A 144179-nucleotide genomic window follows, 5' to 3' on the forward strand; every position below is an offset into this window, starting at 1 on the left:
GCCCCCGTTCTCCACAACTAGAGAAAGCCTGCACACAGCAACAAAGACCCAACACACCAAAAATAAAGAAATAAAATAAATAAATTTATTTAAAAAAAAAAGAATCCACCTGCCAATGCAGGGGACATGGGTTCGAGCCCTGGTCTGGGAAGATCCCACATGCCATGAAGCAATTAAGCCCGTGCACCACAACTACTGAGCCTGTGCTCTAGAGCCTGTGAGCCACAACTACTGAAACCTGTGTGCCGCAACTACTGAAGCCCGCGTGCCTAGAGCCCATGCTCCACAAGAGAAGCCACTGCAATGAGGAGCCCACGCACCACAACAAAGAGTAGCCCCTGCTTGCTGCAACTAGAGAAAGCCCGTGCACAGCAATGAAGACCCAACACAGCCAAAAATAAATAAACAAAAAATATTTTTTAATGAATAAAATCTATCTTAAAAAAAAAAAAGAATTCAGCAAAATCATGTCAGCTCCCCCTTTTACATGTGTCTAGAACACGACCACTTCTTTAGTCTTCCACTGGGCTGAGTCTGTCTTCTTGTCACTGGACTATTTCCAAAGCCTTCCAACTGGTCTCCTGGATGAAACTCTCAGGCCCTTCAGGCTGGGCCTCACACCACAACCAGAGTAATTCTTTTGAAATGTCAGACCACATCCTTTCTCTGCTCAAAACCCTCCAAATATCTCCCGCTCTCATTCAGAGTAAAAACCAAAGTTCTCACTTTGGTCTATATGGCCTCCCTCTCTTCTTATCTCTCCTCTCTCGCCTCAGGGCTCTTGCCTTGCTGGGCTCCAAGGCATCCCCACCTCAGGGCCTTGGTCCTTGCTGTTCCTTTCTGCTTTTCCATACTCATAGCTCACAGCAGGCTCTTTCTTCAAGTAGCTGCCCCCTGCGGGAGCGCTATAAATAACAATACCCTGCACTCCCTCGCCTCCTTAGCCTGTGTGCTTTTTCTCCATAGCACTAAAAACCATCTGATATCATATATATGTTGGTTTATTTGTTTGTTGTTTGTCTCAGGAGCACGTAATGTTTCGTTCAGTGCCCCACCACCTAGAACAGTGCCTGGCACACAGTAGATACTCAAAAATAGCTGTTCAGTTACAAATTAAAAGCAAAGCAACAGAAAGAAATGAAAATATACATGTATGGCATTTTTATGTACCAGAGTCTGTTGTCAGAGCTTTGCAATGCATTATCTCGTTCAACCTCATAAGCCTATGGTACTGTGCTATTATACTTCTGTGTGAGTGTATGTGAAGGAACGTAGGAATAGGGACAGGAAATAGCCCATAGAGACTAAATGGTGGAGTTGAGATTTAAATCCAGGCTGTTGAATCCTATTAATCTGGGTCATTCGATCACTTTCTACACTCTCTCTCAGAGGACGCTAAAATGAGAGTTGTCTGTCCCTCGAAAGTAGGAAGGAATGAGTCTGCACAAGTCAGCCCCCGGCCTTTAGCAGAAACAGAGCTTTGTTAAGAGTTCAGGAAATGGTCGTAGACAGTGGACGTAGGATTCCTCCGGGAAGAGTGCTTACACTGACGAGACCGGGCTGAGCACCAACATCTAAGCTGCAGGTGAAAGGAGAGGAACTCTCGTCTTCTGCTTCCGCTTTTCTCTGCGCCCCCTCCTGCTGCGGCTCGGCGCGGACTCCTACGCCCCGAGTCCGCCCGGCCGCCCGGGGGCGCCCGAGGCCGAAGGGGGCGTTGCGGCACCGCCCGACGTCGGGCCCTCGGCGGCTGCGCAGACGCACGTCAAAGCCGGGCTCAGGCCGGGAGCGGGGAGCGGCGCGGCCTGGGAGAGTCTGAGCCTCCGGGAGCCGGGCGAAGGCGCTGCGGGGCCCCGCAGCAGAGCCGCAGCCGGAGCGAGCGAGCGAGAGCAGCAGTGCGGCGGCCGCCGCGGGAGCCCCTGGGACGCCGTCCGCTCGCGCAGCCGCCGCTGCCGCCGCGGGATCCTGTCACCGGGAGCAGGAGCGGGCGGAAGACAACGGAGGGGCCGAGCGCCCGAGCCGCGCCGCGGGGACCGAGCGAGCAGCCCGAGGCGGCGGCGGCCGAGGACGGGGACGGCGACGACGCGGAGGCGGAGAGGGAGCCGCCCGGCCCAGCCCCGTGAGTGACCCCCGGCCCGACCCTTCTCGAGGCGCGGACGCCAGCCCGGCTTCCGCCTCCCTGCCCCGGCCCGTCACCGGCCCCGGCGCTGCCTCCATTTTCTCGGGTGGCGGCGGCGGCCCCGGCCCGGGAGTCGGCGGGAGCGGCCCGGCCTGCCCTCTCCGCCCGGCCCGGGCCCCTCGCGGAGCTTTGCCCCCTCGTCCTCGCCGGCGCGGCGCCCAGGGGCCTGCGGCCGGGTCTCCGGAGGCCCCGTGCTCTCCTGCCAGCTTTCCGCGGTTCTGTGGCGGGGCTGGCGGCGTAGGGGCGTCTGCGGCCGGAGCCGGGAGGACAGGCGAGTGCGGGCCTGGCTGTCACTCCCACTGCACAAGGGCTCCGGCCACCTCGCTCCTGGTCCCTGGTAAACTTCCTGTTATCGGGAGGCGGATAGCATCTCTGCGATCTTCATTTCGGGAAAATGCCTAACCGATTTCTGGTTAGGAATTGTGCGGCCGGAGCGTTCCCGATTTCGGTTGAACCAACCTGCGCGCTGAGTGCGTGCAGGCGCCCTGGTCGGTCCGCGCCGGAGGGATTCAAAGGGGAACCCGGGCCCGCGGTCCCCTCCCCCGAGGAGCTTACGCTCTGGTGCAGGAGATAAGGCGAGTACACAAATAACCACGATACCGGGAAGGAGATGATAAGTCCTGTGAAAGAACTACAGAATGCTAGAAAGGTACCCAGGGAAGACCGGACTGATCGATCACTTCCGTCTAGCAGAAATCTGGAAGGCTTCTTGGGCGAGGCGGTACAAAGCGGGTCTTGAAGGCCCGACGGGATTTAGGAGAGAGGAGTGTTGCAGAAGAGAACGGTATGTGGAGGAGCAGCAAAGCTAGAGGACAAAGGTAAAAAGGTATAGTCTAGAAATAGTAAATAGTGCAGTTTGTTGGGTTAGGACCACGGTGGGGACTGGGGGTAGGCCAAAGAGTTGTTGGGGGGACAGGTCGTTGAATGCTGTAGAGGAGCCGTTTGAGTGGCATTTTAAGGAAAACTTAGAGCTTATTTCTCAGTGACTCCTGGGCCCGGAAATGTAAGCTAGGGGATATTAAGGGCGCTCTTGTGAAAGAAAGGAGAGAAGGAGGCCCAGGAAAGAGGTGACATTATGTGCCTTGAATATAATGCAGTTTGAGATCGATTTTGACAGCTTCCCCGGATATTCAGATACATCCACGTCCAGGCTAAGCAAACTACCTTTTGCAGAAAGCTTCCTTAGATATCAGGCTCTTAAAAAGTAATGGAAAGGTGTGTATAAAATGAGGTGTTTCTTTTGGTGCCGTTCACTAAAATGCATCAAAACTTCTCGCACTGTGTATTAGGTGTCTACATTTTGGAACTACTGAACTGAACATAACTTAGTTCTTTGAGATGGTTTTTGTGTAAGGCAGTCTAAACTGATGCTTTAAAAAATCAGATTGTCACTAATAGAAAGTTGGACATAGAACCTTTTCTTAGAAAGGTAAAAATTTCCTTATTAGTTTTTAGTTATGAAAATATTTATAGGAGAGCCAGAAATGAGTCTTTGGCTTTATTTTGTTCCTTTTTTCCAGATTACTAGCAAATAATTAGCACCTTTATTCGAAGTCTAGAAATATGGTCTATGGAAGCAGCTTAGAACCTGTGTTGGTTTTGTAAGGACTTATTTGTTGTTTGTTTATATGACAAGTGAATGCCAACTTTTTTCAGTTAAAAAAAAAGACTTGTAAAATGCAGGAAGTACTGTAAAATTTTTTAAAATTATCTTCTGTAATCGTACCACTTATGTTACTATTAACATTTTCGCATATTTCCTTTTCAGTCTGTTTATGTTTTTTTCTTTACATAATGAAATAAACTGTATATATATATAGCTTTTATTAGGCTTTTCATTTTTGTCATTGAATATCTTCATATAAAAATATTTTTACTGAAGTGTAAGGGAAGTCTTTCTTCTTAAGTGTATTATTTTTTCTGACAAGATAGCCTTATTTACCTCAGATAAAATGCAGTAGTCATGTTTAATAACTGTTGCCGTGGACGGAATTTTTTCTAAAGGCTTCTTGTTTGAAGATTATTTTTTAACTTCTCTGTAAGATTTGGATCCTATTGCTTGTTGAATGAAGAAAGGTTTTATTACTTGGGATGTGTGTTGTCGTCAGGTATGGAAGACATCACACATTTCTGCTATATGAGTGGATGTACTTTTTTTTTAAAGGCACTATAAAAAGATTACTTTCATAGCTGGTATATCTCCCATACTCTGTGACGCACCTCCCCTTCCCACCTCCCCCCTGCTCCTAAAAAATAGTCTTTATACTAAGGCCATCCATATAGGTTAACTACTTTTTGATCATAACATCACAAAGATTCAGGCTAGGTGTATTTCACTTTTCTGTCTGTATTTCTTTAGCAAAATATAGAATTTGTTGTGAAATAATTTGCTGCTGTAACAAAAGGGACTTTTTTTTTTTTCAAGGTAGATCACTTTAGTTCTTTAGCAGGTTCTTGTTTAAACCAGTTTTTTTCCCTTGTGCTTTACTATCTAAACTGTATTAATGAGGTCTCTGTTTCTCTTTCTAATCACACATTTAAAGTGTGATTCTGAGTTAGACTGTATAAATTTTCATAAAGTTACTGTAAAAGAAGAGTTGAGAAAGCCCAGTTTAAGTATGGGGCTTGGTTTTATAATCTGGTCTTATTTTTATTTATTTATTTTAATCTCTTTGGCTGCTCCCCGAGCACGCGGGATCTCAGTTCCCTGACCAGGGATCGAACGAACCCATGCCCCCTACCTTGGAAGCGCAGAGTCTTAACCACTGGACCTCCAGGAAAGTCCTAATATGGTTTTATTTGAATCTTTATTTGTATATTGCAAATGTATATACCAGAAGGCATCCTTTATTACTTTTGAATATTTACTAAAGTATTTTTCTTTTGATCAACTTTTGTAGGTTATAGATTTCTGTAATTACTGCCATATTTTACCAAGCGTCTTTTTCCAAGAGGAGTTGTTCATTGATCATTCACAGTTGTGCCATCTGCCTTAAAATACCAGACACAAACCCAAATCCCACCCCCCTACCTCAGCCCGCCTCACCTCAGCAGGCAAATACAAAATCCAGTATACAGCAGGATTTCATCATTTCAGGTAGTGTCTTCTGGTTACCTTTCTGGTGGTGTCTCTATTTTAAACATCAGTTTCCCTCTTCCATGGCTTCTTTTATTTAGAAATTTGATTTTATGGGTGTTGTCTGGTGTTAACAGAAGCAGGAGTCTGATAGGTGAATTAGTGTATATAGTGGCAAAATGTTGGTAGAACTTTGTTGTGTGATGAAATTGTGGAAAAGAAGGTCAAGTCTTAGAACCTCTGTGTTAGGTTGCTTATGATTTGTTTTGTTATTTAATTATTGAGATATAAAGATCTTGTATTTGTGTGAATGCAGATCAAGCCAAGTAGCCTAAAAATTGCATAACAATTTAGTCATCAGTCTATAATTTGTTTTTTATTGGAGAGAAGACTAGTATTGGAGCCATCCTTAATTAAAGAAGGAATTGATCTATGGGACTTCTTACTTTGTGTGTCTCCCCACTCAAATGACTCTCCAGCTGGACCCTCATCACTACCCTGTCAGTCCAGAGCATGAGGGCAGAGCACAGTGAGGCAATTATTTGTACCACCAGCATTTGTAGAGTAGACTTGTCTGGGAGTAAACGCTAAATGTTTGTTCTCCTTCTGTTTCTTAGGTCTTCCAAGGATTCTGAAAAGAGTTATTGCAAGACTAGGTGGCAGATGATAGACTGTGGTGATGAAATTAAGGTTAACAGCTTATTGCAGTCAGCATTTTGGGGTGTTTGTGTGCACGCACGCGTGTGTGTCCATACGTACGTGTGCGTTGTCCTCCAGTGTGGTTTGTTTTCTACCCCGCTGATCTTCCCTGGCGCCACTGTGCTTTTAACTTTTCTCTTGAGGTAGCAGGGGTGAGGGGATGGCAGAACTGTGGTTTTTTAGCAACTGTGGTGTTAAGTTGGCAGAGGAAGGAAGAGTGGCATGCAGAGAATTGCAAGAAATCAGTCAGGTGTGGAGTAGCTCCAAAGGAGGGAGGTCATGCCTGCCCTGGCCATTTATGTTGGTAGTGTCTGGCACATACCTATTTGCATAACCCTTAATACATTGTGTCTAATTTGAGATTTCCATACTCAGCATACAGTGTTTAAGTTGTAGGTTTGTATGTGCTTCTTTATGTGTGTGTATATATGTATATATATATATATTTTTTTCCTGTGCATGGTTACAGAGGCAGAAAATCTAGTTAACCAGTATTTAGTGGCATTCTGGTTTTATATGATAATTATTCCTTAGGAGCATTATCCAGCAGATAAATTTTTATAACCAAGGAAGTATGATAATGTTAAAACATCACAACACTTTGATTATTTTAATAACATGTTTGAGAAACAAAATACACATTTTGTAGCTTGATCTTAATTAAGTTGCTACTTTATAACTTTGTCAAATGAACTGTAGTTTGTTCTTTTACAGGGTACCATTAACATGTTAGTCACTGTTCTCTCCCTCCACAGTAGATTATGTATCAGCTGTATTTGGACACAAGGAAGAAATAGCATTAACAGTTTTCTGTTCACATGTCTATAGTTCAAGGCCCACTCTGGGATTTATAGGATTCTGAGAGCCAGTATTACCTGTGGTTAAAAGCACAGATGCAACCAGACTCCTGGATTTTTGAACCCTCAGCCCTCCTATGGGTTCTGTAACTTTAGGCAAATTCCTTCACTTCTCTCCAGCTTAACATTCCTTGGATAGGAATGATATAGACCATCTGAGAAGATTGTAGGGGGATTAAAGGAGTTACTATGTCTAGAGTGCTTAGAACAGGGCCAATTCATACTGAGTTTTGTGATGGTGCTGATGCTACACTGTTCCACGTAGAAGAGAGCTTTAGGAACCCTGTAGTCGGAATGGTTCTTCCTGCACCATAACTGGAATGGGGTGTGGCTGACTTTGAGCTGTAACTGATGGAGCTTTCTGCGAGGTGGAGTCACTTGCTTAGGGTTGTGCTGCTTATTAGTTGTAGGACTGATGTAGAGTCTGGTTCTTTGTTCTTTATCCAATTTGCTTGAAAGAAAGTTAGTTTTATACTTTATGCAGTAATGTCTTTGAATTTTTTCACTAGCATTTACAAAGATTGTATTCATATGTTAAATGCTTTATGGCACTTAATCCTTTTTTAAAAGGTGTTTAATATACTAATGTTTATAATCATGATGTAGCTGGCAAGTGTTTTTTGGAGGGGGGGTAGTTGTATGAATATAAAGTTGAAATAGATGAAGAATCAAGTGGTATTATCCCCCAGCATCATTACAGATGGAAGCCAAGGTGAGGGCATGTCCAAGGTCACAACAGACATTGAACAGTTGAGCTAGTATTTGAACCCAGATCTGCCTCACTTCAAAATGTGTGCTCCCGGAAACAGTATGACTCTCTTATATGACATAGTTTTATTTCAGTCCATAGGGTTTTGGTTTCTTGCTGACTTTTTTTGATTTAGTACTTTAGAATGAAGGTTTGTAAATATACCTAAGAGGGTATTAATAGGTTTCTAGGCAGCAACCACATGTTATAACACAAAATGAGATGTTTTCTTCTAAATGCTCTGGTTGTATAGAGTCATAATTTGATTAGTGGTTGCTAGGCCAGTAAGTAGTGTTTATTTTTTATTTTATTTTTTTTTTGCTGTACGCGGGCCTCTCACTGTTGTGGCCTCTCCCGTTGCGGAGCACAGGCTCCGGACGCGCAGGCTCAGCGGCCACGGCTCACGGGCCCAGCCGCTCCGTGGCATGTGGGATCTTCCCGGACCGGGGCACGAACCCGCATCCCCTGCATCGGCAGGCGGACTCTCAACCACTGTGCCACCAGGGAAGCCCCAGTAGTGTTTATTTTTCATGTTGGTCTTGTAGAGAAGATGGGAGGCCTTGTGTTATAGTGGGCAATGCAGAAGCCTGGGAATTAGAAGATCTGGGCTGGGTCCTGACTCGTTCACTAATCATGTCACTCTGGGCAAGTCTTTCCACCTCTCTAGGCTTCAGTCGTCCCATTATTATACTAAGGGGACCAGACCTAAAAGTCTCTTTTGCTCTTATTTTCAGGGATCCTGTGTGTAAGCTTTCTGTAGGCTTTTTCCCCCTCTACTGGACACCTCCTTTTGCCCGTGGTCTTGAGGTCAGTTTCTTTACGTGAGCTCTGTGGCACGTAACCGTGCTTTTACATTTTTTCTTCTGGTTGGTCAGGTGCCTCGTGTTATTTCACAATGCAGTAGTTTTCTGCTTAAGGTAATGTTACATCAAAATGTATTTATTTTTCAAATTTTCTTCTTTTGTGCTTATGAATAAATGGTTACGAACTAATGTTATGTGGTTGTGAAGTACAAGCTTAGTAAGTTAATGATTAACAAATCCTCAAGCCTCACATCTAGTTTCACTGTCAACTTTTAAGTATCAATACTATATGTTGTGAAGTGTGATGAGCTGTTTGTTTTGCAGAAAGGAAAAATATTAACTAAAGGCAATGTGAGTGGAAAAGAAAAGACCAAAAATGTAGAAACAGATTTGAAGATGTGAAGAACATGCTCAAGATAGTATTCTTTGGTTATAACTGGTACTAATCCTCCACCTGTGAAAGGGTGGTAGGCTGGCTTAGATCATAGGATGGTTTCTAGCCCAGGGTTCTGTCACTGATAAGAGATGAGAGTGATATTCACCACCCCTGAGCATTTATAACTTCTCAAAAATCTATTCTGAATTAATTTGTTCCACAGGCAGTCTTTATTGCCCATTATGCTGGGTCCTGTTCTATATGTCAGTCTCAGAGATTTCCTAGTCCAGGTAAACAGCCCTTCCCCTCTTTGATGGCATGTTATCAGCCAGTTTACTTTTTCTGGATTCTCCAGCAGGGAGACAGAAACTCAGGTCATTAAAATGATCCTTGCAGATCGTTTGGCTGTCTGTTTACAATATGGTTTTATGAGAGATTAGTAGTTGGTAGGAGAGGTTCCAGAGAAATTTTAAGTTTAGAAAGCACTGGATTAAAAACAGTTAATCAGTTTTTATTTTTTGATGATGGTCGTGTTATTGTTTTTCTGCAGAGCTTTTCAGAGTTTTTAATGATGTGCATTTTGACTGTCCAGGAGGGAAATGTAATGTACACTATTTCCCAATTTTCGAGTTTATTTGGTAACAAGAACACCTCCTTTCCCCAGGAAATACCCACAAACACCTTGGAGGAGGGTTCTGTTGGAACATAATTTGGGAGAACCTCTTATTTCCATACTTATTAGTATGGAATTCAAAGCATTTACTTTTTAATTGGAATGATTACTTACAGCAAGTTGGAATTCAATTAAGGTTGGAATAATTTATTTTCAGTTTTGTTAAGTAAAAGAATGAACACTTTAGATGAGTGGCTTTTCAAGCCCTCCCCCCCTTTTTTTTTTTAAACTTCAGCCCACAGTGAGAAATTCCATTTTTAATCAGTGACCCAGCACATATATAAACACACTGTCAAAACTGAAAAAGAAGGTTCATGAAACAATACTTAGGCCTTCCTATGTACAGTGCATGCGTTCTGATACTTTTTATTTTGTTCTATTTTTAAATGTATGTTATTAGTTACTAAAATAATTCACCATTCAATTGGAGAAACACTGTGAGGTTACATGAATTTATAAACTCTTAAGATTTAGAGTGGGAAGATACTGTCAAGACTGTTTTGTGAGTGAGAAAACTAAAGCTCAGCCTAGAAGAGGAAGGGCTCTCGCTTTAGAATTCCTGGATTTAGATTCTGGTTGTGTTTTCTTGGGCGGGGTGTTCAGTGTCCATTCTGCCTCAGCTTTCTCATCTGTAAAATAGCAAGAGTAGAACCTACGTATGAAGTAGTCTTGAGGATTCGAGGATTCAGTAAGAAGTGCTTTGCATAATGTGTCTGATATGCTTTAAGTGCCCAATACCTTTTAGCTTTTATGATAACTGAAGTTCTAAAACTCCTTCTGCACCGTACACACTTTCAAAAATATTTTAGGACTTTGAAAGTGTTAAAGTGGCCTTCAGGTGAACCCGAACTCTTTTTGATCTGTAGCTGGATATATCATTTGTTCTGATATCAGCCCTTTGGAATAGTAAGCTTTAAAATAGCCATAAGGGGCTTCCCTTGTGGTGCAGTGGTTGAGAGTCCGCCTGCCGATGCAGGGGACGCAGGTTCGTGCCCCCGTCTGGGAAGATCCCACATGCCGCGGAGCGGCTGGGCCCGTGAGCCACGGCCGCTGAGCCTGCGCGTCCGGAGCCTGTGCTCCGCAACGGGAGAGGCCGCAACAGTGAGAGGCCCGCGTACTGGGGGAAAAAAAAAAAAAAAAATAGCCGTAAGGACCCACTTAAAGTTGATTTGCCTCCTAATTGTAAATGGACTCATAATTGCTTCATGCCATATTATTGTATTTTTTAAACTGTTTTTAACAGTATCTTAAGTTTAGAATATCTTTCTTTATAGCATGTAATTAAATACAAGTAAGTACATACCTCCTATATCAGTAGTTAATTTAGTATTCTTATAGTTGTAATTCACTAAAAGAAGAACAAGGTAAAAGTTGTTCTTTCCTGTTTTATCTCCATTTCTGCATTTTTTAAATTCCCCCATCCTCAGTATTTTATAATGCTCTTGAGGGTTTAATTTTTGTGTCCTGACCTAAGAAAAGGAACATTTAGAGGGTATTAACAATGGTGGGGGCCAAATCCAGTTTGTAGACTGTTCTCCATTGTCCTGAACTTAGCTGGCTGCTTCAGTTATTTTTGTCACCTACTGAGGCATTTACATTGTCTATCCCTAATTAAATTTTCTCCTGTTGTTTCTTTTATTGCCCATTTGTCCTCAGTATGACCTGAAGTTTCTGAAATGAGGGGCTCTAATCAGCATCACTGAGGCAGACCAAGTCAGTATTAAAGAAGCATAAAGATTCTGTACTTGTGTAAGTAAGAGGAATGAGGTAAAAAGAATAAATAATTACTAACATGGCACATAATATGTTACCTGCTGGTATAAAGTTTAAGACCGCTATATATATTTACCTCATTTACTCCTTTAATAATCCTATTTTCATTCCCATATTTTCAGTTGAGTAAACAGAGAAAAAGAAACTAAGTGATTGGTCTGAAATCATACACCTAGAAAGGGGCCCTAAATTTGAAACCCTGGTCCCAGAGGGTGCACTTGTATCCCACCATACTCTGTTGCCTTCACCACCAGGTATTGAAATGTAGAATCATCCTGGAACATAGGAAATTTCTGTTACAGAAACAGGTGAGATCAAGTTTTTTTGGTCAGGATGTGTGATATCCTAGGACACTGAGAGAACTTTCACATTACTGAGTAGCTGTCAGTGGTCCTTGAGGAGCTGTGAAGAGAGAGAGCTGTGCAGGAAGAGGAGAGAAGCTAATGTACTGTTCTTCCAAAAGAGGAAAAGGTGGAATCCACAAATCATAGACAGTGAACTTGATGATTGCTGGACAGATTCCAGAAAGGGGTGAGTCCTTAGCAAAGTGTTGACTTCTAAAAGCTACTGTCCATTTATTCACTATTTCTTTTCCTAATAGGATTCTGTTAAGTGTGTTGGATAAGGATGTAGCCAAGATATGGATCTGTAAGGATTCATAGTTTCATTCATATTTGAGATTGTATGAAAAATGTTAAATCGTATAATTTAAGTTGGAATATTTTTTAGGACTTAGTCATTTTGATGTCTTTACATGATCATTTTACTTATGTTCATTGTATTAGAATATAGCTTTATAATAATACACTTTTCCTAGGCTGCATCTGGCAAATCAGTCGCAGATACAGTGGCCCGCATCCCTGTGCCTTGCCTTCTCAAGTAGGCGAGAAGGAACTAGAACTGGTACCATCTTCCTGTATGTGCACACAGCAAAGTAAATACTTCCTAGTTTTATATTGTTAAAATCATTCACCCCTGTTCTTCAAGACTGGTCATAACCCATTTGTTTACTCAAGAGCTAGTCTTGCTCTTGTTCCTGAAGACTGCCTAGTGAGTGACTGGAAGTAAGTTGATGGAAGAGGACTGGACAATAGGGGAGTGCACTCCGTCCTCACAAAAGCTGAAACCTTATTGGGGGGGTAGCTTTTTTCTCTTCTATCTTATGAAAGCTCCCCCACTTTTAAAATTAAATGTAGTGAGGGATGAGTGTCCTTAGCCTAGGATATCATAGGTGTTTGGAAAGGGCACGGCTGTCTTTTGCAGATGCTTTTGTTGTTGTTAAGAAGAGGAAGGAATAAGGAATAGGGAAGAGGAACAAGGCATAGCAGTGCATCCGGAAGGAAGTGACCAGAGAGAAAGACAGTGGCTCTAAATTTGTATGTCATGTGCAACTTTGAAAGAACTAATGATAAAAGTGGAACTGGTTGCTTTTAGGAATTGTCTTAAGAGCTGCCGCATTTGAATAGATTGTTAATCATGGAATATATTACATGTATATTAAAGGCCATGGCCTCCCAACCAAGAAAAGGAGGGAAGCTTCAGACCTCTATAATATAGACAGGATAAGTTCTTTAAAAACCTTGAAAAACTTATCAATAAACCATCTCATTTATTCTAGATTCTACAAAAATACCAGGAGGTATAAAATTCATGTTTAAAAACCAGCATGAACACTTAAAAACATAATAAAATATAAGAGAGACAACCTGCTAAGACATTACAAAAGAAGAAAACTATGTTTAGATTTCACTTGTGGAAATAGCCATGAAAATTCTCAGTAAAACACAAGCAAATTTAATTAAATAGGAAATTCTCTTAATTAAAGAAGACAAATAATGCTTGGTATTTACTGTGTGCCAGGCATTGTTCTAATATATTATCTCAGTTAACAGTCCTCAAAACAGCCCTAAGAAAGAGGTGGTTATTATTACCCTCGTTTTATGTGTGAAGAAGTTTAGGCCAAGAAGTTAAATTATCTGTCCAAGGATGAATTGCCAGTATGTCACAGAGCCTAGTTTTTGAACCCTTGGGGTCTGGTATCAGCATACATTGAACATGTGGTATCATACCAGTATGTGCCAAGATAACAATGCTAATTCAACAGTTCTTCCTGATTATGAACTCTTTAAGAAAAGATCTGTTTTAAACCAACAGCAAACAACCTACTAAATGGGAAAACATTGGTGGAATTCCCCTTGAAATCAGAAAATGAAACAAGCATGCCATATACCTTTGATGTTTGATATTATCCTGGCCAATGCAAGAATGCATCAAATAAAAGATATAACTGCTTGAAAAAAATGGTGGAAAATAGCAATATTTGCAGATGTTGCAATCTTAAACCTAGGAAAACCAACAGAATCAACTGAAAAACTAAAAGTGAGAGTTCAATAAGATCGTTGTATACCACATAAAAATATTTAAATGTTGGTAGCATTTTTCTTGCCAGCAATACCCAGTTATAAAAATACTGGGAGAAAAATCTCATCATAGCAACAAAAAATAAAATTCCTAAGTTGAGGGGATTGATATGAAATGTTTAGGATCTCTGAAGAAAAAACTAGTATAAACTTAACTGAGTGAAAAAGACTTAAGAATGGAGAGTTACCATGTTCTTGAATGTGAGTACTGAATGTTATGAAGCAAGAAAATTTCCCAAGTTAAATTAGTGTATTCTTGTCCAGAGAGTACAGTCAGATTTTTTAAAAGTCAACTTAGGGAGTTCAGTGAGAGGTATATATGCACCTAATACATAAGTGAAATCATACATCAGTGGGGAAGGAGGAAGGATTGTTTAGCAAAAGATTTTTAGATAATTGGTTATTTGTTCTTTGGGAAAATCAAGTTTTATAATTAAGCTACCCCTTTATGAAAATAAATCTGATGGGAGAATGAGAAAACAAATAAAAACGTAGAGAGAACATTTATCTGAATATTTATCAGACCTTTGGATGAGAAACAGGCTTATTTCCATTGCTGTCAAGTGATTGAAAGGGATAAAACAGTAAGGTAAAAATGTGAAAAAACTTTGCATGATGATAGACAAAAGGTTAACATTTACTTCAGTAATAGTAAAAGCTCATACAGACTGATAACTGCCATTTATTAGTAAGCTCTCCCTATGTTTTCAGTGCTACCCTGGGCATTTTATTCATGTTAAAAATTTAATAGTCATCCTATCATTTTGTAAATATTTGAGACTCAGAAGGTAAATGTTTTGCCCAAGAGTTTTTGTGCACACTTCTACTAAATGGCAGATCTTGGATTCCAGCTTGGGTGTGATAAGATCTTATGTTCTCAACTCTTAAAAGATGTTGTTTTTCAAACAGGTTGTAAGACTAAAAGCACTGGATAAATGAGTAGTCAATTCAGATAGTGGCTAAATAAAAGAAATTCAAATAAACAATGGGGCAGAGGCTATTAAATAGAGATTTAAAAAACTGATACTTCTTATGCTACTAGGGGTGGGTTGAGACGTGAGATAAGGCAATTTTATGTGTAGCCTGGCCCTCTGTATCCACAGGCAGGGGTTGAGCGAAGTTGGTTCCAAGGACTCCCATGGATACCAAAATATGCCCTTATGTATAAAATGGCATAGTATTTGTCTATAACCTTTGTACATCCGCCAGTATATTTTAAATCATCTCTAGATTACTTATAATACCTAATACAATGTAAATGCTATGTAAATACAGAGTACAGTTAACCTTTGGGGCAAATTAGATCAATTGGATCAGCTTGTTCTGATCCCTTCAGCAATGAGAGCAGGATAGGATGAGTCAGGATAATATTTAAGACATAGGGGAGCTGGCAAATTGTTGACTGCCTGGCCTGGAGCAGAGTAGTTGGTGGGAGATTCAAGAGTTAAGTTATTCCATGACATGGGCATATTCTTCCTGGTGAATTGTAGATGTTTGCTGATTTGAAATACCAAATATTGCTAAGAAAGACTTATTTTCATCATCACTGACAAATATTTATATGCAGGTGACCCTGCTAGGCCTTGCTGTAGGTGGAGGGTGCTTTGCCTTTGCTAAATCAGAGTAAATGAAATAGAAAAGTTGTCTGGTCATAGGGGAGGCAAGGTAGCTATAGTTTAGTAGGGGTAACCAAATGTCTTGGTTTGCCAGGAAAAGTCTAGGTGTATGCCTGTTGTTCTCACATAATTATTCATTGTGTCACCCTTTATTCCCTGAATTGTCCTGGTTTGGATGATAAATTATGTCATCTAACATTTAGCAATCGCAAAACTAGCTGTTCTTGGACCCCTTCCCTGCCTTATTTACTTATTAATTTTTTTTGGATGTTTAAGGAGCAGGTTTGTCTCTCAGCTCCTCAGGTGTCTCCTCCTAAAGTAGCTTGATTTTTGAGACATTTATTCTGGAGCCATGGCAGCTATCTGATTCTTCTTTTGAACCAAAAGACTTTTCTCTCTGAATGAGAACTCTGATGTTCTAACTGTAAAATGTTCTGCTTTACCTCAAGTCAGACATTTGAATGGAGAAATTCTAAGTGTAAACACCTTGTTTTTGCCCACATTCCCTCTTTCACTCTTCCTCCACTCATACATGTAGCTTCTCAGGAACTATTGAAGAAAGAGAAGTTGTGGAGTTCTAGTTTTTAAATGGTTGTTGTTGGATGCCATATAACTCTGAAAAAGACTTCTTTTAGAAAAAATTTGTTTTTGAGGTAGAGTTGATTTACAATGTTGTGTTAGTTTCTGGTGTACAGCAGAGTGATTCAGTTATACGTATACATATATCCATCTTTTTTCAGGATCTTTTCCCACGTAGGTTATTACAGAATGTTGAGTAGTGTTCCCTGTGCTATACAGCAGGTCCTTGTTGATTATCTGTTTTAAATGTAGTAGTGTGTGTCTGTTAATCCCAAACTCCTAATGTACCCCCACCACACCTTTCCCCTTTGGTAACAGTAAGTTTGTTTTCTATGTCTGTGAGTCTGTTTCTGTTTTGTAAGTAAGTTAATTTGTGCCATATTTTAGATTCCACATGTAAGTGATTTCATGGTATTTGTCTTTCTCACTTACTTCACTTAGTATCTCTGGGTCCATCCAAGTTGCTGCAAATGGCATTATTTCATTCTTTTTTATGGCTGAGTAGTATTCCATTGTGTGTATATACCACATCATCTTTATCCATTCATCTGTCAGTGGACATTTAGGTTGCTTCCATGTCTTGGCTATTGTAAATAGTGCTGCTGTGAACATTTGCGTGCATGTATCTTTTCAAATTAGCGTTTTCTCTGGATATATGCCAAGGAGTGGGATTGCTGGATCATATGGCAACTCTATTTTTAGTTTTTTTAAGGACCCTCCATACTCTTTTCCATAATGGCTGAGCCAATTTACATTCCCACCGACAGTGTAGGAGGGTTCCCTTTTCTCTACACTCTCTCCAGCATTTGTTTTTTGTAGACTTTTTTGATGATGGCCATTCTGACCGGTGTAAGGTGGTACCTCATTTAAATTTTAATTTGCATTTCTCTAATACTTAGTGATTTTGAGCATCTTTTCATGTGCCTATTGGCTATCTGTATGTCTTTGGAGAAGTGTCTATCTAGATCTTCTGCCCATTTTTTTAATTGCGTTTTTTTGTTGTTGTTACTGAGTTGTATGAGCTGTTTGTGTATTTTTAAAATTAAGCCCTTGTTGGTTGCATCGTTAGCAAATATTTTCTCCCAATCTGTAGGTTGTTATTTCGTTTTGTTTATGGTTTCTTAAAAGGACTGTTTAAAGAGATGATATACCTGTATTCACTACACTTATACATTTATGTAATCTTTAATTCTTAAACTTTTCCATATTTCTTCCACATTTCAGAGCAACTGTTTTCAAGGGAAAGATCAAGGGTTTCACAAAATCATCTTGAGAGTTCAGTTTAGGATGTCCATGGGAAAAAATTGCATTCAATTTGCATTCGCTTATATAATCTTGAGCTTTAATCTCAGTTTGTGACAATAAATGGACATATCTATTTACACATTTTCATTTTCTTACGTTACTTCCTGTGTCATTTAATGACACATTTCAGATCTCCAGCCCGAAAAGTATGTATGTGGAGTACACAGAAGAGTAAAGATGGTGCCCCTCCCAGTCCTCACTACTCCAGTTTTGGCCTCTAGAAGGTTGAGAGAGCAGTGTCTAAGCTCTACCCTTATTAGAGTTGCCTTTCTGAGGCACAGGGCTGGAGCAGTGATGCCTAGGAAGTAGCCCCTGTGTTGCTTGGAACTCTCTTTCTTCCAACAAGGTAGGGATTTAGTGAAAGTTTATCTCAGGGAGGAGTCAAACACTCAAGGCAGAAATGCACTGGGGTCTCACCAAGAGTTCTCACCGGGAACACAAACTCTATTGTGAGTGTCCATCTGCCACTGCGTTTCTCTGTTTACTCACTGCCGTGGCCCCCTCCCCCCAACATCCTCTCTCTGCAAACCAGCTTTCTCCACCTGATAGAAAGCCTGGCCACCTACATTTCTTTCATGGAGCTTCAGCCCCTCAATAGACACTTTAGCCTGGGGTCTACCTTCCCCTTTAGGTTACTTTGCTGGGGACAGCAGGGGTATGGTTCTTATAGGACTATAGCACCTCCTGTTGGAGCTGTGTTAATGGTGTGGGGTGGGAGGGGCAGTTGCCAGAAGGAGATGGTGCTGGGGATCTTGTGACTCTGTAGAGTGACCCTATGATTTTCCCAGCTGTGAGGATTGCTGGGATTCTTATCCTCCTATCTGATTTGTTTAGGTGTCCAAGACACAGTTCTAAAGGACTTCTTGGTTATTTGTCTGCCCTGAGGCCACATATTTCTTGCTATTCTTTTGTCCTTTATCTTTTTTAGCCTTAAAAGCAGGCTCCATCTTAGCTCCTCTGGCCATAGATATCCTCAAAGCCCAGAGGAGTTTGTAAAGAATTGGACCATAGCATCCTAAAGGAAATCCACCTCTGACTAAAAAGCCACTGCATTTGTACCAACAATCCTGGAAATACAGAAGGAGGGGCTAGGTGTTCTGCTTTTAGTCTAAACCAGCAGTGTTTGTTGATTGAGTAGCATTTTGATTTATCTCATCATTCTCAGTTTGTTTCAGCTACACTGAAATGCCCTTTGCCTCTGCCCCACCCCCCCGCCCCAAATGCCGTGACCCCTAGTTGTATTCTTGTTGTTTTTCCTAAGTTCCTAGAAGACATTGGAATAGAATATAGAAGTTTGGAAGTACAACTCAGCCATTATTTTAATTTATGAGTGGTATTTTTTACACTAGTTGAATAGAATACATTTTGTATAACTGGCTAAAAATATTTTCTGTAAACACAGCCATTCAGACCTTGTATCTGTAAAGCCTCATAGATAATAGGGGCTTGAAAAATATGTTGAATAAACTTGGAAGTATTTTTTATTTATCCTTACTTACCAAATGACAGGGACTGAATAGGAGTTGCATGCTGGAGTCAGAGCTCTTTGAGTGATGGAGGAGCTGTGACAGCCTCTCTCATGTTAGAAAAGAGGCCGGGACCATTGTTATTCATAGAAATTATTTGACTCTGAAGAACAGTGATGGAAGTACTTTATTTTGCTGCACACCATACATGCTGATTGCCTCAATATACTTTCCGTGAATTTAGTAATCTCTCCCCAGACGGGATGTCCCCTTAGCAGTGTTACCTATTTCCACCTGAGCGAGAAAATTGACTCACTCGATCTTGCAGTATTTAACAAGTTTATCATGGTGGTAAGGTTAAAACCATACCCTTATGTTAAGATTAGCTAGTTATTTTTTTTTCATGTTTCTTGCCTTCCATTTTAGGGAAATGCAAAAAAATGGGGGTATATGTTTCCTTCTCTTTTCCCCTTTCTGTCCCATCTTCTCCCTCACTCCAAAGAATTAGATAAGGAGCAAAGGAAAAATAAGGAAAGACAAAATGATTCCTGGGGCAGGATTAGTACACAAATAAATGCATGTCTTTTACACTAGCTAGTTGGGGACCACCCATTTGGCTTTGAGTTTTAGAAGCCAAAACAAAGAAGAAAACGATCAATTGCAAGGCTGTGTTCATGAGATAAAAAGTAAACCAGCCACTTAGGAGAAGCATAATTTTTCCAGAAATTGAGACCCTGTGGATCCTTTATTAATGAAGGCTGTGGGTCCTTGGTACACTTCTCTCTGTTCTCTAAAGTGTCTGTAAAAGTACCCAGTTCAAGTATAAGGCATCTTAGTACAAGACATAGGAATAATGTTAGACTGGAGCACAGTTTAATTAAATCACTACTTTTCTGATGCTCTGTAGCTATGGAAATGGCCCCCTATAATCATTCATGCCATTGAACTTTTTATGAAAATTGAGTACCAAAGAGGTCCAAGGTTATAGTTTTCTAGTAACTACTCTGCTTTAACAATTAACTGAGGGGGCCGGCAGCACTAATCATCTGCCTTTGAAAAATTGAAGAGTTTAACCAGGACTTGATTTCAAATCTAGTTGTATAAATTGACTTGGAGGCCAGGTCATTGAATTCCTCAGAAAACAGTTCTGTGTCCAACATGCAGACATGTTTTTTGGTTTTGTTTTTTAAATTTTATTTTATTTGGCTACACAGCACAGTATACGGGATCTTAGTTCCCTGACTAGGGATCCAACCCATGTGTCCCCTGCATTGGGAGCATGGAGTCTTAACAAGTGGACCGCCAGAGAAGTCCCCCGAACATGTTTAATGGATAGTGTTTTACGTCATAAGGTAGTCGTTTTTTTTTTAATTTGTTAAATTTCTGATGCAGAAACCCAACATAAAAAACTGATAGAAGTGAGGTGTTTGGGCTAGAGATGAGGTGGACCCTCACCTGCTCCAGACCTTAGGGCAAGGTTTAAAAGCCACTGTGAGATTCAAGGCTAACATCATTTTAGTTTGGAAAAACTTCAAGAAAACCTGGATCACCAGACTCCCACTTTTATGGAACAAACTCACCCTGTGCGCCCCCTACCCATAGAATACCTGTAGAAAGCCTGATTTTAACATTTAACTCATTAACTTCCTGTTTAAACCACTGTGACTCTGATAGGTTGGTGACATGGTTAGCAATAACCCAAACATTTGGTAGATCAAGTTGAAAACTAAGAAGGTGGATTTTTTTTTTTTTTTTTTTTTTTTTTTTTTTTTTTTTTTTTTGCGGTACGCGGGCCTTTCACTGCTGTGGCCTCTCCCGTTGCGGAGCACAGGCTCCGGACGCGCAGGCTCAGCGGCCATGGCTCACGGGCCTAGTCGCTCCGGGGCACGTGGGATCCTGCCGGACCAGGGCACGAACCCGTGTCCCCTGCATCGGCAGGCGGACTCCCAACCACTGCGCCACCAGGGAAGCCCAAGAAGGTGGATTTTTGAGGCCTAGTAATCATATTCACTTGAGTTGGTAGCACTCTTCTGCTGAAACAGTAAAGGAAAAACAGAATCCCATGTTCAGAATTTTTGTAGAAGGAAATAAGTTTTTAATGGAAGAAAATGTATCCTTTGTAGCTTTTCCTGAATGTTTTGCGGCCTCTACCTAAAACTTAACTTTCTATACTCCCTTGGATATAAGATGTCTCTGTTGTGCATTTTCAATACAGCTTTCAGATGAAAAGCAAGTTTTCCATTGTGACTATATTGTGATGTCAACACTCACCTAAAAAAGCACCACTCCATAAAGTGGGGAATGTTCTTTGAGCAATAAAAGAAGCCATGTGTTTATTCTGTAAACAGCAGTGAGTTCTGTAACCTCACTGCCTTCTGCCTTCCTTTTCATTCGACACTTTATTACCCACCAGAGCTTGATGAAATTACAAAATAATTTTTGTTTCCTTATCAGAGTTCAGATTGTTGCACAAACCTCTCTAATCGATCGTAATACATTTTCTGACTTTTATCCAAATTTATTCTGTCTACAAAATGCAGCTCATGAAGCATCTCCCCTGTTGAAATGGGAGACCTTCAGCACACAGTGCCCTGTCTGTCCTCTGAGCTTGCCACTCTGCTCTCTTATTTGGCTTTTGTCATGCAGGGTCTGGTGGCATGTATTAGTCTTCCATAGATTTCACTCTTCCTGTGTGTGCCTTGTCTCCCTAGCTGTATTCTGAGTCCTGGAAGAATTCCTGTGTGAACCACATGAGGCATGACCACATCTTTTGGTCCACGAGCTGAGTTTTGGCTGTAGGATTGAGAACTTTTTCCCTCCAAAAACACAAGCAAGAGTTTTTATATATGATCATGCCAATCAGGTGACAAATGAGTTCAGTTACTTCCTCTGAAATAAAATGTTTTCAGCCTCATTATTTCATCTAGAGTTTTTCTCTCAACTCAGGATCAAGCCTCCATATGCCAGTTAGTGTGTTGATTTGGAGGGGTGGAAAGGAATGTTGACCAGTTAGAAGATTTCTCAGAGAAATCATCTTTGGGTAAAATGTTCTACATGATCCTCTAAAGGGCCATGCAACTGTGTATTCTGTGACTCTAAATATTTCTGCTGGAAAAAGTCTGTTTACACTGAATACCACCATACGGTGGCCTTTGAGCAGTTTTAAAAGAAAACAAACCTTCAAATCTCCAACTATGGTGCTTCAGCTCAGGCTGGTTTTGTGGCATGTTTGTGCTTTTGTGGGCATTTAGCCAGAACAGAAATAGCAATGCTGAACCTTGAAGGAGAGTGATTTTTCAGGTTTACATCTGATCCTCTAGAAATAAGTTTTAAGGTTATAAATTTTAAAAAGGAATTTTTTTTTCAAAATACAGTTCTTAATTAGAATGACTGAAAGGAAAAAAATAAAAATCATTTCAACACTCTCAGGTGTAACTTTTTAGAACCACAGTATTTTCTTACTGTTTCAATCTGTCTTAATTCTTTGACAAAAAAATAATTTTCGAAAAGGCTTTTATTTTTCTTGTTTGAACTTTGTTTCAAATTTTCACACTTGTTTACTGTTCAAGTTTTGAATTACACAATTTTTTTAAGGAATTACCATCTTTTTAAAAGAGCAGGTTTGGCTATTTGCTTTTTGTTCTTTACCAAACATGGGTGAGGCTGTGATGTTTACTCATGGTCATATGGACTGTGCTTCCACAACCTTGTGGCAAAGTGAGTAGTAAATTTAACCAGAAGAAAAACGGATTTATAATTTTTTCATTGAAGATTAATCGTTTCACATTTTAAAATGTGGACACTGATTAACCTTTCATATTGTTAAATTCAGTGCTAATTTGTCAAGGAATAGTTGAAGTTCATGTTTCTGAAACTAATTCTAAAACTATAATAATGTAACTTAATTCCTTAGAATATCTGTGAATGAATCAGTGTAGATAAAATTAAAGATGGCAGATCCATACTGATAAAAGACCTTTAACATATTCATGGAAATCAGTTAATTAGTCATGTATTACAAGTATTTCTAAATAATGCTTTGTAATATGTAACTATGATTTCAAGTCTTAAACCAAGTGATGAAATCTTTTTGCCTTGTGATAATTTGAGAAATTCAGCATTGTGAATAAGATAGCTATCGTTAGCAAATGAACTACTCAGGTTGATTATAAATCTGTTTTACAAACTGCCCGTCCCATCCTGTCAGTTGGTTATGAAATCAACTTAGTGAGCGATGACTAGCATTTTAAAAGGGAGGGAAGGGAGCAGGGGACTAGGATAGAATAAAATAAAATGGAGAATGTCAGTGTAATTTTACATCGTGCGGATAAGTGCTGTTTGGTGGTACTTTGTGTGTGTGTGTGTGTCTGTGTGTATGTGATACATATTTTTTATGTATGAATATATGTGTGTCTTGAAATCAGAGAAATCTGTACTATCACTGCTAGTGATAATGAGTTAGGTGACCTGGTGGCCTTGTGGTTGTTTAAATGACTGTACACACAAAATAGGTAGTTAGTGGGAAGCAGCTGCATAGCACAGGGAGATCAGCTTTGTGCTTTGTGACCACCTAGAGGGGTGGGATAGGGAGGGTGGGAGGGAGATGCAAGAGGGAGGGGATATGGTGATATATGTATACATATAGTGATTCACTTTGTTATACAGCAGAAACTAACACAACATTGTAAAGCAATTATACTACATTAAAGATGTTAAAAAAAAATAAAACCTCTAAGAATGATGTCAAAAAAAATTAAAAAATCAATGACTGTACACACAATACAAACTGATGGCTGGCTTTAATTGGAAGGTTCCAGTATTTGTACTGTGCTTTTAACAGGGAATAAAGGAAGACCTGTGTGACTTGCTGAACAGATTTGTATTTGACAGGAATCTGGTAAGGAAAGCTAATAATACTCTGGATAACAAACTAGAGATCCAAGAAAAATTTTTAAATGTCAAATGTATTATTGAATCTAAATCGGAAGCAATTTAATAGGAGTGATTGTTCAGTCCAGCAGGTTATGTCCCAAAGGGCAGTAGTAAACAATGGGTGAGGATGTGGTTCGCTACAGAACATACAGGTCAATTATGTTGCTCAATAGAGAGCTGCCATGTAATGTATCAAAACTATTGATGGAGTTTAAGACTACATTTATGAAATCTATGGATAGGTAGTCTTGGATCATTTGTGGAGTACAGGGTCTGGTTTGGAACACCACACTTTTAAGAGGGATGGTGACGAGCTGGAATCCTGGAGAATAACTGAGGGGAGTCCTCTGATAGAGTCAACTCCCTCAAGTTTTATCTTCTTTATCTGTAACAAAAGCACAACTGGATACATTTTATAGGAATTTGGCTGCCAACAGTGCTAAATGTAACGCATTCTGAATGGGAATATTATGGCTCTCGTTCCCAGACAGCTCACAGGCTAGCATGGTGATGGTAATTTATATATTAATATGTCTGATTAGGCTGTTCAAAGTGCTTTGAGTTCTTCTTTCTACATGACATCTAAAAATATTCTCAAATCACAGATTTATATTTTTGAAAAATATATCATTTAAATGTTTATTTGGCCTCATCCTTATTTAACATGTATTTTAGTATAGTCACCTTTCATAAAGAATACATTCTGTACCACCCCACCCCCAGTAACTTAATTAGGTGGCTATTGGAGAAAGGTCACTAATTCATGTTACTATAGTGGATTTCTTGATTGATTTTTCCCACAACTAAGCAGTGCTAGTGTGAAAGTTGCCTCACTGTCAAACTGGATATCATAGTGAGGTTTGTTAAATTAGATTCTACTAGAACTAATTTCAGAAAAGGATGCCATTGTTTAACTGTAAATAATGTCTGATATCTATAATATGAAATCTTACATCATAGTCAGTATGCAGTTTACGAGCCTGATAGGAAACCCAGAATTCGTAAAGAAAAAGATTATAGATAAAGCTATAAGAAAATGAGAACTTTGTACATTGACAAAAAGTTGGAATGCAAATGGCAAACTAACATATTTGCAAAAAAAATAACAGCCAAAGGGATAATGTTCATAATTATAAGTATCCTGTCAATCAATGAGAAAAAGACTCCAGACCCAGTAGAATAATGGGCATTAGAGATGTACAAACAATTTTGCTAAGGAAATACAAATGGATGATAAGCATGAAAATGCGTTCACTGTCATCAGTGATCAGCAATTCAAAGAATCAGGTTGATGTGTGGGGAAGAGAAGGAGGTCAAGAGAATAGCATTTTTAATCTGACAGATTGGCAAAAATCAAAAGGGTTAGTAGGGCTGGTGTTGGTTGGCTGGTGAGGAAATAGCTGCCCTTATCCACTGTTGAAGGCAGTGTAAATTGGCATAAGCTTTTGGTACAAGTTAAAATCTTTGTGTTTTGACCCCCAGGCACTCAGAGTCTCCTTGGCTTTTTTTATTCTGGTATATGGTATACAGAACGTTGTGTGGTCTTTTTGGGGCCAGAACAGCTCTTTACTTAGTCATTCTTTATAGAAATTGCTTCCAAAGGTGGGCCAGTCAGGGATCATTTCTTTTTTTTAGGTAAAGATGAACTGACACATACTCAGTTACTGTCCTGAGTCAGATAGGTCTGGCTAGTAGAGAGAAAGACCAGGAGTTTCTTTACCTTCACTTATTTTATGTGACTTACAGGAAAGAGTAAATCTGGGCAGACAGGTTGGGCACAGAAGAGGAATACAGTAACGCATTAGAAATAAAACCCAAAGCCTATGACCGGAGTATTTTTGCTGAAATAGTTACAAAACAGTCTGTCCTTTGGAGAAATGCTGCAGTGACCCCCTGCTGACTCAGAAAAGAGCTGTGTTGGTCCAACAATTTCAGCTATGAAGAGAGTGTATATTTACTTCTATGATGAATTTAGAAGACATTGTTAAAGGTATATTTTGTGTGGAATTATTGATATAAAATACCAAGCTATGTTCATACAGATAATTGAAATGTAAAGACATAGACCTCAAGTTATAAAATTTGATTTTATTTTTAACATTATTAAGTGGGTTTGGAACTTGATATTCATTTAGTCACAACTAGAAAAAAAAAACATTTAGAAGAGTAGTCCCATTCATGGCACTTATTTTAGTCCTGAGCAAACTACCTTTCTTTTAAACAATAAAAGATGTTTGAAAACTATTATGGGGCCAGTACTCAACTGGAGCAAAAAGCAGATGTATAAGAGCAAACTTTTCTGCAGAAGCCAGGTTCGAGTTAGTACGTGTGTGTGTGTGTGTGTGTGTGTGTGTGTGTATTTTTAAGGTTAAAATTTAAACTTACAAGAAAGAAGTCAGAGAGCTCTGAAACATGATACAGTCTTAACTCCTGAGAATTACTTAGCTGATTCCAGTTTAGTTAAAATACTTCCAACCATATCTTTAAGTGAATTCTAGAACTGTTTAAGTGATTGTTTATATGTGCCCTGCCCTGTTACAGAAAGGATTTAAGGTAGCTTGAAGTATTCTGTTGTACTTAATTATCATAATTTTAGTCTTGGAAATCCATAATGACTGCCTGATACACTGAGATTACCACAGTAAAAGTTGACACTAGTAGTATGGTTCTCTCAAAAAGTGTTTGAGGTTTAACATGAGGTTCCTGTTTGTAAAATTAATACACAGATTTTTTTTTTTTTTTTAACGAGAGCTGGTGCTTTAAAAAATCCTTGTAAAATTACTTTTGTCTAAAAATTACTTTGTCTGAAGCAAAGCTCTCTCCTATAAGCAGGTGTCTCTTGCTTTCTTGTTCAAATAAAGAATGAACTTTATCTTTAGATCATATTTCATAAACATTCATAATTTGACATCCGCATGTTTAGTGTGAGTAAAAGACACTTTCAAGGGTTAACAGAAAGCCTATTAGAAGAACACAAAAGTGAAATTATTTCTAAACATTGTATTTACTAAGCCCATTTCATTAAGCTCTCGATCTGTAATTCATACATAACAAAAGCTATTAATTTATAATAGGAATTTTTTCTAGAAATTTAAACTTATGGGAATACTATTAAAGATTGATTCACCTAGTGATTATTTACTACTTTTGATTACCAAAAACAATAAAAAACAACAACAAAAAACAGAATTAATGGTCCATATGATGTATGTAATTGGTACATTTAGCTTTAGGGTCATGGAGAAAGTTCCACCAAGAATAGTCTACCCTAACCTACACTTCTGAATTCTGAAAATGTTAGAGATTTGAGGTCTCCAACAACCTCTCTTTTAAAAAAATGATCTGGAAAAAAAAATATTAAGCATATGCCTAAAGGAGCTTTGTTTTAGTTAATATGACATTTTCCCAAAAGATGAGTGGCTGGAGAAGTTCGTGGTCACTCAGACCTGTACATGTGTTTGGGAGATTTTAGTTGGAACTGGAAGGTAGTTCCTAACTCTCTTTGCAGTGCACTTCTGATATTTAATAGAAAAAAGGAACTTGGGTTGTTAACGATGAGCAATAAAAATCCTCTCCAAAGCACATGGAGCAGAGATACGGGCCAGTTTTTGTTCTTTGATATTGTGGGGGTTTTTTTGGGGGGGGGACAGTCAAGGGTATCCTTTTCATATTTATTTAACTCAAAATAATCTTAGAAATTGCCTTTTGTCTATTTGATCAGAATTTAAAGATCAGTATTTTTAAAAAGACACTTAGTGAACATTTATTTCTGATTACTTTTTGATAATTAAGTCATACTTCCATGTTGTACATTTTGTGATACTTGATCTGTATGTAAGATGACAGGACAAATAAATACAAAGAGAATTTGAAGTCAGAAGACTTGCCTTGAATTCTGATGCACACGTTCAACATGGGATCTCAGGGCTGACCTTTTATGTGAATCTAAAGACGTACAGCAAGTATTTACCATAGGAATTGGGGGAAGTGGGAAGGGGTGGTTTCATGGATAGAAAGTGTTGGATTTAGAGAATACACATCACAATATAATGCCCAAGTGGTCAGTCAATTAAGTTCATTCTAATTTAACATTAATAAAAAGTCAATGCAAAAAAGTTGTGAAGATCCAAAACAGGATGGTTCTACAAATCGTGCCACAATCTTGGGAACCGAGATCCACCCTTTCAGTATTTCATCTTGGTTAATTACATGAATCTATTACACTTTAGTCAGAATTTTGCCATGTTTATATTCATAGCACAAACAACATACAGGTGGCAGCATATAGATTGGAAGAGGTAAGTGAGCAGGTGTGGGTCCAACTTTGTACATAGCAATAGCTAGATTATAGGTGCTTACCTAGATTTCCTGCTCACTTATCCTCCAAGACCATCTAGGTGGTGGCCCCTAACCCTGTTCTGGCTGGGTTTCAGATTAAAACTTTCTGGTTAACTCCTGGTTGTTTATGTATCAGTCATTTCTGTGGCCTTTTTTGTTTTGAGAACTGTTTTTCAGTTCCCGTCAATACATGTGTCTGGAGTCTTATGCAAAGCAATATGCCAAATGTTGTGAGCATGTAGCATGTTGGCTGGTATTCAATTTTGCCACATTCAGTTTTGGGGCTTCCTGACTCATTGAGGGTGATACATATGTAAATAATAAAAGCACACTGTAATCAAGATTTTGAAAGCTCAGGAGTGAGGAGGAAGATTACTGGGGGTCTTCATGGAGGAGCTGTTATTTAAAAGTGGAATTAGATATGGGCAGGATTTTGGACAAGTAGAGAAGGGGGACATTCCCAAGGCGGGGATACTCATGCTGGCATTGCTGTAGTTTTCCAAGAATTTCAGGGATGGGCACTGTAAGTCAGCTGTTGAAGGCATTGCCTGTGTACCTGTTTCCTCTGTAGATATTCTTTTTCTGTGGCATCAGCAGATAAGTCTATTTATTGAATTACAGTGGGCAAAATGACAACACGTATACATTGGAACAGTTCAGTAAGAGCTGTGAGACTATAGAGGAGAAAGGATTGTTTTTATGTCAGAAACATGGTTTAAGGTGATCACTTTGCAGTTATATATAAATTTAACTTTGACCGTTTAGGCAAATAAAGGGGAAAAAAGCAAAAGCAAAGCACAATGGACATACCAATTACAAGAAACATAACAATTCTTTAGAGTAAAAATGTTCTCTATTACTGATTTTTAAAAATTATGAAAATGTTTAAGTATATTCAGATACTCTAGTATAATGAAGTTCTAGCTCCACCAGTTACTAATATTTTGCTCACCTTGTTTCATCTATTCCCCCCACCTTACTGTTAGGGAGGGGTGGTACTGTAGTATTTTGAAGCAAATCCCAAATCACCTTTATTTCAGTATGTATGTCTAATTGATAAGGATATTTTTTACATATCTACTATATTATAATACCTAACAAAATTAACTAATTTCTTAATTATCCTACCCAGTATAATTTTCCTGACTTGCCCATGTATCTTTTGTGTAGTTGGTTTATTTGAATCAGGCTCCAGAGAAGAGCCATACATTTGACTATGCCTAGTGAGTTTCTTTTATTACTTAACATTCTCCACTGCCTTTCCTGCCCCCGCTCTGCTAATGCTATTTGATTTGCTGCAGAAACCCAATATTCATCTTGTCGAGGGGCCCTTGTTCTGGGTTTGACTTGGTGATTCCATGTGATGTTTAACTTGTTCCTTCATCCCCTGTGGTTCCTATAGACTGATAGATCTAGGAACTTGATTAGATTCAGTTTTTTTTTAAGTGGAAAAAAGGAGATCAAATATTTTTATAGATGGACCTTTGTACTTCCTATTGCATCCTATCATGAGACACATTGATGTCTGATTTTCCTATTTTTAATGATAGATCAGTGTTCCAAGTTATCAGCTCCAGTGTATCTACTATGAAGTTCTCCATCAACCTTTCACCTATGATTTTAATGGCTGTTGATAATTGTTGCCTAGATCCCTTATTTCATCAAGGATTACAAAATGATAATTTTCTACTTTTCTTTCTACATTTATTAACTATATGAATCTTCTATAAAGAACTTTCCCTTTCAACTATTTGGTTACCCTCAAATACAGGCTACACAGTAAAGACAGGATAAATGTGCCATTCCCTTTCTTTTATTTACCAGTTTTGGGGGTATTGAGTTCTCACAAACTCTAAGGTGACCAATGAATTTTCTTTTTTAGTATTATAATTTTCATGGGTTTTAATGTTTTATATTAACTGTATTATAGTTACTTGTACTACTATTAAATACATAATAATTTATTGTATATGCAAATTTTAATTTGCATGTCAATTCATTGCAATAATTTTTCTTTTTTATGCCAAAATTGTACCGTCTTAGGCCTGTGGGAGCCTTTCAGAGTGGCTCCTGTGTCTTTTTTGGCAGGACCTCATCCATCTTTGCTTTCTGAGGTAACATGCCCTAGGCTCGACTCATCTTACGTATTTTCTTGCTCCTTCATGGAGCCCTGGTTCCTTTTATTGGGAATGATCTTGTACTAATTTTTTTAATAGCACTTTTATAATCAGGAGAAAACTGTACATGTACATTTTAAATATTTAACATTAAGAAAAATTTAATATAGAACACACATTCTCACTATCCATTATTAACCTCTGATTTTTTTTCTCTTAGTCAACATATGTGTTTGCATATATAGAACACATGACTATTTTATATACATATATACACCCATATGTATATATGGTGCATATAAATATGTATATGCACCGTTGTATCTAAAGTGTTTTCAGTTAAAAGGAATTGTGGGCATTTTTTCACGTCAGTAGAAATCTTCAGAAGAATTGATTTTTAAATGAGTTCACAATGTTCAATTATATTTCCTGGGGCTTTTTCCCCTTTTTTCCCCACTGTCTTAAGTAATGATTCAGCTGCCATCTTGGTACATAAATCTAAGAGAAGCAGGTTTAAGAGAGAAGCATTTTTAAGTCTCCTGATTCATAGTGAACATATTCATTGTCATATGAAAGACACTGGTTAATCTGAAAGATAGTGCATTAAGAGTTGGAGTCAAAACCTTGGAAGTCCTTTCTCTTCCACTTTACTCACTAGCTTCATGGTGTTTGAACAGATTATTCAATATTTTTGTGCCTTAGTTTACTCATCTATAGAACAGAAAAAAAAATAAAACTTAGTAATGAAGAATCAAAAGAGTTCTACTCTTTCCTTGAGAATCAAAAGATAGTTTGCTCATTCTACAGATATTCTACAAGTATGTTCTAGACACTGTTCCAGTGTCTGGGTATACAACAATGAATGAGTGAAACAAACAGAGTCCTTTTCCTGGGACATATATGTCAGGTAATGGTGACAAGTACTGGAAGAGCAATGAAGCAGGATAAGGAGATGAGATTAGGGGAAAGGTGCTCTTTTGGAAACATTGGTCAGGGAAGGCCCTGTGAGTCAAATGAGGGAGAGAGCCATGGTGATCTGAGCGAAGAACTCTCCATGAACAGTATGGGGAATGTACTTAGGCTGGGCCCAGGAATGTCAAGCCAGACAGTGTGGCTAAAGCCTAGAGTGTAAGAGATGAGGACAGAGAGCAGTAGATCACAAGGAGCCTTGCAGGCCTTGGTCAGGAGTGTGGATTTCATTCTGAATGAAGTGAGAGGTCATTGGGAGAGGGATTAAACAGAGAAGTGACGGGGCTTTGTAAACTGTGAAGTGTAGTACTATAGGAGAGATCTTACATTATTTAAAATACTGCTACTCTTACCACCATGGCAACCATCTGATTTACCATCTAGGCTATAAAAAAATGTCAGTCTGACTCCTGCATAGTATCCAGTGTTGCACATCATTGGCCCCTGAAAGTCTGATCAGGATATATCAGTTGCAAAGCACACTTTACAGGTCGTCTTGTATGCTCTTGAACACTTAATTTTGGTTTTGGCATAGTTGATGATGAGCTATGTATATGGTAGCTTTGGTAATTAACCAAAGGTCCAGCTGCTTCTTAAAGCTATCCATGGTTTATTTTAATGGAGCTGAGTCATTGCATCTTATTTGCAGCTTAGAAGGGCATGTAGCCTATCCTTCCAAAAACTGAATCAAAACTTTTAGATGCAGGTCTTAAAAGGATAAGATCACTCATTTTATATTGCTATACAGTCTGTGTGGACACCTTTTTTAATACCCATTTTGGCTCTGGAAACAGTAGTCATGAATCAGATTTTAGAAGGAAAAAAAACCCATGTAATTATGCTTAACTGCTGTTTATTCAGATTTTACCATATGCAGATGCATTTCTAAACACTTGAAACACATGCAATTCTTATACCAAATTGTTAGGTCGCTATTGTTTCTCCCATTTTAGAGATGAGGAAAGGGGGCTTAGAAAAGTCTAAGTCAGCTAAGGAATGGTGAAGCCAGGATTTGAACCCGGGTTATCTTTAAAGCCCATGTAATTAACTACTGTGCCTTATATAATTGCCCTACCTTACTATGTGGGTAGTCTAGCACCTAACACAAGATCTGGCATGTTGTAGATATTTAATATTTATCTGAATCAACTAACATTAACCCTAGAAGCAGGGGATTAGGTCTCAGAGCCAGCTATCTAAAAAATGGGTTCAGATGTTTACTACATTTCACACTTTCCATGACTGCTTAATTAAGTACCTTGATAGTCCTCTGCAACAGTCTTATTATTGTATGTGGGGTATTTTGTTTGCAGTTTTTGCATTTGACCACCAAGTTTATGAGTCAGATCTAACATATATGTTAGCACAGAGTCCTATGAACTCAGCTGTCTAGGAATGTGTTGTCATTCAAGAGCTTTTCTGTATTGTCTTAAAACATATACACCCACATCCATATATGCCAGAATGTTGTCTTCTTGAGAGCAGACACGCTTGGTGCCTTAAGTTTGTGGCACATAGTGAGTGCATGGCTGGTACTTGAATGAATGAATGTCCTGATTAGTGGCTCATGGACCATTTGACTACTTTTCAGTATTTATCAGTACGTAGGTGACTAGAGTTGGCTGCATTTAGGGGTAGGGGTATGCTGCACGAGCCCAAAGCAGTCAGATTGCCTAAGAAGGTCCATGCCTGGCAGTCCTCACTAAGGGTGTTACCTTTCTAGTTTCCCAGTGGGTGTTCTGTATGTTCTCCAGCAGTTTCTTGGTATGGAGCTTTGTACTCTGAGGAGTATTACCCTAACAGACCAGTGACTTGAACTTTTTGTGCTTTGTAAGATGGAGGTGACCATTTCTGCTGTCATCTGGTCTCCATCTGTTTTAGAGAAAAGAGTAGAATCCCCATGCAAAAGACCACAAATATAGAGCAAGTAATAAAAAGAAAAATATATATCAAACTGTTAAAACTAGCTGTCCCTATAGGCTTTGCAGGTGATTTTCACTTTCTACCTTGAGTAGTCCTTTGATGTTTGAATTTTGCATGATGCATAGTATAACCATTTTTTAAAGCTAGAAGTTTAACACTCAGTGATGGACATAGATGCAGGAGTAGATAGAAAAACTTCAGTTATTCTGACTCCCAGCCTAGCCCTCTCCTCCCTACCCCAAGGATACAGAAGCTAGTTAAGGACTATGCTTACGTGAACAGTGGCACAAAAAGCAACCCCACCCACCTTTTTTTTTTTTTTTTTTTTTTTTTGTGGTATGCGGGCCTTCCTCTGCCGTGGCCTCTCCCGTTGCGGAGCACAGGCTCCGGACGCGCAGGCTCAGCGGCCATGGCTCCACCCACCTTTTTAAAGTGATTTCAGTGGGTCAGTAAATGTCCCAGTCATTGTGACAACCAAATTTTCAAGAACATCTCCTAGGGGTGATATTGGCCCCATTGACAACCACTGCCCTTTGTGGAGAATAGCGAGGGTCTACACTTGATGTCTGTAGGCAGAGAGAGATTTAGAAAACAGAATTTACTGAAATTGTGAACTGATTATATGGAAGAGTTAATGAGTGGAAAGAGTCTGCTGTGGTGACCAGGTTTTGTGATTGGGTGAACAATGGATCCATTCACTGTGAAGGGGAATTTAGAAAAATAAGCAGGACTTGGGGATGAGGTTTGAGTTGCCTTGAGGACATCTATCGGGAGCAGCAGTTAGAAATGGAGGCTGATTGGTCGGGGCTGGAGGTAGATTTCAGGTTGTTGAAAACGTGGGTAGATGAGATCACTAAGAGAATATAGGGTAAGAAGACAGCCAAGATAAAACCTTAAAGGAGGACATCACCGTTGGAATAAAGATGAGTCATTGAGTTAAAGGCAGAAAGAAAGGGCATTTGGAAAGACAGAAAAACAAATGCGTGAAACCTAAGGGGTGTAACAGTGCTAAATGTTCCTGCAAATTCCTTTCATGCAGATTTAGCATGTTATTTCATAAATAATTAATTTTAGTTTAAAAGCATGCTAAATTATTCCCCACCCGTGTCCTCCCTCCTCCCAATTTTCAAGTTAAATTTCCGCTCTAACTCTTCTTTACCTTTGGGATTCATGCGTACACCACTAATCAACCATCAGGAGCAAGCTTACCCCCAGTTTGAGAGATGGTAGGTATGGGTTTCCACAGCCCTCTATAATGCTAACAATGGCTGGCTTTCTGCCAATGGCATTAGTAGTTTTGACTCAGCCCAAGGAATCCTCCTGAGGTTTATTATGAACCAATTTTTTTTGAAGGGATGGGGAAATGAGTATTTGAAAACTAAATGAATTTTTTCAATTATAGTATGTATTTCTGTCCCTTTCCTTCATGAACTCTAGTTATGTCTGAAACATAGTTTAGGCAAAACATAGTTTATGAAAAAGTTTGAACGTACAGAATAGTTGAGTGACAATGAAAACCCATATATCCATTTAGATTTAAAAATTAAGATTTTTACCATATTTTCAAGTTTGTGTTTCTCTGGCTCAGCGGTAGTTGGCATATTTAGGGAACAGAAAGGACCTCAGTGTGGCTGGACCTCTGTGGGCTGTGCGAGTTGGAGGTGGGTAAAGCTATGGTAGGGCATTTGGATTTTACCATAAGGGCAATGAAAGGTTATTGAAGGGCCTTACTCAGTGAGCTCTTGCTGTTATTGTTCCCTAGAATTCTCTCAAACACCTATGACAAAGGAAGAAAGTGGGAAATGAGAGTCAGGCAGGTGAAAGGTGTCTTGTAACCATCTTATCCCTTGTTTAAACATTGCTACTTCCAGCTTTGGCATCTCCATACTCTTGGGATTGTCAGTTCCAAAACTCAGACGTGTGCCTGGGTATTTCACATCCTTCAAGGAGACAGAACCCTGTGAATAGTTCTGCTTGATGGTGGACCAGGCCCCTTTCAAGGCACCATCTCCACTCCTGGGAGAAAGCAGTGTGGGCTGGAGAGTTCACTCCCACTGGTGCCTTTGCTATCATTTGAGCACTGTTGGAAGGTCATGAGTTGTTCTGTGAAGGGATTCACTTCTATTGCTTGTAAGGACTGAAGTAAGGAGACTGAAGCTTCATGCTCAACCCTTAAACTAAGTTTGTATCTGGTTCCAAATCTTCATGTGGATTTCAGGTTGTTCTTTATTGTCTCTAAAATTAGTTAGCGATTCATGAAATCTAGGTTAGTCATCCGTATTTTTTTTAGCTGTGTGTGTGTGTGTGTGCGTGCACATGCACATGTGTGTAACATTAAATAGCTTTCTTACTTATAGATCATGATCAAAGTTTGCTGGTTTTATTGGCTCTGACTTTGGAGATGAGTAAGATTAGTAAATTGGCAGCCCTACTTTTCTGTGTCATTCAGCCTTCCATGGAAATATTTTATGAATAGTACTTTTTATGTATTAAGGATAGATCGTTTTATATTATCCATTGATTTCTTTACACTTAGTTTTATGTTTATCAAATTATACATGTGAAATTGAAGGACTCAAATAGTTACAAAAAGGGCTTGTAAGAAAAATACCAATCCCCCTCTCTCTTCCTGCTCCCCAGAGGTACTCCCTCTTTTGATCAATTGTTTTGGGATTTTTCTCCCCATCTTTAATGAACATGCTTATATGACACATCCATGATTTCACCATATTACTTGTAACATTTGCCTCAATAGCTGCTTTTGTTTTCTTTATTAAAGTCAGTGACATGATAAATACTTAGTAGCTCTGTGCATATTAATCTAACATGTTTATTAAAACTTTTATTTCTTAAAGCATTTCTCAGCCTTTTAGCAATGTTCTAGGCACATGTATTGGCTACCTACTTGGTCATCACTTAGCAGCCATTCATGAATTTTAAACTTTTCTATGTTTTCAATTAATTATTTAAAAAGTTGGAACACTGAGTGGCATACATTAGCATAAGCTTAATGCAAAGCAAACGTAGACATAAGAAACAAATTCTAATGCAGAAGTTTTAAGGGGTATTATTTCCTTGTTTTTGACCCCCCAAATCTTAGTTGTATTGGTTAAGAATTGGTGGATTTGAGGACGTAAATGAAAGAAATAAAAGGATTTGTTTAATTATTGCACTCAGGCTTTAAAGTAAGAACTATATGATACAGTTTTTATTTATACATTTTATAATAAAGTTATTTATATAGTTCTTATTCTTTTACTTTTTAATTATACTTAGCTGTATTTTTTTTTTTTTTTTTTTTTTTTTGTGGTACGCGGGCCTCCCTCTTGTTGTGGCCTCTCCCGTCGCGGAGCACAGGCTCCGGACGCACAGGCTCAGCGGCCGTGGCTCACGGGCCCAGCCGCTCCGCGGCATGTGGGATCCTCCCAGACCGGGACGCGAACCCGGTTCCCCTGCATCGGCAGGCGGACGCGCAACCACTGCGCCACCAGGGAAGCTCCCTTAGCTGTATTTTTTAAACAATAAATCAAAAGAATATTTAAAGCGTGTGTATGAGGGGCGGGGAGGGCAGAGAGAAAATACAAGCATGTCATGAACAGCTTCAGCATTGGGATTGGATTGGAACCTGCTGAGGAGTGTCCACTTCTTGTTTTGGGTACTTGTTACTAACTGTATTTCCTCAAAGTACAGTTTTATTAGTTTATATGTTCTGCAGAATCTTGGCTGCCTGGTGTATTAATTAAGAGGAATGATTGTGTCATGCTTCCCCTTTCCCTCACAAAAGCATTTTATATATGTATTCTCTTCTGCAGCTGTACTCTTTTTGCTATGACCAATATTTGGTGTGTGGTAGGACTTTTTTTTTTGGTAGGACTTTTTAAAACCCCCTTTGCCCTGGAAAGTCACTTCTTCCACCATTGAGCCAGAGCTGAAAATATCTCTGTTGCATGGCATCCTAACACTTCCTGCAAAATTCCATTAAACATTCCCACCCTTTACCCAGCATTGACTTGTAGCATCACTGCTATTATTTGTGGAGTACAAATAGGGAAGATTATATTTTCATAGGACTTATGCGTGTGAATCCACTCTGTTTATAGAGAAGCAGGCTGCATTGCCCCGTGCCCTTCTTCAAAAAAATAAAATAATTAAAAATAAATAAATAAAAAGAAAAAAGTAATGGAAAAGAATGATCCAGAATTTGTGTCCCATCTTGCCAGGTAATCAGAGAGAAAATATAACAGCCACCTGTAGTTGATCCAAACTTCTTGTCGTAGAAAAAATATTTAGAAGTAAATTTAGAACCTGTGTTTGAGGACATTTCCCTTTGGTTAATGAAGATGTGGTTTTAATGTGATCAAAAGCAGATTTATAAGCTGACAGAAGGTGAACTATATAGGTGATATTTGGGTATAGAGATTGGTCAAAACAGATCATATCAAAACATGTCAAGAAATAACATACTTGTTATGATTTAGTTGTAAGCTTCTTGTTAGCATTCATTTGCGCGTTCTTTTCCCCTAAATGTTTATTTGTAAACAGATGTGCAGTTCACTGTATCTCATACTTCAGAGAAAAAACATTACAGTACTTTCTTCCAGTGAAGTCTTAGGCTTAGGTCAAAGGAAGTGTTATTATGCTACTCAACAGAGATATTTTATGTTGATGGGGAAAAAAAAACAAAGTAGGGTGGAGGTATCTGAGACCCACCTCTCCCCACTTTGGCAGAGGTGGGCAGTGGGTGGGATGGTTAACCCAGGGATGGTTAAATATAGGAGTTTGGAACTCACAGTTTGAAAATCACTCATCTAAGTGATCTGTAAGGTTCTTCGGAAAAGTGTTGTCTTTTGGTATCTTACAGGAGATTGTTTAATGCCTGTGAGTGTAACTTATTTTAGTTTATTTAGTGAAAGAAATTGTAACTTCTTACATGTTCCCAAGTTACTTTCATTGTTTATCTTGTTTGTTAACTTTGTTTTTTCATGGTGATTTTTTGGAATAGTTGATGTCCTCCTTTTGCATGATGTGATATTGTGGTTTATGTGGTTGAAATGTTTTCTGCTACCTGCAAAACTTTAAGAACTTCCAGAAGTTCATTGTCCCCAGAATTTGTCCAGTGAGTTCCTTCATGGGATATAGTCATATCCAGGCAGAAAAAGTACACGTTGAAACCGTCACTTAAAGAATTTGAGGATCTGATGGGAGATTTGTCCAAGGCTCTGTTCAAGGTTCTCTCCAGCCCTGAGACTATAAGACTGACCGAAGAGGAGGAAGGGTGTACCCACAGGATGCTTAGCAGGAAGCAGCATCAGCATGAACACTGGAAAAGGCACATCTGGAGAGACCTAGAGTGGGTCTGTTGCTAGTGCTTTTTGGCGAAGCTCCTTACCTAACTTTTTACCTCAGTTTCCTCAACTGTGAAGTAGAGATATCTATTAATTGGAGGTATAGTGTGGTGATTAAGGACCTTTGGATCAGGACAGACCTGAGCTGGTTTTACCCCTTAGTACCTTGAGGCAGTTTCTTAACGTCATTCAACGGTTACCTGTAAAAGGGAGTAGAATAATGTCCTTGGGGAATTGTTTGAAAAGATCCCATAGATGATGGATTCAATTGCTTAATAGGGGGCCTGGCAGTGCTAGTTACCCTCCATCATCAGCACCATCATGTTCCTCCTCAAATGGGTGGTTAGGAGAGCAGGGGATTAAAAAGGTATTTTGAAAAGTACAAAGTGTTCGGTAATTTTATTAGCATTTTTCATATATTTGTGGGTTTCCTAGTACTGATTTTGAAAGTGATGTAAAGTAACTTTCTCAAACACTGTTTTTCTTCTCAGATTAGGGTTTAGAAAGTATGTCTTCTATCCACCTCACTTTTTCTCACTTGTACCATGTGCTGTGTCCCCAGGTGAAGCAGGCAGAGCTCAGTGAGGCGCCGCCGGTCGCTGCCGCCATGCCGTTCCCATTTGGAAAATCTCACAAATCTCCTGCAGACATCGTGAAGAACCTGAAGGAGAGCATGGCTGTGCTGGAAAAGCAAGACATTTCCGACAAAAAAGCAGAAAAGGTATGTATTTGGCTTTATTTTATATTTTTAATCTTTTGATTAGGAGCAAATGTAAGACAAGTTATGAGGTGATTTCTAAAAATCAGTAAATCCCAATTTGGGTTTATTTGGGGTTTTTAAAATTTAGTCCTAAAGTGGCATTTGCTGGTGCTTAAACACCACGTGTTTTCTCCTGTACTACCATCTAACAAATACATTTTTAACTTTTTTCTCAGTTTTTCATTTGAGGTTTTCAATTTTATTTAAATTTCGGGTTTTTTTTTTTTTTTTCCATTGTTGATGTAGTTTATCTCATTTCTGAAATCAGTGTTTCCACTGGTAGTCCTCTTAGGCGGATAACCTCTCCTAATTTTCTTTTTGTGTTCTCTGTATCCATGACAAGTATCTTCTTCTACCCAGTCACCACAGTCCAAAACCTGATTTTCATACCAATCTGTCCCCCCCCACCCCAAAAAAAATCATCTTTCAATAAATAGTATGAACCCCTACTTCCTAAGGGGTTTATGAATTGATCCCGACTTCCATTCCTGCTTCACGAAAATCCTCATGACCTTTCTTATGGACCTTAGCAGTAGCCTCTTTAGGGCTCTTTCTGAAATATCTCCCCTGCTTTAAACCTCCAGTTCAGCCTTCTCACATAGCACACGAGACCCTTTGTGACCTGGCCTATGCTTCTCTAGGTGAATTTCAACCCGTTTCTCCCTTTTTCTGTATGCTCTAACAATCTCAGCTTGTCTCTGTTCATTGAAAGCAATTAATAGCAAACAGTTAGCCATACTGTCTTTGCCTTGTTTTCACCCCTGCACCATTTTCCCCTCAGCCCCCATTCATTTTTCAGAACCACCCAATTCATTTCTTTTTCCCATATGGCTTCCCAGAATACTCCCTCTCCTGGCCTTACCCTTACCCTCTAAAATGAATCTACCATTTGGCCACCTCCTTTGGAAATGGCAGGAGTGCTGCCATCTTCAGCATGATTTTATTTGTGTCATATTTTTGTCTTCCTTACTAGACCTTGAGCTCTTTGACCCATGTGTCATTTCTGGCTCACCTGTTCCCTCCACAGTACCTGTCTCCCCTGGGCTGGATGCCTGATGATTCATTGGATGAGTGTTTGATTGGAACAGAATTTTCCATCCTTTTATTTTAGCAGGTTGTTTTTTGTTTTGAGTTGACACTTAAACTGCTTAATTTCTACCATCTTTTTAAGTCTAAGACTGTGGTTTACCTGTATTCTTATAAAGAAAGGAATTTCGCACTCATGGGATTAAGATTTGTAATCATAGGCTATTTAGTTATATCTTTCTGTCATTGGAAGCAATCTACAATTAGTGAAATTTTCTATAATTCAACTTTACTTTAGATCTTCCATGGAAATTCTAGACAAGTTTCTTGCGTACCTTAGTAAGAGATGTAGATAAATGTTAATAATAAGATGAAACTAACTTCTTTTAAAGATGGCTGTTATGTTATTTTGGTTGAAGTATATAAAGAAAATCTGGCCTCATACAGATGCATAATTGGAAAAGAGAGGAGTATTTTAATAGCCTTTCAGATAATTTTGAATATTTTTTGATACCACAGCAAAATTCAACAGTTGATAGTTTCTTGGTTGTAATAGACTCAAACTGTATAAATGAACTTTTCGTACTCTGTACTTTGAAAAGGTCCTTTATCCATGCATGACTTTGTAACATGCACTGGTCATTTAGAAAATATTGGATCACTGAGTTACATACATCTTCCAAACGTTGACACATTATTCAATATCAAAAATTCACATTTTAAAATATCACCACTGTGATCTCATCAGAAAAGTATTAAGTTTTGGAAAGTGGTCAAACTTACTTATGTTGTATTCAAATTTCAAAATTCAAATCTGGCAACAAATACTGTTTGATTGTTGTTTTCCTTAAGGAGACAGGTTCACTTTGTTTATTTTTGAGAAAATGTCTGCCAAATATACAAGCCTGAATAATTTGTCAGTTTTTCTTTCAAGGAAAAGTGATGTTCCATAAAGAAAATAGTTTGTTCAGCTCATAGCTCAAACATTATCATACAAGAACTTTTCTTCAAGACAAGCAGTCATACTTCAGTAAGGGGCAGAAGGTGCTTTATGTATACTTACTATTTATCACACCAAGTGTTAAAAAGTTGTATGTATACTCAGGTCAAAATTTAATAAAATGAATTTTTTTCCTGCTTTCTCATGACACTCTTAAGTGAAACAGTTGTTTTAAGCTGAGTGCGTGATGATGAAAACTACAACGATAACTACTACAGTTTGTTGTCACTGCCTTGACTCAGGCTAGAGGTCAACACCATCAGTGCAAATGGCAACAGTGGAAAAAGGCAAATTTTGTGTTTACGTTGATATGAAAACAGTTTTGACCTCATGGACCCCTTGAAAGGGTCTCATGGACCCCTTGAACCTTTTTCGGTAACACAGAGGTTGAGAATTCCTGCTCTAAACCTAAGCAAGAATAGACCTCCTGCTAAATAAAGCAAAGAAAATTAGCTGAATTTATGAAAAATAAATTTTATTTCAAAGGAAGGGGACAACTCTGAAGATTGAAGAGCAATCGATGCAAATTACTTATCCTGAAATAGATTAGAAATAGGGAGGAAAACCCTGAACTTTCTGATTTCACTGTCTTATCAAGATTCAGAAGGAAATAGCACTAATGCAAATGGTGAAGAGGGAATGAGACCTGAAAACAATGGAAAGATGAAAATATAACCTCTAAATTAAAAACCATGAAAAGCAACTTCGACATCATACTTAAGACTGAAAACTTGAATGTAGTCCCATTAAAACCAGTGTGCTTGCTGTGACTTGTTATCTAGAGTTGTTCTGGAAATTCTAGGCAACGCATAAAGAAACGGTTTAGAAATTAAAAACACAGCTGTTTCAAATAGAGGGGAAATTACAATGTTGAGATATTCATATATCTTTACAAAACACAAGAGAATCAGTGTGAAAATGAGAGTTCACTAGGGCAGCTAAATACAAAATTCATAGCTTCCCTAAATACCATCAAAAGATCTAGAACAACAAAAAAATAAGGTGTCTGGGAATACTTTAATCAGGAAGTATGCAGAACCTATATGAAGAGAACTATAAAACCTTATTCAGAGGTACAAAAGAATACTTGGTCCATGTTATTGGATGGAATATAGTTAAGATGCCATTTCTTATCAAATTAATTTTTAAGCTTAAAGCAGTTCCATTCAAATCACAGCAGGATCTTTTTGTACCTTGACAAAAAATGATTCTGAAGTTCTGGAAGAGTTAATAAAGTAGCTACAAAACTGTGCTGGAATTTAAGGAATATGAATTCTACTTTGTTTTGAAGCAAAACACACATTTCACACATCCACTCACAGTCTTTCCGATCATGGTTAATGATACGCCATCCTTCTAGTTGTTCAGGCCAAAAGTCTTGAGTCATCCATGACTCCTTTCACACTTCCCAGATCCAATTCATGAGCAAATACATCCACTTTATTGCGGGGGGGGGTGTTAAAAAGCCAGACTCTAATGACCACTTCACCCCATTTTCTTAGTCACCACCTGGGTCTGAGCTACCATTATCTTTGCTCTGGATTACTGCAGTATTCTTCTAAGTGGTCTCCCTTGCCTTTCCACAACCATAGTGATTATTTCAAAACATGAGTCAAATAATATTTCCCTTAGAGTAAAAGTCAAAATCCTTACAAGGGCTGAACTAAGTTCTACAGGTCAAACCTGCCTCGGCAGGATTTTTTGTAAGGCTCATGAGCTAAGAATGGTTTTTATATTTCTAAAGGGTTGGTTTAAAAAGCAAAGAAGATTATGCAGCAGAGACTTTAGGTGGCCTATAAAGCTTAAAATATTTCCTGTCTGGTGCTTTTACCAAAAAATAAATGCCCACCCTTGCCCTGGTCAGTCAGGCCCGTGACCTCAATGGTCCCTTCTCCTAGTATTCCCCCCACATTGACTTGCTTTTCCTCATGTACTTCAGTCACACTCCTGCCTTATAGCTTTTGCATTGGGCTGTCCCCTTTACCTAGAATGTTCTTTCCCCAACTCTCTGCTTGGCTAACTCCCTTATTGCCTTCAAGTCTTTGCTTAAATGTCACTTTTCACCCAATCCCCTATTTAAAATGCAGCCTAGTCCCCAGCATTCCTGTTCCCCCGGTCTTGCTCTGGTTTTCTGTGTATCACTTAACATCTTTAATATACTTAATGATTTTTTTTTTTTTACTAGTTCTTCCCTCTGTTAGAACATAAGCCTTCCAAAGACAGCTCAATAATTATTTTTTATTTATTGAAAATGGAATACAGAGTTAACATAGTTCTGTCAGGGTAACTCTTCTAAAATCTTAATTTCTACTGAATAGGATAAAACATGTATTACTGAGAGTGTTGTAATAATTTGTATGTTGAGTTTATGACCAATAAGAGGGTATCCCAGCCAGGTATCTTCTGAATTTTATGATGGTGGCCAGGTATCACATTCCCCTGTAGTGCTACCACCCACAGAAATAGATAAATGACCCTTCTCAAGAGATCTACCCTGTTGGTCCTAGTACCTTCCATATAGTTTTGTGTTTATTAATTATCTTCCCCTGTAGTTCAGGATGCTTAGTGGATACTTTTCATGATTGGATGAATAATTATACCCAGTGGATCTGGTTAGTGCATAACTCTGAGCACCTAGGCAGGGTTTTGGTGATCTGTTGCAGGATACTGTCCCCAACTTTAAACTTTCAGTAACATTTATTGTCACTGATTTATCTGAGGAGAATTAAAAGGTTTAATTAGCAGAGCTTGTGAATGATAAAAATTGGAGAAGGATAGAAAACTCTATACGTGACTAAATCAGGCACCAAAGAAGGGTCAATTAGCTGGGGGTAGTGGGGCAGGAGTTGGAGGAAGGACATGATTGTAACTGATAAAATGCAGTACAGATAAAAGTATAGCTCTGTAACTAGGGTCTAAACAGATGAGATACCAAAGGAGAACATAATCACTAAAAATATTTGATTAAACCAAAAGAAGGCAGAAAAAGAGGGAAAAATGGCGCTAAGGAACAGATGGAACAAATGGAAAACAAATAGCAAGATGATAAACTCAAATGTACCTTATCAATAATCACATTAAGTATAGATGGTCTGAACAGCCCAATTAAAAGGCAGAGATTGTCAGGTTGGACAAAAAAGTCCTATCTGGATGGACCTAGAGATTATCATATTAAGTGAAGTAAATCAGGCAGAGAAAGACAAATATCATATGATACCACTTATGTGGAATCTAAAAAAAAAAATGATATAAGTGAACTTATTTACAAAACAGAAATAGACTCACAAACATAGAAAACAAATTTATGGTTACCAAAGGGGGTGTAGCAGGGATAAATTAGGAGTTTGAGATTAACATACACACATTGCTATATATAAAACAGATAAACAACAGGGACCTACTGTATAGCACAGAGAACTGTATTCAATATCTTATAGTAACCTATAATGGAAAAGAATCTGAAAAAGAATATTATATATATGTATAACTGAATCACTTTGCTCTACACCTGAAACTAACACAACATTGTAAATGAACTATATTTCGATTTTTAAGAATGGTTAAAAAAAGAAAAAATGCTAACTATATGTGCCTACAAGAAATGCACTTTAAAGACAATGACACAATTAGGTTACAAGTAAAAGGATGGAGAAAGATATACCATGTTAACACTTGCCAAAAGAAAACTGGAGGGGCTCTATTAATATCAGACAAAAATAGATTTCAGAGCAAAGAATATTATCCAGGATAGTTATTTCATGATAAAATAGGGGTCAGTTAATCCAAGGGACATAACAATCTTAAATGTTTATGCAGCTAATAACAGCTTTAAAATAAAGCAAAATAAAACAAAGCAAAAACTGATAAAACTAGAAGATGAAACAGTCAAATCCACAATTATAATTGGAGATTTCAGTACCCCAATCTCAATGACTGATAGAAGAAGTAGGCAGAAAATCAGCTAGTAAAAGGCTAAATGTATGTGACGTATACCTGTGATCACAATGGAATTAAATTAGACATCAATAACAGAAAGATCCTTGGAAATATTCCAAAATATTTGGAAACTAAATATCATACTTACAAATAACTTATGGATCAAAGTTATTTGAGTGGAATAAAAACATATCAGAGCTAGTGAGATGTTGCTAAAGCATTACTCAGAAATTTTATAGCACTAAATGCATATGATAGAAAAGAAAGGTCTCAGCTTTTACCTTAAGAAAGTAGAAAAAGGAGAGCAAATTACAGAGTAAGGAGAAAGGACATAAATAAAGATCAAAGCAGAAATTAGTTAAATAAAAGCCAGAGAAAATAATAAAACCAAAACTGGTTCTATCAGAAGTTGAATAAAATTGATAAAATCTAGCTAAGACTCATCGGGAGAAAAAACCAGTTACCAATATCTGGAATAAGAGAGCTGACATCACTACAGATTCTACAGGTATTAAAAGGGTAATAAGGAAATATTATGAACAACTATTTGCCAATAAATTTGACAACTTAGATGAAATAGGCAAATTCCTTGAAAGACACAAATGGCTCAAGCTCACTCAAGAAAAAAATAGATAACCTTAATAGCCCTGTATCTATTAAAGTAATTCAAAATTTAGTTAATAATCTTCCCACAAAGAAAAATCTAGGCACAGATGGCTTCACTAGAGATTTCTACCAAACATTTAAGGGAAATATAACACAATTTCTACACAAACTTTTCCAGAAAATTTATGAGGAAGGAATAGTTCTTAACTCATTCTATGAGTCCACGATTATCCTGATACCCAAATCAAAGACATTACAAGAAAACGATAGACTAATATCCCTCATGAACATAGATGCAAAAATTCTAAACCAAATTTTATCATTCCTGATAAAAACTCTGCAAACTATGATAGAAGAGAACTTCCTTGACCTAGTAAAGGGCATCTATAAAAATCCTATGGGTAGAGAATGGACTTGAGGACAGGGGGAGTGGGCAGGGTAAGCTGGGATGAAGTGAGAGAGTGGCATGGACATACATACACTACCAAATGTAAAATAGCTAGTGGGAAGTAGGTGTATAGCACAGGGAGTTCAGCTCTGGGCTTTGTGACCACCTAGAGGGATGGGACAGGGAGGGTGGGAGGGAGACACAAGATGGAGGTGATATGGGGATATATGTATATGTATACTGATTCACTTGTTATAAAGCAGAAACTAACACACCATTGTAAAGCAATTATACTCCAATAAAGATGTTTAAAAAAAAAAAAAGGAAATACAATGCCAAAAAAAAACAAATCCTACAGGTAGCATTATAAGTAATGGTGAAAGGCTCATTTATCTCTAAGATCACGAGTAAGACAGAGATGTCCATTTTCACCTCTTCTATTCAACTTTGTACTTGGAGATTGCAGACTATGCAGTCAGGCAAGAAAAAGAAATAAAAGGCATGGAAAGCAGTAAAAACTGTATTGATGACATAATCACCTACTCAGAAATGCTGAAGGAATCTACAAAAAAGGTAGTTGAGTTACTGTATGAGTTTAGCAGGGTTACAGGTTATAATATTGATATACAAAGAGCAATTGTATTTCTCTGTAGTGGCAATGACAAAACCAAAGTTGAAATTTAAGAGTATCGTTTGGAATAGCATCAAAAAATATGAAACACTTAGAGATACTCTGACAAAAGAAATGAAAGACCTGCACACTAAAATCTACAAAATATTGCTAAGAGATGAGAGACCTAAGTAAGCGAGAGATACACCTTATTCATGGGTTGGAAGACTCAATATTGTTAAAATGTCAGTTCCCTCCCAAATGATTTATAACTTCATTGTAATCCCAGCAGACTTTTTAATAGAAATTGACAAGTTGGTTCTAAAATTTATATGGAAATGCAAAAGACCTAGAATAAAACAACTTGGAACAAAAAGTTGGAGGGTTCACACCATCTGATTTCAAGAATTATAAAGCTGGAGTAATCAAAGCAGTGTGATATCAACATAAAGACATATTAGATAGACAGATAGATCAGTAGAACAGAATAGAGAATCCAGAAAGAAACCTACACATGTATGGAAAATTTTTGACAAAGGTGAGAATGCAGTTCAGTGGAGAAAGGACAGTAGTTTCAACAATTGGTGCTGAAACAATTTGATAGCCACATGTGCAAAAAATATGTTGGACCCATACCACATACAAAAATTGATTCAAAATGGATCACACAACTAAATGTAAAACCTAAAATTATAAGCTTCTAGAGAACAGGAGAAAAATCTTCATGACCTTGGGATAGGCAAAGAATTCTTAGATATGACACCAGAAGCATACTCAATAAAAGAAAAAAATAATAAATTGTAATTCACCAACACTAAAACCTTCAGCTCTTCAGAAGACACTGTTGAAAGCATGAAAAGACAAGTCACAGACTGAGGAAAATTTTTGCAAAGCATATATTTGATAAAAGATTACATCGAGAATATGTGAAGAACTCTCAAAAAGAAAACAAACAATCCAGTAAAAAAAAAAAAATGGATTAAATATACAGTTCACCAAAGCTGATACACAGATTTCAGATAAACACTTGAAAAGATATTAATTTTAGGAAATTGCAAAGTAAAGCTATGATGAGATACCACTTCACACCTATCAGAATGGCTAAAATTGAAAATACTGGCTATATCAAATGCTGGTGGTTATGCAGAGCAACTGCAACTGCTGGTGGGAATGTAAGATAATACAACCACTTTGGAACAAAGTTTGGCCGTTTCTTGAAAAGCTAAACTTACATCTAGCCATTTCACTCCTAGGTATTTACCCAAGAGAACAAGAAATACATGTCCATACAAAGACTTCTACATAAATGTTCATAGCAACTTTATTTGGAATATCCAAAACAGGAAATTACCAAGGTGTGTGAATAAACCAGTTGTGACACATCCATAGAATAGAATACTACTCAGCAATAAAAAGGAATGAACTATTGCTGTACACAGCAACATGAATGAATCAAATAATTGTGTTGAGTGAAAGAAGCCAGACTATAAAGAGTACATAATGTATGATTCTGTTTATACAAAACTCTATGAATAGCCATAATGACAGAAAACAGATCAGTGATTGCTTTGGGGTTGGCAGGGATGTATGTGGAGGGTTAGAGTAGGGTTGGTGGTATGAGGGGATTACAGTGGAATCATGGTGGTGATGGGCATGTTCACTGTCTCGAGGGCTTCAGAGGTGTGTACATGAGACCGAAATTATCAAATTGTACTCTTTAAATATGTGTGCTTTGTTGTATGTTAATTATAACTCAATGAAGAGAGAAAAAGACTCTCCGTGTACCAACTGAGATTTAGGTGGCTTAGAAACCACAGATGTTTGCCCTGAGAATAAATAGATCATGTAATAAAGCACTTAAAAAAGACTATTGAAAACCTAGGTTGCAATAATAGAAAAACACTAAATTCAAAGTGATCATCTTCTGCTCTGTGTAGAAAAGTCCATATTTGAGGATGTAGAGAAACCAGAGTGTATTGAGAGGGGAGTGACCAGGTTAGTACAGAAATTCAAAGTTCTGCCATAAGAAACAGTAGAATGAACTGGAGATGTGATGTAGAGAACGAATAAAATTTGAGCCCTAGAGCTCTTAGTAAAATGTTTTTAGGGCATCATCTAATATTAGGTAAGGGAAGCTTCCAGACAGTGACAGGAGATAGAATTAAGGCCCCGTGAGTGGAGGAAAAACAGGGAGTCCAATTTCATCCTGATATTAGGGAAAATAATAAGTAGAAGTTGGCTTCCATGGGAGATCGCAAGGTTCCTGTCTCTGGATGTGTATTGGTGTGGGCTAGGTGGTCACTTAGGTCTTTTAGAAGGAATTCAAGCTTTGTACGATTGACACATTGTTATATCCAACGCCATATTTTGCAAGGTGCCTTTGTAGAGAATAGGCCTCCGTCTTATTTTGAGGTAGAATTATTTGTTGTTGTTATTCTCACGATCCACATGAAGAAAGAAAGCTCTTGTTTCCTAGGACAGCTGTTATATTCGAATCAGAGGTGGTATTCACTCCTAGCTCTGCCAAACCCATGGTAAAATTTTGTCTGTTTCTGCTTTATTCATTATATCCATGGGCATTTTCTCATTCATTTCTTGTGATCTTGTAGACAAAATGATAAATATAACATTTGAGTGTTTCTTTCTTTCTTTGTAGTGTGTTGATGTTTTTACTTGTTCTGTATGGTACACAGTTGCCATATTAAGACTTGTCTATAATACAAATAGATTACTCCCTTAGGGACTGTGCCATACCTTTTAAAGAGAATTTGAAAACTACTTTCCTTATGCTTTTAGAAAACACGGTTTATCTTACCATCCCTATTTTTAGGTAATTGGGGCATGGGAGTGGGGTGGAGTGGAATTTGTTCTTTCATTGCTGACAGCCCCATGGATCTGCATACATAATGACTGGTTACACACTCTGCCCACTGCATGCTATGTAAAGAAGGTATAGCTGCCTTGCTCAGCGTATCCTTGGTTCCCTTCATCACTGTGAATGCATGTGTTCACAGTGTCGAATAGCTATATTCACTCATTTCACAAGAGGAGTAAGTTTGCTGGCATATTTAAGAGGGGGGAAGGGAATAGCCTTTTCATAGCATAGCCATTTAACAGTGACTCATGGTTACTAAACTTGTTTAGAGTAATCTTTGACACCAGAAAGTTATTAATAGGATTTTTTTTAAGTCCATGATCTTTCAGCTTAGTATAGTCAGACATTTTCTTTAGTAGAGAGGCACATATGTGTGTAGGATTTTTTTTAAATTTAGAAATTAATATGATAATAGAATTGGTCTCATTAGTAAGTATTTGGCACCAGCAATATTTCTCAGTTTACTTTTAGATTCCATCTCACATCCTTTATCTTAATTTACTTTAAGAACTTCCTTTTTTAAATGAGATCATCTAATCCCTTTTTGAGAATGAATTAATATTTAAGGCAGTAAAATAGATTGGTATATATTTAGTGGACTTTGTTTAAAATGATTCTTTTGCTAAAGAGTGGGTATAAAGAAACTCAAAAAAAAAGAGAAGAATATAAGACAAAATAATAAATGATTTAAGCTCCCTCCTCAAAAAATCTGGGTTCTTTGAGGCATTTCTCAATAATAATAACTAGTTACATGTAAATTATACATGTAAATTATAATATAAGTTACATGTAAATTATACACTTGATTGTGTAAACTAATAGGGAACAGAAGCAAGGAAAATTCTGCTTAATCATTTCAAAATTGTTTCTAAAAAAGATGACTATAAAGAATGATTCGCATTTGAATTATGTTTCCTTATGCTGAGTTCCATCCTTACAGTAGTTAGCAGGACAGTTTTTTTTTGCAAAAGATAACAATAGGAGTAATTACTGTCATCACTTCCATTGTCATTGTTTGCAAAAGATTCCCAACTTGATTGAATCCATAGACATTTTAGTGCCCTTATATATATATGGGCAGATAGATGGACACGTGGATCAAGTTTTGTCCCTGTTCTTAAGGAGTTTATAATCTAGTAGAGGAAATAGGTGTGTAAAATAATATAGTGTAGAGATACTTGGAGGTATGAGTGAAATTCTGTGGGAACCAAGAGGATAAAGCAGTTACTACCTCTGTCAGAGACGGGTACATTAGATAGCATTAGGTGACATTTGAAGTGGTTTAAAGGTGTTTGGCAGGCAGAGAGTGAGAGGGAACAGAATGTGAAACAGACTAAAGCATGGCATATCCAGAAAACAGTGACAAGTTTAGGGTGACTATAGGAGTTACTAGAGGAGAATGGTAGAAAGTGAAGCTAGAGATGTAGATTGTGGTAGATTGAAAAGCGCCTTATATACAACCTAAAGATAGACTGAGGGAGCTGAAGAAATCTGTGCTGGTGGTTGTTGTCCTGCTTTGTTTTAAATCTTTATTGTTAGATAATTTTTAATTCACAGGAAGGTGCAAAAAAGTATACAGGGTGATCCCATGTACCTTACATCCAGTTTCCCGCAGTGGTAACATCTTACATAACTATATACAGTATCAAGACCAGGAAGTTGACATTGGTGTAGTCCACAGGCCTTATTCACATTTCACCAGCTTTACAGTTTTGTGAGTGTATGTGTGTAGCTCTGTGCAGTTTTATCACATGTGTAACCACTACCACAATCAAGATGCAGAGCTCTTCCATAACCACAAGGCCCCCTCTTGCTATCCCTTTATAGCCACACCCATCTCCTCTCCCCCATCTCTAACCCTTGCTGGCAACCACTAATCTGTTCTCCCAACCTATAATTTTGTTATTTCAAGAATGTTTTATAAACAGAATCCTATAGTATGTAACATTTTAAGATTGGCTTTTTTGCCCATTCAGCTTAATTCCCCATAGATCTGTGCAAGTAGTTGTGAATATCAGTAATTACTTTTGATTGCTGAGTAGTATTGCATTCCATGAATGTACCATAGTGTGTACATAGGGTAAATGTTTAACCATTCACTCTTTGAAGGACATCTAAACTGTTAACAGTTTGGGCTGTTACAAATAAAGCTACTATGAACATTTTCATACTGGTTTTGTGTGAGCATAAGTTTTCCTTCCTGTAGGATAAATGCCCAAGAGTACAATTCTTGGGTAAGATCATGCTTAGTTTTATAAGAAACCCACCAACGTCTTGCCCGTTACATTCCCACTAGTAATGCTTCAAAGTCAGAGATGGGGTGAGATTGGAAGTGTTGTAAAGATGGACATAATGGCAGAAGATTAACTTGATAAGAGGACTCTGATGACAAGGAAAGCTTAAGGGTAAGGAGGAGAAGCAAGATGTGAGACTAGATTTCTGAGGGAGGATTGAAAGGATTTGATGGGTGTCCACATTTAACTTCAGGTTCACATATCCTTTGGCCTTTCCTTCTACCCACCAGATATTTTTCAGAGCGTGAGTGAATAAACTGTGGCCCATGTCAGCCCATTACTTGATTTTGTAAATAAAGTTTTATTGGAACACAGCCATACCCATTCATTGACACATGGTCTGTGGCTGTTTTCCTGCTGCAGTGGCAGAGTTGAGTAGTTGTGACCAAAGACCATATGACCCACAAAAAGAGAGCTGCCTACATATCGAAAGAAACTTGATAAGATGCTTCTTTTAAAATTTTATTTATTTATTTTTGACTGCGTTGGGTCTTGGTTGCAGCATGCGGGCTTCTCATTGCAGTGGCTTCTCTTGTTGGGGAGCACAGGCTCTAGGCTCGCGGGCTTCAGTAGTTGTGGCATGTGGGCTCTAGAGCACAGGCTCAGTAGTTGTGGCGCACGGACTTAGTTGCTCTGCGGCATGTGGCATCTTCCCGGACCGGGGCACGGACCCGTGTCCCCTGCATCGGTAGGCGGACTCTCAAACACTGCGCAACCAGGGAAGCCCCGTTTTGCCTTGTTTTTTAAGGGTTTTTTTTTTAACCATTTACAAAAATTGAAGTATAGTTAATTTACAATGTTGTGTTAGTTTCAGGTGTACAGCAAAGTGATTCAGATATATATATGTGTGTGTATATTCTTTTTCAGATTCTTTTCCATTATAGGTTATTACAAGATATTGAATATAGTTCCCTGTAGTATACAGTAGATCCTTGTTGTTTATCTGTTTTATATATAGTAGTGTATATGTGTTAATCCCAAACTCCTAACTTATTGCTCTTCCCTTCCCCGCACTGTCCCCTTTGGTAACCATAAGTTTGTTTTCTGTGTCTGTGAGTCTGTTTCTGTTTTGTAAATAAGTTCATTTATATCATTTTTTTGGATTCCACATAGAAGTGACATCATATGATATTTGTCTTTCTCTGTCTTACTTCACTTAGTATGATAATCTCTAGGTCCATCCATGTTGCTGCAAGTGGCATTATTTCATTCTTTTTTATGGCTGAGTAATGTTCTTGTTTTGCTTTTAAAGTTATTGTTCCACAAACGTGCAAAGGGTGCTCTGGAGAAGCAGGCAGGCCATGGTTTCCGGTGTTCTTTCTCCCTTCATCCACTTTTTCAATTTTACCTTATCCTTATTTGTGTATTAGGGTTCTACACAAGATCTTTACTTTGAAAAATGATGGCAGCAGGATTAGGAAGTGTGATTATCAGTAGCCCCCAAAAGCACTTTAAAACCACTGATTTCGACGACCTCTGACGTCTCTTCAACACTTAAGATATTGTGATACCATACTGAGGCATCCCTTCAGACTTAACATATTCAACTCAAAAATTCATTTTCTCTGCCCCAGAATTGGTCTCTCTCTTCCTGACTGGTTTAAGAAATATTGCCTTTCTGGCTCAAAACCGTAGAGTCATCAGATTCTTTCTCTTTACTTAAGTGACAAAGTCCTGTTCGTTTGAAACCATTACTTGAGGGGAGAGGAGGCCGAAATTTACACCTTCTCCCTCTTTCCCTTTTTGTAAGCACTCTGTAGGTAATGTGGGAGTGTGGGTGTGTGGGTACATATGTGTGTGCAAGAGATCTGTGCTTCCTTCATTAAGCCTGATAGTTTTAATTGATTTCTATATTTCTATCTATATGAAGTGTTATGTTTTAGTAATATGTTCATTCCAAAAATTCAGAAAATTCAACAGAGTATAAAAGGCAAAATAAAGCTCATCCTAATTCCACTCCCACATGAAATGACTACTGTTAAGACAGTGGGATATCCTCACAGATTCTCATGCATATTCTAGCTCTCTCCCTCTCTTTCTGGGGCCAGTAAGTTACTAAACACGAGGTCATGCTATTCTAGGTCCTGGTTTGTTTTTTAATTTTTTTAAAAAAATTTTATTTATTTATTTATTTATTTATTTTTGGCTGTGTTGTGTCTTCGTTGCTGTGCGTGGCTTTCTCTAGTTGTGGCGAGTGGCGGCTACTCTTCGTTGCGGTGCGCGGGCTTCTCATTGCAGTGGCTTCTCTTATTGCAGAGCACTGGCTCTAGGCACGCGGGCTCAGTAGTTGTGGTGCACAGGCTTAGTTGCTCTGCAGCGTGTGGGACCTTCCCGGACCAGGGATCGCACCCGTGTCCCCTACATTGGCAGGCGGATTCTTAACCACTGCGCCACCAGAGAAGTCCCTGTTTTTTAATTTTAATGTTAACATATTATTTATTTATTTATTTATTTTTGGCTGTGTTGTGTCTTCGTTGCTGTGCGTGGCTTTCTCTAGTTGTGGCGAGTGGCGGCTACTCTTCGTTGCGGTGCGCGGGCTTCTCATTGCAGTGGCTTCTCTTATTGCAGAGCACTGGCTCTAGGCACGCGGGCTCAGTAGTTGTGGTGCACAGGCTTAGTTGCTCTGCAGCGTGTGGGACCTTCCCGGACCAGGGATCGCACCCGTGTCCCCTACATTGGCAGGCGGATTCTTAACCACTGCGCCACCAGAGAAGTCCGTTTTTTAATTTTAATTTTAACATATTTGCATGTCAGTATAGATCTACTTAATTGTTTTTAAAGCTTGCCATAATCTTCCATTTTATGGGTACACCATGATTTAACCAGTTCAGTGGGATAGCTTTTAGTTCTGATCCTTTGCTATTGTAAATGACACTGCTTGCACTTAACATCTTCGTGTAATTACCTATTTCCCCAGGGTAAATTCCCTAGAAGTATGATGGGTGATTCAGAGGGATTGCACCTTTTAAGGCTTTTTTGATACATTTTGCTAAATTGCCCTCCAATAAAGTTGTACCAGTATATTTTTCCACTACCAGTATATCTTCTAGAAGTCTTTGCCTCTGATAGAAGGGGAAAAATGTTTCATCATTTTAAGTTAATATTATGATAAAGTAGAATATTTTCTTTTAAGGTTATTAACCTTTTAATTTCTGAATTAGCCATATCTATACTTTAAACATTTTACTCTTGCTGTGTTTAAGTGTGCTTTATATATTGGTAAGTTAGGCTTAACAAGTACCTTTATCTATTAAAAATTGGGAGCCAAGGGGAGGGCAGACCCAGTGTTGTACTCCAGCAGATAAACCCTGTACCGCCATCTGTGATTAGACGTCTCACCGTAAGGCCAGTTTGGGATCTACTGAGTAGTTGGGCCTTGTTGGGCCCAGAAGAGGTGTGGGTGATAAGGGCCCCGAGCACTTCAGGGATGTGGTCTGGAAGCATTAGTGGGTGAGTGAGTAGTTCCCCTGGTCTTCTAAAAATGTGTTTTTGTATCACTACTTGGTATCTGAGTGGTTGCCACTGATGACGGTAAAATGGTACAGGGATGGGTACTGTGGAAACATTGGGTTTAAGGCAAGAGATTTAGTATGAAATCTGAATTCTTGGAAGTCTTGAAATAGGCCACTTGTACAAATGTTTGGCATGCTAGTTGCTTTTTTTCCACCTCGTTGTATTTTTTTAAAGAGAAAACAGGCAGTGGGAAGTCTCACAGCCTTAGTTCTAATTGGGGAAATCATTATGGGCACGACGCTTAAAATTTTAAAGTAGTTACTTGTCTCCTCACCCTGGGAGGGGAAGAAGTATAGTTCTGATATTGTAACTAGTGAGGTGAGAGTAGTAGGTGTGAACTTTGGAATGTTGGTTACTGCTTAAGTAGATCCTGTACCTTAAATTGTTTAATTTTAAGTATTTTTTAAAGATACTAATCAGAAATAAAGTCGTTACCAACTGGTTGTTTGTGGAAGTCAGTGAGGCTTCATGGCACAGGATTAATATGCCTGCCCCACACCCTACCCCAGCCTTGACTCTGAGAAGCTCTGCCAAGCCTCAGACTCTTTTCCTCCGTGACTCTGCTCAACTGGGTGTCCCCAGACTCCCACTATATATATGGCTGCTCAGTAGAATCATACAGGGTAAACCACTTCTCAAAATCCGCAAGAAAACAATCAGGAACTTAAAAGTCTGTGTCTCTCACCTAGACGAGTCAGCAGCGTGTGAGTTAGTGAGACACAGTCCACATCATTTTCCAGTCAAGTGAGTGGGCTTCTCATGAGGGGGGCGCTTCTCTCACATGTTTCTCTTCATCACCATGTACTTATAAAAACAGTTGGCTACTGTTAGTAGACTGTACCCATGAAACATAATATGAGGCTTACTGGCCACATAAGTGTAGCATCTGTGTCTCAGAACACCACGTTCTACTGATGAAATGTCCTAGACAATTCAGTCATTTGACAAAATCATGAAGTCAGACCGTGTGTAAATCACTGTCTCAGTCACATTGGAGGGAGGAGGGTATAAAGAAGTGTAAGCAAGCCCCTTCTAAAGCCCTTGAATGTATGTTAGGGAAATGAGAGGTGCAGATGAGAAGATAGAGCACTGCAAGGCCAGGGCCTGAGACAAGGTAGCAACTGCTGTGGCATCAGGAGGGGGGCTGGGCTGTGAGAGGGGAGAGGAGTAGTGTGAGCATTTGGGGTCACTTGAGAAGAGACAGCGCCTCCAGGGCGAGAGAGTGAGAGTAGATGACAGGGCAGAAGAGAATTGGGAGAACCTTATTTGGAATTTGAGACCTTGAGAAATGGAATAGATCCCACCAGGCGTCGGGCCCAGCAACCTTGCATGAGGCCACACAACTGGCAAAATTGCAAGGGGGGACTTGAGGCAAGACCAGCCTTCTTTTCATGTAGGGACCCTTTCCCCAGCACACATACATAGAGCCATCAGCCTGGGGATTACGGAGGGCTGCCTCTTACCTGTGAAGTAAAAGCAAAATAAGAGGATTGATTAGCTTTTAAGACTGACAAAATGATTGCAAAAGAGTACCCTTCACAACCTGCTTCCCCAGATGTTAACATTTTATGTAGCCACGGTGCAATGATCAAATCAGGAAGCTAACATTGATACAATACTGTTGACTAATCTACAAACCTTTTTCAAATTTCCACAGTGTCTGCTATTCTGGACCAAGATCCAATTCAGGATCACACATTGCTTTTAGCTGTAACATCTACTTAGTCCCCTTTAATCAGGAACAGTTTCTCTGTCTGTCTTTGACATTCATGACCTTGACACTTATGAAAAATACTGGCCACTTATTTTGTAGAATGTTCCTTAATTTGGGTTTGGCTGATGTTTCCTCATGATTCAATGCAGGTAATGCCTTTTTGGCAAGAAAGACCACAGAAGTGATGCCGTGCCCTTTGCAGCGGGTCCTTTCAGGAGGCACACGAGGCCAGTAGTCTCAGTACCGTTCATGATGATCACATGGTTAAGAGGCGTCTCCATGTAAAAGTACTATTTTTCTTTTGTCATTTAGTAAGTCTCTTAGGGGAGTGAGCATCTTTGTTTAAAATTTCCCCAGGTGATTCTGGTGTATCTCCGGGGTCGAGACAGGATGGCAGAAGTACATCAAGGTGGATCAAGGAAGTCAAAGATACTTTCCCTAGAAAGTCTTATTTCAGTATGGGGGAACATCTAGTGTAGCTAGATGTTCGGATGTGGAGCAGAGAAAGAGAACTAAGTTCTGTTGTGGAAAGTGAAGCAGTTTTGAAGTATTTGCTGCTGGGAGTAACTGGTTGAAAAATCAATCCAGTTTGAAGGAATGTTTCTGGCTGGAGTGAAAGCAGTTGAACAGCATGAATTTTAGTGAACCAGGTGTGCACAGGTTCCGTCACTTTCTCTACCCTGGGGGCTGAAGTAGAGAAAGTCTTCAGTAAAGGACATCCCACATGGGTTAGGGGAGCAAGAGACCTGGAGCTGTGAGCACGGGCAGCCCTGAAGCTTTCCGTCTTAACGGGACAGGTAACACGGTCATTAAGGAGCCCAGTGGATTGGGTGTCACGATGATCTCAGCAGCTTGACCATGGTACAGTGTGTGAGGAGCTGTAAGTGTGAACTGCTTACTTAGTAGGTGTGAGGAGACAAGCAGGGAGGTGGCAGATAAGGAGGATGTGGGCAGAGAGGCAGAGAACATACTGAGATAACGCAGGCTGGCCAGAGAGGGGGCGCTGAGCAGGGTCACTCATGTGAATGCTGATGAAGGGAACCAAGTGAAATCTAAACAAGAACAGCCAAGTTCATTTATTCTGTATGTGGTGTCTTCCTTCAGTCAGTTCTTGCTGCATCACCTTTTCTGGTGAATCACTTAATTTCGTAATCTTTTCTGATCACCTTTTAGTAATATTTGGTCATGTTTATTTCTTTTTCAAGCTTTTTTGAAGTCAACTTGTTATTGTGTTCAACTTGTAATGGGGAACAGAGCTCACACAAATGGTTGAAATATACATAAAATAAGAAGTTGTCAATTGAAATATGAACTTGATTGCTCTCATGTATCAGGACTGTTAATAAACAATAAAGTTGAATTTTAGTTTTTCTTTTATATCATGCTGCTGATTATCCTGTGTCGATGGTAACTAACCATGGAAATACCCAGGTTTGGAAGTCACTTGTCCCCAGTGCCATTCTCTACTTCTCAGTAGTTTGAGTAGCCTTTTATCTGTTAAGCCCAATTCTAGTCTTTAGCTTTCTATCTGGCAGTGTTTGTGGCACTGGTTTTCAAGGTGTGGTTGGTAGACCTATTTACATGTGTAGACCTGTACACAATACTTAGTTATTTGTTAGAAATCTTTAAAATTTAGGGGGGATGTGTGGGGAGGAGTGAAAGGAGGGAAACAGAAGCAGAAATTAGATAAGCCAATTGTTACCAACTTAGTAAACACTTTGATCTATTTCTCTCATTCCCTTTGTCATTTTGCTCTTTAAAAAAAATGTGAACTGTAAAACATTCAAACAAATCTGAAATACAGAAAGTGCAAAGTGAAAGTATTCTTCTTGCCCCTCCCCATAGGCATATTGTACTCAGTTCGGTGTGTATCCTTCCAGACTGTTTTCTCTGAGGAAACAGGGAGTTAGGTTCCAGGTTCCTTGCTCACCACTGAAACTCTGTCAGGTAGATTCCCTTAACTTTTCTTGGTGAGGTGTTGCAGAGTGTCCTTCCTTCAGGTCCCTGTATCTGCACTACTTTTTTAGAGGAATTCCTTGACTTTATGGTATGAGAACATCACATTGCCCTGCATCCAGCGTCCGTCTGGATTTTATATCCCAGTGATCACGTATACTCCTGGTCAGCCACTCCTCAAGCACGCATGGAGCACCTGCAAGCACTGGGCTCCTAACGGAGCAGAAGGAAACAGACATTAATTAGAAATAGAGGAAGAGCAGAGTCATGTACAACTGTGAGAGACACTATGAAGCAGTACCAGGTAGTAGGAGAATGTGTGATAGAATTGGCTTAGAAGGACTTCTCTGAGGAGGTAGGTGATCACTGAGCTGAGCAGTGAAGGAAGAGTGGGGGTTGGCCAGGAGGTGGGGCAGAATGTGAGCACAAAGAGCATTGTGGGCAAAGGCAACCACACGTGCAGGGACCCGAAAGGAGCCCGGTGTGACCAGAGCTTTGGTGTAGAGATGGTGGGGGCGGAATTGCAGGGCAGGGTAAGGCCAGAGAGGTAGGGTCAGACCATGCAGGGTTTTATGGGCCATGTTAAAAGGGAATTTTCTCCATCCTAAGAGCAATAGGTAATTGAAGCATTTTAAATGCAAAGATTTAAGCATTTTAAGACAAAGGATTTAAGCACAAATCTTAATCATATTTGTGCTATGAAAAGATCATTCTAATTGTGAGGTGGAAAACGGACTGTAGGGAATTCAAGGAAACCGGTCAGTAGGCCCCTTAGTAGTCCAGACAAGAGTTATGGGGACTTGGGTGGTGAGGTGGAGTGTCAATGGATGGATTTTGGAGACTTGGTGCTGAATTAGGTATCGGGGCAGGGTGAAGAAGAGGGAAGAGTCGAGGAGGAGTCCTAAGTTTCTGACACGTTGTAAGAGCATCACTAGTGGCATCTCATTCCCAGAAATAGGGAACAAGGGAAGAACATAGGCTTTGGGGCAAGAGCATGAGCTCTGTTCTAGATGCATTAGGTTTGAGGTACCTTGAGACATCCAAGTAGAGACACTTCTAGCAGGTTGCTTAATGTACTAGTAAGAGAACTGGATTAGAGATAGGAATCTGTGAGGCATCTGCATTTAGGTGTTAATTAAAGTTGTGGGTGTGGATGAGGTCACCTAGGGAGAGATGATAGAATGAGAAGAAGAGGGCCCTGTACTCTGCCTAGAGGAATTCCCAATATTTAAATGGCCCACTCAAGGAGGATGAGCCAAAAAGGAGACAGAAGGAGCAACCAGGGAGACAGGAAGAAAAAAAATAGGGTGTTGCTAAGTCACAGAGGACAGGGAGGAGAGGTTTTAAAAGCAGGTGTAATCAACTTCAAATGCTGCCAAGAGCTCACGTGTGATGAAGACTAGAAATTGTCTTTAATGGCAGGCAGGTCACCGGTGACTCTAAAAGCTATAAAGTACTAGCTGTAGAAGCCTCACGGGATTGGGCTGAAGAGTGAATAGGCAAGAGATGTGGACTGTAACAGACACAGGGAGGTGTTCTGAGAGGCTTAATTATGGGCGGGCAGTAGCTGGGAGGGGGTTATGGAGTCAAAGGAGAGCTTGTTTCGTTTTGTTAGTGGGAATCTAATAGATCATATTTAAATTGAGTTTGGGGGAATGAAGTAAGAGGGGAGGCGACTATGTGAGGAGATAAGGTAACAGACAGGATGAGATCCTGAGAAGGCAGGAGATGAGTGGAATCCAGAAGCAAGGAGGGTTAATATAGGTAGGTGAGTATGACGGTTAGCAGAGGAGAGAATTCGATGGTGTTTTCCTCCCCACTCATAATGTAGGTGACAGTGTCGTCTGCTGAAAGGGAAGAAGAGGGCTTTATGTGTGAATCCAGGGTGCTTTCATCTTAGAAGCACCATAAGTAGCTTTCTATTTCCTTGCTTCTCTCCTCCATTTTTTGAAAACAGCTTTTTTGAGAGACAGCTTGCATATCATATAGTTCACCCATCTAAAGTGTACAATTCAGTAGTTCGTAGTTTATTCACCGATAATGTGCAGCCACAAACAGCACAATCAATTTTTAAAATTCCATCTCCTCAAAAAGAAACCCCATACTTTAGCTATCAGTCCCCTTCCCCCCAACATAGTGAACATTTTGATCTTCATCTTCTGTTCATAGTGAGCACCACTTCTTCATCCTTTGCTATCAGAAAGCATAGAGTATGGTCTGATCTCAGATTTAAAATCATTTCACGATTTCAAAGCAGAGTATAAAGTGAGACACATGAAGGGTTATTAAGAACCTCAAAACTTTGATCTAGTCAGAGAAGCAGCGGGGGCTAATAAGGTCTATGACGTAGGGTCACTGAATAAATACAGCAGATAATATACTCAGCAGACCTACTAAATGTCAGATTCTTCCCGGTCAAAGAGAATCATCTTAAGAATAGAGATTAATAAAATGAAATTGCAAAGGCAACACATGTAATTAGATTATAAGAGAACATTTACTGTTGATAAATGATTTTTATCTCCTGGCCCAGAAAAAGTACATTCTGGGGTACTTAAAATTTACATATGGGATGACAACAAACTGCTGTCAGAAATCTAAGACATTAACAGAATAGGGTAGTAACAGCAGACTCAAAGAGGTAAAGATTCTGCTTACATTGATACTGAATAAGGTTTCATAATGGGATTATTAGGAAGATACTTTGTAAGCATTTAGAAAAGAAAGCAGTAGTCGGTAGAAATCAGCATAGACTTGAGAAAAACGGTCGTACCAAATTAACTTTATTTCATTTCCTTATATTCAGGAAATGTGGAGGAAATAGTATATTCTTATTTTATCAAAGTATTTAACAAAAAGCCTTTTGAATATCATTTGGAAATAAGTGTATGTGTAAGTGGCTGAACAGCCACGCCCAAAGATTATTTATACATCGTTACATCGTTACATCGAAAAGAGCATGATGATTCGAAGGCATACTGTTAGGCTCCATTCAGTTACTTCCTTTTCGGCATTTTGGTTAATGATTGAGGCCATGGGAGGCATACCTACCTGTCAGATTTCAGATGATACAAATATGGGTACAATAGCTGGCATTTTGGATGTCCTTCAGAATTCAGAAATACCTCCACAGTGTTGAATGATGGGCTGTTAATGAGATTAAATTAAATAGTGAGAAGAGTTAAAGCCATCATTGCAGTGTTTATTCCGAAGATCTGGCTTTGAATGAATTATATGATATAATTGCAAAAATTCTTAAAGGTAGCCAGCCCTGAGCTACATTAAATTTGCAACATTTGCGGGGAAATGGTGGTCCGGTGTCTTGTGCCTCATTCCATCTGGATAGAGTTGAAACAATAATCCTGTTTTTCTTAGGAGGATAGTTAAAGTAGCTGAGAGGAGGTTTTTCTGGAGAAGACTATTTAGGGAAGACAGGCAAGCTGTTTTCAATGAGGAGCCTTTATGTGGAAGAGAAGTTAAGATACTGCCTTACCTGCAGTGCAGACCCAGGACCAGCAGACGCTATAGTGAGGCAATGTTTGTTTCACTATGAAATTTTCTAACAGCTGTCTGATTCTAAAGTCTGCTAATCCTGCATTAGTGGACACTGGAAATATTTAAGGTGAAGCAATGTGATCGTTTGGTAAGAAGATTTAGAAGGTTGTAGAAGGGAATACTGTGGACGTAGATGATTCTTTAGGTACCATTAAAGGCTGATGTCCTCTGAGTCTGTGCTAAGTAATCTCCCTGAAGTAATTTCTGGTCATAAATATTTCAGTTTATTTAGCTTTTTATAGCCTTTATGTTTTTCACGTATCTTTAGTAGTCTACTTTGTTGGCTTATTAGCTATAACTGTTTTGGTTTTTTTAGTGGTTTTTTTAGGACTTAACTACTGTATGCCTTTTAACTTGTGGTTTGTCTTCAAGAAATATTATACTGCTTCATGTATAAAAACCTTAACACTGCCCCCCCTTGGAGCTGTTGTTGCCACATATTCTTGCTCTACATATGGCATAACCCCCAAATACAGTTATTTATGCTTTAAACAGCCAGTTGTCTTTTAGAGACTTTTATTTAATAATGGAAAAATCTTTTCAGTTTATCCACATTTCTGTCTCCAGTGCTCTTCATTCTTTTCTGTATACACAGATTTTCATCTTGAATCTCCTCCTACCTGTAGGACGTCCTTAAACATTTCCTATAGTGCAGGTCTGCTGGTGACAAAATCTTCCAGCTTTTCTGTGTCTTAAAAATTCTTATTTCACCTTCATTTTTGTATAATATTTTTACTAGGTATAGAATTCTACAATGACAGTTTCGTTTTGTTTTTTCCCCAGAATTTTAATGACGTTCCTCCACTATCTTTTGACTTACATCGTTTATGTCAAGAAGTCTGTTATTTTTTGATTCTTTGTCTGTAATGTTTTTTCCCCCATCTGGTTGCTTTTAGGATTTTCTCTTCACTGAATTTAAGCATTTTGATTATTCTATGCCTTGGCGTCATTTTCTTCCTGTTTCTTGTGCTTAGGATTTTTTTTGCACTTCTTGGCTCCATGGAATTATAGTTTTCATCAAATTTGGAAATTTTTCAGCCATTATGTCTTCACATATTTTGTCTGTCCTTCCCCTCCTTTGGGGACTGCAGTTACACATGTATTAGACTGCTTACAGTCATCCTGTAGCTCACTGCTGGGCTGTCTTTTTTCTCCCTCTCTTTGTGTTTCATTTTGAATAGCTTTTATTGCTCTGTCTTCACATTTACTAACCATTTCTTCTGCACTGTCTGCTCTGCTATTGATCTCCTCCAGTGTAATTTTTATTTCAGAAATTTTAGTTTTTATTTTTAAGTGTTGATTTTGGTGGGGTGTTTTTATGTCTTCCATACCTTTACTTAACATGCTCGTTTTTTCCCTGAATGTACTGACTATAGTTATAGTAACTTTTAATGTCCTTGTTTGATTTCTACCATCTGTGTCACTTTGCAGGGCTGTTACTGTTGACTGTTTTTCCTCCTCATTATTGGTTGTGTTTTCCAGTTTTGATTCTTTCCAGGCTTGCTTTTAAGCTTTTTGGGGAGCAGAGTTTAGTCCAGGGCTAATTTTTTATAACAGCAGAGACAAAACCCTTTGAGAGCTCTGCTTTATTCCTGTGAATATGAGGTTTTCCATCAGGTTGATGGGAGCCTTGCGTGAGCTCCATGGCTCTGTTCCCTGGCCTTGGGTACTGACTCACATGCATGTGCTTACCAGTACTCAGAGGAGCAAGTGAGTCTTTGCAGGTCTCTAACACTGTCTTCAGTGTGGCTGTCTCCTCTCTGGTACTTTGCCCTGCAAAAGTACCAAGTCTCCTTGGCCTCCATAGATTCCCAGCTCTGTCTCCTCACGTGGAGATTGCCTGTTCCGCCTGGCTTCCCTCTTCCTGTGATGTGGCCTGGAAATTTTCTCCAGGCAGGCAGTGAGCTAGGGCAGTTGTGAGGTTCGCTTCATGTGTTTCCCTTCTCTCAGGAATCACTCTCCTGTGCTACCTGAAGTTCAATGTTTAAAATTCATTGTTTCAAATATTTTCCTCCAATTTTTGGTCTTTTTCATAGGGGAAGGTAAGTCTGACCCTTGTTTTTCATCTTGCCAGAAGTGGAAGCTTTTTAGTGACTTTTTATTTATTGCTAATATTTTAGCTTTGCATTCAAAGCCTCTTTCAGCTTCATTTCTTCTGTCACTGCCTTATTCCCTGCACACCTTTTCTCTGACGGGCCCTGTGCCGCTTCCTCTCCCTCATCCCCAGTTCATGCCATTCGTTCCCCTCAGTCTCCTCCTCCCCAGCCAGTTCTTGCTTGTCGGTGTCTCTCCATTCTCGTGGTCAGCTCAGGTGCCTCTTCCATGTTGTTTCCCTCCCATTTGAGCAGAACTGAACTTTTTCTCCCTGTTCTGTTTCTACTACAACAGCGTTGTTTTCAGCATTCAAGTATACGGGTTGTGAATCTGCCGGCCTTCCCTGTCGAGCACATGTGTCAGTCCCCACATGTGCACACACATGCAGTTTTTGACTCCTGAGGGCCAGGATGGGGCTTGCCCACCTTTGTGTCTTGTACAAGGGTCTGGGGGTATGTAATATATAGAGAAGGTATTTAGCAAGTGTAGGTATGTAACATATGTTTGTGAAAATGAATTTTCTCCTCTCCCCCAAAATCAGGCTACAGAAGAAGTTTCCAAAAATCTGGTTGCCATGAAAGAAATTCTGTATGGCACAAATGAAAAAGAGCCACAGACAGAAGCGGTGGCACAGCTCGCTCAAGAACTGTATAATAGTGGGCTCCTTAGCACCCTAGTAGCTGATTTACAGCTCATTGACTTTGAGGTAAGAAATCAATTTTTTATTTTTCAAAAGCACTATTCATAGTCCTTTTCCGCATGTTCTCTCCTCTGAAACATTTTAAGATTCCTGTTGGGCTCTTGGCTCGGGGGTACTGACCTGTAAGCATACCCGGGCTGCCTGCCTAATTAGCGGGGCCAACGCAGGAACTCAAGGGTATCTCGGACTTACGCCAGGTTTTTCCCCCCTCTTTCACTGCATCGTATATGAAGTTTTTTAGGTATTTGTTATGCCCTTTCATTTAGACTGTATTTAACAAACAGCTGCTGGTTTACATAATTCACTGGTTCTTGGCTCTCAAGGAATAAACAATCTAAAGAAGACCATAGAGTGTTAGAATTTTTGAGGTAGATGAGATCTTAGAGAACATCTAGGTTTTTTTGTTTGTTTGTTTTTAACCTGCTGAGAACTCACTACAGTAGAGATTATATGTGTTTTGTTTGCTTGGCACTGCTTTTAAATATTTAAATGAGGATAACATTAAAACAGCAGGAGGTTTTATACACAATTTTGAATTTCTGGCTTCCCTTGGAAAATTTGGCAACATTGGGCCTTGTAGTCTTGTGTGGCCCCTCTGCCCGTGACGTTGGCATGCACACTTGGGTGTGCCACAGACGGCACAGCTTGTTTTTTCTACCTCGGCCTGCTGCGCTCATTTGCATTTCCTGCTCGTCCCTCGTAGGCGTTTGAGATTGGTGCCCGGGCTTATACAGCCAGATCATCCCATGTTGGATATTTAGTGCATTTATTAGTGAGAAGAATGGTCCTTGATACCAGTCTGAATAAACTAGTCCGAGAAGTGTGTAATGAAGGGCTCTGGCATGGTCATGAGCAGTCTCCTCTTTGACTCTTTGTTATGGCTGTGCTTTGTTTAAGCCCCAGTGTTTATCATCCTGAGGGATTGTATGTCTATTCAGGTACTTGGAAAACCAGGGGAGAAGATGACAGACACCTGTGGCCAGATTCAGTTTTAGAGAAGGGTGGGGAAGATGTGGTTCATAGGTTACTTGAAAGTGTTATCAATAGATAATAAAAATTTATTTCTATCTTTTAGAACAGACAGAACTATGATATTTCCATTTATATAGCTGGTTTCGTATATCTTTAATAGAGTGTCAAATTCCAACAACAAGGATTTTTATCTCCACTGCAAAGGTGGGAGTGCACTGGACCATCCAGTTCCTTCTCCTTCGTCTTCCCACCCCACTCCCCAACCTGGACCCTGAACTTAATATTCATTTGGGACTTTAGAGACATAAATGTAATTTAAAAGAAATGTGTGCCCTTGAGACTGGTTCTTCGAGATTGCCATTACTACTCCTGACCTAGCACAGGCCCCAGGGTGATCTCTAGTGCTGGAAAGCTAGCGTTTCACTCACTCTTCTGCAGACTTGTCAGCCTTATAAAGTAGCAGTTCTGAAACATCTCTTGGGGTCTACTTCTCCATTTGTTACTTTCTTGTGCAGCTTTCTGATTATAAGTTTCACTGTACTGTGTTAACATCTACCTATTTTGTTTAGTGAAGTACAGTGGTGTAACTCTGATCTCTGAACTATTGCATCATGTGATACTTAGTACCTTAATTATCTATATATAAAGTTTTTCCCAAGTACACCTAGTTAAATAGGAGGATATGTCTACTTGCCATTAAAGCTCAACTTCTTACAGAATTCTTTCATTTTTATTACACTAACAGTACAGTTTCTCCTCCTTCCATCACTATAAAAGGAAGCTATATGTATTGTTTACAATACAAGCATCCTATTTGAAGCTGCTTGGGTGGGACTCAGATCCCTGAACAATGTAAGCATATAACAAGGTTTTGTTTTTCATATCTGAGTCAGCATGATTCTGAGAGTTAGAAATCATTGAAATTATGTAGAGGAAGATTTCACTTTGTCAACACATTATTCATGTCAAAAATACTTTACTATTAAAACTTAGGGACTTCCCTGGTAGTCCAGTGGTTATGACTTCACCTTCTGGTGCAGGGGGTGCGGGTTCGATCCCTGGTCGGGGAGCTAAGATCCCACATGCCTCGAGGCCAAAGAAACAAAACATAAAACAGAAGCAATATTGTGACAAATTCAATAAAGACTTTAAAGAAATGGTCCACATCAAAAAAATCTTTAAAAAAAATTCACTATTAAAGCTTAGAATTTGAAATTATGAAGGAAGAAATAAAATAAGAAACTTTAATGTCTGAACATTTTAAAGTCAGATATTCAGTCATAATTATAAATATACAGTACCTAGATTTGAGTTTATTTAGGGCATTTTGGCATTTAGTCAGGCATTTTGATATTTTTGTCTTCCTTAATAGGGCAAGAAAGACGTGGCTCAGATTTTCAACAATATTCTCAGAAGACAAATTGGTACAAGAACTCCTACTGTTGAATACATCTGCACCCAACAGAATATTTTGTTCATGTTATTGAAAGGGTATGTATAAAGTATAATGTAATAAGATTTATATTTTTGACTTGAAAAATAAAAAGGAAAGATGGTCTTGGGCAAAAACAGGATGGTGAATGTCAGAAAGCATTTCCTCTGTAGTTTCATCAGCTCATTTTCCCGTAGTTCTGGAACACATTTCCCTCCTTAAAATTTAACCTGTGAGCTAAACTGAATTTGAAAATGCCCATGGGATTTTAAAGTTAGGTGAATTGTGAGCTTTTAAATTCTCAAACCATACATGACTGAAGAAAAAAAATAAGTCCTCTGTGTTCTTGTTTCTGTTCTCTAAGATGTAAAAACCTTAATTGTTGAAATATCAGCTAAATCATGTATTTAAAGACATCTTCTTTGGACGTACATGCACACTGTACTGCAGTAAAGGCTTCCCAGTAAATGGAGCTTGGATGCTATATAGCTTAACCTTGTTCAGTCAACAGTCAACAAAGTACATGTTTATGACGTACTTCCCTTTGCTTTTCAGTTGTGTGTGTCCACTCACTAACCCACTTAATTTGGTAATTCACAGTGCATCTTCCTGGAATTACTGTTGGACTAAGCAGGCATTTATCTTTGGGTAGCCTGTCAGTTTCAAAAAAAAAAAAAAAAAATCAAAAACCAAAAAAGCCTTAAAACTAAAAGTTAAAAAAAAAAAAAATCCTCTTCTCCCTCATCACTGATTGGCAAGGTAACCTCCTGTTGTTTCACACCAGAGTTGTTTGCCAGCTCTGGGTATGTGTGCACTGGTGGTGTTCCGTTCAGGCGGGCAGCTGTTTTATTGGCGTGACTGGTGGCCTGAATCAGCTTGCTCTCCTACCCCAGCTCTAGAGCTTGCCTCACTCTCATCCGTATCTCTGTGGTTTAACACTTCCCCCAAGTTCAAACTCGTTTAGACAGAGCATGAGTCAGTGCATGTGTTGGATGCCAGCATTCTATTTCCTTCTTTCTAGTTCTAACTATGTATGTTGCTTCTTCAGATGTTGCCATACGGAATTTTTGGCATCTGATTTTTTGTTGTATCAATCCAGAGCTGCGTGTATGAACATGTAGTGAGTAGTCTGAAATTTTAGTGTTCTTAGCGCAGCTGCCAGATGCCTTTGTGTATTTTTAAAGCCAGTCTTCCTTTTTCCATAGAAAGCAGCGGTTATTAAAATCTATGAATTAGTTAACTCTGCCTGTGTTTTCACTTTAGAGTGGCCAGAGGTATGATATGAACATTGTTTAATGTCATGTAAAGTAAAACTTTTGAGGTAGTATTTAAAGAAAGGTTTCAAGCTCTCAACTGAGCTGACCAGAGCAGAAACCTCAGCTTAGGGAGGTGAGGAGAAGCCACTGGTGTTGGGATCCCACAGAAGCCTTCGCCCCACCCCTTACAACCCCTTTCCTACCTGTCACCAGGCTTCAACAATTACTAACATTTATTAACATTCTTGTTTCATCTATCCCTTGCCTCCTGTTTTTCCTCCTCAAATATAACATCACTTCAGTATGCATTCCTAGTACATAATAAAGGATTCTTTAACATAACCATAACATCATTTAGAAACCTAATATTATCTAATGCCCAGTCACTGTTCAGATTTCCTTGATTTTCACCAAAAATGTCATTTTTCATTTTGTTTAAATCAGTTTTCAAGCAAGGTCGGTCCACAAACTGAATTTGGTTGATACGACTCTTAACTCTCTGTTAATCTATAATAGTTCCTGCCCCCTTCTTTTAACACCATTTATTTGTTGAAGCAACTGGGTCATTTGTTTTGCAGGAAAACCACATATTTGGGATTTGCATCCTGTGGTTTCACCTGTAACCATGTTCCTCTATCGTCTGTTCTTTCTAGTTAATTTGATTAGATTCAGCTTCAGTTTTGGGGGGGCAGGAATTCTTCATGAATGGGATTGTGATGGGATTGCTTCCTGTTGGGCAACACAGGTTGTCCTCTTTCTGGTGATATTTAGATTGATCAGTGGATGTAGGTGTTGTCAGTCTGTCCATTATAAAGTTCTCCATCAACCCTTCACCTAATGGTTTTAGTATCCATTGAGGATCATTGTCTAGGTTCAAAATGGTGGTTTCCTAATTCTGTTATTCCTTCTCTGTATATTAAATGTGTTTCGTTCCTCAGCAGTGACTTCTATAGGAAAGACAGAATAGATGCTTGATTTTTTCCACTGTTTCATTTTTTAGCATAATCGATTGGTGCCCTAGCCACTTCCTTAGATGAGCAATGAGTATGTTATTGTCTTAAGCACCATTATGACCTCAAGTTTTAGGAGGTTTTAAAATATATTTGATGTGTCTCAATCCATTGCAGTCATTATGACCAAATTTTTATGTCCACATTGCCCCGTCTTGGGCTATTGGGAGCTCCTTCAAATTGGCTCCTGTGTCCTTTTGGCAAGACCCCATTCGTCTTTGATGGCTTCCTTGCTGTCTGGCACAAGATGTCCCTTGCTCATTTTGTAAAGATCCTGCCTCAGACCCGGAAACAGCCATTTCTTCCAGGGGCCCTGTTGAAACTACCTGTTTAAGATGTTTCTGCTTTTGGGGAATTCCCTGACAATCCAGTAGTTAGGACTCGGCTCTTTCACTGCTGAGGGCCCAGGTTCAGTCCCTGATTGGGGAACTAAGATACTGCAAGCCATGCAGCGTGGCCAAAAAAATAAAAAGATTTTTCTGCTTTTGTTGATTAATTAGTTTGGACTACTTTAACGCAATGTGATTATCCACTCAGGCTATAAGTATTGACACTGTGATGTTAGACGTTTGGGGGAGTTATGCTAACAATATTAGTGTGCATTTGAAAATAATCCTGTTGCTAGTGTTAGTCTAAATCTGGAGCAGTCATTTTTCCACTGGCGATTTAAATGTTAATGTGCTAACAGGTTGTACAGCGTAACTGTTTACCTTGTACTCACTGGTTTACATTTAATCATTTAAGACAAGCTTGACAAACTGCCATCAAAACCTGCCCAACTTGTTGTACCAAAGTGTCTTACCCTTGTCTTTCTAGTCTCCTGCCTGTTACAGATCAGCAGAGAGGAATTGTATGATCAGCCATGTTGTGAGCAGACATTTTAATCACCTAAGAGCCAGTAAGCATTCTAGCTGCCATGCCATAAGTGATACAAAGGAACGTGGTTTTGATCTGGTTGAGGATCTGTGGTGAACATATGTACAACAGAAGGATAATTCTACTAGATAACACTGCTAGTGGATTTCAGGGGATAAAAATGTGGGTTTAGTCAATAAGGCAAGAGTTGGTGACAGAGATGGACTTAGGATTGAGGTTCCAGATAGTCTCAAATTTGCATAGGCAGAGAAAAGAGTGAGTACAAGGGCAGGAATGAACACAGTGATTGACAACAGGAAGGAGATAGTCGGAATGTTTTATGGCATAGTGGGAGAGGAGTTGTACCAGAGGAGTAGCTATGATGTGGGGAAGCCTGGACGTCAAAGCCCAGACGTTTGTCTATTTGATTAGCAAGAAGAAATCATTATAAGCTCCTAAGCTGGAAAGGCTGTTGATACACACTAGCTGTCGGATAGACTTGTTAAGACAGAGCTTGAACAAAGGTGCTGGTTAGGGGTCACTTGAGTGACTAGGTGTGACTTCATGCAGCACTGGGAATGGATAGAAGAAAATGAAACTGAGATATTGCAAAGAAGTATTTAAAAGGAGTAGTGACATCGAGGATAGGAAGGTTGGGAGTAGGTAAAGAGGGGAAGGTTTAGAACTGTGCTGTTCAATACTGTACCTACTAACAACACGTAATTATTTAATTTTAAATTAATTTAAATTAAATGACATTTAAAATTCAGTCCCTCAGTCATACTAGCCAGATTTCAAGTGCTCAGCAGACAGCATAGTTATAGAACATTTCTATTATCAAAGAAAGTTCTGTTAAACCTGTTTTAGACCCAGGTATCTGAAGCAAAATAGTGATGCCATATTAGACTTGTAGAGTTTATGGTAGGCCTTTAACTGAAGTTGTCCAGAAGCAACAGAAAATGCCTAACTACAGGCCAGGGGAGATCTGAGCTGGGGCAATTTAGGAGCCATGGAGGAAACCATGAGATCGTAGGAGCGTTCACTAGCAGGCCAGAGGCGACAGACGAAAGACCTCAGCCAGGCAAGAAATAGAAACAGAGGAGGTAGGAAGGAGAGCTGGGAGAGCTTTTCTTTTTTTAAAGAGAGAGATGCAGAGATCTGCATTGTCAGGAAATTAAATAGAATTTATGAGAAAAGACCATTTGTTTTAGCAAAGCGGAGGCATTTACTCGTAAAACGTTAGGAAATGGATTCGATGGCAGGAAACTAGAGGACACTGAGTGGGGAAGGAGATTAAGCCTGTGTGTGCAGCTTGAAAGGAGGTGGAGGAACAGAGTGATGTGTTTGAGCAGAATGGCGGAGTCCAGTCCGAGAGGTTTGATGTACATCAGAGTGGGAGAGTCTGCTGCGCTGAGAGGAAAACAAGGTTCTCTTTGTGATCACGGGAAGGGAAGCGGCGGGAGACATTGAGATGGGTGTAGAGGAAGGCTGTGCGGAAAGCTGATGAGGGATGCCGTGGAGCCCCTGTGTCCACTGCGAGAGCCCCCGGGCCACCCCTGACTAGGCACTTGGTGACAGCCTTTGTAGCATTTATGTGTTGCTGCCAACAGTCTTGAAAGTACTGTTTTGAGTGCTGAATTGAAACGATGAAGTATAAATGCTGTGTATTTGATAGGCCCGTTTAGATACTGTGAATTTTAGGAAACTGTTTTGCTCATTTCATATTGTTTTTTGATTCAGCTTTTGGTTTTTCTGAAGTGATGAGAGCACCACATGTAAAACTCAACCCTATTTGGAGGTGTGACCCTGCAGGCGTCTCTTCAGATCTTTTAGCTTAAGTAATGAGCTTTTATTCTCATGATCGCTCTCACGGCTGTTATTTTTCTTTGGGTTGAAGCGGTCACCACCAACTAATGTGTGTGTGCCCTCTAGACTAAGTCCCTCTGAGCACATATTCTCCTCTGAGAGAGATGCAGTTCGTAACCTGCTCTGTCACTTAATTAGGACACGTCTGAAACTTCCTGTTCTAAAAATTGGAACTGTTAAGAGTTTTTAAAAGAACAGTGATGGGGAAAAAAAGCAGTCATGTTTGTCTTTTCTTTTTGCAGGTATGAGTCTCCAGAAATAGCTCTGAATTGTGGAATAATGTTAAGAGAATGCATCAGACATGAACCACTTGCAAAAATCATTTTGTGGTCAGAACAGTTTTATGATTTCTTCAGATATGTCGAAATGTCAACATTTGATATAGCTTCAGATGCATTTGCCACATTCAAGGTAACATAAAAACTACAGAATTCTAAATATACATACGAGTGAGATTAACAGGTGTGCTGTTTTTCCTAAACCTTCTCTACCCTCCACGTCTATACGTGGCTGCCCTCTAGCGGGAAGAGAGAAGATATATTTAAATGTGTATTGTGACTCAGGTATACGCAGTAGAGTCACAGCTTAAAAAGGGTAGAAAAGTTAGATTCTAAAGTCTGTCTAAAAGGCAAAAGTCCTGTACGGTCAAAAGTACACTTTTCTGTTAAATTACCCATCAAGTACAGTATATAGATATGCAGTACATGTGAAAATCATATTTTTCTCCTGTGTTGGAACATACTGCAGCAGTTTCTTTGATTAAGCATCAGACAAAGTAGTTGGCTTCTGTTCGGGGCCGTTGATAATTTGCAATATACTAGAACCATACTCAGGACAGAGATTTCCCTATTGTGGACAGGCCCAAGGGCACAGTGGACTTCTCTCTCCCATCTCCTGCTCAGGCCAGAGCTTGTTTATTAAACACAAGGGGTGGGGGTGCAGAATCACCAGCACTACTCCCTCCCCCCTCCCCCCTCCCCCCCCACTTGTCTCCCTGTTGTGTGTTTGTGTAAATTAAATACACAGATGATATGATACCACTGTACAACATGCACATTTTTGTTTTGAATTGCAAAGTTCTGTGCTGTTTAAGGTATGTCGATGAAGCAGTAATGTTCATTAGTGTTTTTCACAATGAGAGCAAGCCTTTATACGTTATATTCCCTTATGTAAAATGTCTGACCTCATAAGCGAATATTTAGAACTGTAATTTTAATATAATCAGAATTTAATATACTAACCTGCAGACTACTATGCTCAGAAACCATGAACACTGTTACGGTGAGAAGTGGCCACTGTTTTTGTGAAGGTTCACTTTTATGTATAAAGAGCCATTGAGATAATGAGCACATGTCTTGGTCTCTGAATAAAATTTGTCCCTCAGAGCGAATGAACACCCTCAAAATGGGATGAAAGCCTGGGAACCTGGCCGTTAGGCTTTCACGTTGAATGAGAATAAGGTGAGAGAGGTGCCTAGGGATTATTAGAGAGGATGTCAGAAGACCTCAGATATTTATATGTTAATGTACAAAGCAAAATGAATTTGAGATTATAACATGGAGTGGTAAATAACGACATCTTAGGTGTCACTGCACTTGGCGGGATGGGACTCATGACCTGGGATATATGGATGGAAGGGGACGCCCCACTCAACAGTAGCAGACCTGTTATGAAGGGAGACGTAGGAACACGATGTGTCAAGAAGGGATGCTCCTGGGTGGGAAGAAAGCCAGAAGCCTGGGCGGGGGACGCTCTGGGAGGGGGAGGGGGAGGGCAGAGGAGAGGAGCGGCAGTGCGGTCGGTCGGAGAGTGCAGCCAGACCGCCCGGCCACGAAGAGCGCACAGGCCGCGCGCGCGCTCCCGGCACAGTTGGCTCGGAGGCGAGAGAGGTGCTGGCTGACTCTGTGCCACAGATGTGAGTCCCTGACTGGCCTTGCTGATAATTCCATCTCAGTTAGGATTGCTTCTTTGAATGAAATTCTCACCAAGAAGAAAACGGTGGTGATGGAATCACTGTGGGTAAAGCAACCCTGTCAGGTCATGTTAGCCAGAGAGGGAAGGATTGGGCAGAGTCAGGCAGGTATTCCCTACCTGAAGAAGGGAAACTTTAAAACCATTTAGGATGCTAAGGATGAGCTCTAGAAGAGAGAGCAGTGAGGAGCGAGCTTGGCTTCTGTTTCTCAGCTGCTCCTGATGACACAGAAGGGGCAGAGCTAATTAAAGAGCCTCCTGAATGGAGAGCTCTCCAAGAAGCAAAGTTAAGTAGGGCCCAAAACTAAGACAATATAGGAGAGGCACAGACCTATCAAACACACCGAAGGTACCACCCACCCCTCCTTAAAAAGTCTGGTCGGCTCTGGTCTCACCTTCACACCAGAGGTGCTGACAAGGAGGGAGGGAGGACCGCTCCTCTTCTGGTTTGCTAATGTCTTCTTTGCAAAGAACATTTTTATAGCAGAAAAGAATAGATGGTTCGTGCTCTCCTTCGAGAATATGACCAGAGCTACCTTCCCGGAAAGTGCACTCTACACACAAAAACTTTGAAACAAACGCAGCTTATCCATAACCCTGGATTTAAAGTCTAAGGAACAGGTGCTGCATCTTAAAAGGAAATTAAAACTACCTGCCTGAAATATGTCTAAGATTCATAGCTTGAATGAATGGGGTTCTGAGATAGTAAATCAGTGGCCAAATATTTGTTCGTGATTTTTTTTTTTTGAGGAATTAAGGAGATGGGGAGGGACATCAGAAGGCCAACAAATATATTTCCAATTTTCCAGAGTAAAAGAAGGTAGATTCCCCAGAGAGGCTGGTGGAGCTCGATGTTATACCTGTGTAAGGTACTAGAAAGTATTGCTAAAGAGAGGATTTCTGAGCATTTTGGAAAGGAAACCGGTGTACCCACAGCCAGCATGGATTCACTAAGAGTAAGTTCAGTCATACTAATCTCATAGACGCCAGTAGATCAGGGGGCTAAGGGCGTGGCTGCCTGGATTCAGTTCCCAGCTCTGCTGCTGATTTAACCTCAGTCTTTTCATCTGTCAAAATGTAGGTAATACTAGTATGTCAGGGTTATTGTGTCTTCACATAGTATGTGTGCAGTGAACAGTAGCTATTAGAATTATTCCTTTATGACGATGTGGATATATTAGATGTTGAATAATTGTACAGGTCTGTTTTCATGGAAACAATGAAAAGGTAGGAGCTAGATGGAGTTTCAGGGTAGCGATTCATAATTAATTGAACGCCATATCCATAAGGAGCCAGAAAATGGATTGCCACCCTCCTGGAGCAAAATTTTTAGTGGATTTGTCTTTACTCAGCACAGCTGAACATTTTTATTAAAGACTTAGATAAAGGGTGATAACAAATGTATACCATGAAGGGAAAGAAGGCAGATAACAGAGATCCTGAAATGAGGCCTCAGAAAGATCCAGAGAGGCCAGAAGATAACAGGTTGAAATTAAATACGGATGAACTGAGGTCTTCCTCCTGAGGACTCAGCTCTGTCAGTATGAGACGTGGGAGTAAGGCATAATAATAATAGGTAATGCTAGGTGTAATCGTTACAGAGTGTAATAATGACTAAAAGGCAGGTAACGTCATATCATACTCAACCCTATGAAGGAGGTATTGTTATTATCTCCTTTACAGATAAGGAAACTGAAGCCTAGAAATGTTGGGGGACGTCAGACCGTAAATGGGGAAGCCAGAATTTGAACCCAGGCAGTCTGACTAGAGAGCCCGCCCTGAGTAAACAAAATTCTGAGTACGTCCAGTAAAATTAAACAGTACGATGCTGCTGCCCTGCCCCTAAGCTACCTGTGACCATGTAACGTGTGACCTAAGGAGCTGTCGATGGTCTCACCCCACTATAAGCTTATAAGGTAACAACACATAAATGTGTTCCATTCCAGGCGCTACACTTTAAGAGGCACATAGACAAATAGATGACTTTCAGAAGACAGTAGATGGTGAGGGGGACTGAGAACCTGTCATTCGAGGAGTGGTTAAAGGAACTGGACGTATTTAGCCTGAAGAAGAGGAGACTCGGTAGGGACTTGCGTGAGAGCACCGCTTGTATTTAAAGTGGGTCCTAGAGAAAATGTACTAAACCTAGTTCTGTTGACGCTGACAGTTTTCTGGAAATAACCTGGGGATAAGTTTTGACTCTCTAGCACAGGAGGAACTTTCTAACTTTCAGAGCTCCAAAGGTGAACCACACAGTTGGAAGAACTGAGTCTCTTGTCCTTGGACATAGACAGTCATCAGGTACGAAATTGGGCCACATGACTTGCCAAGTCTCTGTGAAAATAGCCCCCGGGTGAGCAGCATTTCTTCAGGGATTCCAGGGCTGTCTTTGTGACATGATGTTTGGGACCCAAACTCACATAACTTTTAGGAATCTTTTAAATTCAGCCCACCCTAAAAGTTGGCTGCTCAATCTGCTGGACTTGGGAGATGATCCCTGACCTTTCTCCAGGTAATACCAGGGTCTCGGCTATACTGGAATTTAACAGGTTGGGAAGTCAGAAATCATGTGCTTTCTGTCCCCCTGCTGGCTGGCCCAGCAGCTCTGCTGATCTGGGACCGCGTGCACCCTGTCCGCTCTGCAGGTCGCTTACCAGATGCTGGCTGCATGACCACTTGCCTTCGTTTTCTGATCTGTCGGTTTCTGCCCACCCCAGCCTGGTTTGAGCTCTCCAGAGCTCTCGGCTCTAGTTCCAAGGGTAAGGTCTTTTCCCATCTCTCAGGAGACAGAGGCTCTGCACAAGTCCCCACTTCCTCTTTTCCCAGCTTAGTATGTGCCGGCTCCCAGCAATTGTTCCTTCCCTGCTAATGTTTTACTCTCCTTAAAGAAGGCCTGCTTTAGCAGCCTCGGCACCCCTTTCCAGTCTCTCCTACCCCAAGGCCGTGGAGATGTGATTCCTAGATTGGCAGTGGTTTCCTGAGCTTCCTGGTCTCTTTAAACCAGATGATAACAAGTAGAATCTCTGATGGGGAGATGTTTGAGGTTCCCCCTTGTCATGTGTGGCCCAACTGTGAGCCTCTTGCTGCTGCTGGAGATACAGCTTTCAAGGTAAATAGTCACCTTACTCAGACCTAAAGAAAAAAACTCTGGCGCGGCATATTTAGGATCTTTGCTTTTCAGAGTAATACTTTCTACCTACCGGTTCCTAAGAAACCAACCCCAGTGGAGAGCCGTTGTCTCTGAGATGCCCTCTTTTGGCATTCTCTTTCATCATATCATGACATAGCGGTAAGCACCTGGCTCCCGGCTCTGTACCTCCTCGCAGTGGCCTTCAGAAAGACCCAGCCACAAAAAAGTAGGCGTGACACTCAGTCTTGCATGGATCTAGCCACAGCGGTCCTTAAATTCACTTTTTCATTCAGTTCATCACAAGCCTCTGAGTGCCTGCTCGTGTCTTCAGGTCCTGAGGTTCGGCAGCAATCTCTTTTTTTTTTTTTGGCCACACTGCACGGCTTGTGGGATCTTAGTTCCCTGACCAGGGCCCCCTGCAGTGGAAGTGCAGAGTCCTAACCACTGGACCGCCAGGGAATTCCCGGTTCAGCAGCGATCTGTTCAGACAAATGCCTGCCCGTGAGGCTCCTAACTCGGGGGAGACCGTCACAGACCACACGGTAGCGCGTTAGAGGCGGGACACACTCTTTAACAAGCATGCTTGATACATTCCCTTAAAGTTCTCATGTTCCTGTCTCCCTCACGTCTGACCCCATGGACCGATAGATAATATAAATTCTTCTAGCCCTGCCATCTCCTCCTTCCCATATGGGGAAGCCTCATAGCATTTCTTTCCAGATTCTTGAAGGTACTCAAACTCCAGGTTTTCTAATTTTGCCTGTTTAACTAACCCCAAGGGGGACTTGGGAAAAATTGGGTAGACCCTCCATGGGCATAGGACACATAACCCCATCCAGCAATTTGAGCACCTGTAAGTCTTTGGGGTGGAGTTAGAAGCCTTCTTAAAAGCATACTTTGAAGATTGCTTAATGTGCTGTTTTCCCAAACATGTTCCCTGATTCTGTTGGTTCATTCATTTATTTATTAAATATTAAGCTCTTACTATGTGCTGGATACTGCATAGGTGCTGGGGATTCAGAGATTAGTAAAAATAGACATGACCCTTGTATTTATAGACTTTACAGCCTATCATGAGAGAGACATTAATAAAATAATCCCACAGATGTCAAGTCATAACTGTGACCATGCTTTGGGGCCAGTGACCAGTCAGGAAGGGTTCCCCATGGAGGCGATGTTTGAGTCGAGGTCCAAAGGTTGGAAGTAACTAGGCCAGGGGAAAGCCTGTGCAAAGGAGGCCTTTCAGGGAAGGGTGCTAACAAACAGGCAGCAAACGAGCTCCCTGCAAAATCTCTTGAAACCTGATGGATCCCCACGAGGGAACCAGAGCTGTAGCTCTTTCCTCATTCGTTGACCATGGAGCATTCCTTAGAGCATTTCTCAGGACATACTTCGGGAAACGCTAGTTCATTGTAACCTGGGTAAGTCGAACATAAACAGCAAAGAAAACAAGTTAAAGGAAAGTTGGTTTGGAGAAAGGGGATTATTGGCAGTGACCTCTCCAGTGGGCAGCTCTAAAGGAATTTAATTCATTAATTCACCAAAGATGAATTGGCTCTTCCTGCTGTCATGTGTTTCCATTCTTGTTCCCACCTGGTGAGACCAAGGCTAGTTCATTGCTAACTTCTATGTCCTTGAAGGCAAGGACCCTATCTTTTTGTCTTTGTAGCCCCAGCACCTAGAACTTTATCTGGTACATAGTAGGTGTTTTCTGAATGAATGATCCTTGAGTTGTTTCCAGGGAAGTTCATGGGGTGAGGCATAAGCTCTATTTCATAGGGGTGCACAATTGGACTCTAGGTCATACTAACTTTTGGTGCTACATGTTTGCAGCATTAGTCTGCTTACTTAGGAGCTAATGTTTATAATATGATGGGGCTTTTAAAAAACATTCTACCTCTGAAAAAAGATTGCATTCAATATGAAACTGAATGTAACTGAATTTAGGAGGAAGAAGATGGAACCTCCAGTACTTTTTCTAATAAAAGAAATGTCCTCTTTCTCCACCAGGAGCAGTATACTATTTGACATTTTATCACAACCGCTTACTTTTATTTCATTTCAATTCTTGATTCCCTTTCTTTGAGTTTTTATCTCCATTGCCTTATAAATTTTTTTTTAATTTTTCCTTCTAAGAGCTGTAGACCTGTGACACTAAGTCATTACCATCGCAATTTGATTATTAATGATTTTATTTGCTCTTACATAGACTCAACATTTTCAGTACAATTCATGCTCAGATGTTTCTAAGTATAGTAATTTGTAACAACAGTTTTGATCAGGTCACACGGCGTGGAACGTTGAGGACTGTCTTTTCTGAAGGAACTTGAATGCCAAACAGCCGTAAAAAGTGTATTTCCTTTTTCTAGGATTTACTTACAAGACATAAATTGCTCAGCGCAGAATTTTTGGAACAACATTATGATAGAGTAAGTACATGAAACACTATTTTAAAATAGCACATTGTAAGTTTTGTTACCAGAAATGAAAGATTTTAATTAGATTTTGTACCAGAGTATTTATTTTGGAAATACAATGTTTTTAATTGGTGCTGTAATCGTTTCTCTACTAAAATGAGGTATAGAGCGTTACGTGGTCAGAAACAGAATTTTATCTTTTTGACGACACACTGCCCTTTGCATCTTTTTTCACTTTAGAAGAGGAAAATAAAGCACTTTGCTGCTGAATGATAATATACAGTTAAGATAAAAAGAAAATTACTGTCTGACTTCTTATCTTCCCCTTACTTTCCGTTAGTTGCTCACATCCCTGCTGCTTACAAACAGAGAGAGAGGGGGACAGCAGCGGGTAGATGGGCAGAACTCTATCCTAGAGGACGCAGCAGCCAGTTCTGCCCTTGCTCTGCTGCTGACTCCTTGTGACCAAGACCAAGGCCCGCTGGGGGACTCAGAAGTCCGTCCTTATTTGTAAAATGAGGACATTGGATTAGCCCAGCCTTAAGGCCCCCTCCAGGTTGAGCTAGTAGTGGAGCCCCCAGAGGTTTGTGGATAGTGCTGGTGCTCTGATAACCTCGTTGCCCTTGATCATCACAGCAGTAGCATCATGTGTTCTCTCCCACCACGTGTCAGCTCTGCTCTCCGCGATTCCCACGAGCGCTTCCTTATGCCCTACTAGTTTAATGTAGGCATTGTCCGAGATCTCATAGGTGCTCCTGGAGAAGTTATGATAGTAACAATCCACTTAAAATTTCTATCTCTCCCCCAAGATTTGGCTTAGGTTTTCATTCTTCCACTAGTTGTTTGAATTTTTAAAATCCTAGGTATTCTTAATACTTCATTGTTCACTGTGCCATTGAACTAAATTAGAAGATTCTTGGAGGCAAAACCTATTCTTTCTAATTCCCTTGTGTTCCTTTTCCCGTCTTTGCCTCCCACCCCCAGTAACATCATAACACAGTGCTGAGTACATAGTGATTCCCTCATAAATAGCCTCATCAATGGCTTAAACATAGCTGGTCATTTTTTTTTTTTTCTGCCCGTGTACATTGGGATGTGGGTGTGTTTTTTCTTCCTGTGCATTTGTTGGTTTAAATCGGAAGCACAGTCATTTTGTTGGTGCCTTTTACAGTAGTTAGAAGCGTGGGCTTTGGCACCAGACTGCGTGGAGTTTGGCTTCAAGTCCCAGCTCCACCGTGTGCTTCCAGCTCTTGGGCAGCAGCCTTCACTCACCCTCTGTGCCTTTAGGATCTTCAGCTCTAAAAGAAGGCTCAGAATAGCACCTTCTTACTACACTGGGTTGCTGTGAGGATTAGATAAGAATGTGTGTGTCAAATGCAAGACACAGTGCCTGGAACACAGTAAGCATTTAATAAATATTAGCATTATTATTTCTATTACCACATGCTCTCAAAGGTTTTTTTTTTAATTAAACATATGAGTATCTTAATTTAAAACCTACCAAAGATAAAAACTAATTTCCCAGAAATTTACTACCGGCAATGATGTCACTTTAATTTTGTGATAAAATATTTTCCTATATGTTATTAATGGGTGACATTGGTTAACAGGATTTTAGCAAATTTATGTGCAGCAGCTGACAGAAATGTGCCTGCAGTGCAGTCAGATCCAAGGAGGAGAAGGAAAGTGGGGAGGTGCAGGCAATTTAAATTAAGCCAAGGTGGAGTTACTGTGCAAAAACACATGCTCTAAAATCTGTACACTTGACTCTGAGCTTTCTAATAATTAAAGCATAGAGGGAAACAAAACCAAGGAAAAGCTCACAGTATCTGTAAAGCTTGTTCAAAAGAAACAGCCTCTTCTAGCCCTGCGACCTGGAACAAATTTCTCCCATTGACATTCTTAGACGGGAATTGAATTACAGTGTCATGTAGTGGACGCAGTCACCGAGTGTGCCTCTGCAGTAAATAAAATGCTGGACTAAAGTGCGCTCACGGAGAGCAAATCTTTGAGGGGCCCAAACAGTGCCTGACCTCTGTCTCTCCTAGTCCTTTATTGCTGGCCCAGGGATAAAATCTAACCAGGCAGTTCTCCTTGAGAATAATTTCTTGCAACCAAGCTTACCCTAAAAATTATGCAGCAGAAAATCTTAACTTGCATTTTCTGTCGAGAACTTGAGGTGTTCCTGTTTCTGCATTATTGATTAAAGGCAGACCCAGTTGTTTGATCATTGGCTTGACGATCTTTTGAGAGAAGGTAGGGTTAACAGCCATCTCTGAAGAGAGAAGTTTTAGTTGCTTACATACTAAATAGATGGCCATCCCACCTCTGCCTAGAGATAAGCAACAGAATGAATGCATAGGCATTTCTGGTTAGCTCTAAACCAAGGGCTGGAAAACCTTTTCTGTAAAGGGCCACCCAGATAGTAAATATTTGAGGCTTCATAGCCACGCAGTCTCTGTCAGCTCTCCTGTCTGTTCTACTGCAAAAGCAGCCATAAAGAGTTCATAAACTGAATTTATTTACCATACACAAATGAGCGTGGCTGCGTTCCAATAAAACTTGTATAAAAACAGACAGTGGGTTTGATTTAGCCCATGAGCTATAGTTTGCCAACCCCTGCTCTAAACCACAGGCGAATGGCTGATGAGAACCCATCGTAAAGCAGAGGTAGAAACAGTTTTAGCATGGACAAATTACAAAGCAGGCATCCTCTGCCACCCACGACAACCAAGGAAAGGTCTCAGTAAAGCACTGATACCCAACAGAGTCATACTAGTACTGCAAAATTTTGGAACTTTACAACCTTTTCCATAGCTAAAACCACGAGCGAACTGGCCTTCTCTTCTGCCTGTGGGCAGTGCGGCCCTGTAGCCCTTGCGGCCCCACTCCTGTTTCCCACCCCCCTGCTTCCCTCCACCTCTGTTCCTTACCGTTCCAGGGACGCTGTTCTTGTTAGTGAGCACCATCTTGTGACTCTAGTGGACACTCGTCGGCTCTTACATCTGTTTCAGTTTGCATTTTCCAGGTCTTCGCTCATGCTGTGTTCTTCCCTTTTTATCCCCCAAGAGTATCTCTTCTCCTCCCCATTTCTGAACGAATTTCTCCCATTACTCAAGTTTGAGCTCAAGTCCTACCTTCTGTGGGATACCTACCTATTTAAAAGTGCTGATTTTCTCCTCTCTTCCATTTTTAATTATTTTCTCTTCTTGCTTTGAAAGAACAGGCAACTCTTCTCTTTGTGCTTGTGCTTTGGACTTGTGCTTTAGTTGAGTTGTAAAAAATAGGAATTTTCTAATCTAACCCCAGGAAATGAGAGCTGACTCAACAGTGAGAAAACAGTGGGGGGAAGGGGAGCTATGTTGTGTGCATATGGAGTTCGGACAGAAGAGGACCACATTTAAGCTATATGCGCACCTGGCTAGAGCCGGGAGGGGGCCAGGAGCCTTCTTCGTGGAGGTGACCAGTGGGTATCACCGTGAGGATGGGTGTGAAGCAGACAGGAGGGTCTGAGCTTGGGCAGCGATTGGCCTTTGTGCTGTTAGAAGTTTGTGCTCGAGCTTTTTAATGTTATCTACTGGTCTTTAAAAAAATAACTCTGATACGTGTTTTCCTGTCTTTTAGTTCTTCAGTGAATATGAGAAGTTACTTCATTCAGAAAATTATGTGACAAAAAGACAGTCACTCAAGGTATGACAGATTATTGAAGTAGTTCATTTCTCTCCACCCCTTATTTGAAATGTGTGTTTGGGGACAGGGGGAGATATGGTGCTATGGGTTCTAGACCTTTGCAGGGAAAACACATTTGCCCACGGTCAAGATTTTTGTGGAAAGGAGCGGGCGGGGTCCAGCAGTGGTTCATGCAGGGCGGCTGCCCCTGCTCTCACCTCCTCATGTGCTAGAGGTACCAAAATGGAACAGACAGAATTTTGAAGAGGAGTTAATCACTTAGTAATGAGGTATTTTAGATTTGGGAGCCTGTAGTTAAAACTTAGAATCGTATCGCCGAATTGGAAGGCGCTGCAGGTGTTTTGTTCCCCAGAGGCTGCCCAGATGGCACAAGCTGGCTGTGTGAGGGGAGGGGGCTGGCCGTGAGCAGTGACACTGTGAACCGTAGGCGAGTTTGGCTGCTTTGTATCAAAATAGGACGCGGACAATTCCATTTGAAACTTAAAGATTTAAAACTCTAGAACAGGGTTTGACAAACTACCAAATCCAGCCCATTGTGTATTTTTGTAAATAAAGTTTTATTGGAACACAGATGCATTCTTTTATTTACATATTGTCTGTGGCTGTCTCGGCTACAACAGCAGATTTGAATCATTGCCCCCAGAGACACTGTATGGCTAGCAAAGGAACGGATATGAAGCAAGTCGTTCATTCCTACAGTTTCTCATGAACACATGGAGAAATTTTGAGGACCAGTGGTACTCTAAAAATGTATTTTAATTTGTACTCTCTTTTTTACTGCCACATTGGCATTTATTTATCCCTATATTTATTTTACCGGCAAATTTGTATTCCCTGTACCAAGCTTCAATTTATTTATTTGTTTGTTTGTTTATTTTTGGCCCCGCTGCATGGCTTATGGGATCTTAGTTCTAAGACCAGGGAATGAACCCTGGCCCTCGGCAGGGAGAGCGTGGAGTCCTAACCACTGGACCGCCAGGGAATTCCCCCAGTTTTTTATTTTTTACGTCCAAAGAAATTCTTTAAATTACTGGTCATCCTTCTCTAGATAATCACATTGAAATGAGTCATTTTCGGTATTTCTTTGGTTTCTGTGACAGAAAATGAACACCCAGTCAGTCTGTACATACTTAATACTACCTTTTGAGCCTCCGTAAGAGTAAATACTGGGCTTCTTACTTTGAAAGTTGTAGATTTTGGGATTCAGATTTGATGTGAAACCTATCTGAGCTTTTGAATTCTTCCTCTAAATTCTTTATAAATCCTAAGTAGAATAGATTTGTTTTCCTGCACATCAGGTTATTTTTGATTTACTATGATGACATGTTATTTATCTAGAGATCAGTTATCTGGAAACTTCAAGTATCTAGAACATAGCCAGGAACCCAGAAAGGAATTAATAACAGCAAGTAAACCATGGCAAAGTAGCTCTATCCATGCATTTTCCTTCCCTTAGACATCACTCCATGTCTCTTATTAGACTCGGGTCCAACGTGCTTTGCATGTATTCATGCTTTTATTTCTCACTATACTCTCATAAGATATCGGTACCATTATCCACTCCCATTGTACAGATGATAAAACTGAGGCACAGAGAAGTTAAATAACATTCTCAAGGTTATAGAACTCACAGGGAGCAGGGAGTCAGGACTGGAACCCAGGCAGGCTGGTGCCAGGGGCCAGGCTCTCCACTGCTCTGCTTCTGCCCGTGTCCACAAGGACTGGCAGCTTGGTCCCTGTCCCCAGGCAGGTTATAGCACCTGCACACTAGTTCTTGACTAGAAGTTGGCACACTGACAGCATGAAGAGGTGACTGCTGGCTTCAGAAAAAGAGAAATCTAGAACAAGCAAGGACGATTTTAAAATTAAGGGCTGATACGGTATAGTCAGCTAGAGCTCAGGAAGCACACACTTAGCTGAAGGCACGGACTTTTTTTTTAGCTTAATTAATGTCATTTTTAGTAATGGTGAGGAGTCACTAAGAAAAGCTTAGAGTATCTTCAGGATACCTTGCTTAAGAAGGAACAGAAAAGTGTTTTTATAAACCTTTCTGAATCAGATAAGATAAAATGATAAGTTTGGTGTGTTTAGGGGTATGTGGAAAACTTTGTACATGAAACCCTTTGTCCTGTAAAGTTCAGATAAATAAAATTAAAAATAGTAAAATTATTTTTAAATTAAGCTAAGGTATATAGTTATTCAGTAACTTGTCATCTGACCAGTTTCTTTGATAGTTTCTTTTTACTGAGATAACACAAATGCATATTTAAAGAATAGGTTCTGACAGTCTCAGATTCTGGGCCAAGTGTGACTTGAATATCCTCTTCAGAGAGCAGTATCAGACTCACCATAGGTTCAAACCCCAGAAGAAAAGGTAGGTGTTCAAGTAACAAATAGGAGGCACTCGTTAGCTTTTAGGTCATAATTCAGTTCAGTTTATCAGTCTTTTGAGTGCCTACTAATATTCTGTGCTTAATAATGATGATTATTTAATGAATTGTTTTTAAAACTTTGGTTTTACTTCAAATCTTAAATGATGACGGAAGAGTAATTGTTTGTCTTCTCAGCTTCTCGGTGAGCTACTATTAGACAGACACAACTTCACAATTATGACAAAATACATCAGTAAACCTGAGAACCTCAAGTTAATGATGAACCTTCTACGAGACAAAAGTCGTAACATCCAGTTTGAGGCCTTCCACGTTTTTAAGGTAGAGTACTAAAAGCATAAACACTAGTTGTTCATCCCATTTCATTTACAAATTACTGAAGTTTTATTAGGTTCATGTTGGTAATCTCAGTGACACAGCTCAGTTCAATTTTCATAGTTGTGTGGTACAATATTTAAGCAAAAAGAGACCCAGAAACAGGGTGTATACCATTTGCATTGGGAACAAGAAAAGTTTAGTTGCAGAGGGGTGTCATTTATCTTTGGCATAGAAGATTATTAATCACAAAGTAAAGGGTAATCCATTTCTTAATGCTTTCCACGGAGCTTTTTGTTCTTAAAATCCATTCTGACCTCCTCTGCCCAGAAATAACTCCTGCTCATTTTATTCTAAAATCAAAGTCTATATTTAATACCAACTGCTGAGTTTCAGAGCATGAGTGAATATGTCAGTCCTTTTTGTGCTAAAACATGTAATTCTCCCCCTGTTTTAAATTGTAAAATAAGGTCTTCCAAAGCGAACACCTCTGAATTAATAATCCTGGCTTCACCGCAGGCCCCAGGGAGGCATTGGATGTGTATAGATAGCATGTGCTCTGCGAACTGCGGCGTAGATGTCTCCGTGTCTTGTTCTTTCCCTGTGGCTGATGATTTTTCTCTGTGCAGGTGTTTGTAGCCAATCCTAACAAGACGCAGCCCATCCTAGACATCCTCCTCAAGAACCAGACCAAACTTATAGAGTTCCTCAGCAAGTTCCAGAATGACAGGACCGAGGATGAACAGTTTAACGATGAGAAGACCTATTTAGTTAAACAGATCAGGGATTTGAAGAGACCAGCTCAGCAAGAAGCCTAATTTCCAATAAACATCTAAAATATTAAATCCAAATTCAGCATTTGCTGTTAGCTATTCAGCATCAGGCACTGTTATCGATTCATGAGGAACATTACTGCTAATCTGCTGTTAAGTGAACGGTTTTCATTTTACCTTGTCTGTTTTTTTTAGTCCAAGTTGGAGAACGTAGCTGCTGCTTTCTTGCACACTAGAGCACACGTGGACTTTTTCTTGATCTTTGTGTCATTTCAGAATTCAAAGACTCCGTTTGCTGTAGAAGTTCTGAACATGGCTAGGTTCTCAAGGCAAATGCATAGATGATAGTGTGTGTTAGCGGAAGAGGGCATTGATATTATCAGAGCAGACCTGCTTGTTTGCATTTATCTTTGTTAAAGATCTGGGTGTGGATTCTTGGTAAGATTATATGCCTTCACTAATGGAAGATTGTGCAGAGCTTTATTTGAAAATCACAGGGGAACTATATCCAAGATGTGAGCTTCTTGGGTGGATAAAGTTGACACACGAATAAATTGATACTGAAACTTAGCAGCTTCTCAAAATTGTGAAGCTTCGTAAGGTCATAAGGAAAATGTATATATGCTTTTCACAGCTTTCTAGAATTTTTTGACATTTGATTTTCTTGAGACCTGTAAACCTGGATATGTTGAAGGGTATTTGTTAATTTTACTTTTTGAAGGTATTTTAAAACAGTAGAGCTAGCAACGACACCTCGCATTTCATTTCAACAATGCTTACAGTTTTCTTTTGTATATAATTCTTAGAATGCTCATTTCTTTTAAATGATTTAATTTGTACAGCAGAGGAATGTTATTGTATTAGTATGTAACTATTACCTAATATTGAGTTTTTGCAAAAAATGAATGCTCATATGTCATTGAAATACTTCAGATCACCTGAAAATGCTGATTTAACATTTAAGTATCACAGCATTAAAAGAAAAAAGTAAACCAATCCTTTGTATTCAGTTATCCAGTGGGGTGCCATCAGTAGGCTACAATACAGACCTGGAACTCAGTCAGCTACACTTTCCTGCATAATATTGGCCTTATTCATTTAAAATGAGTCATGAGTTCTCCAGATCTATGAATGATACCGATTATGCTAAATTAATGCTGATTCTTTGTGTGTGTGGGAGACCTCTGTAGAGCACCTTTTCTTTCTTAAAGTAATCCAGTACAATAGTTGTGAAACTGAATAATTAAAACTTTGGCTTCTCTTAGGAAAAGAAGAGTTCCTAGTCATAGGTGTCCTATGGGGAAATTTATTTTTTTTAATGTCCTGTTCCTTAATGCTGCAAATTATCAGTATTTATAAAGTAACTGATTTTGCACCACTTTTTTGTTACTGTGACCACGGCAGAACAACGTCTCCTAGAATATATCTATGTAAAGTTATTAGAATGGTATCTGTTCATCTTAGTGATATGAATGAAGATCACAGCTAACAACTTACAGATCAGAGTTTGCCAGTTCGAATTCAGCATGGCTGTAGCTGATTAAGAAATTTGTATAATTATTCTTTGCTAGCCTCTCTTACTAATTGAATTATTTATCAGCCAGTAAAGTGAGACTCCCAATAGATGTTTCAGCAGGCTTTAAGATCTCCTTCTAGGACCACCAGTTAGGAAAATAGCTCCAGAAAACAGAGATGTATTTTATTCTATTTAATTGAAATGGCAGTCTACACTTATAATTGGTTTTCCTGAGGCTGTCTTTACCAAAATCTGTGTAAAATAGTTCATGTTTTTCTATCGGAACTAGAGAAAGCAATCCAAGGCTCCTTGAAATGAAAATATCCAAGATGCTTAGGAAGGCAGACTTGGCTGCGATGCATCATTCTGGTTCTCGTGGTCCCGTGCTGGGTATCTGGATTTCGTGTGCAAACATTAATTACACCAAGTGGAAGAAAGGTTTCCTTGCCAAGCTGGTTCTTAGAACTTGAAACAACAGCTTCCACTTCGGCAATGCTGTCATAGCACTAGCGCCTTTGTGTGGAAGACAGGGGTGCAGTGTGTCAAAGAAAACACTGATGTGTCACTGTCGCATTGCAATCTGGGGATAGTTAAGACTTTTGGTTTTTTTGTTGTTTTTAAACAAAAATGTGAAAACATTCAAAGTTGAAAAGTTGCATTTGAAGTTATGATCATTTAATATATTCATATTACCAAAACTATTATACTGGAAGTGGTTTCTTTTTGTGTTATAAAGGTTTCATTTTACCTAAGTCAGTTACTCAATGTGATTTTTAACCCTTAAAAAAAGGTGGAGATGTACACAATTGTTAACAATGCCATGGAAGCATTTCCTTTCTCTTGAGGAAAAGTAAATTTCTTATCAGATTATCTGGCTGGCCCTGTAATTTAAATTAAAATAAAATTTTGGAGAAACAGCATTGTCGGTTTTTTGTTTTTATGATGTCTTATAAATTCATTTGTGTCACTGTGAACACCACCATCAGGAGACACACTGAGCACAAACTTTGTCACAAACTGTACCCAGGAACAGTTAATACACAAGCCTCTAAGTCGTTTTTTTCCCCTTCGAGGTTTTATTTTTGTTGTCAAAAATGTGGTTTTCATTTAGGTCATAGCTCCCTGGCCCTTCCTTTCACAGTTACGTATTAGTAAGACTTATACAAGCGTTGCTTCTTAGACCATAGCAGTTGGGGAGTAGATCCTGTCTCCGGTTCTGTGATTATTAATACGCTAAGATAAAAGTGAGCGCTTGGCAGGACTATTTATAAATTACTTGAGTGAAATTATATCTTCTTTTTTTGGGGGGCGGGGGGCTGTGTTGGGTCTTAGTTGCTGCCTTGAGGTGCGGGAGCTCAGTAGTGGCCCTGCGTGGGCTGAGCTGCCTAGCAGCACGTGGGAGCTTAGTTCCCCCACCAGAGATTGAACCCGAGTCCCCTGCGTTGGAAGGTGGATGCTCTACCATGGGACCACGGGCGAAGTCCCTTGAGTGAAACTATAATGAAAGCTGAAAGAGCTAGGGAAGGAAGCACAGTGTTAAACGGCACCTGCAAGGAGGTCTGTCCTCCAGGCCACCTGCTAGGACGTGGCACGCAGCCCTGTCCTCGAGGTTCACTGTAACCCGTGTCGGCGGATGGGGTCTTCATCCTCCCCGACGTGTTCTTGCCAAAAGCACTTATCTGAAATCTGAACAACAGCGTTTTGCTTGTTACAATCTTATAGGTAGTTCAACCCACGTGTCTGTCGTGCTTCTCCAAAGACGACGGCGGGACCAGGCGACGCTGCCCCTCCTGCGGGTGAGCAGGGGAGCCGCGCGTCACGCAGGAGGGTCCACACCGATCGAGGCCTGGATTCGGGCTCTCACGCGAGTTCCGCTTCCTCCCGCAGCCCCCCGCCCCGCCCCCCGTCCCCACGCCCGCAGCTGAAGTTACCCGGCCTCCCCCTTCTCCATCTGTGAGGGTCAAACAGACCGTGGTGGCGAAGGCTCGCGGAGGGCGGCCGCGCTCACGCGCTTGTTCTGCAAGCGGGAGCCGCCGGAGGCCGTGAGTCCCCGCGCCCAGCGCGCCCCGCAGAGGCCCCGAGGCGGGGCGCCGGCCACTCCTGTGTCCTCCCCACACCTCACGACCCTCCCGGCAGAGAGGTGAAGGCACGAAGGCCGAGGGGAGGCTGCCCCACCACAGTCTCAAGGTGCTCCCTCCCGCCGAGCGGCGACCCCACTTACGGCGCCAGCGCGCACTTCCGGTCCCTCGCGGCCGCCGGGCACGCGGCCCCAGACGGTTAACGCGACCAGAGCCTTCCAGCTTCCCGCAGGCACTGCCGCCGCCCGGAGTTCACGCCTTCCGGGGCGCCGCTGTCGCTGCGCGGGCCGCGCGGCCCCGAGCTTGCACGAGGCCCCGCAGTGACCCTCGGGGGATGGCGCAGCCCGGGTCCCCGCGTGGCCGTCGGGCGGGGGCCGCACACCGCGCCTCGGCTCCCGTCCCCGCTGCGGCGGGAGGGTGCAGCTCGTGCACGGAAGGCCGCTGTCCGCGCGCTGCCCGGGGACCCTCCCTCGGTCCCCAGGCGTGGCGAGCAGCGGTGTCTGCGCAGGAGGTCGTGTGCTCTGAGATTATGAAACACGTTTCTCGGTAGCCCTTCAGGAAGACAGGCACCAAGATTTGGGGGAAGGTTTCTGTGTTTCACCATCCTCCGCAGGATGAGCTCCGTGAGCATTCCTGTTTCTTGGCGGTAACAGTTGTATCACCTGCATACTCGCTGTTCCGTGCGAGCAGCACGGTTCCTGCTCCGCTTTTCAGTAGCTGGGTCCTCTATTCGTTGGAGATTCAAGCGCGCGAGGAGGCGGCGGGCAGGGCCCAGGGAAGCTTCCTCCCTGGTGGGCCTCCCTGCAAACCCCCCCTACACGCCCCTCCTTGCAGCTCCCCACCTTACAGAGTCTCCCCCGGGTGCAGGAGGCGGCCAGGGTCCCAGAGGCGCCGCTCCTAACCCGACAGCGCCCGGTCCTGCTGGGCTGAGGCCGCCCGGGACCAACTCCCTGGGGCTGAGTAGGTGGGGGCCGGTGGCGACCCCCATCACACGGACACACCAAGAGCACCTGGCAGGGCCTCACCCCAGTCCCTTGGCACCCCCTTCTGCTCTCCGGAAGCTGCTTGCTGTGGCCCCGGGCACCAGAAGTACAGCAGTTACTGTCCCCAGGAGCTGCCCTCAACCCAGCGCCCGGCCCCTCAGCCGGGGTGGGTGCTCCCCAGCAGCACTCGGCTCGAAGCCGCCGCGTCCATGGTTTGCTGACACACCTTTTATCGGATGCTTTCCCTCCCCTGGCTCACGTCCCGCTCGGTACGGGGTTTCCTGGGATTGAGACCTAAGGAAATGGCTAGCATCCGAACCCTGGTCCCAGGCTCTGCTTACAGGGACACCCCCCTAAGACGTGCTTTCTGTGTTCCTTCTGACCCCGGGGCATGAACTGACACGCCTGCGGGCGGCCAGGTGAGGGGCCTCCCTCAAAAAAGGCCTGGGACCTGGGGAAGCTCCCTTCCGGTCCCGCTCGCCTCGGTATCCGGGGGAGACCGTGGCCGGCACGGCGAGGCCGCTCTGGACCGTCGCTGCTGCTGCCGCGGGGGGGCGGTTGGACAGGGCACATCCACGGCCCCAAAATTGTTCTCCACGGTCGTCAAAACTGCTAGCAAAACGGAAACGCCCAATCCCCTCATGCTCTGCCCCCTTCCAAAAGTTTTTTTCTTTTTTTAGAAAAGTGTAGTATAACCCTACAAAATGATTGCACAGTTGGGAATCGGGGCCAGAGTTAGGAAATGTCCGGGTCTAAATTAGAATTGAGCTGGGGATCGGTGGGGAAGGGACTAGGGTGGAATCAACTCTGGGCCTCCTTCCCGTTTTCCTGCACTCAACGCTTTACTTTTAAAGATCCACTAGGTGGCAGTAGAGCTCTTTGTTTTCAGCAGCTGCCAAGCCTGGGGCATGGGGCATCCAGAGAGCAAATCCAGCCTAACAAATGTGAAGGGACCCAGAGATCCTGTGGCAGTTGGGTGCCGGGCGGACCCGGGCTTCCTGAGTGCCGTTTTGAGCAAAAAGGAAGAGGTAGTCAAGCGAGCCTGTTAAAAAAAAAAAAAAAAAAAAAAAAGAGGATGGGGCAGATGTGTGATAAAGATGTGAAGTGTCCGCATGGCACAGGGAGATCAACTAGGTGCTTTGTGACCACTTGGAGGGGTGGGATAGGGAGGGTGGGAGGGAGGGAGACGCAAGAGGGAAGAGATATGGGCACATATGTGTATGTATAACTGATTCACCTTGTTGTAAAGCGGAAACTAACACACCATTGTAAAGCAATTATACTCCAATAAAGATGTAGATATGGGCACATATGTATATGTATAACTGATTCACCTTGTTGTAAAGCGGAAACTAACACACCATTGTAAAGCAATTATACTCCAATAAAGATGTTAAAAAAAAAGATGTGAAGTGTGATAAGGATAGTAACGTGTGAAGGGTAGGGTTTACATGATGGGTATATGGTTGTTGTGTTTTTTAAGAAACGTTACTTTTTAGAAGCGTTTTAGTTCTACAGAAAAAAATTGCAAAGATAGTATAGAGAATTCCCTTATACCCCGCACCTGGTTTCTCTATTATTAACATCTTAAATTAGTATGGGACATTTGTCACAATTAATGAACAAATACTTACGTACATGTTATTATCAACTAAAGTCCATACTTTATGCAGGTATCCTTCGTTTTCCCCTAATGTCTTTTTTTCTCTGCCAGGATCCTATCCAGGATCCCACATGACATTTACTCATCATGTCCCCGGAGGCTCCTCTTGGCTGTGCAGTCTCTCAGACTTTCCTTGTTGTTGTTGTGTGTTTTTTTTTTTTAAAGAAGATGTTGGGGATAGGAGTTTATGCGGCGAGCGGGGGCCACTCTTCATCGCGGTGCGCGGGCCTCTCACTATCGCGGCCTCTCCCGTTGCGGAGCACAGGCTCCGGACGCGCAGGCTCAGTAGTTGTGGCTCACAGACCTAGTTGCTCCGCGGCATGTGGGATCTTCCCAGACCAGGGTTCGAACCCGTGTCCCCTGCATTAGCAGGCAGAGTCTCAACCACTGCGCCACCAGGGAAGCCCCAACTTTCCTTGTTTTTGATGACAGTTTTGAGGAGCACTGGTCAGGTATTTTGTAGAATCTCCCATAGGTGGGATTTGTCTGATGTTTTCCTCATGATTCGAATGAGATTATGGGTTTAGGGGAGGAAGACAAGTAAAGTGCCATCCTCATCACAGCATATCAAGGACGCACAGTATCACCAGGACCTATTCCTGTCGATGCTGACCTTGATCTCCTGGCTGAGCTAGTGTTGTCAGCTTTCTCCAATGCAAAGCTGCTCTTTCATCTTCCCTCTTTCAATTCTGTCCTCTTAGGAAGCAGTCGATATAAGCAGCCCACACTCAGGGGTGGGGGTTAGGCTTCATCTCCTTAGAAGCAAGTATCTGCATATATTTCTTGGAATTTTTCTGCATGGGAGCTTTGACTCTCCTCCCCCATTATATCGTTTTCTCCTGTAAAATCCTTTCAGTTTTCTGCCTGAAACGTTTTCTGCTTGAAACGTTTCATAAGAAAACGAAACAAAATCACTGATCCAAAAGATGGCTGAGGGTGGGGTGTGGTATTCACCCAGCATGTGTGGCTGAATGCAAGGTGAAAGGCCACTCCGGTTTTCAGGATGTGAGGGGACAGAGCAGCACATGCAGCATCTTCACCGCTGCACGCGTATGTCCACCAGATGTACCAGGTCCAAACCAGAACTCATGCAGGCCTCTCACCCTCCAGGCTCAGGGCTCTGGTTGCTTAAATCAACAATCATCCTTGATTCCTTGCCTCGTCTCCCACCATCTCCTCCCATCCAGTCGACAGCAAATCCTGTTTGTTCTGCCTCCAAATGCTTTGGTCTCAAGGTTTCGAGTCAGATGTCCTTGCAACAATTATAACGAGACTTCTAAAATTATAAGAAAGCTTTTTTCCCTTCTTAGGAAACAGACTTAGAAATTCAATTGTATGATGATGCAATACAGAATAAGTATCATCTTTATTTTTGTGGTAACTAGTAGGTAAATATTGGGCTGGCCAAAAAGTAAGATGTTACGGAAAACCCAAACAAACATTTTGGCCGGCCCAATATCTGCTAACCGTCTCCATCTAAATCTTCCTAAAGCACCCATGTCAACATTCTTTCAAGGTTCTTCATTAACTGCCAACAATCCTCATTAATACTGACTGAGTGATTACCAAGCATTTTACAAGGGCTAACTCACTTAATCCTCATAACACTCAGATGGTTAGGCCCTCTATTATCCTGATTTTACAGAAGAGGAAACAGAGGGACAGAGAGGTTAAGCCACTCAGCCAAGGCCACACAGCAGTAGGTAGCAGAGCCAGAAGTGGACTCAGCAGGCAGCATCTCTTTTCTTCTTTCTCGGTCTTACACTCTACATTCTCTTCCAAGTGCCTGCCTTCCTCCAAAATTGGCAAGAGCAGATAATGGAGGCCCAATGAGCAGTGGCAAAGTGGGTCTCAGAATCTCACCCACTCTGACCAACTGTTTACATTAAACGCCCAGGAGGAGAGGCCGTTTGTCTGGCACCCTCCTCACAGGTTCCTGGAACCATGAGGCAAGGCTAAGAGCAGCTTCTCAACCTGATATGAACATGCCACTGGCGTGGGGGCGGGGGCGGGGCGGAGGTGTGGCCTTGCTTAAAAGCTGATTCGCATCCAGTCTGTCTGGGATGAGATCCTGCTTTTCTAACAAGCTCCCAGGGTGCTACGGCCCCAGGACCACACCTGGAGGAGCAAGAGAGGGCAGGTGACAGCTGCAGGTGCCAAGAAACAAGTGTCGATTACCCAGCTCCTGGGGCTGGCCGCAGAAACAGCTGCTGGCGAGGCCTGGCAGGGCAAGTGAGTAAGGAGGAGCAGCTCCGGCAAGTGTCCGGGTCTGAGATGGACGGGCCTCTCCAGGATGAGGGCAGGCAGGGGACCGGGCGTGGCGGAGATGCCGGGTCTCGGAGAGCTCACTGAGCCGTGGCCACCAGAGAGGTCTGGGGGGCTGGGCTGTGGTGTGGACCAGCCTCGGGGGCCAGAGGACTGAGTCAGGCCTGAACCCAGCTCCCACAGGGAGCTGTGCACGGCCACCCAGAGAAGGCGCTGGGCGGAAGTGATGCGGGGCGCCCGCAGCGCGATGTACATCCCTCACCATGGTACCGCGGTTTATTTTTACGCGTCTGTCCTCAGACCAGGAGCTTCTCAGGATCAGGAATGGGGAGCGGCCGCGGGGGGAAGGGATATCACTCACCTTTATGTCCTCCGCCCTCACTCCAGGCTCAGCTGAGAGGTACAGCCCACTAAGTCGGCCGCAGCTGCACACTCTCGGGGGCGCCATTCACATTCGGAGGGTCTCCAGGTTGTCTACTTAATTCGACGCTTCTCCAGCAGGCGGCAGTGAAGCGCCTTTATTTTAGCGCCCGCGAAACACCGTCGGGGCCGCCTCTCGCTGACCCAATGAACGAACAGAACCCCAGTCGTCCGGTAGCTGCGGTCCCCGCCCCTGGGGCCAGGTGCTCAGACTTGCTGAAGAGGGAGGCGGCTGCCCACCCACCCTGGGAACGTGAGATCTCCTGGGTCTTAAGGCCGAGCCTAGAGCCGCAACCGGCAAACTGTGCTGGAGCAACTGTGAACCAAGCCTTAACGAAGGTCCAGCCTCTGGCGGCGGGGACAGGTGGGCGTCCACCCTGCCATCACGCCTTCCGGGAGGGCCACGTGCCTCCAGCACGTGGAGGACATTCCCGAGCTGCCACCGGCCGGGGTTTTGAGTCTGGCTGGTAGCAGCTTCAGCGGCCGACACTGGGGCAGCAATCTCTGTCCTGCTCGAGGTGCAGGCAGACGAGGCTGGAGAGGGAGTAAGTTTCCTCCTGGCTCGGCGGTCCTTCCGCATTCCGCACCAGCCCGTGTGGGTGCAGCGCAGAGCGGACGCCCAGGGCTGGGCCCAGGGAAGCACGGGAGGCGCTCGCTTCCCCCGCTTCCCCCGAGGGAGTCCCGGGAGGGCTGGCACCTCTGGCAGCTCCGGCTGTTCCTCCCCAGCTCAGTGTGCAGCTCGCAGCGACTCAGCTGGAAGCAACTTGCGGGGGCGGGGTTTCCTTCGCTGAGGCTCGCCCGGTTGCGCCCACCCCACGCATGTAACCCACTCCGCCCAGGAGCGCATCAGGCGGCTAAGGATGGTGAGCAGGAGGTAAATGTCTCGGAGCCGTGGTGCTTTCTGACTCGGCCCAGGCCTGGACACCCCACGCCGATTGTTTGTAAGTGACAAGAGCACACCCTTGTTTGATCCAGCCACGCCGCTGTGGGCTTCCTGTCACATCCATCCAAACACCACCCTAAGGGAAGGGTCCCTGAGGCCCCTGTAGGAGGGGTTCAACACTCCACTGCAGGTGTGGGTAGTGAGAAGGACGGATAGCTGTCCCCAGGGACACCCACCAAGTGGCTGCTCCCTGACCTCGAGGCAATGTCGCAGAGGCCAGTGTGACGGGAAATCCTTTGTTCCTCACGCAGGATGTTGGACTTTGACCCGGATGTCTTAATCCTTTCAGTCTGCTCTAACAAAATGCAGTAGATTGGGTGGCTTACAGACAACAGACATTTATTTCTCACAGTTCTGGAGGCTGGAAGCCGAGATCAGGGTGCCAGCATGGTCCGTTCTGGTGAGGGCCCTCTTATGGGTTACAGATGGCCACCCTCTCCCTGTATCCTCACATGGCAGAAAGAGGGTGAGGGAGCTCTCTGGGGCCTCTTGTATAAGGGCATTAATCCCATTGGTGAACACTCCACCCTCGTGACCTAATCACCTCCCAAAGACCCCCCCCACACACACCTTCTAATACCATCACATTGGGGGTTAGACTTTGACATATGAATTTTGGGGGACACAAGCATACAATCCATAACACCAGACCTGCACTCGTGAAGGTCAGAGGTTTAATAACTGTCTCAGTGAAAGGATGTGTCAGTTTAAATATTACTGTATTTCGAAAATGTATAAGACAGAAAGTCAAGTTCATACAGGACTTTAAGTGAAATTTCCGTATATGCATTTCCTCTCTCCTTTGTCTGCTCATCTCTGTGTAGCGGGGAGAGTAAAACCCTTCTCTTAGACTTTCTATGAGGATGAAACCAGCCCGTGTTTACGAGGACTTAGGAGAGTGCCCAGCACATAGTAGGCCCTCAATAAATACTTGCTTGGAAAAACCATCAGGTGTCACATTCTTAGCAGCGTCCTTCAGAATAATACTGCCTTACCCTGGTTCATCACACTGGCTGATGGTTAAAAGCAAGTCTCAGGACCATCCCAGCACCTGCCCTGCCCAAGGCCACCGTGCTTAGTAATCTTCACTACAGCTATTGGTTGTTGAGCGCTGCCTGCCGGCCAGTCATGGGGCTCAGGGTGTACGTGCATCAGCTCATTTAATCCTCACAAGAGCGCTGTGAGGCCAGGACTCAAATGACAGTAAAACAGAGTGGCTGAGAGCATTCATTCTACAGTTCAGGACACCCAGTAGAAACTCCAGATTTGACCTCTGCTTCCAGCCAAGGTTTAGAGGTCTCAAAAGACTTTATTCCTGTGATAAGAAGAAGGAAAACAAACAAAATTGAAATTATATGTTTCTATGAAGCTAGCAAAAAGTGAACACAAGGAAGCCTTGATGAACTAAATTCCCAAGAGGACTGAGACTTTCACAGGTGAACGGGAAACTGAGGCAGCTTCCATAACCTGGTCTGGGTAAGAGCAGTGCTGCCATAGATGGAGAGACTTTGCGAAGATACGGGGAAATCGGCCAGATCTTGGAAAACAGAGTGGGTTTGTGGTACAGACTGGAGTCTGGAAGAGCACCAAACACAAGGACACTTGGCCCAGAAATTTCCTCCTCTGAGTTTTGCCAAGAAAACAGCAATAGGGTGGAGGATGGTAAGTAGAAGGAAACAGCATAATCCCAAACATTCTTACGGTGATTGGATTCCGGGGCTCTGCCAGAGCTGAATCCAAAGAGGCACCAAAAATATCTGAAATTGAGGCCAAATGCCTACCAGCTCAAAGGATAAAATAAAAAAGTCAGTGGCCCAGGAGACTGGGGACTGGGCTAAGCACAGAGAACACGGTTGAATTAAAACTGCAGCCCAGTCAAAGCTCATCCTGTTCTAGGAGGAATCTGAAGGATCACCCCTGCACCAGGTGGAAGAAAGCGCTTAGAGTCAACATGAGTGTGTCTACAATAACATTATTCTACACATTCAAGAAACTCAATGAATACCAAGTAAGATAAATACAAAGAGATCCATATAGTAGGACCTCAATTATGTTGGAACCACAAAGAGAAAATCTTAATAACAGCAAGAGAAAAACAACTCGTCAGTAAAGGCAAACAACAATACAATAATAGCTGATTTCTCTCGTCTAAAAGGATGGAAGCCAGGGGCAGTGGAATGACATATTCAGAATGCTACAGAAAAAATTGTCAATCAGGAATTGTGTACCCAGTAAAACGATTCCTCAAAAATGAAGTAAATTAGAGACATTTTCAGATAAATGAAGACTGAGAGACTTTATTGCTAGCAGACCTTCCTTACAAGAAATATAAAGTCCTCTGGGGGAAAGGAAATGAATCCAGATCTTAACTTAAATCCATGGGAAGAAGTAAAGAGAAATAGAAATGGTAAATATGTAGGTTTATGTAACAGATAAACATATTTTTCTCTTATTTCTTCCCTTAACTTCCAAAAGACATAAGTTTGCATGAAGCAATAAGTATGACACTATAGTGTTGTGTTTATAACATATATACATATGGATAGATAGATAGGTAAATAGATAGAATGATCTGTTGTCTATGACAATAATAGCACAGAGGAGAGGGGGATGGAATTGAACTAGACTGGAGCAAATGTTCTGTGTTTTACCAGAATTGAGTTAGTATCAATCTGAAGTAAATTGTGGTTAAATGCATATTGTAATGCCTAAAGCAATCACTGTGGGGGGAAGAAACTTAAAATGTCATTTAAAAAGCAATAAAAGAATTAAAAGGGTACACTAAAAATATGTATTTAACACAAAAGAAGGCAGTAATGAGGAACAGAGGGGGGAAAGGCATACAGAAAACAAATAGGCAAATGGCAAATATAAATCCAAACATATTAATAATTACATTAAATGTGAATGGTCTGAACATCCCAGTCAAAAGGCAGATGTTGTCTGACTGGGTGAAAAAGCAATAACCAGCTAGATTCTACCTACAGAAGACACACCTTCGATTCAAACGCACGAATAGGTTGGAAGTAAAAGGATGGAGAAAGATAAACCATGCAATTAACATAACTTACCATGTCCCCCAGCAATTCCACTCCAAAGAACCTTCCCAAGAAAAGTGAAAGCATATGCCCACACAAAACCATGGACCTGAATGTTCACTGAAGACATTATTCATAATAATGAAAATCTTGAAACAATCCAAATGTCCAAAGACTAATGAACGTATAAACAAAACGTGACGGACTCATACAATGAAATACTATTCGGCAGTTAAGAAGTACAGACATAAGCTACAACATGGATGAACCTGAAAAAAATTATGTGAATGGAAAGAATCCAGACATAAGATTACATAGTATCTGATTTCATTTATATGAAATGTCCCAAATTTATGAGAGAGAAAGCAGATCAGCAGTTGTTTAGGGGTGAGGATTCGAGAAAGGATGAATTGCAAATGGGCATGAAGGAACATTTTAAGGTGGTTGAAATGTTCTAACACTGGATTGTGAAGATGGTTGCTCAGCTACAGATTTACTAAAAATTATTGAATTGAAAAAAGTATACATTTAACAACCAAAAAAAAAGATATATGACAGAATATTTTGCTTCTATCCATCTGCCTTAATGTTTGGAAACACTTTAAACTACAAATAAAAATTGTTTAAAATTGTTTGTATTTTTTTCTATTGCCTACATATAATCCATTGGGAAATAAAGTAGTAATTGATAATGCACTTTTTCTAGTACAAAGTCATGGTAAAATATCATTGTAATATGGACATAAAGAAGAATAATTTCTATTTTACCAAAAATAATTTTAATGAAGGTGAAATAAAGACATTTCCAGAAAAATTACAGCTGAGAGAATTCATAGCCTGCAGACTCGCTGTACAAGAGATGCTAAAGGGAGCTCATTAGGCTGAAGAGAAATGGTACCAGATGGAAATGCAGATCTAATAGAAAGGAATAAAGAGTGCCAGAAATGCAAATACACGGGTAAACATAGAAGACTATTTTCTCTCTTTCCTAATTTCTTTAAAAGGCAGTTGACTTTTTAAAGCAAAAATAATGCCATATTGTGGAGTTTATAACGTATATAGAAGCACTGTATGACCCAGGTGAAAGACAAGAGAGGAATAAGTATATCGTTGTAAGTTTCTTGTGCTATGCAGAAGTTCCTTAATACTAATTAAACATACACTGTAAGAATACATGCTTTATTTAATCTCTGAAGCAACCACTAAAAAAATTCAAATAAATGAAAATTAAGAAAGTACAGCTGCAAAGTCAATAATAGAATACTAAACATACCCGATTCATTCAAAAGAAGACGGAAAAAGAGAAACCACGAACAAAGATCGGATAGGATAAATAGAAAACAAACAGCAAGATAATGGACTGAAACTCAACCATATAAGTACTTACATTAAATGTATTAATAGTCAGACTGCATAAAATTAAAAATTAATTGTTGGACTGCATAGAAAAGCAAGACCTAACTGCATGCTGTTTATAATAGGTGTACTATAAATATAAAGATACAGATAACTTAAAAGTAAAAGGATGAAAAAATTATAATGCAAACACTAATTACAAGAAAGCTGATGTAACCGTATTAATATCAATAAAGTAGACTTTGAGGCAAGAAGTATTACCAGAGATAAAGAGGGATATTTCTTAATAATTAATAGGTCCATTCATCAAGATGACATAACAATCCTAAACATGTCTGTGCCTATTAACAGAGTTTCAAAATACGTGAAATGAAAACTGAGAGAACTAAGTGGGAAATAGTTAAATTCACAATCATCATTGGATAGGCAACTCCCCTGTGGTAAGTTTGCCTCCAAAGACAGCCAATACCAATTCCTCCATCCTCCAACCATGTGCCATGCCTTCCAACATGAGATGGAGCTGTTTTCCCACTCCTTCGACCCGGACTGTCCTTGTGACTTGCTTTGACCAACTGAATTTAGCAGAAGTGACACTATATCAATTCCAGCCCAAGACCTTAAGAGGCATGGAAGATTCTCCTTCACTCTCTTGGACTAGCCTATTGAATATGAGAGAGAGGGAAGCCACTTGGAGGACAGCTGTTGCGTCCTAGGCAACAGCAAGTACCAAGGCCTCAGACGTGTGAGTGAGTCTTCCAGATGGTTGCAACTGTACAGGTGACACCAGCTAACACCTCTAGAAGAGGAAGTGCCCAGTGGACCCACAGAATCATGGGAAACGATGAGTTGTTTTGAGCCATGAAGTTGCGGGGTGGTTTGTTATGCAGCAATCCATCACTGAAACACACCTTTCGTAGTAGTTGGTGGAACCAGCACACAAAAGCCAGTGAAGACAGCAGCTTTACCACACGGGGACGGCATCCTCTGTATGCCCACACCCCCACCCACACACTTTGCTGCAGCTGCCCAGCCCAAAGGAGGGGTCGTGGGAAGTCCCCAAGGAGGGCCAGTGACTCTGAGAGGTGGAAACAAGAGAAGATGAGGAGCAAGATGTCCAGTTGGCTGAGATTCTGGAGCTCTTACTGCAGCTGTTCTTCCAGGGCAAGAATGAAAGGCGTGTAACCTTTGGACAAGGTGTAGGGGGGATGATGGCACAGCAGCAGACGCAGCTTTGACACGAATGCTGACTTACTCCTCCGTGAAAACTCTGTGATGGTCAAAAACTAGCTCTATCAGAAAAAATGGTCCCAAGCCTGCCAAGGAGGAAGTGTCCACACTCGCTGGGGTCCCGCTAGGCTAGGGATTTTTTTCATGTGTTTTCTATTGTTTGGTGGGTGGTGAGGTGATGCGAGCCACAGAAACAAAAGAAGAAATGGGTCCAAACTCATCATATTGTATACATATCTAAAGCTTTTTGTATAGCAAATATACTTCAATTAAGCTGTGAAGGAGGAAGAGGAGGAGGAGAAATAAGAAAAGGAGAAGAAGAGCTGGGTAACTACATCTGCTCTGCTCCTACTCTATATCCTGGTTTCGGAAATCTACCATCTTCCTGGGGATGATGACTTCAGGAAGAGAAAAGAAAAGGCCGTTGAAAGAGTAGTTGACATCTTGGAGGCGGATGAGAGACCCATGGCTCTTCAAGAACGTGCAGGCCAACCTGAGCAAGGAAGGCATGATTTTCAGCTTTTCCTGCAGGAGTGAGATGTTTGATGAGGAAGAAGCCCTGAGGGGCTGTTACTAGGTGCTGGATAGAGCTCGGTGGCAGGAGCTCTGGGCCACCTGAGCTCCCTTCGGCAATTGGAGGCTGGTCCCTGGGCCATGGCAGCCTTGAAGAGCCGAGCACCCAGCTAAGCCCTGCCCACCTCAGCAGACACCCAGCCAACCCTGAGACACACGAGCAAACCCAGCCGAGATCAGCAGGGCCACCCAGCCCATCTCAGCATCAGTCAACCTCCAGCTGACCCTGAGATTCATGAGAGAACCAGGCCTCTGAGGCCTGCAGAGAGCAGCCAACCTCCAGCTGACCCCGACGTGCAGGAGTGAGCCCAACTGAGGTCAGCAGAACGGTCAACCAAGTTCAGCCCCAATTAGTCAATCCCAGTCAACCTGCAGATTCATTATCGACACCATCAAGCTACTCATCAAGCTGGACAAGGCCTGGGTGCCCCGGCAATACACTGGAGCAGAGATGTTCTTTTCAACAAATGGTGCTGAAACAACTAGACATTTACATGCAAAAGAAAGGAAGGAAGGGAGGGAGGGAGGGTTGCAGAGACGGAGGGAGGGACTGAGAGGGAAAGAAAGAAAGATCTAAACACAGACCTTTCACCCTTCACAAAAATTAACTCAAAATGGATCGTAGACTTAAATGTGAAATGTAAAATTATAAAGCTCCTACAAGATAATACAGAGAAAAACCTAGATGACTTTGGGTATAGTGATGACCTTTTAGATACAACATCAAAGGAAAACCCATGAAAGAAATTATTGATAAGCTAGACTTTATTAAAATCAAAAACTGCTGCTCTGTAAAAGACGGTATCAAGACAATGAGAGAGGGACTTCCCTGGTGGTCCAGTGGTTAAGAATCCACCTTCCAATGCAGCGGATGCAGGTTCGATCCCTGGTCAGGGAACTAAGATCCCACATGCCCGCGCACCTCAACTAGAAAGCCGGTGTGCCTCAAACTACAGAGCCCAAGCGCTCTGGAGCCCCCGCGCCACACGGAGAGAAGCCCTTGCACCACAATGAAAGATCCCGCGTGCTGCTACAAAGACCCAACGCAGCCAAAAATAAATAAATAAAATAGAAACAGAGAGAACAAGAAGATAAGCCACAGACCGGGAGAAAATAATTGCAAAAGATATATCTGACAAAGTACTATTATCTAAAATATACAAAGAAATCTTAAAACTCAACAATAAGAAAGCAAACGCCATGATTAAAAAAAATGGGTCAAGGACCTTAACAGTCACTTCGTCAAAGAAAATAGTCACATGCAAAATAAACATATGACAAGATGCTCCACATCATATGTCATCAGAGAAATGCAACTTAAAACAACGTGATACCACTACACACCTATTAGAGCGGCCAGGGTTTTTAGGGCAGTGAAAATACTCTATATGATACTATGATGATGGATACAGATTATTATACATTTGTCCAGACCCACAGAATGTACAACACCAAGAGTGAACCCTAATGTAAACTATGGAATTTGGGTGATAACAATGTGTCAATGTAGGTTTATCAACTGTACCAACTGTACCATCTGATGGGGGGATGTTGATAAGGGAAAAGGCTATGCATGTGTGGGGTCAGGGGGTCATCCTGGAAATCTAGATACCTTTCACTCAATTTTGCTGTGAATCTAGTCTCCTCTAGAAAATTAATTCTTTTTTTTTTTTTTTTTTTTTTTTGGCCACGCTGCACAGCATGTGGGATCTTGGCTCCCTGACCAGGGATCGAACCCGTGTCCCCTGCATTGAAAGGCGGATTCTTCACCACTGGACTGCCAGGGAAGTCGAAAATTAATTCTTAAAAAAAGAAACTGGAGGACATTAATGAAGAGCTGGAAACTGACAACTATTTACTTGGGCTTAAAATAGGGGCTTTTAGAAAAGGATGTATCAAAGAGAAATCGAAACATCCAGAACAAGTTGAGGTGATGGCTAGCATTACAAGAAACATTCAGTCTTTAGAAGATTCATCAAAACACATCCAATGTCAAGTACCTGCAACTGAAACGGGCTTCAAAATGCATCAGAAGAAAAAAAGAACAGCTTTCGACAATGCTAAAAGGTGCTTTGGATGAAAATCATGATCTTTAGGGTGCACGAAACTGCTTTCACAAGAAGCCAAAGAAGGAAAAGGGAGAGTGAGTGAACATATTAAACACAATGAAATGTTAGGAAATTCTGAAGAAAATCTGATCAAGCCTCAAAGTGGCCACTTGCTGCAGAGAAGTAACTGGCTGGCGCCTTCTTAGAAGGCAACGTGGACGGTGGAAGCTTGGAGTCAGCTATAGCTAATGCGCCAGAAAACAGGAGACTCCTTAGAAGATGAATCAAAAGGACTTTTGAAGAAACTGATTGATGTCACTCAACGAAAGGGTTATTTTAAAACACTTTAAAAGAAATAGAATGTACACTAAATTCGTCGAAGGAGATGAAATAGCCAGTGCCCTCATATTTAAAGTCTTCAAACTAAGAAAGCTTCACTGAAGTTAGAAAAACACAAAAAGGGAGAGGCAATAATACCAGCAGAAATTTCAAGTCCTTCCTGAATTACAGCAAGGAAAATAAACGAATGTTCGCCAAGTACCCAATCTAGAGAGAATTTGTTCTTTAACGTTATAGGAGAATCTTTCCAAAGCAGATGGCAAGATCAGCTGGGCTGGATACCTACAGCGTACAAGCCAAAAGTGCATCAGAAGAATTCAAAAGACTCGTGGGTTATTACTGAAGCCAGCTTATCTCCCGTGAGAGAAAAAGCTAATGATAATGTGGCTAAGAGCTCTCTTGGCTGAAAGAAACCTTGATAATGTAAGAAAAGCATTTCATACATCAGACAAAAAATATTGAGGAAGAACTTCAATCTTTTGAGGACCACCTTATGTCCTTGATGTTCCAAATGGACATATGGCAGAGTCCCAGAGGACCACTAGAGGGGGGTACCAGATGAAGTACAGGACGCCTGGTTAAACTGACAAATATTACCCCAGCCAGGTCAATATCATCAGCCATAAATGACGCTGATAATATATATCTTTGATGTAATGTGATGAAAATGGCACTTTACCTCTGTGATCTTCCTCCCCCAAACCCATAACCCCTATCTAATCATGTGAAAAACACCAGACAAATCCCCTCTTAGAGGGACATTCTACAAAGTACCTCAGAACTGTCCAGCAGTCATCAAAAACAAGGAAAATCTGAGAAACTGTCACAGCCAAGAGGAGCCTAAGGACATGTGATAACTAAACGTCCTGTTGGATCCTGAGTAAGATCCTGGAAGAGAAAAAGCACATTAAGTAAAAACTAAGGAAATTTGAATAAAATATGAACTTTAGTTAATAATAATATATCAATATTGAGTCATTAATTGTAATAAAAGTACCATACAAATGTAAAAGTACCATACAGAGGGGGAATGGGGTGTGAGGCATATGGGAACTCTCCGTACTATATTTATAATTTTTCTGTAAACCTAAAACTGTTCTAAAAAAAGTTAATTTTTAAACAAGTCTGTGAGAATACAGGAGATTTGAACAATATTATCAAACAACCTGTCGTAATGGACATTAATAGAACTTTAAACCCCAAACTGCAAAATACACATTTTTTTCAAGTGCACATGGAATGTGTGTCAATGTCTACTATACGCTGGACCATAAAGTGATTCTCAACAAACTTGAAAGGAAAAGGATTGAAATTATGTAGAGTATGTTAGAGGATGTTCTTTGAACACAGTAGAAAGAAATTAGCAGTCAATTACATAAGATCTCTCTTAAATCTCCAAATATTCGGAAATTAAAGAGCAATCTTCACAGTATTCCATGTGTCAAAGAAGAAATCACAAGGAAAATAAGAAAATATTTTGATATAAGTGAAAATTAAAACCTAACACAACAAAATTTATCCTGGCCTTTGGCTTCTCTATGATTGACGATGTGACTGGAACCTCATCCAGTCCCATGACTTTAAATTCCATATCTAAGCTGTTGAATCCCAAATTTATATCTCCAGCCCAGCCTCCGCCCAGAACTCACATATCAAATTGTTTGATGTCTCCTAGATGCATGAAGGGCATCTCAAACCCAATACGGCTAGGAGAGCTCTCAATTGTCCTCCCTGCAGCTTCTCATTTCACCACCATCCATCCGGTCCCTTGGCCCCAAACCTCCGAGTCATCTCTCTCCTTCCCACCTCCCCACACTTCCTATCTCTCTCCAAGTTCTTCTTATCCTACCTCCCAAAAGATCTCGAATCTACCCACTTCTCTCCATACCCCTCACTGTGTGTCTCAGGGCCTGGGACAAAGGAGGTGTTCAATAAGCAAAACTTGGGGTGGAGGATGGACCCCTCTTTCCCAGGTCAGGGGACTTGGAAAGCTAAATTAGAAACCAGAAGGTTGCTTAGGATGAAGGTTGCTTAGGATGGTTTGATGGTCTTTTTCAGCAGAGTGTGGGAAAACCTGACGGCTTCACCCTGTCTTCTAGTTTGCTCCTGACTTCATGCGCCCCTCCCTTGAACTTGATTCACTTCCATCCTCTAGCAAGTAGGTGACACTTACTTGAGTTGGCTGAATGGATGAGTTTCTGAAAGCCATCTGGTCCCTGCCCGTTGAGCTCCCTGTCCTGCCTCTTTCCTGTTAATAGTCTTTCCTCACCCGGCCCGGGGGCGGGGGGGGGGGGCGGGGGGGGAGCATGGTTAGTTAACTCTCAGCTTTCTTGGGTTTTAACACATTATAATCTCATGGCCCAACCCTAGTAGGATGCTGCTCAACCTTCTAAGCCCAAATTTACAAGTATTTCTTACAGTAAGTCACTTATTTCAACCATTATACTTTGATTCTTTTAAATTTCATTCTAAAGATAACATTCATCCAAGTATACGAGTTTGCTAAGGCTGTCATAACAAGTAACAGAGACCGGCTTGCCTAAACAACCGAAATTTATTTTCTCATAATCCTGGAGGTAGAAGTCCAGGGCTGGTTTCTTCTGACGCCTTTCTTCTTGGCTTGTAGACAGCCGTCTTCTCCCTGTGTCTTCACGTCGTCTTCCTTCTGTACATGTCTGTGTCCTAATAGCCTCTGTTTTAAAGATATCAGTTATATAGGATTAGGGCCCACCCTAATGACCTCATTTTAACTTAATCACCACTTTAAAGGCCCTCTCTCCACCTACAGTCATATTCTGAGGAACTGGGGGTTAGAACGTCAGCATAGGAATTGGGGAGGTGACAATTTAGCTCATCACACTATGAGTTGTTAATTCCTAGACTTTCTTTTTAGTGTTGACAGCAATAAATTACAGAAAAAAAAAAATCCTTAAGCACAGCCTGAAAGACAGCTCAAGGTCTAAAGCAAGATGCGTCCCACACCCAGGTCAAAGCTGACAACAGCCACATCCCCTGAACAAGTACAAATGGTGGGGTCTGCAGACAAACAGGAACTTCACTCTTACCTTGTGGGTGAAACATAGCTGCATTGTAAAATATGAATATGAAAGAATGGACAAGGCAACCAAGACTCATATAGTCCACTGTCTCCTGATTGAATTTCCACTTCTAAAAAAAATACAGGCTCCGTATTTGATAAGAGGGTTAATCTCTAGTCCAGCTGTCCTCCCGCAATGACTCCTCACCATCCAGATCTCCACTTCAGTGACACCTCCTCATGGAAGCCCACCCTGACCCCTTCTCCACCCTTACACATCACTGTTTTATTTTCTTCAAAGCATGTAACACTCGGGAATAATCACATTTATTTACTTGATTATTTCCGGTCTCTTTTCATTAGAATAGAAGATGCAAGGGCAAGGTAGGGTCCTTGCCTGTCTTGGTTCACGCCTAAATCCTTACAGCCCGGCCCATAAGACACCCTCCATCAGCAGGTGTTGAGTGCATGAAAATAGCTGCTACATTTATGAGTCGATTTGGCTTTAGAGTGACGTTTACAAGTTCATCTACCAAACTGTACTTCTCTGAATCAAAAACGTTGAAAATGTTTGCCTTCTTTGATGAGAGGTGTCTCGAAATTCCAGCAGGGAAGTAAAATCGAGGGGGGTGATGCAAAGGTGAAATTGAAAATTAGCAGAAGCGCCGCCCTGGAGGTGGCCACCAGGGGGCGCCACCTAATCGCCCTGAGCAGGCTGGGGAGGTGCCAATCTCAGCCCGGGCCGGCGGACCCTGGGCGTGGCCACCGCCTCTTCCAAGTTCTTCGTTCTCAAACGTGCCCCTCCTTCCCTCCAGGTACCCCGAAGGAAGGAAGAGGGGCCCGGCCTGCGATGGGGTTCCCAGGAAGAAGGCTGGCTGCAAATGTATTTCCCTCACAAAAGCAACGACAAAACAGAATTCCTAGGAATCAGCTTTATGACCTGTGTAAAGAAAGGCACAGAACTTTCCTGGGGACCGTAAAGCTTAAATGGCGAGACAAAGCATATTCCTGGATAGGAATGTAGACTCTCCCCCAGTTTAAAGCAAATCCAATAAAAATCCCAATAGGTTTCTGCAGACAAGTAGAAAATTCATTCTAAAATGTGTCTTGAAAAGCCAATACGTTACAATCGTCAAGAACTTTAAAAGAGAAAGAAATGACAAACGATTTCGATAGTCTACATATATAACAATGCTAGAAGAAAATATTGGTGAATATATGTTTAAAGAGGAGAGGGTCTTTCTAAGTGTACAGGCAAGGAAGAAATCGTAACGGAAAATCTGAGGGATTTCTCTATCAAAACAGTCCATGAATGCAATCAAGAGGCAGGTGTCCAAGTGGAAAAACACCAGTGACTTCTGATGGACACAGCTAATATTCCTAATATACAAAGAGATCTCTGTTTTTTATGAAGAGAAACACTCGAGTAGAAAAACTGGGAAAGGACACAGGCAGAACCCTAAAGGGTAGGGTCAGGAGCCGCCTGGCGAGGGCTGTGGGGTTTATCCTGAGTGAACTGAGAAGTCAGAGGCAGGCTTAGGGAGAGGCAGGGCTTGGTTGATTTACTTTTTAAAGTGCGCCCTCTGGCGGCTGAAGGGAGAACAGATTTTTGCGGGGGCCGGGAAAGGTGGGGAGGACCCTGCAAAGGGTCATGTGGAAGACCAGGTGAGATGATGGCGTGGACCAAGGTGGGAGAAGCGGTCGGATATGGATAGACTTTGGACCAGGGAACTTGCTGGTAGATTCAGTGCGGGGTGTGAGACAAATATAAGAGGCACCAGGATGATCAAGATCTGGCATTAGCTGCTAGAACAGAGTCGTCCTCGCTCAAGTGTGGAAGGCTGCGGAGAAGCAGGTATGAAGGAGGAAGTGCTTTGATGAAGGGAGTATAAACAGTCACAGCTTTTCTGAAGGGCAGGTTGTCAATATGTATCAAAATATTTTGCAAGAGGTAGGCCATTTAAACCAGCAGACCCACTTGTAGCAATGTATCTTCGGAAAATAGCAAGCTAGGAAGCAAGGAAGCACACAGCATACAAGTATCTTCACGGCTGCTTTGCTGGGAAGAGCAAAATTTTGGAATATTCTTCAATCAGTAACATATGGCACATCAAAGGATACAATTCTATACACTCATTAAACTACAATCTGTATTTGATGACATGGAAAGCTGTTCAGAACATTTTGTGAACTGAAAAAAGCAGATTAGAAAACTGCATAATTCCATTTTTTACAAGATAAACCTTGTGAGTATATATATGCATGTAGAGAAGACCTAGAAGAATATACACCAATTGTGTATCGATACTGATAACAGGAGTTATCCTAGCAAAGCGTAATTTTGGACAAGGCTGCTGCTATGGGTTGAATTGTGCCCCCCAAATTCATATGTTGAAGTCCTAACCCTCAGTACCTCAGAATATGACCTTATTTGGAAATGGAGTTGTTGCAGATGTAATTAGTTAAGATGAGCTGATGAAGATGGGCCTTCATCCAATATGATAGGTGCCCTTGTTAAAGGGGAAATTTGGACACGGACATACATATGGAAAACTCCATGTGAAGATGAAGGCAGAGACTGGGTGATGCTTTTACACACCAAGGAACGCCAAAGATTGCCAGTAAATCAGCAGAACCTGGGGAGTGGAAAAGATTCTCCCTTCCAGACCTCAGAAGAAACCAACCACGGCACTATGAACTATGAAACAAAAAATTTCCATTGTTTGAGCCACTCAATTTGTGACACTTTGTTATGGCTGCCCTTGCTAACTAATACAGCTGACTTCCTATATTGTCTGAAATTTCTCCAATATGCAAATATTTACTGCATCCTCAGAAAAACAAAGTATTTCCATTTTAAATTTTAAAAAATTTTGCTAGAAATTAAGTCTCATATAACGTGATGGGGTAAAAAAAAACATGATTCAAAATATATTTCAAATTCGTATACCTGTTGATGAAATTTTAATTTTTTCTGAGCAGTGTTCTGAAAAATTCAGATAAAATAGTACTACTCTTTTTCAAATGATTTAAATGGAACCTACCTCCCACCCCCCCACCAACTGGGGAGGCTACAGAGAGGAAGCAGCAGTAGCGGCAGAGCTGGTGGGGTTTGAACTGTATGCCCTTTGTGAAGAGTAGTGAGGATGTTCACTGCAGCATTGTTTATAATAGTGAAAAACTGAACGTAATCCCAACAATAACCGGCAGCAGAAAGTTATTTGAGTTATGATACCTCCAGTTCTGTGCTGTTTATTATCTCATTTAAGCCTAATATTATCACTTAATCATTATTACCTATGAAATAGGTAATATTTCCCCCAATTGGCAGGCAGAGACATAATGAACATGAGAACAAATGTTTTACCTTCACTAGTAATAAAAAAAAAAGTTAAAGAAGAACAGAACAAATCTGAAGAAAAAAGAATATTCACTTTTTTAAAAGGCAGAAATAAGTGACTAGAAAACAGAAAAAAACAGAATTGATAAATCTAAGATGTTCTTTTAAAAAATACATAATTAGCAAATATCTGGCACTTTAAATTTTTTGAATAAAAAGTTGACAAAATGTTATATTATTGAATAGAGCTACCATATGATCCAGCAAACCTGCTCTTGAGTATACATCCAGAACAAAATGAAAACTCTAACTTCGAAAGATACATGCACCCCAGTGTTCATCGCAGTACCATTTACAATAGCCAAGACATGGAAACAACCCAAGAGCCCATCACAGACGACTGGCTTAAGAAGATGTGGTATATATACAATGGAATATTACTCAGCCATATAAAAGAATGAAATATTGCCATTTGCAGCAACATGGATGGACCTAGAGAATATCATGATTAGTGAAGTCAGACAGAGAAAGACAAATGCTATATATCACTTATATGTGGAATCTAAAAAATAATAGAAATGAATCTATATGCAAAACAGAAACAGACTCACAGATGTAGAAAACAAATTTATGGTTACCGAAGTGGTGGGGGGGGCAAATTAGGAGTATGGGATTAACAGATTAAAAACTACTCTACATAAAATAGATAAGCAACAAGGATTTACTGTATAGCACAGGAAAATATATTCAATATCTTGTAATAACCTATAATGGAATATAATCAGAAAAAAAAACTGAATCACTATGCTGTACACCTGAAACTAACACAATATTGTAAATCAACTATACTTCAATTAAAAAAATTATAATATTGAGGTATATATTTGTACTTATCAAATTAAAGGACACATTTTAAATGAGTTCACCAAAGGTAGTATAGCCACTTCTCACAAATATGGCTGATGATAAATTGAAAAAAAAAATTCTGGAGAGGACCACGGCAATGTTTGAAAAAAAAGTCTATGAGATGAGACAAAGATTTACACACAAAGAGGTTCATGAATATGAGACAATTTTTAATCATGCCAGACGTATTTGTTTTATATTGCTGCTGTAACATATTATCATAAATTTAGTGCAACACAGCTTCCTCATCTCAGAGTTCTGTAGGTCAACAGTACAGGTGGGCTCTGCTGTTTCCTCTGTGCCTAGTCTCACAAGGTCAAAAGCAAGGCTCCAGTCAGCTTGGGCTCCTTATCTGGAGGCTCTGGAGGGGAATGTTCTCCCAGGTTCACTCAGGTTGTTGGCAGAATTCAGTCCTGTGTGGGTGTAGGACGGAGGTCTCCGTTTTCTTGCTCTCAGCTGGGAGCCTCTCTCCTGGCTTTAAGGGCACCTGTTTCCCTGACAACACCTCCCCCCAGCCCACATCATCTTCAAACCAGCAACGCCACATCCAGTCCTTCTCCTAGTTCAAACCTCTCTCGATCCTCCTTCTGCCACATCTTTCTCACTCTAACCGGAGAAAGTTCTCTGTTTTTAAGGGCTTGTGTGATTAGACTGGGCTTGCACAAATAATCCACGATAATCTCCCTATTTTAAGGTTCATAACCTTAATTACATCTGCAAAGTTCCTTTCACCATGCAAGGTAACAAATTCACAGGGTCCAGAAATTAGGATATGGGGAGCGGGGGTGGGTGGGTATTCTTCCTACCACATGAGAAAACGCTGAAATTATTTTTAAAAGAAAAAAGACAGGATATTAATCAGGGTTTCTCGACCTTGGCACTATTGACATTTTACACTGGATAATTTTTTGTCTTGTGCGTTAAAGGATGTTCAGCTGTATCTCTCGCTTCTCTGCCCATCAGAGGCTGGTAGCACCTACCCTGCCCTCTCCTCCTCCCCCACTGTGACAACCGAAAACATCACCAAACATTGCTAAGTGTTCCCTGAGGGTCAAAATTGCCCTCCGTTGAGAACACACACACACACACACACACACACACACAGAGGCATACACACAAAATGTGGTTCCAGTTTTGTAGAAAAAACACAGCACAAACATACTCACACACAGAGAGTAAAAAATATTGGAGAAAAAATAACAGAACACTAACAGTGGTTATTGTGGGTTTTGTCATAATAGTTGTTTTGTTTCTTTATGCTTTTCTCTGCTTTTCAAGTTTGAATAACTATTACTTTTAAGCATTATTTTACAAAGCAATTTCTTCCCAAATAGATTTCCAGACACGAAATCTGTGTCTTTATTCTTAGGAGAAGTCCTACATGGCATTTCACTGTTCTTATGAGGTACTGCTGAATTTTTGTATCTCTATTCATAACTAAAATTACGCTTTTCTCTTTTATTTGTCAGATTTTTGCATCAGAAGACATAATCTATACCTAAAACTAATCAAAGCATCAGTGGAATTAACTATTGCTTTATTTGGAAAGAATTATCCAGTTAAGTGGTCAGAACCATTTTTTGAGATAATTGGCTGCTCAGAACCATTTTTTGAGATAATTGCTTGAGAACTTTTTCCAGTAGTTTCCTTTATTATAGGGCATTGTGATCTTCTACTTCTTTTTTTTTTAATTTTTGGCTGCGTTGGGTCTTTGTTGCTGTGCGCGGGCTTTCTCTAGTTGCAGTGAGCAGGGGCTACTCTTCGTTGTGGTGCACGGGCTTCTCATTGCAGTGGCTTCTCTTGTTGCGGAGCACCGGCTCTAGGGGTGCGGGCTCAGTAGTTGTGGCATGAGGGCTCAGTAGTTGTGGCTCGCGAGCCCTAGAGCACAGGCTCAGTAGTTGCAGCATGCGGGCTCATTAGTTGTGGTATGCGGGCTCTAGAGTGCAGGCTCAGTAGTTGTGGCTCACAGGCTTAGTTGCTCCACGGCATGTGGGATCTTCCCGGACCAGGGCTCAAACCCGTGTCTCCTGCATTGGCAGGCGGATTCTTGACCACTGCGCCACCAGGGAAGTCCCCTTCTACTTCTTGAGTCCGTTTGGCCATTTATACTTTTCCATAAAATCATCAATTCAGAATATATATATTAGATATGATTGTATATAAAATACATTATAATTTGTAATATCCACCTTGTCTGTAGTTACATTTTCTTTCTATAGGATATAGAAATGTATTAATATTTTCTCTCTTATTTATTAATTAGATTTTCCAGAGATTTGTCTCTTTCTACTGATATTTTTCAGCAGAACGCTCTCTTTGATATACTTAGCAGGTATAGCCATTATGGAAAACAGTATGAAGGTGCCTCAAAAAATTAAAAATAGAACTACCATATGATCTGGCAATTCCACTACTGGGGATATAGCCAAAGGAAATGAAATCAGTATCTTGAAAAGATATCCGCACTCCCATGTTCATTGCAGCATTATTCACAATAGGTAAGACATGGAAACAACCTAAGTGTCCACTGATGGATGACTGGATAAAGAAGATGTGTGTATATATAAAATAGTATACTATTTAGCTGTAAAAATGAAGAAAATCCTGCCATTTTTGACAACATGGATGAACCTGGAGGATGTTATGCTAAGTGAAATAAACCAGACAGAGAAAGACAAATACTATGCGTGAACTCATTTGTATGTAGAACCTTAAACAGTCTACCTCATAGAGCCAGAGACAGCATGGTGGTTACCACAGGCTGGGGGGTGGAGGAAATAAGGAGAGGTTGGTCAAAGGGTACAAACTTTCATTTATAAGATGAATAAGTTCTGGGGAGCTGATAGAACTCGGAGGGTCGTGGGTATACACTTGTCTGAGACCATTGCATTTCCAGTAAGCCACTCCACTGACCTTCTAGGGCTTAATTACCATCGTTAAGTCTTAAATAACCAGTGCTTTAAATTGTAATAAACCAGATCTTTTTTAAGAACGGCACTCAACGACTCCATTTGGGGAAAGAGGTAAAACACATGTAAAAGTTCACATTTGGGGTTTTAGTTTTAAAATGAACTGTTGCAGGGGTTGATTCCAGGAGACCTTCCTACTGGGGCCAATCCTGGCTCCTCAACTGGGTTGATGGGGAGGGGGAGGAGTCACAGGTGAGGGCGCAGTGGAGCAGCCCAAAGGCATCCCAAGTAAGATGAGGACTGAGCCTCCAGACACCCTGCCCTGCGGATCTTCCCATCACACTTACCATAATCCTCCTGGGTGGGTGAGAAATGGCCGACAGGGCCCTTCACTCAGCAACTGAGGCCACAGGTCACACAGAGAGTCAAAGAGCAGGGGCTGCCTTTATGTCTCTGCTCCCAGTGTTCTCCGCATGCACCCCCAGGAAGGTTCTGCAGGAATTAAGGGGCTGAAGGAAAAAGGATGATGGAGAATGAAGGAGGTGTAGATGGATGCAGGCTGCAGGATAAAGGCAAGCAATTGGGCACCTGTCCCTGAAGCCTCCTGCCAGGGCCCAGGACACGTCGGAAAAGGAAGTGGGAGGAGGGGGCGGTGTGGGCGGGTTCAGTGGGGGCTCCAGTATTTCCAAAGAGGAGGGTATGAAGTGGGACAGAGGGCGCGGGGAGCTTGTCTAGAAGATGCATTTGCCTGGCAAACACGGTTTTTACAAAGACTGTATGTTCTGGAGTTGCTGGTCTTGGAGAGGCAGCTGGAAGGGATAAAGCAGCGATGGGGACTGAGTCCATGCCTGATTGGATGGATGGCTGGATGGATGCGATGGATGGATGGAGTGAGTGAGTGAGTGGTTAAGGGAACCTTAGACTTCCCCAGGTCGGAGCAGCGCGCCCGGCAGGGGTCACTGCGAGCCCCGCTGGCGGGAAGGGGGCGCGGGGGCGCAGGCGCGCAGGGCGCCAAGGCCCTCCCTTGGGGGGGCGGGGGCGGGGGCGGGGCGGGCTGGGACTGGGGCGGGCTGGGGGTGGGGTTAGAGAAAAGGAGCCAACGCGATCCAAACTTCCGGTGCCTGCGGAGAGCCGAGCGGCTGTGGTACAGCTAGAGGCTGCACAGAGGGTGGCTGCACGGCCGGAGGCTGCAGGGCGGACGCGCGGCCCGGCGCAGCCATGGTGAAGATCAGCTTCCAGCCCGCGGTGGCCGGTATCAAGGGCGACAAGGCCGACAAGGCTTCGGCCTCGGCCTCGGCCTCGGCCCCGGCGCCCGCCCCAGCCGCTGAGATCCTGCTGACGCCGGCTCGGGTGAGAGGGACCGGGGGTCTCAGGCAGGGGACGGGGGGTCAAAGCGCGCCTTGCCGGCTCCGGCGACTACCCGAGGCGCATCGGGACCCCGGAGCCTCGAGCGGAGCGGGGTGGGATTCCGGAACGGGTCATCCATCCCGAAGTGGGGAGGGGTCTTGGGTCCTGGTCTTCAGCGGCAGCCGAAAGCGTAAGTGTGAAGAATGGGAGGGGGTCCGAGTCGATGGTCCCAGGCGAGGAAGCGCTCAAGATCTCTTCCAAAAGTGGACCGAGCCCTAGGCGCCTGGCCCCAGAATAGGGGAGGGAGCTGGTCCGGAGAGCTTCGAGGAATGTCGGTGGGGGTATGTGTGTCTGGTTCCAATCATGGAGGAGGGGCCGCGGGTCGAGTCCCCAGGTGGGGGATGGGAGGAGGGTTGGACATTGTTTCCCCAAAGTAGGGCGGTGGGTTGTGATTGGTGGGGAATGGGGAGAGGGGCTCTGGTGCCAACGAAGGGAGCGGGACTATTGATTGCATCCCAAACGGGGGACTGCTGGGGGCAAGGGATGTGCTGTTAGTCTGCACCTGAATTGGTGGACCAGAAAGTGATGATACATGAAATGGAGATAAACCAGAATCCGGCTGGCCGCACGTCCGGGATTCGAGATTCGGGGTTACGAGGCTGGGTGCCCTGATCCCACCGCGCCCCCTGCCGCCTGGGCCTTCCTGCCCTTTTCCTGCCTCTCCCGGCTCCCTCGCGCACTGGGCTACCCCCTCCACTCCGCGGTGCCCTGGTGCCCTCTAGCACCCAGGCTGCGCTTTGTGGAGGCGGGCCTCGGTGCACCCCGCCCCCTCCAGCGTCCTCCCCTCCTCCCCTTTCCCTCCGGCCTGGGGGAGAGGAGGCATTTCCGCCGTGGAAAACTGTCTGAGCTGCTCGGAGTCCGACCGGGGGAGGGCCCAGAGGGGGCAGGACGCGTGGCGGGCAAGGAGGGGAGGGAGAGAGAGCTGGTCCAGCCTGGCTATACAGTGCCTCGGCAGAGGTGTCTGCGCTGCTTCCACGCGGCCGTCGCTCCTGGCGTTCTTGGGGCGCACCAAACTCCCGTCCCCACCCCCGCTTCCCGTTGCTGGCTTATGGGAAGTCTTCCTCAGCGCCAAGGCCCCTCCCCAAGTTGATGGCTCAAACTAAACCTTGCTTGGGGGTATGAGAGGGTGGGTGCTTCAGGATGACCTGTGCCCTGGAAGAGAGGACACCGGAGAGGGTCCTCAGAGGTGGGTGTTATAGCCAGAGCAAAGATACCTAAGTGGGGAATTTCAGGAAGAGCCTTGGCATGCTCCCCTGCCCTGGTGTGTTCGCTGCAGCATCAGTGACCCCCGGGGCTGGGTTTCCGGGGGGTGGGGTGCTCTGCAGCCCCCACCAGAGCAGCTCCATCTTCTTCTGATGCTTATAGATGGGGGGGACACTTCATATTTGAAGGCATGGCCTGCAGCTTTTTTGTTTTGTTTTGTTTTTGTGGTACGCGGGCCTCTCACTGTTGTGGCCTCTCCCGTTGCGGAGCACAGGCTCCGGACGCGCAGGCTCAGCGGCCATGGCTCATGGGCCCAGCCGCTCTGCGGCATGTGGGATCTTCCCGGACCAGGGCACGAACCGTGTCCCCTGCATCGGCAGGCGGATTCTCAACCACTGCGCCACCAGGAAAGCCCGGCCTGCAGCTTTAAAAGTTTGCAGGGGGCCCTTTAAACCTCCTTCCTCCCTTCCACTTAGCCCCTGGAGGGTGCAGGGCTGGGGGCCCAAGGCAGCACACTCACCCCTGTCTTCTCCCAGTTGCTACTCCCGGGGCCGGGCACCCAGCTGAGGCCTGGAAAACTGGACCCTGCCTCCGAAAGCTATAGGATTCGGGCAGGAGGGAGGACCAGCCAGACAGTGGAGGGATGGATTTCAAACTCCATCAGAAGGTCTGCCGAATTTCACAGGAGTGGCACATCCTCCGGCAGCGGCCTGCTGATGGTGTCAGGCGGGCTGGCAGATGCCACCATCGCCTTGGCGGTAACTGACGTCCAGCTTCTGGCTCCAAAGTCAAGCGTCCTCTCTTCCCCCTCATCCAGCGTGAAATGGAAATAACAACATTTGCCCTGTGCTGTTTTCGATGGCTTCGAGCCTGCTGAGTGTGCCAACCCCCCAGACCTTGTTAGTTGGGTAGGGTCCCCTGGCTGTCTTAATTGGCAAGGGGGAGCAATGGGGCCCCAGGAGGAGGATTAAAATCCCAGCCCCTTTAGGACAGATCTGCTTATTAGTAAACTTTCACAGCTCACTGGCCCCCGGGGGATCTGGGGAGGCTTTTGGGTGTCGCATGTTGGCTCTGCCAGTCTCCTGGTGGAATCGGAGCCTTGGGAAGAGAGTTCACTTCTGTGAGCCTCTCGTGGCCTCGCCTGGCCAGTGGGTACGTTTCCCCCACATCCAGTGTCCAACGTAGAGCAAGCCCCCCCATTCTTGCCTCCTACCTCGCCCAGTAAGCTCAGCAGGCGCCCAGCATTCACAGTAGCCCAGGACAGCATCAGCCCGGGGCAGGCAGACTGGGAGGCCCCAGGAGCTGCTTCATCAAGACAGGGCATTTGGGTTTGTCCTGTGCTGATGGGCCTGCCAGAGGAAAGCTTATCAGAAGGTCTGTTTTGGCTGCGGGTGACCCTGGAACCCTCCTTGGTTACTGAACTGGACTCGAAAATAAGATTTAAAGCCCTGGAAGGACCACTCGATGAACAGATGAGTTCACGAGTGCCTTTCACCCATGAGCCACCCTCTAGCTGTCCTAATAAAATTTCAACCTGTGTGCAGGCCCCAGGGGCCAGGGTAGGACGGCAGGAGCACTCTCACATTGCCCCCCCCCCCCCCCCCGCTTCTGAGTAAAATCTGAAACAAGGAGGATTTTGTCCTCAGACGTGCCGCTGGAAGGAAGCGCCTCGGTGGGCCAGGAAGGGATGGGTGTGAGGGCCCAGCTGCGCCTCCAGCTGTCCGCACTCCCCATGTGGTGCTTGCCTCCCAGATAATGAGGAGCCTGCGCCGATGGGCAGCTGGCAGCAAGCCAGCCTGGAAGGTGGGCTGGACGGGAAGCACCCCCTCTTAGTACGCTCTGGCCGGATCATTCTTCCCCTACTGGCCTGCCCTGGGCCTCTCAGCCCGGTTCCCCTCTCCCCACGATCTGCCTGTGTCTTTGCGCGCGCGCGCACACACACACACACAGCCAGGTGTGGGACACACACACACACACACAGCGCGCACACACACACACACACACACACACACACACACACACACACAGCCAGGTGTGGGACACACACACACACACACACACAGAGCCAGGTGTGGGCATGTAGAGACTCGAACAGTCGGAGCTGGGGGCCTGCAAGAGGAGAGGACGGTGTTCAGTACAGTCATCTCAGCGCTGTAATTTTCTCCGTGGCTTTTGCCTTTGATTAATGGCCCCTGGGTCGCCCCCTCCCCCAGCCCGCATACCTTGGGATCAGATTTCACTTTCCTCCTCCTGGCCTCAGGTCCTCGGCAGGAGGGAGCCGAGTCTTCTGGAGTGGTGGGGGAGGGTCCCCTGCCGGCCAGGAGGGTGGATCGCAGGGCTCGGCGTCTTCCTGCCCCAGTGCCCCATCCCCGCCAGCCCTGCGGCCTGGGCCAAAAGGACCTTGGTGAATGGGCAGGCCTGCCCTTTGCCCGCCTGCCCTGGGCCTTCCCCGAGGGGCTGTGGTGTTTGGACTTGTGCCACAGTGGCTCTTCTGCTTTCTCTCTCATTTCCCTCTCTTCTCTGTTCTCCCCGCGGCCCATCCTTGCTTGTTTCAAGGCTGTCAGCAGATTGCCCCAGAGGATGAGTTTCTCTTAACCATAAAAAAAATGTTTATGGTAAGAGCAGGGAAGCGCAGCCCCTGCAGTGTCTCTGAGCTGTGTCTCTGAGCTGTGTCTCCCCCAGGAGAGCCCTTCCAGCCACAGCTCTGCTTCTCGTCCCCCCCAGCCTTTGTTCTCTGGGGTCCCACCTTGGCTGTCAGGAACAGAACAGAAGAGGGGATCTGCGTGGCCCAGCCAAGCACAGCAGAGCAGAGGGTTGTGGAGGGTGTTCTCGGGGTCCGCGCCCCTCCTCCTCACACGGCCTGCACCGTGGGCACCAGTGGCTCACAGGGCAGGAATGGGTTTCCCTGATGGCAAGTTCACGATGCCTTATCAGCCTTTACCCGGCTGATGTCTGTACGTCTAAGCACAGCTCTGCGTGCTCCGTGGGCAGAGGCCCAGTCCCCCGACCCCTGCTAGGCTTCTGTCTGTCTGTCTCTCTCTCTCTCTTTCTCTCTCACTGGTGCCCTTGCCTTTGTGGTCTGCAGCCTGGTAAAGAAAGATGCTGAGGAGGGGGGACTGGTGCTGGGGAGGTGAGGCGAGACCCGCCCCCAGCTGTCCTCCTGGGCCTGCTGTGGCTGCATTTCTGGCTCCCTGCTAGCCGCCTCCGAGCAGCCTGCAACTGTAGTTAACCTGCCTGCAGTTAATTTCGACATCATTACTGAGGGAAGGTAGCTGGGGAGCTCTGTGCATGAGCCCTGCGGGTCTTCTGAGTTAATGCTTAAGCTGGCTGAGTTCCCCCTGACTCTTCTGGCCCTGGCTTTGCCTAATCATTTAAGGAGCTCCGCTGCAGGCTCCGTGAAACCGGCAGGCCGAGGCCTGGGCCCCTTTTGGGTCCCTGGACACGTGGCCCACGTGCCCCACATGAGTGCACAGCGAGGCCTGTGGCTCAGGAAGCCCAGTTGCCATGGAAGCAGTATTTTTCTACCTTCTGGAAGCCCCCAGATGCCTGGCTGTGGGTAACTGCTCCATGTGGGGGGGGTGGGGCTTCTCCTGGGGCTCCAGCATGACAGGTGAAGCAGCTGGGGGCTTCGGAAAGCTGGCCCCTCGGCCGTCATTCCTGTCATTCTGGCTGAGCTGCGCAGCCAGGATCCTAAGGGGTGAGGCCCCAGGTTCCAGCCCAGGCTGCCTACAGGCTCCCCAGAGGCCTCTGGGGGCTGCAGCTCGGGGCTGACCCTTCAAGCACTGACAGCGAGGGCAGGATTCAGGGGCCTCCCGCCCACCTGGGGCTTTACGTCCCAGTGCCTCTGTCTCGAAGCCGGGACACCAGCAGCCTCTGGGCCTGCTTTCCCTTCCATCCCTCCTGCTCAGCCCTGATGCTTCTGGGGGTTTGGCCCCTGCATGCCAGGCCGAGGGGTGTCCGGTAGGGAGGGGAGCAGGGCGTGAGCCATGGGTGTGCCCTACAGGGTCAGTAGGAGCAGGATAGGAAGCCATTGTCCACTGCTCTGGGAAAGCGGGGGGATGCCCAGCCTTCACAGGGACACCCACAGAGACGTGTGAGGACATAGGGTGGGATCCAGGGGTCCTGGCTGGAGACTGTCCTCAGCCACGTTAGCCTTGCCTCATTTTCCTCTGGAGCCCCTCCTCACTCCCCATCCTCCCTGACCTCCTCCCGACCTGGGGCAGCCTGGCCCCCCTGCCCCGCCCCTCCCCCAGGCACAGAGAAACACCTGACCCAGCCGGGAGCAGAAAGGCAGCTATAAAACTGGTAGGCCTCACCCTGTCTGTGAACTTCAATTGTGGAGCTGGCCCTCGGGCTCTTGCTTTGTAGGCCATTGACTTTTTTTGTTTTCTGGGTTTTTTTTAAAGCGATTCTCATAAGCTTGCTTTTGCTTCTCTGGTTTGCAGGAGCAAAGCATGGCCACTGTGCAACCTCGACAGCTGGCTGGTGGTGGCCCTAAAAAAAAAAAAAAAAAGGAGAGCTTTAGCTGATAAAGATCTGCTATTTTTATCTACCACTTTTTCCTTTACAAAGGGCTTTCAGGGTCTCTGTCTCCTTTAATCCCAACAAAACCCTGTCAGGAAGAGTCTGTTCACATTTCACAGGAGGACCTGCAGAGGGTTGGAGGGTCAGGAGGATGGGACGCTCCCCTTGCATGGATCGCAGCCCCTGCTGGGGGCCTCTGGGTCCCCACTGCCCCACTGGTCTCGCTAAATACAAATGTTGTGCCTCCAGGGCAGGATTCCCAGTGGGTGTGGCGCCTGGCCTTTCTTCTGTGTCACCCACCTTTCCTTAGGACCCACTGAGGATGGCTGGAGCCCCTGGGTGGCTTATTCCTGCGAGACGCTGGCGGAGCTTGGTCATCGGGTCGCCCCGTCCTGGGCTGATCCTGGGAGCCCCTTGGAAAGTCAAAACGCTTGCAGTCCCCCACACCCTCCCACTGGCAGCTGTCCCTGGAGGCCCTGTGGGCAGTGGCCACCCAAGTGTGCTAGTGACCTTGGTTATTGCCCCCAGGGAGCCCCAGCATGCCGAGGAGATGCCAGCCAGGGGGGTGGTCTCACCAGGTGCTTCTCTGGTTTCGATCGCAGCACCCCTGCAGCAGGGCCAGGGTGGGGAGAGGCCCCAGGCCTGCAGATGGCCCAGCCTGTGAGGGGGTATGGGATGGGCCGGGTCACCTCTCCATCCTGTGTCTCCATCCCATGGTGCTGGAGGCTGGGGGCCACTGGCCTGGTGATACATGTGCCTCGTGATAGGGGGTGTGTGTCTTTCAGGCATTTTCTACCCTTTTCCTGAGGGAAGGGTGTGGGGAGAGGGGAGACCTCCAAGCAGGGAGGCATCACCCACTCTGATGGGATGCCCCTCTGCTCCCTGAGGCCCAGGTCCCACACCCCCATGTGCCCCAAGCACAGCAGGCTCTGCACCCCACCCCTACCAGGCTGGGCCCCCTGTGTGCCCTGAGAATAAAGGCCTGTCCTGGGTAACTTGGACCTGAATCATGTCCCCACTGCCCGACCTCCCGCTATGCAGGATGAAGGAAGAGTGGAAGCAGGCCCAGAGGGCTAAGCAGACGGTCAGTGGCGGAGCCGGAGCGGGAAGGTCCAGGCTCCCCTCCTGCCCCCCACCTCTGCCACAGCTCCTTGAGGTTGGCAGGGGCACTGGCCTCTACCCTCACCCGGCTGCATCCGCACACCGTGGAGGAGGGATTGAATGACGGATCCCAGAGGCAGAGCCAGGCCTGGGGCTTGCAACATCTCCAGGGTGAAGGAGGCCCTGGTTAGGGCAGGGGTGCCTGCGAGGAAGGGCATGAAGACAAGCGATGGCCGAGGTCACACAGCTGGGAAGAGCCTGAGTCACGAGATTCTCAGTCCAGTGCCCCAGGGAAAGCAGGGCTGCTGAGTTTTACACATACCTCCATCCACTGGCCCAGACGTGTGTGGACTGGAGTTGGGTCAGCCTGGCTTGCTGCTTCTTGGCAGTCCTGCAGCTACTGTCCCGAACCTGAGCCTGGCTCCCCAGAGGGGGTTTTTCCAGGAAGCTCCTGCCCTGGCCTCCCTGCCGGCAGCCACGTTTCCCTCCCGGCAGAGGCTTCCGGAAGCCTCCAGACTTCACCCTGCGGGCCCTGCTTCTGACAGCCTGCTCGACAACAGTGCCCGTGTGATGCCATCCCTGCCCCGGCGGGCTGACCTCTGCCCAGGGTGGCCGGAGGGCACGAGCTCCCGTGCCCAGACCCTGTGGGCCTCCCAGAGCCCTGTCCCCACTGGTCAGCAACCATTTCCCCCCGCAGCTTCCTTGGAAGAGCCCAGCAGACTCCCCACCCCCGCTGTCCCCATTCGGTCCCTCTGGGCACTCCAGCTTTCGGGTGGATCTTGTCACTTCCTACCTCAAAAGACTTCCCTGGTCCCCGCTGCCCAGAGCAGCGGCTCCCGGCCCGCCCAGTCACTCCAGTTCCTACAGGTCCCTAGGCCTGGCTCAGTACCAAGGCCATGTCTGTGCTTCCCCCCTCTCTACGTTTGAAAGAATCTACTGTGGTCCCAACTGGTATAATCAAGGGGCTAATGGCGTGGGTGATTCAAAACATGCTTGCTTCGTCCCCGTGGGTCCAAGGTGGGGCTCCGTTTCTCTTTAGACGGGAACAGCTGCGGGGGGGGGGGGGGTCCTGGTAATGCTTTCCTTTCCTTCCAGAGACGATGCTCTGTGTGTCCTGAGCGTCGTCCTCCCCTCCCTTTGCTCCAAGGCTCCTTCCCAGCCAGCAGGGTGAGGTCTCACTTCCGGAAAGGGGTGGCGGGGATTCCCAGGGGTACAGGACCACCACGGGGCTGACCCTGCACTACTGTCCACAGGAGGAGCGGCCCCCCTACCACCGCTACAAGAAGGGGAGCTCTGTGGGCGGCTTGTGCTACCTGTCGATGGGCATGGTCGTGTTGCTCATGGGCCTCGTGTTCGCCTCCGTCTACATCTACAGATACTTCTTCCTCGCTCAGGTGAGGCGGGGCGGAGGGAGACGGGGCCTTGGAGAAGGAGTGGCGCTTTAGAGGGCGGGGCAGGGCGAGCGTTTGCGGTGGGTGTGGGAGCTGGCAGGAGCGGGCACTGAATGACGGCGGAGAGCACTCCGCCAAGTGCTCGGGGCGGAGGAGAGGGCCGCGGGGAGCCCTGGGCACGCCCCCTAGGTGGGAGGAGCGCCCGGGCAAGCCCAGAAGACCTGAATCCTTCTCCTCCCTGGCCTTGGTCCGGGAGACAGGACCGGTCCCGTCCTCTGGCTGCCTCGGGCTCCGGAGGAGTGTCCTTACCTAGCTCTCTGGACGCATCTGAGGCTGACAGGGAGCTCTCCCAGGAGCACGGTCGGTGATGGGGGAGCCAGGCTTGGAATCCGGGCTTGGAGGCCCGCAGCCCCTTCCCACAGCATCACCCCAGGGCATTAGCACCAGAAACTCAGGTGCAGCAGAAATTGGAACTCTGCGATCCCTTCAGAGCCCGGCCCCTGTGCCCATGGGTCTTGCTCTAAGGACTTACACGCGTGGACATTTGGGCTATAAACCGTGAAGGGTGGAGGGTGGCTTATCGACAGTCACCTCCACCTACCATCACACCCTGGTTATCTGCTCACACAACCAATCTGGGCACGAAGCTGGGCCAAAGAACTGGTGGTGGTCAGCAGCCTTGCGATCAGCCCAGGCCTGGGGAGGGAGGCAGGGCCACCAAGCTCTCAGAACTGAAGGTAGTTAAATGAAAGGTTGCTTAACAGAATAACCATAAACATAACGAATGGGGAATCTCGGTGACAAAAAGGTTGGGAATTGCCAGTCATTTATGACCCAAGTGAACTCTTCCCACCCTCAAGCATTGGACTTTGACTTTGTTGTCATCCAGTTTTTCTACGGTGGAAATGACTAAAGAGTTTGCAGTCCATGTGACCTTACCCTTGAAACCTCAGCTCCCCTCTGTCCATGGCCTGCTTCCCTACCCGTTCCTGGTTCTCGCTTTCTGGGGCCTTTTCCTGTTGCAGCTGTGGCCCTGCCCTGGACCTCCCCTCTGATCCTACCCACCCCCTCATGCCCTCTTGGGGTTCCTCACCCCACCCCAATGCCCAGGGAGTAGGGGAACCTCAGAGCAGCCTCTGGGTCTACGCCCTGGGACAGTATGATTCTTGTGTGATGATTCATCCTCCCGGGACAACTTACACTAAAACAGAGAAAGGGGTGTCTGCCCACCGTGGGCCGGACCCGGAGGAGGTCCTGGAGAAGTAGGAGGGGCCCGCGGTCCACTGGTCAGTCATGTAGCCTCAGTCACGCCAGGCTGCCTCCCTTCCCTTACTGATGGAGTGATTAGGCGTGCCCCTCAGATAGGGGACACCGTGTTTGTGTAGGTTTCTCAGGAAGCACAGGATCCAGGGAAGGTGGTGGGTCCTTGCTTGAGGTTGGACACGGTGCCACCAGAATCTGATAAGAGGGCTGCCTCTCAGCTGCTACCCCTTCCTCCCGTGCCCTCCAAGGTCTGCAGGGCCTCGCAAAGGGGGCAAGAAGGGCGGGCGAGCACCCCCTGGTGGTGGCGGAGGGTGGCACCCTGCAGGGCCCAGCCTGTCCAATCCAGAGTCCCCCTGTTTGCCCCTGAGGACACCCCTCCGACCCCAGGCTCTTCCTCAGGTGTCTGTCCCCCCGCTGGTCTGCCCCATTTCACAGCCATAGACTCATGGACTCGGAGGCCAGAAGGGGCCTGAGGGGTCACCTTGTTTTACGGATGGGGAAACTGAGGCCCAGAGAGGTCGTCCTCCTAGGAACTGGCAGACCCGGCTCACCCTCCCTGACTCGCCATGTTTCTTAGTTTCTCCATCTGTGAAATGGGTGTCATAGACCCATCCTCCCTGCCTCCCCAGGCCTTCGGAGCCGGGAGTGGTTAGGCAGGTGGCAGTGGTCTCACGGAGGGCGCTGTGTGACCAGACTCTCTCTCTTTCTCTCTCTCTCTCTCTCTCTCTCTCTCTTTCTCTCTCTCTCTCTCTCTCTCTCACTCCCTCTCTCCCTCTCCCTCCCTCTCTCCCCCCGCCCCCACGCCTTGCTCAGCTGGCCCGAGACAACTTCTTCCACTGTGGCGTCCTCTACGAGGACTCCCTGTCCTCCCAGGCCCGCACTCGCATGGAGCTGGAGGAGGACGTAAAGATCTACCTCGAGGAGAATTATGAGCGCATCAATGTGCCGGTGCCCCAGTTTGGGGGCAGTGACCCTGCGGACATCATCCACGACTTCCAGCGGGTGAGGCTGGCCAGGCACGGGGCGGGGGCGGCGAGGGGGGCGCCACAAGGAGGAACAGGTGTGAAAGGAGAATGCCCACGCCCCTTATACAAACTTGGAGTACATACCCTGTAATGGAAACCGTGGAGTAGATATCTACGGTTTAGGTCAATCAGGGATTTAAAGAGACCACTTTTATCATATACGTCATGCGGTTATACACTGAATGTGAACTAGTCGTGGTTGATGTTCTCCTTGGCCACCTGACAGCTGGCTGTAACGGGCGAGGCCAGTGTTGCTTTTTACTGAGCTATTTCCGTGTTGACATCTTATTGAGATGCGGCTCACGGGTTTGGGAGGAGCATCTCTTGCTGAGTGTCCAGGCTGTCCACAGGGGTGGCGGGACCTCCCAGCTTTGGTGAGATGCACAGGTAGGACGTTGCCCTGAAATTCGAACCTAAGCTGTATACCCCCAAGAAGAATCCTTGTCACAACCGAAGCATTTAATAGTGTTTTCATCTAGTGAGTGGAACCTTCTACAAACACAGGCTAGGAGAGGAGCGGGAGAAGGGGGCCCCACCCCGGTGCTGAGGAATCTGGGTGCGTCATGGGCGCGGTGGGGTTCGTGCCTCGTACAGCCCGCCGGGGCCAGTCCCTCGCCTGCGGAGACTGACGCGGCCCCCTCTTCCTGTTCAGGGTCTCACTGCCTATCACGACATCTCCCTGGACAAGTGCTATGTCATTGAGCTCAACACCACCATCGTGCTGCCCCCTCGCAACTTCTGGGAGCTCCTCATGAACGTGAAGGTGAGCCCGGCCCCGGCAGCATCTTGTCTCTCCCTTGCCCCGCCTCCATGAGACAAGGGAAGGATGGGGGGCCTGGGCGTTGCTGTCAGCTGGGCCCAGCACCCCAGGTTGGTCCCCCCGCCTCCAGCTCCCCTCTCCCACATTCAGAGCCAACACCTCTCCTTTCTGCCCCCCCCGGGAGAACCCCAAGACCAGCTTCCTCAGTGTTCACGGCCATGCCCCACGTCGCCCCGTGTCAGCAGTGCAGGGAGGAGTTGGGGGCCCTGCCCCTGAGGAGCGCCCCCCCTAGGGTGGGAGAGCACACTCGCACACACGTGACTCACGGCAGTGCGGGTGCAGGTGCAGGAAATGCCTGGGGACGTCAGAAAGGCGAGCCACGCGGCCTGTGGATGACGGGCTGGGCGTGTTGGAGGGCACTGCAGGCGCTGGGGGGGGACTCGGCTCAAGTGAGCAGGAGGGAGGCGAGGGCAATGGGGGACCGAGAGCAGCGAGCCCTGGTACTGACCCAGTGCCGTGGCCGCTCCCTTTGCAGAGGGGGACCTACCTCCCGCAGACGTACATCATCCAGGAGGAGATGGTGGTCACGGAGCACGTCAGTGACAAGGAGGCCCTGGGCTCCTTCATCTACCACCTGTGCAGCGGGAAGGACACCTACCGGCTGCGGCGCAGGGCCACCCGGAGGCGTGAGTGGCTGCCTCCACCCACCTCGGCCCCTGCCCTGAGCTCCAAACCATGGCCACCCTCTGGCAGTGCCTGGCCGCGTAGCTGGAGACCAGCTGTCCGAGAGCTCAGATTGCGGCAGCAGTAATAACAGCTAATGAGCACTTACTATGTGCCAGGCGCTGCTTTACACTCTTTATGTCCTCCTAAGAGAGTGTAAGTTATCGTCATCCTCGTCATCATTATTCTTGCCGCCCCTTTTAAAGATGAGGAAATGGAGGCACAGAGAGGTTAAGAAACACCCCTGAGGTCACACAGCAAGAAGGTGGCAGAGCTGGGAGGTCTGACTCCAGCTTTTGAGCTCATGCCACTTTACCGCGCTGCCTCTGGGTGAATCTGGGTTTCATTTCCTGGGCCTCCTCCTCCCCGGCCCGGGTCCTGAGGCCCTGCTCAGGCTCTGAGGCTGGTGGCCTTTGTGGCCCAGCCAGTTCTAGGCCAGGACACAGGCCTCACTGGGATTTCTCTGTTCTCTCCCAGGGATCAACAAGCGAGGGGCCAAGAACTGCAACGCCATCCGCCACTTCGAGAACACCTTCGTGGTGGAGACACTCATCTGCGGGGTGGTGTGAAGCCCCGCCCCTCCCTCCAGGCCCCGCCCCTGCCCTCTTCCATTTTCTCTTCTGGCCACTCTGGCCCTTCCCCTCGCTTAGCTTGTACTTTGGACTCCTTTCCATAGATGTGACATGTCTTCCCGTTTCTCTCCAGCCCTGCCCGCCTCCCTGTACCAGAGCTGTGACCTCTCAAGGCCTCACCCTCTGCTGACCTCCTGGGTCTGGGGGATGGAGGGGACGCCCCAAGATGGTTTCTGTGACCACCATCTTGAGGTCAGGTCCCCGGGGGCCTGGCCCACAGCTGTACTGGCAGCCCAAAGGGGAGGACTGGAGGGAAGGGCCAGGCATGCTGGGGCTCTGGCGAGGGGTGGGCTGGGGGCAGGGGGGTGGAGTGGGGTTCAGGAACGTCTGCACAGCGGAGAAAGGTCTGAGAGGCTTTTTCCGTGCACAGCACACTTCCTCCCCTGTCCCGGGCCTGAGCTGAGGCTGGAGGGAATGTACCCAGGGGTGGACCCGCCCAGAGCACAAGGGGAGGTGGCTGTCCTGGGGGTCTCCCCAGGACTCCTGTCAGTGCCTTCAGCCCACCAGTGGGAGCCTGGAGTTTGGGGGTGGTGGGATGAATCCGTCAAGCACAATCTCCGGGTGGAACCAAAGAAGGAAGCAGCCAGGGCTGGGGGCCCTGGCCCGCCAGAAGCACAAGCGGGGTCCCCCGCGGCCACAGCCAGAGAAGGAACAGGGCGGAAGTGGGGAGATATCTTCCTGTCCACGGGCAGCCCTGCGGGCTGAGCCCTGAGCAGGGATGCGCTGTGGGTCCTGCCGAGTGGGCGGGGCTCCCTGCTTTCTCCAGCTCGGGGGTGGGGGGGGGGGCATTTGATGTGGGTCCTGCCGAGTGGGCGGGGCTCCCTGCTTTCTCCAGCTCGGGGGTGGGGGGGGGGCATTTGAGAGGAAAACCGGGGGAGGGAGAGCCACCTGGTACTTGTACACCCTGCCTCCTTGTTCTGAAATTCCGTCCCCCTCTGCTTTGGGGGAACATAGCGTTATTTTCCGTTTCCTTCTCACTTTTGCATGTTTTTACTGATGATTCGATGTGCTAACCTTCTCAGCCCTGAGCCCTGAAGAGGAGGGCTCCGACGCCTCCAGTCAGACTTCGGTGCTCACTGGAGATGAAACTCTTAAATGCCTTGTATATTTTCTCAATTAGATCTCTTTTCAGAAGTGTCTGTAGAACAATACACATCTTTTGACTTGTGATTCTGGCTTGGGGAAGGCGGGTGGGGGGCGCGGGGCGGGGTGTCGGCTTGGTGACAGGTGCTCCTCCAACCCGTAGGCTGGGCGGGGCCGGGGGGGGGCAGGTGGGCGTGGTGGGAGCGGCAGGAAGGAGAAGCTCACTCACAGGGCTTGGCGTCTGGCCCCTGAAGAGGTGGGCCTGCTCCGAGGTTCAGCCAAGGAACGTAGGTGTCCCCTTCATTCTGTCACTCCCCGCCAGGTAGATTCACGTTTTACAGGCAAGGGAGGAGGAAAGGGACCGCAGAGCATGCAACTTGCCCAAGGTCTGGCTGCTTTTAAGTGCCTATAAAACCACCCGTTCAGTTCTACACGGAAGATGACGTCATTATTGCTTGTCCTTGAGCACAAGGACGGTGTCGTGTTCGCCACACTTTCTGGGCGATTAGTAACCATGTCGGTGGATCCGAGGTAGGGTTTGGCGTGAGTCACAGGGTCACATGTGCAGAGAAGAAGGGTGTGGGAGCTGCCTGGAGCCTTGGCTGAGTGGACCCCAGAGGTGTGACCTGGGTCCTGCCCTGGGGGCAAGGACGGGTGTCTACACCCTTGGCTCACAGACTCGGTAATCCTGCGAAGGACGTAAAAGGTTCAAATTAGTGCAGACACGCCTTGTTCTCAGATGCAAAGGCAATCTTGCAGAGATGTTGGGTTCTGTTACATTTCCCAATCTAAATGCAACGCAGTCACAATTAAAATGCCAACAGGGTTTATTCTTTACCTGACACATTCAGTTATTTGAGGAAAGTAAACATGGGGGATAGCCAGGTAAATCCTGAAAAGGGGGGGAGAACAGTCTCCAAATATAAAACCTAGTAGAATTAAAGAGTTTGGTGTAGCAAAGGAAAAGATCAGTGAGACAGTGGAGTGCCCAGAAGTTGACTTAAGTACAAGGAAATTCAGGTTAGTGGGGTACGTGTGGGTTCTTTTTATTGGAACAACTGGCTAGTCATTTTGACAAAAAATTAACCTGGGTCCTGCTTCCCTGTAACAAAATTAATTCAAAGGTTTTAAGTATGAAATGAAATCTTAAAAGTACTTGAGATGATTTAAAAGATCATCTTGGAGGAGGGTAATCTTTTTAAGCATGATACCTACCAGTAATAATAACTTGGACTAATAAAAAATTAAAATTTATGTGCAACAGAACATACCACAAAGTCAAAAGCTTTATAAGTGGCAAACTGGGGGAGATATTTTAGAAACACAGGACATAAAAGGGCTATTTTCCTTAATATGCTAAGTTCTTATAAATCGATATGAAAAAGTGAACAACCCAATAGATAAAGGGGTAAAGAATAGGAGCAGGCAGTTCACAGAGAAATACAAATGGATCATTGCTCAAACATGCACAGATGTTTAATCACAGTTGCATAGAAAATACAAATCAAAACTAAGGAGATACTATCTGATAAGTTGGGTTGTTTTTCATATTTTATATTGTGAAGCATTTAATACGTACAGAATAGTATAACAGCATGTAAGTTGTGAAGTACAGTGACCCCACAGCCAACCCACGAAACAGAAGACTGCCAATATCACTGAATTCTTTGCATGTCCCTCTCCCCTTGCTTCTGCATAACAAACCACCCCAGAACTTAATTCTGCAGGATGGCCGAGTTCCACACTGGCTGGTGTTAGCCCTCGTGGGCTAGCTGCTCCCTCCTGCTTTGCACTCAGCTGGAGGCTTCGCTGGGCTGGACCGTCCAAAATGGCCCCTGCTGTCCAGGGTATGGCTACAAACGGGTGCCAATCAATACCCTGGCCTTCCTTACAGCTTGGAAACTGAGCTCCAAGTGAGGGGAAGGGTAAGCTGCCAGTCCTTTTAAAGCCTGGAATCCGAAGTTCCAGAATATTACTTTAATGCATTATTGGTCAAAGCAAGTCACCAAAGTAGCCCTGATTTACGTGGAGGAGAAGTAGACCACCTCCCAATATGGGGAGAAGCATTCATGCTCGGGTGAAACGAACTGTCGGCTCCCATGTTCAGAGGCTCCCACATCATCCCAGCTTCTACTCCCCCCCCCCACCTCTATATCCTATGAGGGACATTAAAGATACATCTATTTTTAGATCCAAAGACCATCATGAAAATATACCAATTTTCCATCTATTAAGCCAATCTTTGTATATTAGTTAACAAATCCAGGTAACTCCTATCCTGAGTTTCTCTGCTTTGCTTTAAAAGTCTTTATAACCACATATCTATGAAGCTCTTAATGTAGTTTTGCTTGGATTTGAATACTATAAAAGTAGTAATAAAATACATGTATTATTCTCTGATTTGTTTTCCTCCCCTCAAGCTTATATTTCTAAGATTCAGCCATGTTGACACCTGTAATAGTATTTAATTCATTTGTACTGCTGTGTGTCAATCCACTATGTGAATATATAACTTAATTGCCTATTCTAACAATGAATATTTGGGTTCTTTCTGATTTTTTACTATTATTACAACAATGCGTTAAAGAACATTTCTTCTACAAGGCTTCTGGTCACCTCTGCAAGGGTTTCTCTATTATATACACCTGTATTCCCTAGAAGAGGAATCTTTGGGCCACATAGTATGCAAATGGCCAACTCACAAAAATTCTACCAGATTGGGGACTTCCCCGGTGGCACAGTGGTTAAGGCTCCGTGCTCCCAATGCAGGGGGCCCAGGTTCAATCCCTGGCCAGGGAATTGGATCCCACATGCATGCCACAACTTAGGAGCCCACATGCTGCAACTAAGGAGCCCTTGAGTCACAACTAAAGGAGTCCGCCTGCCGCAGTTAAGACCCAGTGCAACCAAATAAATATTTTTTTTAAAAACACTCTACCAGATTGTTTCTTATGAGTTGAACCAATTCACATTCCCACCTGTGCTGCATAGGCATCCTTGTTCCAAGTTCTTGCCAACACTTGATATTAACAACACTTGAGATTTTTTGTCAATGGATTGAGAGTAAAATGATATTTCATTATGGTTTTAATTGTCACTTCCCTGATTACTAGGAAAGTGAGTCAAGTTTCATATGTGTATTGGACCTTTTATATAAAATGCCTGTTTGTGTTCTCTGGCCTATTTTTCTATTGGATGCTTCATTCTCTTCTTATTAACCTGTAGAAGTTCTTTATATATTTTATATAAGCTTTATATATTTTGTCATTGACGTGTGGCAAATACCTTACCCAAGTTTGTGGCTTGTCTTCTCACTTTTCGCTGTGACCTCTTTGATGAGCAGAAATTACTGATTTTTTTGTTGCTTTTTGCTTGGCCATGTCACGTGGCTTGCAGGATCTTAGTTCCCCAACCAGGGATTAAATCCGGGCCCCCGGCAGTGAAAGCTCGGAGTCCTAACCACTGGACCACTGGGGAATTCCCAAGCAGAAATTATTGATTTTAATATAGTCAAGTGTATCCATCTTTTTCTTTTTGGTTAGGGTTTTGTGCACCTTGTTTCAGAAATCCATCCTATCCCAAGAATGGAAAGAGATTATCCTATATTTTCTTCTATTCCTTTTAAAGTTTTATATATTACATTTTAAAATCCCCTGGAATTTATTCCCTGGTATGGTGTGAGGTAGGAATAATCATTCGTTCTCTTTGTGGTGGATTTTTTTTCCTTTCCTCACTGAGCTGCAGTGTGTGTCTGCAATGATCTAGTTTCCATATGCATAAGGTCTATTTCTGGGCTCTCTAGTCTGTCCTATTGGGTTTATTCTTTGAGCCATAACCACAGTTAAATAAGACGTGCACATCGGACTGTGCAAGTCTCCCACCTTAATTTTCTCCAGCAGTGCCATGACTATTCTTAGGCTTTTGCTTTCATATGCATTTCAGAAACAATTTATCAAGTTCTACAAAACGTTCTGTTGAGGTTTTTATTGAACTCATATTAAATCTGTAGATCCACTTGGGGAGAATTGAAATTGTTACAATACTGAGTGTCCTGATCCATGAACATGGTATTTTTAAAATTTATTTGGATTTTTAATATCTTCCAATACAGTTTCATACTTTTTTCAGTAGAGGTCTTGCACAGCTTTCATTACATTGATTCCTAAATCTCTTATACTGTTGACATTATAATTAATAATTATAACTCTTTGTTGCTAGTGTGTAGAAATGTAATTTATTTTTGACTATTGATCCAGCAAATTTGCCAAGCTGTCTTTCTTATTCTGAGAGGTTACCCAACGATTCTTTTGTGTTTTTGATATAAGCAATTGTTTTGATTATAAATAGATTTTGTTTCTTCCATTCAAATAATTAAAACTTTTATTTCTTTTTCTTATCTTACCTCCCTGACTAGGAGCTCTGGTACCCTGGAAATAGTTACAAATCTTGTTTTGTTCTTGACTTTAAAGGAATTCACCTTGAGTGTAGCTCTAGTATAGCTATTGGGAGAATACTCTTTTTTTTTTTTTTTAAATCTTTATTGGAGTGTAATTGCTTTACAATGTTGTGCTAGTTTCTGCTGTACAACAAAGTGAATCAGCTATATGTACACATATATCGCCATATCCCCTCCCTCTTGCGTCTCCCTCCCACCCTCCCTATCCCACCCCCCCATCCCACCCCTCTAGATGGCCACAAAGCACCGAGCTGATCTCCCTGTGCTATGCGGCTGCTTCCCACGAGCCATCCATTTTACACTTGGTAGTGTATACATGTCAATGCTACTCTCTCACTTCGTCCCAGCTTCCCCTTCCCCCCCATGTCCTCAAGTCCATTCTCTACGTCTGAATCTTCCTGCCCTGCCACTAGGTTCATCAGTGCCGTTTTCTTAGATTCCATACATGTGCATTAGCATACGGTATTTGTTTTTCTGAGTTACTTCACTCTGTATGACAGTCTCTAGGTCCATCTACCTCATGACAAATAACTCAGTTTCGTTCCTTTTTATGGCTGAGTAATATTCCGTTGTATATATGTGCCATATCTTCTCTATCCATTCATCTGTTTATGGACACTTAGGTTGCTTCCATGTCCTGGCTATCGTAAATAGTGCTGCAATGAGCATTGGGGTACATGACTCTTTTTGAATTATGGTTTTCTCAGGGTATATGCCCAGTAGAGGGATTGCCGGGTCGTATGGTAGTTCTATTTTTAGTTTTTTAAGAAACCTCCATACTGTTCTCCATAGAGGCTGTATCAATTTACATTCCCACCAACAGTGCAGGAGGGTTCCCTTTGGGGAGAATATTCTTTCTGAGGTTAATTAAAGAAGTTGTCTTCTATTTCTAGTTTTTATTTTTAATCAGGAAGGTGTGTGGGGTTTTTTAAGATTTATTTATTTATTTATTTATTTATTTATTTAAAATTTTTGGCTATGTCGGGTCTTAGTTGAGGCATGCGGACTCTTCGTTGCAGCGCGCAGGCTTCTCTCTAGTTGTGGTGTGCAGGTTTTCACTCTCTAGTTGTGGCGCGCAGCCTCCAGGTCACGTGGGCTCTGTAGTTAGCGGCACGCGGGCTCCAGTTGAGGCACGCGAGCTCAGTAGTTGTGGCGCTCAGGTTTAGGTGCCCCGCGGCATGTGGGATCTTAGTTCCCCGACCAGGGATCGAACCCGCGTCAGTCAGGGATGTATGTTGAATTCTTTTATCAAATGTTTTTTCTGCATTTATTGATATGACTACATGTTTCTCCCTCGTTAATTTGTTAATGAGGTGAGTAGCATTAATAACTGATCTGATCATGATGTATTACCTTGTTTCTATGCTAGAGTATTCTGTTTGCTAATATTTTGTTTAGGAGTTTTAGATATATGTTTGTTAGTAAGACTGACCTGTAATTTTCCTTTTTCATATTGTCCTTGTCAGGTTTTTGTGTTAAAGTTTTGCTGGTCTCATATAGTATGATTAGGAGAGATTGGTTTTGTGGTTTTGTTTTGTTTAAGTTTAATAATGCCCAGTCTTCCCAAGTGTGTATAAGTCTTTTTGTATCAATAGTGGCAGTAAATTGGTTTGACAAGAATCACATTGTAAAATTTCAGATTGTAAAATGCAATGTGTGTGACCCAGCCATTTCACCCCGGGGAATTTATCCTGTGGATATACTCAAACAAGTATACAGAAATAATATGTACGAGGATGTTTATTGTTGTAATAGCAAGAAACTGAAAACCAAAGACCTTCAGATGAAGAATTAGTTCTAAAAAGAGAAATGCAATATTTTGTTGCCATTACAAAGAATGAAGTAGATCTATTTGTGCTGATGTGTAAAGTTCTCCAAGATCTATAATTAGCGTAAAGCAGGTGGCTGAGCAAGAAAAAAATATATATATACACACACACACACACATATACCATTTGTGAACTTTCTAGAAGCTAGCTCTGTGGAGGTGCATATACTACTTCTGGAAAGATTCTCAAAGCCTTGTAACACCAGTTACCTCTGAAGAGCAGGGGTGGCAGGGAGCTGTAAGACTTTATATCCTTCCACGTCATGAAGATGTGCTCTTTTTATCACTTAAGTGTGTGTATGACTCGGCATATATATACCCTGCAGCTGGGATGGAGGAGGGCCTGCTAGGTGAGGAGGTGGCCTCACTGTCAGCTAACCGCACAGTGTTTCACCTGTTTCCCCTCTGGCCCTTGAGGTCTGTCACCCGTCCTAGAAAGGAAGCTCTGCATTAGTCCCAGGTTTGGCCTGAAGACTAGAACAGTTGGAAATGTTAAGTTGACATAAGTGGGAAGCGCTGTAACCGCTTGCAAGCGTTGCTATGGAAACCGGAGCCTGGGCGGTCTCCACGGAAACCATTCTCAGCCTTCCCCCCTGAAGGAGTTACCACCCACTGGGGCTAGTCTTACTTATCGGGACCTCAGAGCATCAATAAATGCTTAGGGAGGGAATGCTGGATTGGCTTCTGCCCACCCCGGGGATGGCTCTGGGCAGGTTCTGGGCACCACTTGCTGTCCGCCTGAGAAGGAGAAAGAGACCATCCCCATGGGACGTGCCCTCGTGGGGAGGCACAGCGCCCACATATGAAGCAGACACGCGAGGCAGTGCATGCAGCCTCCCAGGAGGGAGAAGGGGCACGGGAGTTTGGAGGTCCAGGGGTCTGGACTCTGCCACTGACCACCCGTGTGGCTGTACAGCTACAGTGGGTTAACACTGTCTCTGGGTTTCAACCTGCCCCTGTTTGAAGTGGAGAGTTTGGACTAAGTCATTCTGAAAAGGCTCTTTTCCAGCTTTAAGAACACCGGTTTGCATGTGGCCTGGCAGCTTGGGGCTCAGAGGAGAGAGACCAAAAACAGTGACCAGGGCAGGCTTCCCGGGAACTCACCTGAGCTTTGAAGGATGGTGAGGAGCAATGGTGTGGGGGCTGGGGGGGGGAGGGCAAAATGCAACAGGGACAAGAGGTACGCCCTCCATGGGCCAGAGGACATGGCACCTATGGCCCTCCTGGGGCTGAGTCCTCTGAGGGAGGCTGAGGGACTGGAAGGGAGGCTTGGAGTCCAGGGCTTGGGGGCACCAGGGATGGGTGGTGCCGTTCCAGGAGGGCGGGTCCAGAGCATCGGTGAGGCCCCGACGCTGCCACCTACCACTGGGTCTCCTGACCCTTGCTGTGTGCTACACATGCTCCCAGAGCACAGAGCGAGCCTCCCGCCTGTGAGACCAAGTGCTCACATGCCCTGCTGGCCCCGCAGGAGTGAAGGCCCTGCCCCTAACCGGGCAGCAATGAGATAATTGGGTGGGGGGGGATGGGGAGGAAGGGTAGACCATGACTTTGACCAGCATCCTTGTCCAACACTTATTGAGCCAGGACCCATTGTGTACAAGCACATGCCAGGGACTTTCATTGATTCATTTGTTCATTTCTTGCCTTGTCTCTGGGGTGAATATGAATCTCATAGCTGCAAACTCAGTCATGCAAGAAAGTATCTTTATTTTTCTATACTAATCTATCTTGTAGAACAATCTAGTTCTCAAATCCTCATTTAGCCTGGTGGCAGAAAATGTCATCTTGATAACTTGGGGGTGAATGCAGCTGTTACTTCCATTTTAAGAGTGATCATTTAAGGGTTCACCCTTTTCATAGATTTTTGCCTGCTTCCCCTCCTCCAGGGCCCAGCATCTGAGTCACGGGCTTGTATTTGGCATTTCCCCCACCAACAGGGCTTTGACGGGAGGAGGTGGCATCCTCTCCGCAGCTCCCTTTGTCACCATGTAGTTGCTGGAGCTGCTTCTTGAGCCCATAGTGATTCTCTGAGCTACCCAGTATCCTATCAATAATTCCCTTTCTGGCTAAATTAGCCAGAATTCTTCCTTGTTTGTGTAAGAGTTTTACTGAGCAAGAGAGCCTTGTGGGTAAAATCAGAAAACCACTTCATTCTCCCTTTTCCTTTTCAAACCTGCCCTGTGGGGTCAGTTCTCCCTCAACCCTGGATGAAATCTAAGGTCAGTTTCTTGGTTTTGCAGGTCAATCCAAGATAATAAAAACGCCTTGGGTCACTTTTAGCCACAAAAATCCGATTTCAGTAATTACAGCGTGGAGTTATGCAAAACAGTGGAGACTCCAAAGTTCTTGGGAGCTGGAGCTGCCCCCTCCACCGTGGAGACCCGCGCCACAGGGAAACCCCACCGGTTCAGGCAGGGAGAGCCCTGCCAGCAGCTTCCCACCCCCGCCTCGTGCTTCCACTCCTCCCCGCCCCAGGCTGCTGGGTGACGGAGGGAGGAGACAAGGGGCAGGAGAGGCCACCGATGGGAGACTTCGGCACCTGTGGGAGCTTCTGATCCCCCATCGTCACCTCCTGCTACATCTCAGCGCAGGTGAACGCTCCGCCAGCTTCAGACTTCTAGGGCTGGGTCTAATCATCCCAGGCCAGCTCCTGAGACATTCATGTACTCTTTTTTTTTTTTTTTAAATTTATTATTTATTTTATTTTTGGCTGCGTTGGGTCTTCGTTGCTGCCCGCGGGGTTTCTCTAGTTGCAGTGAGCGGGGGCTACTCTTCGTTGCGGTGCGCGGGCTTCTCGTTGCAGTGGCTTCGCTTTGTTGCGGAGCACGGGCTCTAGGCGCGCAGGCTTCAGTAGTCGTGGCTCGCGGGCTCTAGAGCGCAGGCTCAGTGGTTGTGGCGCACGGGCTTAGCTGCTCCGCGGCATGTGGGATCTTCCCGGACCGGGGCTTGAACCCGTGTCCCCTGCGTTGGCGGGCGGATTCTTAACCACTGCGCCACCAGGGAAGTTCCCTCATGTACCTTTTGATGCCATGCTTCTGCAGCATGGGCATTCCTGGCATAGCCAGCTCCCCTTGCTCTGTGCTCCACTAGGGCTGCTCTAGACACAGCCCGTCACCGCTAGCCTCTACACGTGCTTGTCACACACCAGGTCCCCAGGCTCCCCTATCCCAGCCGCAGAGGACACACAGCAAGTTCTCTGGCACACTCAGGGAAGCCCCTCTCACTTGGCAAAAGGCCAAGGTACGTAGGACGCTGATCATTCTCTCCTTAGAGATGCTCTGTCCAGGTAGCATCCTGGGGTTGCAGGATTGGTTTGGGGCCACCTCCTTTCCAAGCCCTTATTTTGGAATGTCTGACTAGGCGGCGCTATCCCCCTCTTTTCTCAGATCCCAGAGGGGTGTAACAAGGCTCCTCCTTGGAGCTGGCCTCAGGTGATGAGGGGCAGGAAGACCAGGGCAACCTCACTTGCCTCTGACTCCTTTTTCTCTCAGCTCGTGGGCTCTTCATCTACACTTGGAGGGGGGATGCGGGGAGAAGTGGGAAGGGCGCCCGCTGGCATCCCAGGCGGCTGCAGCAGTGAGTCTGACCTGAGGCCGTCTCTCTGCACCCAGCCCAGGCTGGGCTGGGAGTTCCAGAAGCTGTGCGAGGGGGAAGGTTCTGACATTCCAGGGCTCCTGGAAACTGAGGGTGCCCAGCCTGCATCTTGGATGTGAAAGGAAGTTTGCCGGCCTCATCTCGGGGAGATGGGTCAGATGGTACTCTGCACATCAGTGTTCGCAGGTCAGCCGTGGGAGACGGTGGTTAGAGAGCGAACTCTGGACTACCAGACCCGGGTTTGAATCCCATTCCTGCCACTTACTGGCTGTGTGATTGTTTTGGTTATCGGTTGCTGAGTAACAAACACTGCAAAACCTGTGGCTCAGAATAACAGGTATTTACTCAAGATCTTACAATGTGCGCAGGGCTCGGTGGAGATGGCTTGACTTTGCCCTATGTGTCATGAGTTGGGTTGTCTTAATGGGGGAAAGAAGATCCTCTTCTACGATAGTTTCACATCAGTTCAGAGCTCAGCTGGGGCAGTCAGCCGAGAGCCTTGACTCTCTTCCAAATGAGCCTCTCCACCTGACTGCTTGGGCTTCCCCACATCATGGAGGCTGGGTTCCAAAAGGGAGGAAGCCAAAGCTCCTAAGCCTTCTTAATGCCTGGGCTTGGAGGTCCCAGCACATCATCTCCCCTTCATTCTATGGGTCAAGCAGTTCTGAGCCTGACCCAGATTCAAGAGGAGATATAAGCTCCATCTCTTAAGGGGAGAAGCAGCACCCGTGTACATGAAGGGGTGAAGTTGTTTGGGGCCATCTTTGGTTACAAGCTACCACAGTGGGCTTGAGCAAGTTATTTAATCTCCCCAAGTCTCATTTTCCCCCTCTGTAAACTGGAGATGATAATATCTATCTCGTTTGGCTATTGATAGGATGAAATAAGCTCTCATTTGAGCTCACAGTAGTTGGAAGAATTTATAAGTAGCCCATGGCTCAAAAGAATTCGATGTCAATATTAGACAATCCTGTGCACACGTTACCGCCAGAAGACAGTGGAAAACTTTTCCCACCGTTAGTCCTTTTGGCATCTGCCTCTGACGTCTCCTGTCTCTGGTCTCTGGCCTCTAGGGTCCTCACCGGAGATCCCCCCCAGCCTTCCTCCCCTTCTCCTGGACATGCAGCAAAGCGCCTGGGGCTCTGGGCTGCACTCCTGGAAGGTCTTTTCCCAGTGCCCCTTGGTTGGGGGGGGGCGCGTTTAGGCCATCAGTTTTCCTCGGTTGGGACACATCCTGTGGAACGATGCTAACATTGCACACCCCTCCCAACCCAACCCCCCGCCCCCCCCATGGGCTCCCACTAATTGAGAGGGATTTATCGTTGTCAAACTATAACCGGCCTCCTGGGGGCCTCCACGGGTCTTCTCTTCCCGGTAAGTTTAGCTGGGGAGGGAGAGAACGAAGCCAGAGAAGAGAAGGAAGTGGTGAGTCCAGGCTTGGAAGAGGACAGACCACCCCCTACCCCAGCCTCTGCCTGGGCAGCCCTGGCAGTTCATTAGTGCACCGAGGCCCCGTTCTGCAGGGCCGAGGCTGTGCCGTTTCGGTAGGAGGCGGGGGCACAGCCGAGCCATCCTGGGGCGTCGTCAGGCCTCTCTGGCTCCAGGCGGTTAGAAGCAGTTGGCAGCAATCTGAAGGGGCACCAAATGGCCTGAGAGACGGGGCAGCTCTGATCAGTCTGGGAAGCAAAATTCCTTTTTTTCCGTTTCAGAAGAGATGGGAAAACCTGCTTCTCTAGGTGTTCCGAAATGCCCTGCTCCTGGGGGGCGGGGCAGGCCTGGGCTGCGGTGACTGGGGACCTTACAACGTGGGGGTGGAGGGGCGAGATGCATTCTGTTTCACGAGTGCCCCCATCCCCCAGGTGTCACGGAGGACATCTCAGCCCCCAACCACCCAGGCTGCACCCACCTCCTTGGCCTGCAGGGCGGATGGAGCCCCAGCACCCACCCAGGTCGTCTCTCCCCTCGGGGGACGTGTCACCGCAGAGCTGCCCCACGCAGCCTGCCCGGTTGGCTCCAGAGACCCCCGTAGGGCCGGAGCGCCCCATTCTGGCCACCGTTACCCGGGAGACCGCTGTCACCAAGGCTCCAGGGCCAGGCTTTGCCGAGCAGAGCTCGTGCCTCTGAGACCAGGAGCGTTTCCAGTCGGATCTCCTCCGGCTGGCTTTCTGCGCTTGCCTCTCATGCTGGTAATGCAACTCGCATTTACCAGAACTGGGACAAGCACTGGGGGGAGAAAACAGTATTTCCGTGACTGGCACCAAGTCTCGGGCTTCAGGGGCCCCCTCGGGCAGTCCTGAGCCTGGGGGATTCTATGCCCCGGCTCAGGAGGGCCGTCTTTCACCAGTTGTGTGAGGCAGCCACATGGCCGCCCCTCCTCGGGGCGAGAGGGCGTCCAGCAAGTGAGAACACCCCACGCGGCTGCCCGCGGGGCGTCGAGAGGAAACCCTCACCGCATCCAATCCTGCCCCTGTGCAGAGAGGGTGTCGGCGCAGTTTCCCAAGCTGTTAAGAGAAGGCCTTTTGCACATCATTCGGCTCACCCGGGCTGCAGGCCGGGATGGAACCAAAAAGGCAGGCGCTGAGTGAGGAGATGATGTCATTCATTCACTGAATAAATGGCTCTGAGCCTTCCTGTGTGCTGGGTCCTGTCCGGGGAATGGGAACAGGGATAAGCGGGGCACAGCCTTGCCCTCCGGGAGCTCCCAGACCTCAAAGCCAGCCTCTCGGCCTGGGTAGACCTGCTATCTAGACCAAGATACGAAACACAGGCTCTTGGAGCGTGGTGGAGAGCCTGCAGCGTGGCAGGTGCTGGGCATGGGATCGTGAACGAGAAACAGGCCCTGCCCCCTTAGAGCCCGAGGTCTGGTAGGAGAGAACAAACCGGAAGTTATCGGGCATTGTGTGAAGTGTTATGATGGGGAAGTCCGGGGTATCGTGAGGGATGGGGGTGGGGCCCAAACAAGCAAAGCAGGGGACCTATGTGTTGGATTCATGTTAAATGTTATCCTCTGTCCTCAAGACCAGAAGTTTTCACAGTTTTGTGATATTACTTGTTTCACTTTCCTGTTTGACCTTGGCCGAGTTCCCATCAGACAGAAGCCTCAGCCATTCCTGCACAAGGAGATGGTGATCAGACCCCACAGACAGCCACCAAAGGCCACCCTCACACACTCACCCTCCCTCAAGGCCAAGGGATGGGACACCGCTCCTTGGATTCCATGACTTCTGGCTCCTACTGAGAAAGGAGGGCTGGA

The 144179-nt window shown here is 43.7% G+C and overlaps 2 protein-coding genes across 2 annotated transcripts; both read left to right on the forward strand.

Moving 5' to 3' along the window:
• Positions 1-1793: 1793 nt before the first annotated feature.
• On the forward strand, positions 1794-89731 carry CAB39 (calcium binding protein 39). The gene is made up of 9 exons (XM_024124492.2): positions 1794-2116; positions 38754-38912; positions 65060-65224; positions 67563-67681; positions 72852-73020; positions 80080-80139; positions 83752-83817; positions 86385-86528; positions 87152-89731. Exons 2-9 carry the CDS (start codon positions 38799-38801, stop codon positions 87338-87340), a joined length of 1026 nt encoding a protein of 341 aa, XP_023980260.1. The 5' UTR covers positions 1794-2116; positions 38754-38798; the 3' UTR covers positions 87341-89731.
• A 27326-nt stretch (positions 89732-117057) lies between these two features.
• Positions 117058-130035, forward strand: ITM2C (integral membrane protein 2C). The gene is made up of 6 exons (XM_007127014.4): positions 117058-117286; positions 125425-125565; positions 127639-127827; positions 128503-128613; positions 129146-129296; positions 129811-130035. The coding sequence occupies exons 1-6, from the start codon at positions 117155-117157 to the stop codon at positions 129900-129902; spliced, it is 816 nt and encodes a 271-aa protein (XP_007127076.2). The 5' UTR covers positions 117058-117154; the 3' UTR covers positions 129903-130035.
• Positions 130036-144179: the final 14144 nt, after the last annotated feature.

The sequence above is a fragment of the Physeter macrocephalus genome, chromosome 2 (assembly GCF_002837175.3).
Source record: "Physeter macrocephalus isolate SW-GA chromosome 2, ASM283717v5, whole genome shotgun sequence".
Taxonomy (NCBI): Eukaryota; Metazoa; Chordata; class Mammalia; order Artiodactyla; family Physeteridae; genus Physeter; species Physeter macrocephalus.

What these genes read in the sequence shown, in the direction of transcription:
- CAB39 (XM_024124492.2), top strand. Translation starts at nt 38,799, where the DNA reads ATGCCGTTCCCATTTGGAAAATCTCACAAATCTCCTGCAGACATCGTG. An exon ending in TTGTTCATGTTATTGAAAGG is followed by an intron (nt 67,682 to 72,851) that starts GTATGTATAAAG and finishes TTCTTTTTGCAG; the next exon opens with GTATGAGTCTCCAGAAATAG. An exon ending in CAAAAAGACAGTCACTCAAG is followed by an intron (nt 83,818 to 86,384) that starts GTATGACAGATT and finishes TTGTCTTCTCAG; the next exon opens with CTTCTCGGTGAGCTACTATT.
- ITM2C (XM_007127014.4), top strand. Translation starts at nt 117,155, where the DNA reads ATGGTGAAGATCAGCTTCCAGCCCGCGGTGGCCGGTATCAAGGGCGAC. An exon ending in AGCTCCTCATGAACGTGAAG is followed by an intron (nt 128,614 to 129,145) that starts GTGAGCCCGGCC and finishes CTCCCTTTGCAG; the next exon opens with AGGGGGACCTACCTCCCGCA. An exon ending in GCGCAGGGCCACCCGGAGGC is followed by an intron (nt 129,297 to 129,810) that starts GTGAGTGGCTGC and finishes GTTCTCTCCCAG; the next exon opens with GGATCAACAAGCGAGGGGCC.